The sequence below is a fragment of the Nerophis lumbriciformis genome, linkage group LG11 (assembly GCF_033978685.3).
Source record: "Nerophis lumbriciformis linkage group LG11, RoL_Nlum_v2.1, whole genome shotgun sequence".
Lineage (NCBI taxonomy): Eukaryota > Metazoa > Chordata > Actinopteri > Syngnathiformes > Syngnathidae > Nerophis > Nerophis lumbriciformis.
Genome location: NC_084558.2, coordinates 46,459,942 through 46,591,053, shown reverse-complemented (window position 1 = coordinate 46,591,053; position 131,112 = coordinate 46,459,942). Strand labels below are relative to the sequence as shown.

Below are 131,112 nucleotides of genomic sequence, written 5' to 3'. Positions count from 1 at the left end.
TTAATAATTAAATGTGGTCATTTTAAATTAATTATTATGATAATTTAAAATCAATTATTTCAAATATGTTTATTTTAATGTATAATTCTATGGCTGGATGTAATAAGGAGTCACAAAAAAATACAAATACAAATACAATTAATTTTGATGTTTTTAGCAAAATATAGTAAACATTTATTTTGTTTTTTTGTTTTTTTAAATTATTAAATATATTTATTTTTAGGTAAAATAAACATAATAATACAATTTATCTCTAGTCTGGATGATTTAGTTCTTGTCACCCTGTTGTCCTCCCGTCATGAAAAAGGGCGTGGCTTTCAGCTCCGGCTGAAAATCGGGAGATTTTCGGGAGAATATTTGTCCCGGGAGGTTTTCGGGAGAGGCGCTGAATTTCGGGAGTCTCCCGGTAAATTCGGGAGGGTTGGCAAGTATGTCTTCCACCTATCCGAGGTAGTGTCGCGGGGGCAGCAGCCTAAGCAGGGAAGCCCAGACTTCCCTCCATACTTGCCAACCCTCCCGATTTTCCCGGGAGACTCCCGAATTTCAGTGCCCCTCCCGAAAATCTCCCGGGGCAACCATTCTCCCGAATTTCTTCCGATTTCCACCCGAACAACAATATTGGGGGCGTGCCTTAAAGGCACTGCCTTTAGCGTCCTCTCTCACCTGAAAAGGAGACTATTATATATGTCTCCGTTATCCATAGGTTTATCTATCAATCAATCAATCAATGTTTATTTATATAGTCCTAAATCACAAGTGTCTCAAAGGGCTGCACAAGCCACAACGACATTCTCGGTACAAAGCCCACATAAGGGCAAGGAAAAACTCACCCCAGTGGGACGTCGATGTGAATGACTATGAGAAACCTTGGAGAGGACCGCATATGTGGGTAACCCCCCCCCCTTGCCCCCCTCTAGGGGAGACCGAAAGCAATGGATGTCGAGTGGGTCTGACATAATATTGTGAGAGTCCAGTCCATAGTGGATCCAACATAATAGTAAGAGTCCAGTCCATAGTGGGGCCAGCAGGACACCATCCCGAGCGGAGACGAGTCAGCAGCGCAGAGATGTTCCCAGCCGATGCACAGGCGAGCGGTCCACCCCGGGTCCCGACTCTGGACAGCCAGCACTTCATCCATGGCCACCGGACCTGTGCCCCCCCCCCCCCCCCCCCCCCCCTCCACAAGGAAGAGGGGAGCAGAGGAGAAAAGAAAAGAAACGGCAGATCAACTGGTCTAAAAGGGGGGTCTATTTAAAGGCTAGAGTATACAAATTAGTTTTAAGATGGGACTTAAATGCTTCTACTGAGGTAGCATCTCTAATTAATCTATAACCCATAAAGTAGGCAGGCACGGAGCTATTTCTCAGCGTGTGTATATTCCAGCCGGCACGTTAATACACTGACACACAACATCCGGATTCCCGTCATGCATTGCTTCAAAACTACGGCAAGTAGTAATGTCCAAAAACACAACAGAGACGAAGCAGAAGAACGAAGAAGAGACATGGCGACGACAAGTAAGAAGAAGAAGTACTTCTCTCTCTCCAGCCACTTCGTCCAGCTCCTCCCGGGGGACCCCGAGGCGTTCCGAGGCCAGCCGGGAGACATAGTCTTCCCAACGTGTCCTGGGCCTACCGGTCGGACGTCCCTAAGGAGGTGTTCGGGTGGCATCCTGACCAGATGCCCGAACCACCTCATCTGGCTCCTTTCGGTGTGGAGGAGCAGCAGCTGTACTTTGAGCTCCTCCCGGATGAAAGAGCTTCTCACCCTATCTCTAAGGGAGAGCCCCGCCACTCGGCGGAGGAAACTCATTTCGGCCGCTTGTAACCGTGATCTTGTCCTTTCAGTCATAACCCAAAATTGATGACTATCGGTGAGAATGGGAACGTAGATTCAACCGGTGAATTTAAGCTTTGCCTTCCGGCTCAGCTCCTTCTTCACCACAACGGATCGATACAGCGTCCGCATCACTGCAGATGTGGCACCGATCCGCCTGTCGATCTCACGATCCACTCTTCCCTCACTCGTGAACAAGACTCCGAGGTACTTGAACTCCTCCACTTGGGGCAAGATCTCTTCCCCAACAAGGAGATGGCATTCCACCCTTTCTCCAAGTCCATGGAGCTGCTGATTGTCATCCCAGTCGCTTCACACTCGACTACAAGCAAACCGATACAGTGAGAGCTGAAGATCCTGGCCCTATGAAGCTATCAGGACCACATTATCTGCAGGAACGGGTGCTTGCCTCGGTGCAGGAACGGGTACTTGCCTCGGTGCAGGAACGGGTGCTCACCGAGGTGCTGGTACTGGTGCTTGCCGAGGTGCTGGTACTGGTGTTTGCCGAGGTGCCGGTACTGGTGTTTGCCGAGGTGCCGGTACTGGTGCTTGCTGAGGTGCCGGGACTGGTGCTTGCCGAGGTGCTGCAACAGGTGCTCGCCGTGGTGCTGGAACAGGTGCTAGCCGTGGTGCTGGAACAGGTGCTAGCCGTGGAGCCGGTGCTGGTGTGAAAACCAGTCGTGGAGCCAGTGCTGGTGTGGAAACCAGTCGTGGAGCCGGTGCTGGTGTGAAAACTAGTCTTGGAGCTGGTGCTGGTGTGGAAACTAGTCATGGAGCTGGTGTTGGTGTGGAAACTAGTCTTGGAGCCGGTGCTGGTGTGGAAACCAGTCGTGGAGTCGGTGCTGGTGTGGAAGCCAGTCATGGAGCCGGTGCTTGTGTGGAAACTAGTCTTGGAGCTGGTGCTGGTGTGGAAACCAGTCGTGGAGCCAGTGCTGGTGTGGAAACCAGTCGTGGAGCCGGTGCTGGTGAGGAAACCACTCGTGGAGCCGGTGCTGGTGTGTAAACCAGTCGTGGAGCCGGTGCTGGTGTGGAAACCAGTCGTGGAGCCGGTGCTGGTGTGGAAACCAGTCTTGGAGCCGGTGCTGGTGTGGAAACCAGTCATGGAGCCGGTGCTGGTGTGTAAACCAGTCGTGGAGCCGGTGCTGGTGTGGAAACCAGTCGTGGAGCCGGTGCTGGTGAGGAAAACAGTCGTGGAGCCGGTGCTGGTGAGGAAACCAGTCGTGGAGCCGGTGCTGGTGTGGAAACCAGTCGTGGAGCCGGTGCTGGTGTGTAAACCAGTCGTGGAGCCGGTGCTGGTGTGGAAACCAGTCGTGGAGCCGGTGCTGGTGAGGAAAACAGTCGTGGAGCCGGTGCTGGTGAGGAAACCAGTCGTGGAGCCGGTGCTGGTGTGGAAACCAGTCGTGGAGCCGGTGCTGGTGTAGAAACCAGTCTTGGAGCCGGTGCTGGTATGGAAACCAGTCATGGAGCCGGTGCTGGTGTGTAAACCAGTCGTGGAGCCGGTGCTGGTGTGGAAACCAGTCTTGGAGCCGGTGCTGGTGTGGAAACCAGTCGTGAAATACACAGTAAATATACATATGTTCACATACGTGAGTTGAAGAATGAATGATTATATACATGAAATAAACAGTAAATATACATATGTACAAATACGTGAGTTGAAGAATGAATTATTATATACATGAAATATACATGAAATACACAGGAAATATACATATTTCATGTATATAATCATCAATTGTTCAACTCACGTATGTGTACATATAAATGAAATACACAGTAAATATACATATGGACACATACGTGAGTTGAAGAATTAATGATTATATACATGAAATACACAGGAAATATACATATTTCATGTATATAATCATCAATTGTTCAACTCACCTGTGTACATATGTATATCTACTGTGTATTTCATGTACCCTACAAGAAAAATTGAGATGTTGATTGTGTTGTACTTCAACTTGTCATCTCTTTATTTCTTTCTCAAGCAGTTTTTTCCTCTTGACTTCTTAGTCGTACATAATCATCATCCTTTGTTTTTTTTTTTGTCCCTCCCAGCTTCCTGTCTGCTAATCCTTAATCCTGTGGACCTCAGTCAGGCAGAACAAACCAGCTTTCATCCGTGCTAACAATGTCTGCACATATGATTATTATTATTAATGGAAATAATGATAATAATAAAATATGATGGACTTATGTATGAAATTATGTGGTTGCAGTGCCAATACAGTCCAAGGCAGGCAGGCCCGCCAGCGACCAACTCCCAGGAGCGGATCCAGCCCCGGCAGCTCGGCAAGCAAAGGCCACAGGCAGACGTGATTGGCCAAGGACGAGGCACGGGAGAAGCAGGAGACAACCAGCCCCCGAGCCAGTGAGAGACCACACCCCATGCGGGAAGAAGGAAAAATAGGAGGCCCGACCCTGAGGGGCCAGTAAACTCCCCGTAGCCAAGGGGATCACCGCCCAGACGCAACAGGGGATTCATGGGGACTACACCGAGCAGGGCCCCACCAAGCAAAGCATCCAGAAGGTGATTGGTGGTAGGACCCAGGGGCACCAGAAGGGGACGGGTGGCAAAACCCATGGACCCCACAAGGGGACTGGGTGGAAAGACCCAGGAACCCCACAACGGGATGGGTGGCGGGACTGGGATGCTGCCCCCTGCTGGGCAAGTTGCTGTTTGTGTTGCACAATGTGTGCAGTAGTGTTGCATGTGTGTGTGCTTGTATGGTTATTGTAGTATTCCTATGAAGCATAAAAGCATCAAAGACGCAGGTTTTTTGCATCAAATATAAAGTTAAACATTTTTTTAAACAAACACTTGTTTGAAAAAGTTACTAAGAAGAGGCAATCAAATGCAAGAATGGAGGCGAGGAAGGCGACGATTTAGAGTAACCCGATCAAATATGATGAAGACGTGAAGTGTGAGTACAAGAAGAATATTTCACACAGCAGGTGATTGCGTATACATAATAAACATCCAGTCAGTGTTTATACCAAAACTGTCAGGTGCGTCAAACCCTCATTTGAAGCACACCAGCACACGCTCACCTCAAATACATAAATCATAATCATAACTCAAACACATAAATCATCATAATCATAACTCAAATACATAAATCATAATCATAACTCAACACACATAAATCATCATAATCATAACTCAACACACATAAATCATAATCATAACTCAAATACTCCAATACATAAATCATTATAATCATAAGTATTTCACACTCAAATACATAAATCATCATAATCACAACTATTTCACACTGAAATACATAAATCATCATAATCATAACTGGTTCACACTTAAATATATACTGTAAATCCTCATAACCACAACTATTTCACACACAAATACATAAATCATCATAATCATAACTATTTCACACTTAAATACATAAATCATTACAACCAGAACTATTTCACACTCCAATATATAAATCATCAAAATCATAACCATTTGACACTGAAATACATAAATCATTATAATCCTAAGTATTTCACACTCAAATACATAAATCATCATAATCATAACTCAAATACAAAAGTAATCATAATCATAACTATTTCACACTCAAATACATAAATCATCATAGTCATAACTCAAATACATGAATCTTCATAATCATAACTCAAATACATAAATCATCATAATCATAACTCAAATACGTAAATCATCATAATTATAACTATTTCCCACTCAAATACATAAATCATCATAATCCTAACTACTTCACACACAAATAAATAAATCATTATAATCCTAATTATTTCACACTCAAATACATAAATCCTCATAATCATAACTACTTCACACACAAATACATAAATCATCATAACCATAATTATTTCACACTGAAATACGAAAATCATCATAATCATAACAATTTCACACTCAAATACATAAATCATCATAATCATAACTATTTCACATTCAAATACATAAATCATCATAATCATAACTCAAATACATAAATCATCATAATCATAACTCAAATACATAAATCATCATAATCATAACTCAAATTAATGCATCATCATAATCATAACTCAAAAACTCAAATACATAAATCCTCGTAATCAGAACTATTTCGCACTCAAATACATACATCATCATAATCAGAACTATTTCACTCTCAAATATATCAATCATCATAATCCTAACTATTTCACACTCAAATACATAAATAATCATAACTCAAATACGCAAATCCACAAATCATCATAATCATAACTATTTCACACCCAAATACATACATCATCATAATCAGAACTATTTCACTCTCAAATATATAAATCATCATAATCCTTACTCAAATACATACATCATTATAATCAGAACTATTTCGCACTGAAATATATAAATCATCATAATCATAAGTCAAATACTCAAATACATAAATCATCATAATCATAGCAATTTCACACTCAAATACATAAATCATCATAATCAGAACTATTTCACTCTCAAATATATAAATCATCATAATCATTACTCAAATACATAAATCATCATAATCATAACTATTTCGCACTCAAATACATAAATAATCATAACTCAAATACGCAAATACATAAATCATCATAATCATAACTATTTCACACTCAATTACATAAATCATCCATGATCTAAACTCAAATGCATAAATCAACATAATCATACCTCAAATTCATGAATCATCATAATCATCACACAAATACTGAAATACATAAATCATAATCATAACTCAAATACGTAAATCATCATAATCATACCTCAAATTCATGAATCATCATAATCATCACACAAATACTGAAATACATAAATCATAATCATAACTCAAATACGTAAATCATCATAATTATAACTATTTCCCACTCAAATACATAAATAATCATAATCCTAACTATTTCACACTTAAATACATAAATCATCATAATCCTATCTCCCACTCAAATACATAAATAATCATAATCCTAACTATTTCACACTTAAATACATAAATCATCATAATCCTATCTACTTCACACACAAATACATAAATCATCATAATCATAATTATTTCACACTCAAATACATAAATCCTCATAATCATAACTATTTCACACGCAAATACATAAATCATCATAATCATAATTATTTCACACTCAAATACATAAATCATCATAATCATAACTATTTCACACTCAAATACATAAATTATCATAACTCAAATACATAAATCATCATAATCATAACTCAAATTAATGAATCATTATAATCATAACCCAAAAAGTCAAATACATAAATCATCGTAATCATAACTCAAATACGCAAATACACAAATCATCATAACCATAACTATTTCGCACTCAAATACATAAATAATCATAATTCAAATACGCAAATACATAAATCATCATGATCATAACTATTTCACACTCAAATACATAAATCCGTATCATAACTAATTCACACTCAAATACATAAATCATCGTAATCTAAACTCAAATGCATAAATCAACATAATCATACCTCAAATTCATGAATCATCATAATCATCACACAAATACTGAAATACATAAATCATAATCATAACTCAAATATGTAAATCATCATAATTATAACTATTTCCCACTCAAATACATAAATCATCATAATCCTAACTATTTCACACTTAAATACATAAATCATCATAATACTAACTACTTCACACACAAATACATAAATCATTATAATCCTAATTATTTCACACTCAAATACATAAATCCTCATAATCATAACTACTTCACACACAAATACATAAATCATCATAATCATAATTATTTCACACTCAAATACATAAATCATCATAATCATAACTATTTCACACTCAAATACATAAATAACCATAACTCAAATACATAAATCATCATAATCATAACTTAAATTAATGAATCATTATAATCATAACTCAAAAAGTCAAATACATAAATCATTGTAATCATAACTATTTCACACTCAAATACATACATCATCATAATCAGAACTATTTCACTCTCAAATACATAAATAATCATAATCATAACTCAAATACGCAAATACACAAAACATCATAATCATAACTATTTCACACTCAAATACATAAATCGTCATAATCATAATTATTTCACACTCAAATACATAATCATAACTCAAATACATAAATCATCATAATCATAACTCAAATTAATGAATCATCATAATCATAACTCAAAAACTCAAATACATAAATCATCGTAATCATAACTATTTCACACTCAAATACATGAATCATCATAATCACAACTATTTCACACTCAAATACATAAGTCGTCACAATCTAAACTAAAATACATAAATCATCATAATCATAACTCAACTTCATGAATCATCACACAAATACTGAAATACATAAATCATAATCATAACTTAAATACGTAAATCATCATAATCATAACTATTTCCCACTCAAATACATAAATCATCATAATCATAACTATTTTAAACTCATACATAAATCATCATCACAACTATTTCACACTCAAATACATAAATCATCATAATCATAACTATTTTAAACTCATACATAAATCATAATCACAACAATTTCACACTCAAATACATAAATCACCATAATCATAGCTGAAATACATAAATCATCATAATCATAACTCACAATAATGAATCATCATAATCATAACTGAAAAAGTCGAATACATAAATCATCATAATCATAACTATTTCACGGTCAAATACATACATCATCATAATCAGGACTATTTCACTCTCAAATATATAAATAATCATAATCATTACTCAAATACGCAAATACACAAATCATCATAATCATAACTATTTCACACTCAAAAACATAAATCATCATAATCATAACTATTTCACACTCAAATACATAAATCATCATAATCATAACTCAAATACATAAATCATCATAATCATAACTCAAATTAATGAATCATCATAATCATAACTCAAAAACTAAAATACATAAATCATCGTAATCATAACTATTTCACACTCAAATACATGAATCATCATAATCATAACTATTTCACACTCAAATACATAAGTCGCCATAATCTAAACTAAAATACATAAATCATCATAATCATAACTCAACTTCATGAATCATCACACAAATACTGAAATACATAAATCATAATCATAACTCAAATACGTAAATAATCATAATCATAACTATTTCCCGCTCAAATACATAAATCATCATAATCATAACTATTTCACACTCAAATACATAAATCATCACAATCATAACTATTTCACACTCAAATACATAAATAATCATAACTCAAATACATAAATCATTATGATTATGATGATTTATGTATTTGAGTGTGAAACTCAAATACATAAATCATCATAATCATAACTCAAATTAATGAATCATTATAATCATAACTCAAAAAGTCAAATACATAAATCATCGTAATCATAACTATTTCACACTCAAATACATGAATCATCATAATCAGAACTATTTCACTCTCAAATACATAAATAATCGTAATCATAACTCAAATACGCAAATACACAAATCATCATAACCATAACTATTTCACACTCAAATACATAAATCATCATAATCATAACTCAAATACATAAATCATCATAATCATAACTCAAATTAATGAATCATCATAATCATTACTCAAAAACTCAAATACATAAATCATCGTAATCATAACTATTTCACACTCAAATACATGAATCATCATAATCATAACTATTTCACACTCAAATACATAAGTCGTCATAATCTAAACTAAAATACATAAATCATCATAATCATAACTCAACTACATGAATCATCACACAAATACTGAAATACATAAATCATAATCATAACTTAAATACGTAAATCATCGTAATCATAACTATTTCCCACTCAAATACATAAATCATCATAATCATAACTATTTTAAACTCATACATAAATCATCATCACAACTATTTCACACTCAAATACATAAATCATCATAATCATAACTATTTTAAACTCATACATAAATCATAATCACAACAATTTCACACTCAAATACATAAATCACCATAATCATAGCTCAAATACATAAATCATCATAATCATAACTCACATTAATGAATCATCATAATCATAACTCAAAAAGTCGAATACATAAATCATCATAATCATAACTATTTCACACTCAAATATATACATCATCATAATCATAACTATTTCACTCTCAAATACATAAATAATCATAATCATTACTCAAATACGCAAATACACAAATCATCATAATCATAACTATTTCACACTCAAAAACATAAATCATCATAATCATAACTATTTCACACTCAAATACATAAATCATCATAATCATAACTCAAATACATAAATCATCATAATCATAACTCAAATTAATGAATCATCACAATCATAACTCAAAAACTAAAATACATAAATCATCGTATTCATAACTATTTCACACTCAAATACATGAATCATCATAATCATAACTATTTCACACTCAAATACATAAGTCGCCATAATCTAAACTAAAATACATAAATCATCATAATCATAAGTCAACTTCATGAATCATCACACAAATACTGAAATACATAAATCATAATCATAACTTAAATACGTAAATCATCATAATCATAACTATTTCACACTCAAATACATAAATCATCACAATCATAACTATTTCACACTCAAATACATAAATAATCATAACTCAAATACATAAATCATTATGATTATGATGATTTATGTATTTGAGTGTGAAACTCAAATACATAAATCATCATAATCATAACTATTTCCCACTCAAATACATAAATCATCATAATCCTAACTACTTCACACACAAATAAATAAATCATTATAATCCTAATTATTTCACACTCAAATACATAAATCCTCATAATCATAACTACTTCACACACAAATACATAAATCATCATAACCATAATTATTTCACACTGAAATACGAAAATCATCATAATCAGAAAAATTTCACACTCAAATACATAAATCATCATAATCATAACTATTTCACATTCAAATACATAAATCATCATAATCATAACTCAAATACATAAATCATCATAATCATAACTCAAATACATAAATCATCATAATCATAACTCAAATTAATGCATCATCATAATCATAACTCAAAAACTAAAATACATAAATCCTCGTAATCAGAACTATTTCGCACTCAAATACATACATCATCATAATCAGAACTATTTCACTCTCAAGTATATCAATCATCATAATCCTAACTATTTCACACTCAAATACATAAATAATCATAACTCAAATACGCAAATCCACAAATCATCAAAATCATAACTATTTCACACCCAAATACATACATCATCATAATCAGAACTATTTCACTCTCAAATATATAAATCATCATAATCCTTACTCAAATACATACATCATTATAATCAGAACTATTTCGCACTGAAATATATAAATCATCATAATCATAAGTCAAATACTCAAATACATAAATCATCATAATCATAGCAATTTCACACTCAAATACATAAATCATCATAATCAGAACTATTTCACTCTCAAATATATAAATCATCATAATCATTACTCAAATACATAAATCATCATAATCATAACTATTTCGCACTCAAATACATAAATAATCATAACTCAAATACGCAAATACATAAATCATCACAATCATAACTATTTCACACTCAAATGCATAAATCATCCATAATCTAAACTCAAATGCATAAATCAACATAATCATACCTCAAATTCATGAATCATCATAATCATCACACAAATACTGAAATACATAAATCATAATCATAACTCAAATACGTAAATCATCATAATCATACCTCAAATTCATGAATCATCATAATCATCACACAAATACTGAAATACATAAATCATAATCATAACTCAAATACGTAAATCATCATAATTATAACTATTTCCCACTCAAATACATAAATAATCATAATCCTAACTATTTCACACTTAAATACATAAATCATCATAATCCTATCTCCCACTCAAATACATAAATAATCATAATCCTAACTATTTCACACTTAAATACATAAATCATCATAATCCTATCTACTTCACACACAAATACATAAATCATCATAATCATAATTATTTCACACTCAAATACATAAATCCTCATAATCATAACTATTTCACACGCAAATACATAAATCATCATAATCATAATTATTTCACACTCAAATACATAAATCATCATAATCATAACTATTTCACACTCAAATACATAAATTATCATAACTCAAATACATAAATCATCATAATCATAACTCAAATTAATGAATCATTATAATCATAACCCAAAAAGTCAAATACATAAATCATCGTAATCATAACTATTTCACACTCAAATACATACATCATCATAATCAGAACTATTTCACTCTCAAATGCATAAATAATCATAATCAAAGCTCAAATACGCAAATACACAAATCATCATAATCATAACTATTTCGCACTCAAATACATAAATAATCATAATTCAAATACGCAAATACATAAGTCATCATGATCATAACTATTTCACACTCAAATACATAAATCAGCATCATAACTAATTCACACTCAAATACATAAATCATCATAATCTAAACTCAAATGCATAAATCAACATAATCATACCTCAAATTCATGAATCATCATAATCATCACACAAATACTGAAATACATAAATCATGATCATAACTCAAATAAGTAAATCATCATAATTATAACTATTTCCCACTCAAATACATAAATCATCATAATCCTAACTATTTCACACTTAAATACATAAATCATCATAATACTAACTACTTCACACACAAATACATAAATCATTATAATCCTAATTATTTCACACTCAAATACATAAATCCTCATAATCATAACTACTTCACACACAAATACGCAAATCATCATAATCATAATTATTTCACACTCAAATACATAAATCATCATAATCATAACTATTTCACGCTCAAATACATAAATAATCATAACTCAAATACATAAATCATCATAATCATAACTTAAATTAATGAATCATTATAATCATAACTCAAAAAGTCAAATACATAAATCATTGTAATCATAACTATTTCACACTCAAATACATACATCATCATAATCAGAACTATTTCACTCTCAAATACATAAATAATCATAATCATAACTCAAATACGCAAATACACAAAACATCATAATCATAACTATTTCACACTCAAATACATAAATCATCATAATCATAATTATTTCACACTCAAATACATAAATCATCATAATCATAACTCAAATACATAAATCATCATAATCATAACTCAAATTAATGAATCATCATAATCATAACTCAAAAACTCAAATATATAAATCATCGTAATCATAACTATTTCACACTCAAATACATGAATCATCATAATCACAACTATTTCACACTCAAATACATAAGTCGTCACAATCTAAACTAAAATACATAAATCATCATAATCATAACTCAACTTCATGAATCATCACACAAATACTGAAATACATAAATCATAATCATAACTCAAATACGTAAATAATCATAATCATAACTATTTCCCGCTCAAATACATAAATCATCATAATCATAACTATTTCACACTCAAATACATAAATCATCACAATCATAACTATTTCACACTCAAATACATAAATAATCAAAACTCAAATACATAAATCATTATGATTATGATGATTTATGTATTTGAGTGTGAAACTCAAATACATAAATCATCATAATCATAACTCAAATTAATGAATCATTATAATCATAACTCAAAAAGTCAAATACATAAATCATCGTAATCATAACTATTTCACACTCAAATACATACATCATCATAATCAGAACTATTTCACTCTCAAATACATAAATAATCGTAATCATAACTCAAATACGCAAATACACAAATCATCATAATCATAACTATTTCACACTCAAATACATAAATCATCATAATCATAACTATTTCACACTCAAATACATAAATCATCATAATCATAACTCAAATACATAAATCATCATAATCATAACTCAAATTAATGAATCATCATAATCATTACTCAAAAACTCAAATACATAAATCATCGTAATCATAACTATTTCACACTCAAATACATGAATCATCATAATCATAACTATTTCACACTCAAATACATAAGTCGTCATAATCTAAACTAAAATACATAAATCATCATAATCATAACTCAACTTCATGAATCATCACACAAATACTGAATTACATAAATCATAATCATAACTTAAATACGTAAATCATCGTAATCATAACTATTTCCCACTCAAATACATAAATCATCATAATCATAACTATTTTAAACTCATACATAAATCATCATCACAACTGTTTCACACTCAAATACATAAATCATCATAATCATAACTATTTTAAACTCATACATAAATCATAATCACAACAATTTCACACTCAAATACATAAATCACCATAATCATAGCTCAAATACATAAATCATCATAATCATAACTCACATTAATGAATCATCATAATCATAACTCAAAAAGTCGAATACATAAATCATCATAATCATAACTATTTCACACTCAAATACATACATCATCATAATCATAACTATTTCACTCTCAAATACATAAATAATCATAATCATTACTCAAATACGCAAATACACAAATCATCATAATCATTACTATTTCACAGTCAAATACATACATCATCATAATCAGAACTATTTCACTCTCAAATACATAAATAATCATAATCATTACTCAAATACGCAAATACACAAATCATCATATTCATAACTATTTCACACTCAAATACATAAATCATCATAATCATAACTATTTTACACTCAAATACATAAATCATCATAATCATAACTCAAATACATAAATCATCATAATCATAACTCAAATTAATGAATCATCATAATCATAACTCAAAAACTAAAATACATAAATCATCGTAGTCATAACTATTTCACACTCAAATACATGAATCATCGTAATCATAACTATTTCACACTCAAATACATAAGTCGTCATAATCTAAACTAAAATACATAAATCATCATAATCATAACTCAACTTCATGAATCATCACACAAATACTGAAATACATAAATCATAATCATAACTCAAATACGTAAATCATCATAATCATAACTATTTCCTACTCAAATACATAAATCATCATAATCATAACTATTTCACACTCAAATACATAAATCATCATAATCATAACTATTTCACACTCAAATACATAAATAATCATAACTCAAATACATAAATCATCATAATCATAACTCAAATTAATGAATCATTATAATCATAACTCAAAAAGTCAAATACATAAATCATCGTAATCATAACTATTTCACACTCAAATACATACATCATCATAATCAGAACTATTTCACTCTCAAATACATAAATAATCATAATCATAACTCAATTACGCAAATACACAAATCATCATAATCATGACTATTTCACACTCAAATACATAAATCATCATAATCATAACCATTTCACACTCAAATACATAAATCATCGTAATCATAACTCAAATACATAAATCATCGTAATCATAACTCAAATACATAAATCATCATAATCATAACTCAAATTAATGAATCATCATAATCATAACTCAAAAACTCAAATACATAAATCATCGTAATCATAACTATTTCACACTCAAATACATGAATCATCATAATCATAACTATTTCACACTCAAATACATAAATCATCATAATCTAAACTAAAATACATAAATCATCATAATCATAACTCAACTTCATGAATCATCACACAAATACTGAAATACATAAATCATAATCATAACTTAAATACGTAAATCATCATAATCATAACTATTTCCCACTCAAATACATAAATCATCATAATCATAACTATTTCACACTCAAATACATAAATCATCATAATCATAACTATTTCACACTCAAATACATAAATAATCATAATCATAACTATTTCACACTCAAATACATAAATCATAACTATTTTAAACTCATACATAAATCATCATCACAACTATTTCACACTCAAATACATAAATCATCATAATCATAACTCAAATACTCAAATACAAAAAACATAATCATAATTATTTCACACACAAATACATAAATCGTAATTAGATCTAATGCATAATAAATAAACTGTTGGAGAAGAACCAGTAAGTCCATAGTGTCAGAATCTAAATATTTAATGGCCACGCAAAAAATTGGTGGAATTCAGTCCAAAGTTCTACTGAGTCTCCTTCTGGACGAGGGATAAAACTGTTAGTGGATCTTGTGGACTCGGCTGGTAATGGTCTGTAGCGCCTCCCTGAGGACATAAGCCTGAACAGCAGGTGTCGTGGACGTGTGGGATCAGAGGTCATCTTTGCGTGATGATACAGGTTGTCTATGGAAGGGATGCCTTGACCTGTGATACCACAGGATTTATCAGCGTGAATGGGAGTCCAAATGACCGGACCAAACAGTTTTTGAGAAAGCAAGTATGCTTTGGATGATTGAGGTGTAGAAATGGCGCAGGAAGTTGGGTCTGACTCTCAACTTTCTGAGCTGGCGAAGAAAAAATAGCCGTTGATTTGCTTTCTTGTAAAAGTGATCAGAGTAAAGTTTGCATTGAAGGGAGTTGGAGATGTGAGTGCCCAGGAACCTGAACCAGTCTGAGATGGAGATGGATCCAGAAGAGATATTTAAGGGGGACTTTATTGTGGGCGTACGGGGGAAGTTGACCAGCTCTATTGACTTGGTGGTCTTGGCACCGGTTGAGTGTTTCTACTATTTGCTAATGATACTCTTCTTCCTTGTAGTTTGTTATGAGTCCAGTTGTGGTGGTATCATCTGCATACTTGTTCATGTAGACTGACTTGTTCGGTGGAGGTCAAGTTTTTTGCTCCTTGTAGTTTGTTATGAGTCTAATTGTGGTGACATCATCTGAATATTTGATCATGGAGACTGACTTGTGGGTGGAAGTGAAGTTTTTGCTCCTTGTAGTTTGTTATGAGTCCAGTTGTGGTGGTATCATCTGCATACTTGTTCATGTAGACTGACTTGTTCGGTGGAGGTCAAGTTTTTTGCTCCTTGTAGTTTGTTATGAGTCTAATTGTGGTGACATCATCTGAATACTTGATCATGGAGACTGACTTGTGGGTGTAAGTCAAGTTTTTTGCTCCTTGAAGTTTGTTATGAGTCCAGTTGTGGTGGTATCATCTGCTTACTTGTTCATGTAGACTGACTTGTTCAGTGGAGGTCAAGTTTTTTACTCCTTGTAGTTTGTTATGAGTCTAATTGTGGTGACATCATCTGAATACTTGATCATGGAGACTGACTTGTGGTTGTAGGTCAAGATTTTTGCTCCTTGTAGTTTGTTATGAGTCCAGTTGTGGTGGTATCATCTGCATACTTGTTCATGTAGACTGACTTGTTCGGTGGAGGTCAAGTTTTTTACTCCTTGTAGTTTGTTATGAGTCTAATTGTGGTGGTATCATCTGCATACCTGATCATGGAGATTGACTTGTGGGTGTAGATCAAGTTTTTTGCTCCTTGTAGTTTGTTATGAGTCCAGTTGTGGTGGTATCATCTGCATACTTGTTCATGTAGACTGACTTGTTCGGTGGAGGTCAAGTTTTTTACTCCTTGTAGTTTGTTATGAGTCCAATTGTGGTGGTATCATCTGCATACTTGATCATGGAGACTGACTTGTGGCTGGAGGTCTAGTTATTTGTTCCTTATAGATTGTTATTAGGCCATTTTGTTGGTGTCATCTGCATACTTGATCGTGGAGACTGACTTGTAGGTGGAGGTCAACTTGTTTGTTCCTTATAGATTGTTATGAGTCCAGTTATGGTGGTATCCTTTGCATACTTGATCATGAAGACGGACTTGTGGGTGGAGGTCAAGTTGTTTGTTGTCTTATAGTTTGTTATGAGTCCAATTATGGGTTTGAGGTCAAGTTTTTTGCTCCTTGTAGTTTGTTATGAGTCCAATTATGGTAGTATCATCCGCAAACTTGATTATGGAGACTGACTTGTGTGTGGAGGTCAAGTTATTTGTTTATTATAGTTTGTTATTAGTCCAGTTATGGTGGTGTCATCTGCACACTTGATCATGGAGACTGACTTGTGGGTTGAGGTCAAGTTATTTGTTCCTTACAGTTTGTTATGAGTCCAAATATGGTGGTATCATCTGCATACTTGATCTTGGAGACTGACTTGTGGGTGGAGGTGAAGTTTTTTGCTCCTTGTAGTTTGTTATGAGTCCAATGATGGTGGTATCATCCACAAACTTGATTATGGAGACTAACTTGTGGGTGGAGGTCTAGTTATTTGTTCCTTACAGTTTGTTATGAGTCCAATTATGGTGGTATCATCCACAAACTTGATTATAGAGACTAACTTGTGGGTGGAGGTCTAGTTATTTGTTCCATATAAATTGTTATTAGTCCATTTTGTTGGTGTCATTTGCATACTTGATCGTGGAGACCGACTTGTGGGTTGAGGTCAAGTTATTTGTTCCTTACAGTTTGTTATTAGTCCAGTTATGGTTGTATCATCTGCATACTTGATCTTGGAGACTGACTTGTGGGTGGAGGTGAAGTTTTTTGCTCCTTGTAGTTTGTTATGAGTCCAATTATGGTGGTATCATCCACAAACTTGATTATGGAGACTAACTTGTGGGTGGAGGTCTAGTTATTTGTTCCTTATAGATTGTTATTAGGCCATTTTGTTGGTATCATCCGCAAACTTGATTATGGAGACTGACTTGTGGGTGGAGGTCTAGTTATTTGTTTCTTATAGATTGTTATTAGGCCATTTTGTTGGTGTCATCTGCATACTTGATCGTGGAGACTGACTTGTAGGTGGAGGTCAACTTGTTTGTTCCTTATAGATTGTTAGGAGTCCATTTATGGTGGTATCATTTGCATACTTGATCATGAAGACGGACTTGTGGGTGGAGGTCAAGGTATTTGTTGTCTTATAGTTTGTTATGAGTCCAATTATGGTGGTATCATCTGCATACTTGATCTTGGAGACTGACTTGTGGGTGGAGGTGAAGTTTTTTGCTCCTTGTAGTTTGTTATGAGTCCAATTATGGTGGTATCATCCACAAACTTGATTATGGAGACTAACTTGTGGGTGGAGGTCTAGTTATTTGTTCCTTATAAATTGTTATTAGTCCATTTTGTTGGTGTCATCTGCATACTTGATCGTGGAGACTGACTTGTGGGTGGAGGTCAAGTTGTTTGTTCCTTATAGATTGTTTTGAGTCCAGTTATGGTGGTATCATCTGCATACTTGATCATGAAGACGGACTTGTGGGTGGAGGTCTAGTTATTTGTTCCTTATAGATTGTTATGAGTCCAATTATGGTGGTATCATGTGCATACTCGATCATGGAGACTGATTTGTGGGTGGAGGTCAAGTTATTTGTTCCTTAAAGATTGTTATGAGTCCAATTATGGTGGTATCATCTGCATACTTGATCATGGAGATTGACTTGTGTGTGGAGGTCAAGTTATGTGTTCCTTATAGTTTGTTATGAGTCCAATTATCAATCAATCAATCAATCTTTATTTATATAGCCCTAAATCACAAGTGTCTCAAAGGGCTGCACAAGCCACAACGACATCCTCGGTACAAAGCCCACATACGGGCAAGGAAAAACTCACCCCAGTGGGACGTCGATGTGAATGACTATGAGAAACCTTGGAGAGGACCGCATATGTGGGTAACCCCCCCCCCTCTAGGGGAGACCGAAAGCAATGGATGTCGAGTGGGTCTGACATAATATTGTGAGAGTCCAGTCCATAGTGGATCCAACATAATAGTAAGAGTCCAGTCCATAGTGGGGCCAGCAGGACACCATCCCGAGCGGAGACGGGTCAGCAGCGCAGAGATGTTCCCAGCCGATGCACAGGCGAGCGGTCCACCCCGGGTCCCGACTCTGGACAGCCAGCACTTCATCCATGGCCACCGGACCTGTGCCCCCCCCCCTCAAAGAAAAGGGGAGCAGAGGAGAAAAGAAAAGAAACGGCAGATCAACTGGTCTAACAGGGGGGCTATTTAAAGGCTAGAGTATACAAATGAGTTTTAAGATGGGACTTAAATGCTTCTACTGAGGTAGCATCTCTAATTGTTACCGGGAGGGCATTCCATAGTACTGGAGCCCGAATAGAAAACGCTCTATAGCCCGCAGACTTTTTTTGGGCTCTGGGAATCACTAATAAGCCGGAGTTCTTTGAACGCAGATTTCTTGCCGGGACATATGGTACAATGCAATCGACAAGATAGGACGGAGCTAGACCGTGTAGTATTTTATACGTAAGTAGTAAAACCTTAAAGTCACTTCTTAAGTGCACAGGAAGCCAGTGCAGGTGAGCCAGTATAGGCGTAATATGATCAAACTTTCTTGTTCTTGTCAAAAGTCTAGCAGCCGCATTTTGTACCAACTGTAATTTTTTAATGCTAGACATAGGGAGACCCGAAAATAATACGTTACAGTAGTCGAGACGAGACGTAACGAACGCATGAATAATGATCTCAGCGTCGCTAGTGGATAAAATAGAACGAATTTTAGCGATATTACGGAGATGAAAGAAGGCCGTTTTAGTAACACTCTTAATGTGTGATTCAAACGAGAGAGTTGGGTCGAAGATAATACCCAGATTCTTTACTGATTCGCCTTGTGTAATTGTTTGGTTGTCAAATTATGGTGGTGTCACCTGCATATTTGATCATGGAGACTGATTTGTGGGTGGAGGTGAGGTTAATTGTTCCTTATAGCTTGTTATTAGTCCAGTTATGGTGGGGTCATCTGCACACTTGATCGTGGAGACTGACTTGTGGGTGGAGGTCAAGTTATTTGTTTATTATAGTTTGTTATGAGTCCAATTATGGTGGTATCATCTGCATACTTGATCATGGAGACTGACTTGTGGGTGGAGGTCAAGTTTTTTGCTCCTTGTAGTTTGTTATGAGTCCAAGTGTGGTGGTATCATCTGCACACTTGATCTTGAAGACTGACTTGTGGGTAGAGGTCAAGTTTTTTGCTCCTTGTAGTTTGTTATGAGTCCAATTGTGGTGGTATCATATGTATACTTGATCATGGAGACTACCTTATGGGTGGAGGTCTTGCGCTTACTAAATTACTACTTAACGCCTACCAAACTACTACTTAACTCATACTAAACTACTACTTCTACTAAACGCCGACTTAACTCCTACTAAACGAGTACTGAACTCGGACTTAACGACTACTGAACGACTACTTAACGAGTACTGAACGACTACTTAAGGAGTACTGAACAACTACCTAACTCCTACTAAATGCCGACTTAACTCCTACTAAACTATTACTTAACTCCTACTAAACGCTGACTTAATTCCTACTAAACTACTACTTAACTCCTACTAAACGTTGACTAAACGCCGACTTAACTCCTACTAACTCCTACTAAACGAGTACCGAACGCTGACTTATCAAGTACTGAACGACTACTTAACGAGTACTGAATGACTACTTAAGGAGTACTGAACAACTACCTAACTCCTACTAAATGCCGACTTAACTCCTACTAATCTATTACTTAACTCCTACTAAACACCTACTAAACGCTGACTTAATTCCTACTAAACTACTCCTTAACTCCTCCTAAACGCCGACTTAACGAATACTGAACGCAGACTTAACGAGTACTGAACGACTACTTCACTGCTAGAAACTACAAACTACCACAACATGGCGTTTTAATTGCCCCAAAAATGTGTAATAGTTTTCCAGAAGATGTGAGACGCACTTTTATGATGTTTAAAACACTTTTATTTCTCAGTGGAAATGACAAATGAAAGTAGTTTATCAAATATATATTTAACAAATATTTATTTGAGGTTTTTCATTTTTGTACTTTTAGTTTTGCTTTCTCAATCATTTTCTGTACAACACTTCGAGTTGCCTTCTGTATCAATTCTGCTCTAGAAGTAAACTTGCATTACTGAACTACTGCTTAACTACTTAACTAATACTAAACTACTACTTAAGTAGTACTAAACTACTACCCAATGTTTCTATCAATGTTACTACATAACTAGTACTAAACTAGTACTCAACTACTTGTGTATGAAGTATAATGTTGCCAGTATTACAGTTGAGAAGACGTATTGATCTTAGGTAAACACTGACATCTGGTGGTCAGATGTGGACACACAGTCTGGTTCACTATCACTACAGTGTGAATTTTTCCATCATAGTTACTACTTAACTGGTAGTAAACTAGTACTAAACTACTTTTGTAAGAAGTATAATGTTGCCAGTATTACAGTAGAGAATATTTACTGATCTTAGGTAAACGCTGACATCTGGTGGTCAGATGTGGACACACAGTCTGGTTCACTATCCCAATAGTGTGAATGTTTCCATCATGGTTACTACTTAACTAGTAACCATGATGGAAAGTCCTCTGTCCTCTGTTGTCCTCTGTGTTTTTTAAATGTTGATTTCTATTTACTGTTTTAATTGGTTTTACCCTTTAAATCGTTTTTAATCATATTTATTTTATATCGTTTTTATATTGGTTTTATATGTATTTATTTTTTGTTTTTATTCAGTCATTGGTAGAGCTAAGGATAATATTTGAATATTGTTTTTAATATTGTTGTGCAGCACTTTGGAAACATTTTTGTTGTTTAAATGTGCTGAATAAGTAAAGTGGATTGGATTGGATTAACTAGTACTAAACTACTTGTGTATGAAGTATAATGTTGCCAGTATTACAGTAGATAAGATGGTATTGATCTTAGGTAAACACTGACATCTGGTGGTCAGATGTGGACACACAGTCTGGTTCACTATCACAACAGTGTATATGTTTCCAACATGGTTACTACTTAACTAGTACTAAACTACTTGTGTATGAAGTATAATGTTGCCAGTATTACAGTAGATAATATTTACTGATCTTAGGTAAACACTGACATTTGGTGGTTAAGATGTGGACACACAGTCTGGTTCACTATCACAACGTTGTGTATGTTTTCAACATGGTTACTACTTAAGTAGTACTAAACTACTTCTGTATGAAGTATAATGTTGCCAGTATTACAGTAGATAATATTTACTGATCTTAGGTAAACACTGACATCTGGTGGTCAAGATGTGGACACACAGTCTGGTTCGCTATCACAACAGTGTATATGTTTCCAACATGGTTACTACTTAACTAGTACTAAACTACTTGTGTATGAAGTATAATGTTGCTAGTATTACAGTTTAGACATCCATTATTATCAGGGTCCTTGTGTTGAAGCAAACACCCTGGTAGTTCCATGTTTGTTGTTTACAAAGGAACAATCATCCATTATGACCAACCCGTGGCTCTAGAGCCATGCTCTGGTGGCTTCCTGAAGCTTTTTAAAAAATGTATACAATTTTTAGTTTTTTAATCAAGTTCCTGTAGGAGGACAGACATGACACAAACCTTCCTAATTGTTAGAAATCCCACTGTTTATATTTAACATGCGCCGTTTTGTCCTAGTAATTTTGCCGGTCTTTGAACTAACCGTGGCTTGGGGTTCCGGGGGTCCTCACTGAGGATGTGAGGTTTTAATTATTTTAAATTTAATTATATTTATCCTTTTTTTAATGGAGGTGGATTGGGTGGTCAGTTGTCTTCACGTCCGGGTTGTGTGGCGTTCGCGAGGGTTTCACTTCCTGTTGGGCGAAGTCCGTGCCTGTCTGGTCTGGGCGCTGTGGGGTTTGTGTCGGTGGCTTGATGCATGGGCAGCGCAGCTCTCTTGTTGGGTATGGGTGCTGTGTTTGGGCGGTGGTGTGTTTCTGCGGGTTTAGATTAGGTTTTTTGTGGGGGCTCTCCGGCGGCCTGCTTGTCCAACGGGGGTCGCACCGGGCTGCGTGTCTGAGACTCCTGGGTCCCACAGTCCACCCCTTCCGGATGCCCGTTTTGGTTGGCCCCTACTCGGTCTAGTCCCTGCGTCTATCGTGGCTGCTTGGTATTTTGCAGTGCTGCAAGGTGCTCCGCTGGGGTATTGACTTTGTGTGTCAGCATGTCTGTGATCTCCTGTTTTTTTTCTCTTCCCTCAGGGGGAGGATCCGCCAGGGTAGTTGCTGGATGTTCCATCGCCATCGTTGGAGTGCCTGAAAGTGGGGTGGGTGGTGTCCCCTCTTTCTGCCTACATGGGGTGTGATCTTTTGCTGGCTTGGGGGATGGCTGTCTCCTGCTTCTCCCATGCCTTGTCCTCTGCTGGGTGTGTCTGTATACGGCCTGGTCCCTTGTTCCCTGGGTACCGCACCTGCTGTTTTGAGTTGGGGTTGTTGCCCTTGGGGAAACTGGGTAACACATGGCACACTGACAAAGCTTAACCTATTGTTACTATAACAATCTACAAGGTTAATACAGTTCACTTCTCTTTCTTCCCCTCCATTTATCTGCTTTCTTTTTCAAGTCATCATTACATATATGTATTGTAGCATTTGAAACAATTGTATTGTTGATAATATAGGTAATTATTGTTATTATTCATTATTAATAGTGCTATTTCTATTGGTATTTGTATTGATCCAATTGTAGTGTAATAATGTTAATTGTCATTTTTGTGTTATTAATATTTGCTTCACTAACTGCTTCTTTGCTATCACTTTTACTATCATATTTGTACTTATACTATTTGCTGATGCTGTTCTGTTGTTGTTGTTGTTGTTGTTGTTGTTGTTGTTGTTGTTGTTGTTGTTGTTGTTGTTGTTGTTGTTGTTGTTTCTCTGTCTTATCCCCCTCTTGTCTCCACAATTTCCCCCTCTGTCTTCCTTTTTTTCTCTTTCTAAACCCTCCTGCTCCGGTCTGGCTGCGCCAAATAATAACATAAATCCATTTAATGAAGTCAAATACAAATAAGGCAACAACAGAAGTCTCCCACACTTCTCTTTTGAGACACGACGAAAAAATAAAAATAAAACTCACCGTAGTTTGTTTACATATTAGAGATGCGCGGTTTGCGGGCACAACCGCGGAGTCCGCGGATTATCCCCGGATCGGGCGGATGAAATTTTAAAAAATTAGATTTCATCCGCGGGTCGGGTCGGGTCGGGTCGGGTCGGGTCGGGCGGTTGAAATAAAAAAAAATTAGATTTTAAATAGATTCAGGCGGGTGGCAGTTAAACCAATTCGGAAATATATATACATATCCACCGCTGCTGCCCACTGCTCCCCTCACCTCCCAGGGGGTGATCAAGGGTGATGGGTCAAATGCAGAGAATAATTTCGCCACACCTAGTGTGTGTGTGACAATCATTGGTACTTTAACTTTAACTTTTAGTTAAATGTTGTTACCCACATACGAAAAACGAGCAGGCACCTGCAGCATATGCCACAACAGAAGAAAAAAAAGAAAAAGAGATGGACACTTTTACGGAGCAGAGAAGGCCCCCGACGCCTCGCCGGGGTCCGGGACCAAGGCCCCTTCCCCCGAGAGGGCCCCACCGGGAGCCGTAGCTGAGGCGATCCGCGAGAAGGGCCCGACGCACGTCCAGGGTCACCACCGCGCCCACCGCACCGACACCCCGCCTCGTCCGCCTTCGCCGCGGCCGGCGTCACGCGCAGCAGGTAAGCAGCTTACCTGCCCGCCACCCCCGTGGCCGGGGGCTCGTAACAAGGGTCACTCCGCGCGCTCCGCCCGCGCAGCTTACCTGCCCGCCACCCCTGTTGCCGGGGGCGCGTAACAGGGGTCACTCCGCGCGCAGTGCGCTCACGAAAGGGGTGGGGCTCACCCTGGTTGATATAGACAGCAGCTAGGACGGTGGCCATGGAAGTTGGAACCCGCTAAGGAGTGTGTAACAACCCACCTGCCGAATCAACTAGCCCTGAAAATGGATGGCGCTGGAGCGTTGGGCCCATACCCGGCCGTCGCCGGCAGCGAGACGCGCTTGGAGGTGCGCTCAGCGCGGCTCCCATATGATTGCGCACTGGTGTGCGTCTGGGTCGTGACAGCGTGGCACGCGAATGTTTGTGCTGCATTGGATCAGTCTCCTTTCTTTAACAGGCAAACGCTTTATAACCTCACTAATGCCTTGCATCGTCTATATTAGATATATAACAACGGGCGGGTGCGGGCGGATGGCGGGCGGGTGCGGTTCTGATCAAATGTTACATCGGGTGGATGGCGGATGGTTGACGACTTTCTGATGCGGTTGCGGATGAAATAATTGCCTATCCGCGCATCTCTATTACATATACAACTTTCTCCGACCCTGCCACAGAAAGACGTGTTTTATGCCACTCCTTCTTTGTCTCATTTTGTCCACCAAACCTTTTATGCTGTGCGTGAATGCACAAAGGTGAACTTTGTTGATGTTATTGACTTGTTGGAGTGCTAATCAGACAAATTTGGTCGCTGCATGACTGCAAGCTAATCGTTGCTAACATGTTATTAAGGCTAGCTGTATGTACATATTGCATCATTATACCTTGTTTGTAGGTATATTTCAGCTCATTTAATTTCCTTAACTTATGTCGTCTGTGTATTTTAATTTATATTTGCATGTCTCATGACACACTATCTGTATGTAATATTGGCTGCATTTCTGATAGTTGTTTGTACGCCATGTTGTTCCAGACCACAGAAAACATTACCATTTTGTTCCAGACCACAGCAAACGTTACCCCGCTTGCAAAGATTATAATAAAATCCATTAGAAGAAGACGTTTCCTTTAACTTGGACACACACATCTATACCTTTGGCCATTCTAAGACAGTCATTTCCAGGAGTTATTTCACCCTCTGAGACGTTTTACTAATGTTTTCCAATGTTGTAAAAATGTGCAGAATAAATATTACATTTCAACAATTCTGTCAATGAAGATTTGTGTCAGCTTGCAACACATACTCATTTTGATACTCACAATGACTTGATGTAATAATGTTGTTTACATACAACCGATAATGTTTTAGTATAATAATGTTGTTGTTTACATCCAAACAATAACGTTTAAGTGTAATAGTGTTTTTGTTTACAGACAAACAATAATGTTTAGTGTAATAATTTTGTTCATATACAGACAATAGTGTTTTAGTTTAATAATGTAGTTGTTTACATACAAACAATAATGTTTAGTGTAATTATGTTCTTGTTTAAATACAAACAATAATGTTTTAGTGTAATAATGTTGTTTACATGTAAACAATAATGTTTTAGTGTAATAATGTTGTTTACATACAAAAAATGATGTTTTAGTGTAATTTTGTTGTTTACATACAAACAATAATGTTTTAGTGTAATAATGTTTAACTGTAATAATGTTATTTGTTTGATACAAACAATAATGTTTTAGTGTAATAATGTTGATGTTTACATACAAATAATATTGTTTTAGTGTAATAATGTTGTTGTTTACATACAAACAATGATGTTTTAGTGTAATAATGTTGTTGTTTACATACAAACAATGTTTTTTGTGTAATAATGTTTTTGTTTACATAAAAACAATACGTTTTTGTTTACATACAAACAATAATGATTTAGTGTAATAATGTTGTTGTTTAAATACAAACTAATGTTTTAGTCTTATAATGCTGTTGTTTACATACAAACAATAATGATTTAGTGTAATAATGTTGTTGTTTACATACAAACTAATGTTTTAGTCTAATAATGTTGTTGTTTTCATACAAACTAATGTTTAGTGTAATAATGTTGTTGTTTACATACAAACAACAATGGTTTAGTGTAATAATGTTGTTGTTTACATACAAACAATGTTGTTTTAGTGTAATAATGTTCTTGTTTACATACAAACAACAATGTTTTAGTGTAATAATGTTGTTGTTTACATACAAAGTAATGTTTTAGTGTAATAATGTTGTTGTTTACATAGAAACTAATGTTTTAGTCTAATAATGTTGTTGTTTACATACAAACAATGATGTATTAGTGTGATAATGTTGGTGTTTACATACCAACAATGATGTTTTAGTGCAATAATGTTGTTGTTTACATACAAATAATATTGTTTTAGTGTAATAATGTTCTTGTTTACATACAAACAATAATGGTTTAGTGTAATAATGTTGTTGTTTACATACAAATAATATTGTTTTAGTGTAATAATGTTCTTGTTTACATACAAACAATAATGGTTTAGTGTAATAATGTTGTTGTTTACATACAAACAATATTGTTTTAGTGTAATAATGTTCTTGTTTACATACAAACAATAATGGTTTAGTGTAATAATGTTGTTGTTTACATACAGACAATATTGTTTTAGTGTAATAATTTTCTTTTTTATATACAAACAACAATGGTTTTAGTGTAATAATGTTGTTGTTTACATACAAACTAATGTTTTAGTCTAATAATGTTGTTGTTTTCATACAAACTAATGTTTAGTGTAATAATGTTGTTGTTTACATACAAACAATGATGTTTTAGTGCAAAAATGTTGTTGTTTACATACAAACAATATTGTTTTAGTGTAATAATGTTCTTGTTTACATACAAACAACAATGGTTTAGTGTAATAATGTTGTTGTTTACATACAAACTAATGTTTTAGTCTAATAATGTTGTAGTTTACATACAAACTAATGTTTTAGTCTAATAATGTTTTTGTTTACATACAAACAATGATGTTTTAGTGCAATAATGTTGTTGTTTACATACAAACAATGATGTTTTAGTGTAATAATGTTTTTGTTTACATACAAACAATACGTTTTTGTTTACATACAAACAATAATGATTTAGTGTAATAATGTTGTTGTTTAAATACAAACTAATGTGTTAGTCTAATAATGCTGTTGTTTACATACAAACAATAATGATTTAGTGTAATAATGTTGTTTACATACAAGCTAATGTTTTAGTCTAATAATGTTGTTGTTTACATACAAACTAATGTTTGGTGTAATCATGTTGTTGTTTACATACAAACAATGATGTTTTAGTGCAATAATGTTGTTGTTTACATACAAACAATATTGTTTTAGTGTAATAATGTTCTTGTTTACATACAAACAATAATGTTTAGTGTAATAATGTTGTTGTTTACATACAACCAATATTGTTTTAGTGTAATGTTCTTTTTTACATACAAACAACAATGGTTTAGTGTAATAATGTTGTTGTTTACATACAAACTAATGTTTTAGTCTAATAATGTTGTTGTTTACATACAAACAATATTGTTTTAGTGTAATAATGTTCTTGTTTACATACAAACAACAATGGTTTAGTGTAATAATGTTGTTGTATACATACAAACTAATGTTTTAGTCTAATAATGTTGTTGTTTACATACAAACAATGATGTATTAGTGTAATAATGTTGGTGTTTACATACCAACAATGATGTTTTAGTGCAATAATGTTGTTGTTTACATACAAATAATATTGTTTTAGTGTAATAATGTTCTTGTTTACATACAAACAATAATGGTTTAGTGTAATAATGTTGTTGTTTACATACAAATAATATTGTTTTAGTGTAATAATGTTCTTGTTTACATACAAACAATAATGGTTTAGTGTAATAATGTTGTTGTTTACATACAAACAATATTGTTTTAGTGTAATAATGTTCTTGTTTACATACAAACAATAATGGTTTAGTGTAATAATGTTGTTGTTTACATACAGACAATATTGTTTTAGTGTAATAATTTTCTTTTTTATATACAAACAACAATGGTTTTAGTGTAATAATGTTGTTGTTTACATACAAACTAATGTTTTAGTCTAATAATGTTGTTGTTTTCATACAAACTAATGTTTAGTGTAATAATGTTGTTGTTTACATACAAACAATGATGTTTTAGTGCAATAATGTTGTTGTTTACATACAAACAATATTGTTTTAGTGTAATAATGTTCTTGTTTACATACAAACAACAATGGTTTAGTGTAATAATGTTGTTGTTTACATACAAACTAATGTTTTAGTCTAATAATGTTGTAGTTTACATACAAACTAATGTTTTAGTCTAATAATGTTTTTGTTTACATACAAACAATGATGTTTTAGTGCAATAATGTTGTTGTTTACATACAAACAATGATGTTTTAGTGTAATAATGTTTTTGTTTACATACAAACAATACGTTTTTGTTTACATACAAACAATAATGATTTAGTGTAATAATGTTGTTGTTTAAATACAAACTAATGAGTTAGTCTAATAATGCTGTTGTTTACATACAAACAATAATGATTTAGTGTAATAATGTTGTTGTTTACATACAAGCTAATGTTTTAGTCTAATAATGTTGTTGTTTACATACAAACTAATGTTTGGTGTAATCATGTTGTTTACATACAAACAATGATGTTTTAGTGCAATAATGTTCTTGTTTACATACAAACAATGATGTTTTAGTGCAATAATGTTCTTGTTCACATACAAACAACAATGGTTTAGTGTAATAATGTTGTTGTTTACATACAAACAATGTTGTTTTAGTGTAATAATGTTGTTGTTTACATACAAACAACAATGGTTTAGTGTAATAATGTTGTTGTTTACATACAAAGTAATGTTTTAGTGTAATAATGTTGTTGTTTACATAGAAACTAATGTTTTAGTCTAATAATGTTGTTGTTTACATACAAACAATGATGTATTAGTGTAATAATGTTGGTGTTTACATACCAACAATGATGTTTTAGTGCAATAATGTTGTTGTTTACATACAAATAATATTGTTTTAGTGTAATAATGTTCTTGTTTACATACAAACAATAATGGTTTAGTCTAATAATGTTGTTGTTTACATACAAACTAATGTTTTAGTCTAATAATGTTGTGGTTTACATACAAACAATGATGTTTTAGTGTAATAATGTTTTTGTTTACATACAAACAATACGTTTTTGTTTACATACACACAATAATGATTTAGTGTAATAATGTTTTTGTTTAAATACAAACTATATGTTTTAGTCTAATAATGCTGTTGTTTACATACAAAAAATATTGTTTTAGTGTAATAATGTTCTTGTTTACATACAAACAATAATGGTTTAGTGTAATAATGTTGTTGTTTACATGCAAACTAATGTTTTAGTCTAATAATGTTGTTGTTTGCATACAAACAATGATGTTTTAGTGTAATAATGTTGTTGTTTACATACAAACTATATTTTTTTGTGTAATAATGTTTTTGTTTACATACAAACAATCATGATTTAGTGTAATAATGTTGTTGTTGAAATACAAACAATAATGTTTTAGTCTAATAATGTTGCATTTGCAAAATGAGAAAACATTTTCATATAAAGATGTTTTAGCTCGTCAAGTATTTTGAGTGCACGCACAAAAAGCCTCCGAGTGCGCGTCCTTTTTGCAAAAAAAAAAAAAAAAAGTCTCTCTTAGCGTGCACGCGCCCGCGCGCTCCCAGCACAGCACAGCACAGCACAGCAGGGCGAGTGTGCGCGCTCCCGCGGCCCTCGTCATAGACAACAAAGCCAAACGTCTTCCATAACACTTCTTTAAGCTAGCAACATCGCGCTAGTATGGATCTATTGTGGCTGTAGCGGCGCTGGACATCGAGCCTCGTCGGCGGCCAGGGACGACAGGACTTTAAAATCAGCAGAAATAAGCGCGGACTTTTTTGTCTTTTTTTTTTACTCCCGGCGTTGCTTTGTCTCATCACCGCCGCTTCAAGTGCACCGCATTCGGCTTCGTGTGGCTCCTGCCGTCCGCCGTCAGGATGCATCACATCCCCGTGTTGGCACCGACAAGTAGCCGCTGAAAGGGCCTGAGAGCATCCCGCACCCCAGCGGCTCGTCACGGAGCCCGGAGTCCGTGTCAGAGGCCACCGTTGTCGGCGACATGGCGGAGCAAGGCTACTCCTCCTGGTGAGTGGCGAGCTAGCGTTAGCATAGCCTTAGCATCGCTAGTTAGCATCAATGTAGCGAGACCGCAGCCATTGTCACCAATAATGTCTCTATTTTATACTTATTGCATCTTTTTTTTTTTCAACCCAAGTGGTCTTCACGGAGGAATATGTCACATTTTAATGCACCCTGTAAGGCGATGCTGCTAAGGCCATTGAGTGAGCCGAGGTCACTTGCAATATTGTAACTTCCATCATAATGACAATAGTCTCATTTTGCACTTCTTATATTGCACACGCTGTTCGTGCCGTCGTGTGCTCCGACACCGCGTTGCATGACAGCGTTAAGCTGATTAGTCCAGTTTTAGCCGTGCAAACATAACAACCGGGGCTGCTTTGCAGCTACATGCTAAGCTAGCTTGCTGCTGTGCAATTATTGCACATAAAAAAACAAAAAAAACATGTCCACTGTAGTGACATCTGAGCTGGAGCAGCAGTTGGATGTCCACACAAATATGTCATGGGCCGGACATAAGACGACACTAAATATAAGACAACACATTTCACCTTGTGTAATTCTAAACACTGACTGCATATAAGATGACCATGAACATAAGTTGTCATTTACATAGATTGTGTAAGATGAACATAAGTTGTCATTTCCATACATTATATAAGACGACCATGAACATAAGTTATCATTTCCGTACATTATATAAGACGACCATGAACATAAGTTATTGTTTCCATACATTATACAAGACAACCATGGACATAAGTTGTCATTTCCATACATTATATAAGATGACCATGGACATAAGTTGTCATTTCCATACATTATATAAGATGATTATGGACATAAGTTGTCATTTCCATACATTATATAAGATGACCCTGGACATAAGTTATTGTTTCCATACATTATACAAGACAACCATGGACATAAGTTGTCATTTCCATACATTATATAAGATGACCATGTACATAAGTTGTCATTTCCATACATTATATAAGATGACCATAAGTTATCATTTCCATACATTATATAAGATGACCATGAACATAAGTTGTCATTTACATAAATGATATAAGATGAGCATAAGTTATCATTTCCATGCATTATATAAGATGACCATGAACATAAGTTGTCATTTACATAGATTGTGTAAGATGAACATAAGTTGTCATTTCCATACATTATATAAGACGACCATGAACATAAGTTGTCATTTCCATACATTATACAAGACGACCATGAACGTAAATTATATAAGATGACCATGAACATAAGTTGTCATTTACATTAATGATATAAGATGACCATAACTTATCATTTCCATACATTATATAAGATGACCATGGACATAAGTTGTCATTTCCATGCATTATATAAGATGGCCATGGACATAAGTTGTCATTTCCATACATTATATAAGATGACCATGAACATAAGTTGTCATTTACATACATTATATAAGACAACCGTGAACATAAGTGGTCATTTCCATACATTATACTAGACGACCATGAACATAAGTTGTCATTTGCATAAATGATATAAGATGACCATGGACATAAGTTGTCATTTCCATACATTATATAAGATGACCATGGACATATGTTGTCATTTCCATACATTATATACGATGACCATGGACATAAGTTGTCATTTCCATACATTATATAAGATGACCATGGACATAAGTTGTCATTTCCATACATTATATAAGATGACCCTGGACATAAGTTATTGTTTCCATACATTATACAAGACAACCATGGACATAAGTTGTCATTTCCATACATTATATAAGATGACCATGGACATAAGTTGTCATTTCCATACATTATATAAGATGATTATGGACGTAAGTTGTCATTTCCATACATTATATAAGATGACCCTGGACATAAGTTATTGTTTCCATACATTATACAAGACAACCATGGACATAAGTTGTCATTTCCATACATTATATAAGATGACCATGGACATAAGTTGTCATTTCCATACATTATATAAGATGACCATGGACATAAGTTGTCATTTCCATACATTATATAAGATGACCATGGACATAAGTTGTCATTTCCATACATTATATAAGATGATTATGGACATAAGTTGTCATTTCCATACATTATATAAGATGACCATGGACATAAGTTGTCATTTCCATACATTATATAAGATGGCCATGGACATAAGTTGTCATTTCCATACATTATATAAGATGACCATGGACATAAGTTGTCATTTCCATACATTATATAAGATGATTATGGACGTAAGTTGTCATTTCCATACATTATATAAGATGACCCTGGACATAAGTTATTGTTTCCATACATTATACAAGACAACCATGGACATAAGTTGTCATTTCCATACATTATATAAGATGACCATGGACATAAGTTGTCATTTCCATACATTATATAAGATGACCATGGACATAAGTTGTCATTTCCATACATTATATAAGATGACCATGGACATAAGTTGTCATTTCCATACATTATATAAGATGGCCATGGACATAAGTTGTCATTTCCATACATTATATAAGATGACCATGAACATAAGTTGTCAGTTACATACATTATATAAGACAACCGTGAACATAAGTGGTCATTTCCATACATTATACTAGACGACCATGAACATAAGTTGTCATTTGCATAAATGATATAAGATGACCATGGACATAAGTTGTCATTTCCATACATTATATAAGATGACCATGGACATATGTTGTCATTTCCATACATTATATACGATGACCATGGACATAAGTTGTCATTTCCATACATTGTATAAGATGACCATGGACATAAGTTGTCATTTCCAGACATTATATAAGATGACCCTGGACATAAGTTATTGTTTCCATACATTATACAAGACAACCATGGACATAAGTTGTCATTTCCATACATTATATAAGATGACCATGGACATAAGTTGTCATTTCCATACATTATATAAGATGATTATGGACGTAAGTTGTCATTTCCATACATTGTATAAGATGACCCTGGACATAAGTTATTGTTTCCATACATTATACAAGACAACCATGGACATAAGTTGTCATTTCCATACATTATATAAGATGACCATGGACATAAGTTGTCATTTCCATACATTATATAAGATGACCATGGACATAAGTTGTCATTTCCATACATTATATAAGATGACCATGGACATAAGTTGTCATTTCCATACATTATATAAGATGGCCATGGACATAAGTTGTCATTTCCATACATTATATAAGATGACCATGAACATAAGTTGTCATTTACATACATTATATAAGACAACCGTGAACATAAGTAATCATTTCCATACATTATACTAGACGACCATGAACATAAGTTGTCATTTGCATAAATGATATAAGATGACCATGGACATAAGTTGTCATTTCCATACATTATATAAGATGACCATGGACATATGTTGTCATTTCCATACATTATATACGATGACCATGGACATAAGTTGTCATTTCCATACATTATATAAGATGACCATGGACATAAGTTGTCATTTCCATACATTATATAAGATGACTATGGACATAAGTTGTCATTTCCATACATTATATAAGATGACCATGGACATAAGTTGTCATTTCCATACATTATATAAGATGACCATGGACATAAGTTGTCATTTCCATACATTATACAAGACGACCATTATATATAATGAACATAAGTTGTCATTTACATTAATGATATGAGATGACCATAACTTATCATTTCCATACATTATATAAGATGACCATGGACATAAGATATCATTTCCATACATTATATGAGATGACCATGGACATAAGTTATATTTCCATACATTATATAAGACGGCCGTGAACATAAGTTGTCATTTACATAAATTATATAAGATGACCATGAACATAAGTTGTCATTTACATAAATTATATAAGATGACCATAAGTTATCATTTCCATACATTATATAAGATGACCATGAACATAAGTTGTCATTTCCATACATTATGTAAGACGACCGTGAACATAAGTTGTCATTTCCATACATTATACAAGACGACCATTATATATAATGACCATGAACATAAGTTGTCATTTACATTAATAATATGAGATGACCATAACTTATCATTTCCATACATTATATAAGATGACCATGGACATAAGTTATAATTTCCATACATTATATGAGATGACCATGGACATAAGTTATATTTCCATACATTATATAAGACGGCCGTGAACATAAGTTGTCATTTACATAAATTATATAAGATGACCATGAACATAAGTTGTCATTTACATACATTATATAAGATGACCATGAACATAAGTTGTCATTTCCATACATTATACAAGACGACCATTATATATAATGACCATGAACATAAGTTGTCATTTACATTAATGATATGAGATGACCATAACTTATCATTTCCATACATTATATAAGATGACCATGGACATAAGTTATCATTTCCATACATTATATAAGCCGACCGTGAACATAAGTTGTCATTTACATAAATTATATCTGTGTTGGACCTGCGATGAGGTGGTGACTTGTCCAGGGTGTACACCGCCTTCCGCCCGATTGTAACTGAGATAGGCTCCAGCGCCCCCCGCTACCCCAAAGGGAATAAGCGGTAGAAAATGGATGGATATAAGATGACCATGAACATAAGTTGTCATTTACATAAATTATATAAGATGACCATAAGTTATCATTTCCATACATTATATAAGATGACCATGAACATAAGTTGTCATTTCCATACATTATATAAGATGACCATGGACATAAGTTATCATTTCCATAAATTATATAAGAAGACCATGAACATAAGTAATATTTCCATACATTATATAAGATGACCATGGACATAAGTTGTCATTTCCATACATCATATAAGATGACCATGAACATAAGTTATCATTTCCATACATTGTATAAGATGACCCTGGACATAAGTTATTGTTTCCATACATTATACAAGATATCATGAACATAAGTTGTCATTTACATAAACTATGTAAGATGACCATAAGTTATCATCTCCATACATTATATAAGATGACCATGGACATAAGGTATCATTTCCATACATTATATAAGATAAACATGGACATATGTTGTCATTTCCATACATTATATAAGATGACCATGGACATAAGTTATAATTTCCATAAATTATATAAGATGACCATGGACATAAGTTGTCATTTACATAAATTATATAAGAGGACCATGGACATAAGTTATATATCCATACATTATGTAAGATGACCATAGTTATATTTCCATGCATTATATAAGATGACCATGGACATAAGTTGTCATTTCCATACATTATATAAGAGGACCATGAACATAAGTTATATTTCCATAAATGACATAAGATGACCATGAACATAAGTTGTCATTTCCATACATTATATAAGATGACCATGGCCATAAGTTCTCATTTCTATGCATTATATAAGCTGGCCATGGACATAAGTTGTCACTTCCATAAATTATATAAGATGACCATGAACATAAGTTGTCATTTACATAAATTATATAAGATGACCATAAGTTATCATTTTCATGCATTATATAAGATGACCATGGCCATAAGTTATCATTTCCATACATTATATAGGATGACCATGGACATAGGTTATCATTTCCATACATTATATAAGATGACCATGAACATAAGTTGTCTTTTACATAAACTATGTAAGATGACCATAAGTTATCATCTCCATACATTATATAAGATGACCATGGACATAAGGTATCATTTCCATACATTATATAAGATGACCATGGACATATGTTGTCATTTCCATACATTATATAAGATGACCATGGACATAAGTTATAATTTCCATAAATTATATAAGATGACCATGGACATATGTTGTCATTTCCATACATTATATAAGATGACCATGGACATAAGTTATAATTTCCATAAATTATATAAGATGACCATGGACATAAGTTGTCATTTACATAAATTATATAAAATGACCATGAACATAAGTTGTCATTTACATAAATTACATAAGGTGACCATAAGTTATCATTTATATACATTATATAAGATGACCATGGACATAAGTTGTAATTTCAATATATTATATAAGATGACCATGGACATAAGTTATCATTTCCAAACATGTTATACGATGACCATGGACATAAATTATCATTTACATAAATTATATAAGATGACCATGGAAATAAGTTGACATTTCCATACATTATACAAGACGACCATGAACATAAGTTGTTGTTTACATAAATTATATAAGATGACCATAAGTTATCATTTCCATGCATTATATAAGATGACCATGGCCATAAGTTGTCATTTCCATACATCATATAGGATGACCATGGACATAGGTTATCATTTCCATACATTATATAAGATGACCATGAACATAAGTTGTCATTTACATAAATTATATACCTACTCAGTGGCCTAGTGGTTAGAGTGTCCGCCCTGAGATCGGTAGGTTGTGAGTTCAAACCCCGGCCGAGTCATACCAAAGACTATTAAAAATGGGACCCATTACCTCCCTGCTTGGCACTCAGCATCAAGGGTTGGAATTGGGGGTTAAATCACCAAAATGATTCCCGGGCGCGGCCACTGCTGCTGCCCACTGCTCCCCTCACCTCCCAGGGGGTGATCAAGGGTGATGGGTCAAATGCAGAGAATAATTTCGCTACACCTAGTGTGTATGTGACAATCATTGGTACTTTAACTTTAACTTTATATAAGATGGCCATGAACATAAGTGATAATTTCTATACATTATATAAGATGACCATGAACATAAGTTATCATTTCCATAAATGATATAAGATGACCATAAACATACATTTTAATTTACTTAAATTATATAAGGTGACCATAACTTATTATGTCCATACATTATATAAGATGACCATGAACATAAGTTGTCCCTTACATAAAATCATACTAGATATAAGATGATATAATTTCCATACATTATATAAGATGAACATAAGTGATCTCTTACATAAATTCATGCTAGACATAAAACAATATGTTTTCCATACATTCATGCAAGAGATCCACCAATCAGACTATTAGTAGTGACTAATCGATGTTTATATTTGGCTACATCTGCAGTATAAGTGACATTTTGGCATCAACATTTAGTACTATTACTAACTCCAACACTTTGTTGAAATGCATGAAGCATATTTATCTGGAAAAAAAAAATCTCTTATAAAGTTATATAAAAATCTCTCTCGAGTTTTGTGTCCTTGAAATAATTGGCATCCCTTCATAACGTGAGCTGTGATTATAGAAATTGTTCCAAATTCTCAAGTGTTGATATTGACATGCATATTACACTGTAACATGTCAAATAGTTAAGACAACACGTAGTGTACAAATGCAATAATATTTAGTTGAAAATGTCATAGCTTCCATTATGAACATACTTATCAAGGCACGATTGTAACAATATGATAATATTTGTAATATTATGCATTATTCGGCAGCCTACACACACACACACACACACACATATTTCAGGGATACAAATCATGCACGACAAGTGTGCTTTGCTTCTTGTTGTGTTTCACAAACTATTATCTTTGTGTCCCTGCAATAAAATTAATCTCTCTGTTTCTACTGTAAGGGACTACTTGCATATTTCTACTACGAGCAAGCATCTTATTCACCATTTGATTGGCAGCAGTTAACGGGTTATGTTTAAAAGTGTCATGTCTGTGTGATCATGTCTTGTTTTAGTAATGTTCGGTTTAAATTTTGGACTTTTTGTGCACTTTTGTTTTGTTTTGTCACCATAGCAACCATTAGTTTCACCTGTCACGTCACGCACCTGTTCCACGTTTGGACTCATTGTGCACTCTTGTCACCATAGCAACCATTAGTTTTCACCTGTCACGTCACGCACCTGTTTCACGTTTTGAGTCACGCACCTGCTTTCACTAATCATGTCCATAGTATTTAAGTTCATTCATTTTCTGTTGTTCGGCCTGACGACATCCCCGCATTTACGCTCCTGCACACTCTCCACACCCTGATGACCCTTGCTACTCTTTTTTTCATGCCGGTTCCATGCCAAGTAAGTTTTTGTTTATTAAGCCACAGTTAGTGTTTTGTTTAATTGTTCATAGTTTCTGCCAATGTGCAAGTTTTGTGTTTATAGTCTAGTTTTGTACCTCCGCCCCTGTGCGCGCTTTTCGTTTATTCCTTTTTTGATAGTTTAAATAAATCATGTACGCACCTTCAAGCCTTGACCAGTCCAGTTCATTTGCACCACGGGAGAACAAACCACGTCATAGTCCAAGTCATGACAAAAAGCTCATACCAGCATTCTTCCCTGCTTGGCACTCAGCATCAAGGGTTGGAATTGGGGGTTAAATCACCAAAAATTATTCCCAGGCGTGGCGCCGCTGCTGCCCACTGCTCCCCTCACCTCCCAAGGGGTGATCAAGGGGATGGGTCAAATACAGAGAACAAATTTCACCACACCTAGTGTGTGTGTGACAATCATTGGTACTTTAACTTTACACATACAAACTGTAGCACACAAAAAAGCACATTAAATAAAAAAAAAAACGTTATTATGGTCTTACCTTTACTTATAAGTGCGGGAACAGTGGTGTTCGTGTTGGAGGAGTTGTGAATGAATGAAATATGAAATCCGTGCTGCAGTCTGCAGGTGTACCTAATGGTGTGTCCCTGCAGTCGTTCACGGCTCCTACGGCGCGAGCATTGTTGTTTTTGCACTTTTTGGCTTCTTGTTAAGTGACTTTTTTTGGGTGGATTCGGTCTTGCACGTGGAGGGTTTGGGTGTGGGCTTTGGTTGGTGTGGCGCTCCCGTCGGGGGGTGCATTCTGCGCGGGGATGCATTAACCGGCACCAGGAGGCGGGATTACTGCGAGCCTCACACAGTGCGTCTTCGCAGCAGTTTTATGATTGCTCAGCACAAGAAATACGTTACACACATACAGTTGTTGACAAAATACACTGTACATTATATACCTCAGCTAACTAAACTATGGAAATGTATAATATAGTTCATATAGCAATACGGTCTCACTGCACAGCAGGCCAGCGGTTAGCCGAGTCGTTGCACAATCCATGTTGAGGCACAACTCGGTGACGTGCCTGATCACTGCACCGTCTCTTCTCAGTATTTGAACGGCAAATGTGACAATTCAGCGATTTTGAATAAAAATAATCTAAAACTGGTGAAGTTAAATGGAAAATAACGTTACACGGATACATATAACAATTTAATTATTTATGTTTTCTTTTTACATTTTTTTTCTTTCTCACTGAGTATGTGTGATAAGTGTCCCTTTTTTTCAGGAACACTAATACCAAAAGTCACAATGTCCAATAGAGTTCTAAAAACGTTTTGACAGACCACCTCAAAAAAAGGAATGGCATTTTACTTTTTTTTTTTCTTTTTTTTTACTGAATCTTACACCCAAAATGTACACGAAAATGAAGAAAGTGGGATTTACAATATTAACTATGAACAATAAAAGACTGAATATTAACAACATATGAGCATTGCTCCTTGATAAGACATATTTGACAATCAAGCAAAACACAGAAAAATTTAACAAACTGCAATATGTGAATGCAAAGTGTAATAAACACCTACAATATGATATATTATCACTTTTATGCAGAACTTTGTTTTAAAAATCTGCATCCGTTTCTGACACACGTGGAGAGGAGGCTACGCCGGATAGTCGAACCTCGGATTCAGGAGGAACAGTGGTTTTCGTCCTGGTTGTGGAACTGTGGACCAGCTCTATACTCTCGACAGGGTCCTTGAGGGTGCATGGAAGTTTGCCCAACCAGTCTACATGTGTTTTGTGGACTTGGAGAAGGCATTCGACCGTGTCCCTCGGGAAGTCCTGTGGGGAGTGCTCAGAGAGTATGGGGTATCGGACTGTCTAATTGTGGCAGTCCGCTCCCTGTACGATCAGTGTCAGAGCTTGGTCCGCATTGCCGGCAGTAAGTCGGACACGTTTCCAGTGAGGGTTGGACTCCGCCAAGGCTGCCCTTTGTCACCGATTCTGTTCGTAACTTTTAAGGACAGAATTTCTAGGCGCAGTCAAGGCATTGAGGAGATCCGGTTTGGTGGCTGCAGGATTAGGTCTCTGCTTTTTGCAGATGATGTGGTCCTGATGGCTTCATCTGGCCAGGATCTTCAGCTCTCACTGGATCGGTTCGCAGCCGAGTGTGAAGCGACTGGGATGGAAAGCAGCACCTCCAAGTCCGAGTCCATGGTTCTCGCCCGGAAAAGGGTGGAGTGCCATCTCCGGGTTGGGGAGGAGACCCTGCTCCAAGTGGAGGAGTTCAAGTACCTCAGAGTCTTGTTCACGAGTGAGGGAAGAGTGGATCGTGAGATCGACAGGCGGATCGGTGCGGCGTCTTCAGTAATGCGGACGCTGTATTGATCCGTTGTGGTGAAGAAGGAGCTGAGCCGGGAGGCAAAGCTCTCGATTTACCGGTCGATCTACGTTCCCATCCTCACCTATGGTCATGACCTTTGGGTTATGACCGAAAGGACAAGATCACGGGTACAAGCGGCCGAAATGAGTTTCCTCCGCTGGGTGGCGGGGATCTCCCTTAGAGATAGGGTGAGAAGATCTGCCATCCGGGAGGGACTCAGAGTAAAGCTGCTGCTCCTCCACATGGAGAGGAGCCAGATGAGGTGGTTCAGGCATCTGGTCAGGGGGTGTTTAGGGCACGTCCGACCGGTAGGAGGCCACGGGGAAGACCCAGGACACGTTGGGAAGACTATGTCTCCCGGCTGGCCTGGGAACGCCTCAGGATACCCCAGGAAGAGCTGGGCGAAGTGGCTGGGGAGAGGAAAGTCTGGGCTTCTCTGCTTAGGCTGCTGCCCCCGCGACCCGACCTCTGATAAGCGGAAGAAGATGGATGGATGGATGGTGTTTTCAGGCTTGCTGCTCTGAAAACAAACTCCACCCACTCCGGTTTTTTCCTCGTCTGAGCTGCTGTGACGTAGATTCCCGTAATAACTCCTATGACACCCAAAAGCGCAGATTTCAACCATTGAAATACTTTCTATAGTTCAAGACTTGCAGTATTTAAAAACAGCACTTCACATCATAATGGCGGCGATAGTTTTGATGTTAAAGGTCTAAAAAAATAATGTAGAACGTCCGGCAGACCGGATTGAAAATCTAAATGACCCGCATGTGGCCCGCGGGCTGAATTTTGCCCAGGTCTGAGCGAGCAGATGCTGCTCATGTTCATCAAGTTGTTGTGTCATATTAGTACATGTATATTACAATTTGTCAAGCTTTTCCTGTCTGAATGTACTTTCTACCCACCGGGGGTCATCTCTTCTCTCCCAGCTTCTCATTGGCTTGTGCTCAGTCTGCGTAACCAATCAGATGGCGCAGTGGGCGGGACCATGCTTAAGGCAGAGAGGTGCACTTGCATGTGGGTCAAAGTAACCAGTTTAAATTGTTTAGATTGTTACATTAAAATGATAGCGGTGGTGGTAGAGCATTATCAGTATCACAAAACAATAACCGATTATATATATCAATATGCCGAACATCGATCTAACTTAGAATTTAATGGCAGCAACACATTGCAAAAAAGTTGGCACAGGGGCATTTCTACCACTGTGTTACATGGCCTCTCCTTTTAACAACACTCAGTAAATGTTTGGGAACTGAGGAGACCAATTTTTGAAGCTTTCCAGGTGGAATTGTGTCCCATTCTTGCCTGATGTACAGCTTAAGTTGTTCAACAGTCCGGGGTCTCCGTTGTGTTATTGTACGCTTCATAATGCGCCACACATTCTCAATGGGAGACAGATCTGGACTACAGGCAGGCCAGTCTAGTACCCGCACTCTTGTACTACGAAGCCACGCTGTTGTAACACGTGGCTTGGCATTGTCTTGTTGAAATAAGCAGGGGCGTCCATGATAACGTTGCTTGGATGTTACTCCAAAACCTCTATGTACCTTTCAGCATTAATGGTGCCTTCATAGATGTGTAAGTTACCCATGCCTTGGGCACTAATACACCCCCATACCATCACAGATGCTGGCTTTTGAACTGTGTGCCTATAACAATCCAGATGGTTATTTTCCTCTTTGGTCCGGAGGACACGACGTCCACAGTTTCCAAAAACAATTTGAAATGTGGACTCGTCAGACCGCAGAACACGTTTCCACTTTGCATCAGTCCATCTTAGATGAGCTCGGGCCCAGCGAAGCCGGCGGCGTTTCTGGGTGTTGTTGATAAATGGCTTTGGCTCTGCATAGTAGAGTTTTAACTTGCACTTACAAATGTAGTTACGAACTGTAGTTACTGACAGTGGTTTAATGAAGTGTTCCTGAGCCCATGTGGTGATATCCTTTACACACTGATGTCGTTTTTTTTATGCTGAGGGATCGAAAGTCACGGGCTTGCCACTTATGTGCAGTGATTTCTCCAGATTCTCTGAACCTTTTGACAATATTATGGACCGTAGATGGTGAAATCCCTAAATTCCTTGCAACAGCTTGTTGAGAAATGTTGTTCTTAAACTGTTCAACAATTTACCCACGCATTGGTTCACAAAGTGGTGACCCTCGCCCCATCCTTGTTTGTGAATGACTGAGCATTTCATGGAAGCTGCTTTTATACCCAATCATGGCACCCACCTGTTCCCAATTAGCCTGTTCACCTGTGGGATGTTCCAAATAAGTGTTTGATGAGCATTCCTCAACTTTCCCAGTCTTTTTTGCCCCTTGTGCCAGCTTTTTTGAAACATGTTGCAGGGATCAAATTCTAAATGAGATATTTGCAAAAAATGTCAACGTTTATCAGTTCAAACGTTAAGTATCTTGCCTTTGCAGTCTATTCAATTGAATATAGGTTGAAAAAGATTTGCAAATCATTGTATTCTGTTGTTATTTACCATTTACATAGCGTGCCAACTTCACTGGTTTTGGGTTTTGTAGTAAATCAACAACTCTTCGGGTGTCACTCTTGTTGTATCTGTCACCTCATATGTTTGTGTGTAGCCTTCAGTGATATTTACTCCCCTGTGCTGTATCCTTGTTGTCAATATCAATGTTTTCTGTTCAAACACTTTTGCCTTTTTAAAAGAAGACTGTAGTTTTAAAATTTGACAACCGTCCAGACAAGTAACCTGTGGACACTAAAGACTGCTGAGCTTATTTTTCCGCTTGTGAGCACATCTAAGGACATCATCAAATGGGATTTAATTATTATCGACAGAATTACAATTCCATACATAAATGATGTGGTTTTGAATACTGTTGTCACACAGTCCAGCTGAGTGCAACAAACATGTAGCGTCCTTGCTAGCGGCTAACGTCCCTCCACACTTTTAATGATGTATTCATCTACATTACCTACTCAGTGGCCTAGTGGTTAGAGTGTCCGCCCTGAGATCGGTAGGTTGTGAGTTCAAACCCCAGCCGAGTCATACCAAAGACTATAAAAATGACCTCCCTGCTAGGCACTCAGCATCAAGGGTTGGAATTGGGGGTTAAATCATCAAAAATTATTCCCGGGCGCGGCCACCGCTGCTGCTCACTGCTCCGCTCACCTCCCAAGGGGGTGATCAAGGGTGATGGGTCAAATGCAGAGGATAATTTCGCCACACCTAGTGTGTGTGTGACAATCATTGGTACTTTAACTTTAAGATCTTCACCTGCCTGGCGGCAAGTAAAGTACATTTCTTACAAGTAACTTTATCACTGGAGGATGAGCAACAGTTTGACATGCTACACTACATACATGAGCCCATGTTAACTGCTAAGCTAGACCTTTGGAATGTAGACACAGTTGGACAGATCTATCCAAATATCAACAGCAGCGACACAAAGTAGAATATGAGGATACGGTCAATATTACAGTGATTAGATCAATATTTTACAAACAGCATTTTTTGTTTACAAACTCAGGAAAGAAGTCATTCCTAAGGGCCAATACTTATGTTTAGAGAAGTCCGATAATATCAGACTGCCGATATTATCGGCTGATAAATGCTTTAAAATGTAATATCGGAAATTATCGGTATCGGTTTTAAATGTATCGGTATCTGTTTCAAAAAAGTAAAATTTATGATTTTTTAAAACGCCGTAGGGAGAAGTACGGAGCGCCGATAAACCTTAAAGGCACTTCCTTTGCGTGCCGGCCCAGTCACATAATATCTACGGCTTTTCACACACACAAGTGAATGCCAAGCATACTTGGTCAACAGCCATACAGGTCACACTGAGGGTGGACGTATAAACATCTTTAACACTGTTACAAATATGCGCCACACTGTGAACCCACACCAAACAAGAATGACAAACACATTTCGGGAGAGCATCCGCACCGTAACACAACATAAACACAACAGAACAAATACCCAGAAGCCCTTGCAGCACTAACTCTTCCGGGACGCTACAATATACACCCCCCCGCTACCCCCTACCCGCCCACCTCAACCTCCTCATGCTCTCTCAGGGAGAGCATGTCCCAAATTCCAAGCTGCTGTTTTGAGGCATGTTAAAAAAAAAGAATGCACTTTGTGACTTCAATAATAAATATGGCAGTGCCATGTTGGCATTTTTGTCCATAACTTGAGTTGATTTATTTTGGAAAACCTTGTTACATTGTTTAATGCATCACAACAAAATTAGGCATAATAATGTGTTAATTCCATGACTGTATATATCGGTTTCGGTTGATATCGGAATCGGTAATTAAGAGTTGGACGATATCGGACATCGGCTAAAAAGCCATTATCGGACATCTCTACTTATGTTGACTTATTTTACACTGTTGAATTGATTTTGATCCCAATATTGTGTGTAATTAAATAATGTCAACATTTACTTGTTATACCGCCATCCTCAAGTCTGATTATAATTGTGATCTAAAATATAAAGTGTCAGTATGGATGTGATCAATACTGCCTGTAACCACTTGGTATTGCATTGATACTCCCATTTGGGGTATTGCCCTACAGTACTATCACACATTGGCAGGTGAAAAATAAATATTTGTTACATTTGAACACACGTGTAACAAAAGTAATCAGATATTAACAGCACATGAACAGGATTTCATTTCAGGTGTTAAGTGCTGTCACAGTCATATCTGGAAGGACACACTTAATTTGATAAAAACAATTCAATGTTTTTAAAATGACAATACAAAACAACCTTTTATTTGTTGACCTTGTGGGCAAAAATCATGAATGCAATTAATTGCTGACAAATTCACTTGTTGGTAACAGTCTGTGATGACTAAAACCTCCTTGACAGACTTTAGTTTCACCGCAGATCACCAGTAATCCTGCCCTCAATTTGGACTTGCAGGCACTCACAGAATGTCCTTGTGACTGAACTACTGTATTGGTCCCAACTGGGAGATTAAACACTCCCACTAATTTATTCGGGGGGGCGGGGGGGGGGCACATTTTACGGAGTATAAGGTTCACTAAAAAATCCTTTAATTTTCTCAAAAATGTACGGAATAATTCTGGTTGTGCTTACCGACCTCCAAGCAATTTTATTTGGTACATGGTGTAATGATAAGTGTTACCAGTAGACGGCAGTCACACATCAATCAATCAATCAATGTTTATTTATGTAGCCCTAAATCACAAGTGTCTCAAAGGGCTGCACAAGCCACAACGACATCCTCGGTACAGAGCCCAGGGCAAGGAAAAACTCACCCCAGTGGGACGTAGATGTGAATATGTGGGTAACCCCCCCCCCCAGGGGAGACCGAATGCAATGGATGTCGAGTAGGTCTGACATAATATTGTGAGAGTCCAGTCCATAGTGGATCCAACATAATAGTAAGAGTCCAGTCCATAGTGGATCAGAGATACGTGTGGACTGCAAGATGACGTTAGCAAGCAAGCCTAAAACTTTGATGTTCCATTGAGAATATAGAACACACGGCGCTCAAAAATTTGTGAAAATGTTTTACCAAGACTTTGGTAAGCTATGAAGCCGCACCGTCGGAGCATTACGGCTACCATAGTCAGGCATACTGTGCTTCGACATAGTGTATTATGTTTTGTGTATAAGGACCCCAAAATGGCATCTATTAGCAGACTTATTATCTGGTGTTTTGTTTCGAAATATCATGCAAACCCAACTTATCTTACCTTCTGGTTCCTGCTGATGTGTATTTGGGGATCTGCAGTCCTGAAAATGTGTGTGCATCCACCATTGTAGTCCGTGCCGACACCGTAGCCACAAGATTATTATTTTTTGTCTACTTGTTATGAGGATTCATTCTCCGTTGTTGCCATTTCTAATATAAAGTAGCGTTAAGTTCCAACTTATATCTGTCAGTAGACTCGCTATGGACGTGCTAAAAACTACTGGTGTAGTGGGTTGATATTATTCACCCAAGGAACTTTAGTTATTACAGAGTTCCGGTCGGACGGTTTTTCACTGTACACATTTCCGGCGTTATTTTTGCACTAGTGAGCCACGGATGAGGAGATGCTGCTCCGGTATTGATTGAAGTCAAGTCTGAATGTTATTAAAACAGTTAGATACATCTTTTGACACTTCTTCCACTCCCAGCCTTGCACGCTACACCGCTACAACAAAGAAAGCGTCCTGAAGGTGGTCTGTAAAACAACGTCTATGCAACATTTTGACCAAAGAACCACCATGACATGTTATGTAGACCACAAGGAAGTGTTTTAAGACATTTTTGTTTTTTATCTGATTTTTTGTTTATGTGTCTGCAAAGGTTTATTAACATGTACTAAAAACTCTGCTGACACGTTTTGTTCAAAGTCATTTTGTTTGTGGATAAAACATTTTACCACCGAAATAATAATTTAACATGTTTTATGTGTTGGTACACATGATTATACCGTACCTCAAATTCAAACTGAACTTTAAAATACTTTTAATAAATATAAGATACAGAATTTTAAAAAACTCCATAATGTGGGTCACTGCTTGTTGTTTGCCAAAACAATAGTGAGAAGCACTGATGTATACAAGTCATTATAAAGAATGCAAATAATAAATAATAATAAATAAAAACACTGGTGAGAAGCACTGATGTATACAAGTCATTAAATAATACAAATAATAAATAATAATTAATAAATAAAACACTGGTGAGAAGCACTAATGTATACAAGTCATTAAAGAATACAAATAATAAATAAAACACTGGTGAGAAGCACTGATGTATACAAGTCATTAAATAATGCAAATAATAAATAATAATAAATAAAACACTGGTGAGAAGCACTGATGTATACAAGTCATTAAATAATACAAATAATAAATAATAATAAATAAAACACTGGTGAGAAGCACTAATGTATGCAAGTCATTAAAGAATACAAATAATAAATAAAACACTGGTGAGAACCACTGATGTATACAAGTCATTAAATAATACAAATAATAAATAATAATAAATAAAACACTGGTGAGAAGCACTAATGTATACAAGTGATTAAAGAATACAAATAATAAATAAAACACTGGTGAGAAGCACTGATGTATACAAGTCATTAAAGAATACAAATAATAAAAAAACACTGGTGAGAAGCACTGATGTATACAAGTCATTAAATAATACAAATAATAAATAAAACACTGATGTATACAATTCATTAAATAATACAAATAATAAATAAAACACTGGTGAGAAGCACTGATGTATACACAAGTCATTAAATAATACAAATAATAATTAACCATTTGAAAGTGTTGTTTACTAAATGTTAACTTGAAATAAAAGTATTGTAGTAGTCACTACACCAATGATACTTTGTTTACTGCAGAATGTTTGTGATGACAAGCAAAAAAACAAAATGACTTTGAGAGGAAAAAAGTTGTCTTTACTCCCACAAACGTACCGAAAAAGCTGCAAAACCATTGTCCTAAAACCAGGTATGGACCATAGAGTGGGTTACATGTACTGTTAGTAAACACAATGGTATACATGAACACAATCACCTACTGTACAATGTCTGCTCTCACAGGGAGAAAGATAAAGATGGGATGTTTATATCTTCCCCCTTTACATCAACAATTCATCATCATCCACACAAAGGGATACAAACAAAAGTATTTTCGTGTCTTTCTGGCCATCTCCGGGTCTAAGCAGGATGTCAAAGTTGACCAACTCGTGGGTTTATGTCCACAACCTTCTACTATCCAGGTGAGAGGCATGATATATCATCTAGAATTAACTTTCACCAACTCAGAGGCCATGCAGCAGCTCAATATGTCAATAAAGCAGCACAAGCTTGTTAGCTCTGTGATCACGGCACCGCGAAAAGTAGTTCCTCTGTGTTAGCGTGTATAACAACACTATGGCTAATACTTGGTTAATATTCAGGTGACGACATGTAAATGGAGTATTGTTGGTGCTTTTTTTATGTTTTTTTTATTTTATAGAAACTTTAGAGGCAAAATTGAGTATTCCCATGAGCACCGGTGCTAGCCACCTAGAACTATTATGACTTAGAATGCAAAAAAAAAAAGTACTTCTTTGTTCCTGTCTTACATCAGGATTGTGAACGAGAAGCAAAGTTGCTAAAAAAAAAACAGGTCAGTTCCCCTTGAAGAATGTAGTCTTTGCAGTCAATATTTCCAGTGGTGGTGTTTGATGCAGATATAGAATGTATAGACAAGTGGTGCTCACACTTTTTCTGCAGGCGAGCTACTTTTCAATTGATCAAGTCGTGGGGATCTACCTGATTCATATATATAATTTATATTTACTTATTTATGAAATATATGTTTTTGTTGATAAGTTAAAAGTGTTTAATGATAATGCAAGCATGTTTAACACATATAGTTAATATTGTTAATAAATTAAAGGTGTTTAATGATAATGCAATCATGTTTAACACATAGTTAATATTGTTAATAAATTAAAGGTGTTTAATGATAATACAAGAATGTTTAATGCATATAGTTAATATTGTTAATAAATTAAAGGTGTTTAATGATTATACAAGTATGTTTAATACATATAGTTAATATTGTTAACAAGTTAAAGGTGTTTAATGATAATACAAGCATGTTTAATACATATAGTTATTATTAATAAGTTAAAGGTGTTTAAAGATAATACAAGCATGTTTAACACATATAGTTAATATTGTTAACAAGTTAAAGGTGTTTAATGATAATACAAGCATGTTTAACACATATAGTTAATATTGTTAATAAGTTAAAGGTGTTTAACGATAATACAAGCATGTTTAACACATAGTTAATATTGTTAACAAGTTAAGGTGTTTAAAGATAATACAGGCATGTTTAACACATATAGATTCCTTTCTTTCATGAAGACAAGAATATAAGTTGGTGTATTACCTGATTCTGATGACTTGCATTGATAGGAATCAGACAGTGGTGTTAAAAACGTCCGCATTTTCGAATGGGGGAGAAAAAAGTCCTCCTTTCTGTCCAATACCACATGAAAGTGGTTGCTTTTTGGCATCTTATTTGTCCAGCTTCCGTACTCCTTTGTATACACTTTACAAGAAATACATTGTCGGCAAACTCCGTAGCTTGCTAGCTTGTGCACGCCAGCTTTCTGAGACTCTTGTTTTGGTAGCGCAGGCAGGCAGGCAGGATGAAGCAGAGCTTTTATTCTACAACTGTGCAGTCGGTCTTTGGAGTTTTGACGACAGGTACGGCGCCAGAGTCTGTTGAAATAAAGTGTTTCTCGCCTTCCAGTCGGTAATTTTAATGAGCTGGCAGCAGCCAGCGTCATCTCAGAAGACCCTCGGGTGCCGTGAATGTCAATCAAGTGACGAAAGTGACGTCATAGTGAAGATTTATGATCGCTCATTTTTAGGACTATTTTTTTAATGCCTGGCTGGTGATCGACTGACACACCCTCCGAGATCGACCGGTAGATCGCAATCGACGTAATGAGCACCCCTGGTATAGACAATATTAGTGTTCCCACCTCTGATGCAATAATGTAACATTATGCACTCAATGACTTTGATTTCTTAAATTATTTGCCTTTTTTGTGTCTCCACGCGTGTTTAAAGGCCTACTGAAATGCGATTTTCTTATTTAAACGGGGATAGCAGGTCCATTCTATGTGTCATACTTGATCATTTTGCGATATTGCCATATTTTTGCTGAAAGGATTTAGTAGAGAACATCGACGATAAAGTTTGCAACTTTTGATCGCTGATAAAAACGCCTTGCCTGTACCGGAAGTAGCAGACGAGTAGCGTGACGTCACAGGTTGTGGAGCTCCTCACATCCGCACATTGTTTACAATCATGGCCACCAGCAGCGAGAGCGTTTCGGACCGAGAAAGCGACGATTTCCCCATTAATTTGAGCGAGGATGAAAGATTTGTGGATGAGGAAAGTGAGAGTGAAGGACTAGAGGGCAGTGGGAGCGATTCAGATAGGGAAGATGCTGTGAGAGGCGGGTGGGACCTGATATTCAGCTGGGAATGACTAAAACAGTAAATAAACACAAGACATATATATATTCTATTAGCCACAACACAACCAGGCTTATATTTAATATGCCACAAATTAATCCTGCATAACAAACACCTCCCCCCTCCCGTCCATACAACTCAAACACCTGCACAACACACTCAATCCCACAGCCCAAAGTACCGTTCAGCTCCCCAAAGTTCATACAGCACTTATATTTCCCCAAAGTCCCCAAAGTTACATACGTGACATGCACATAGCGGTACGCACGTACGGGCAAACGATCAAATGTTTGGAAGCCGCAGCTGCATGCGTACTCACGGTACCGCATCTGCGTATCCAACTCAAAGTCCTCTTGGTAAGAGTCTCTGTTGTCCCAGTTCTCCACAGGCCAATGGTAAAGATTGACTGTCATCTTTCGGGAATGTAAACAATGAAACACCCGCCGTGTTTGTGTTGCTGAAGTCGGCCGCAATACACCGCTTCCCACCTACAGCTTTCTTCTTTGCTGTCTCTATTGCTCATTGAACAAATTGCAAAAGATTCACCAACACAGATGTCCAGAATACTGTGGAATTTTGCGATGAAAACAGACGACTTAATAGCTGGCCACCATGCTGTCCCAAAATGTCCTCTACAATCCGCGACGTCACGCGCTGACGTCATCATACCGAGACGTTTTCAGGAGGATATGTCGCGCGGAATTTAAAATTATACTTTAGTAAGCTAACCCGGCCGTATTGGCATGTGTTGCAATGTTAAGATTTCATCATTGATATATAAACTATCAGACTGCGTGGTCGGTAGTAGTGGGTTTCAGTACCGTATTTTCCGCACTATAAGGCGCACCTAAAAACCACAATTTTTCTCAAAAGCTGACAGTGCGCCTAATAACCCGGTGCGCTTTATTACGATTCATTTTCATAAAGTTTCGGTCTCGCAACTTCGGTAAACAGCCGCCATCTTTTTTCCCGGTAGAACAGGAAGCGCTTCTTCTTCTACGCAAGCAACCGCCAAGGAAAGCACCCGCCCCCATAGAACAGGAAGCGCTTCACCCGCCCCCATAGAAAAGGAAGCGCTTCACCCGCCCCCGGAAGAAGAAGAAAAAACGCGCGGATATCACCGTACGTTTCATTTCCTGTTTACATCTGTAAAGACCACAAAATGGCTCCTAATAAGCGATCCGGTTCATAAAAAGACGCAATCTCTCCATCCGCACACGGATTACTACCGTATTTCACAGCAACTGATATTCCTGTGAACCGCACTGTGGAACGGGAGCACGTACGGTGAATATTCGCACCACAGGGAATGAAGTCATCCTTCACTGTGGTTCTAGCTTGCCATGCTAACTTCCACTCATGGTGATATTCAAAAGGAAGACCTTGCCAAAAGAGACCTTTCCAGCCGGCGTCATCATAAAAGCTAACTCGAAGGGATGGATGGATGAAGAAAAGATGAGCGAGTGGTTAAGGGAAGTTTACGCGAAGAGGCCGGGTGGCTTTTTTCACACAGCTCCGAAGGCGAACACACCTTCACTAAGACGGGCAGACAGCCTCGGACGACATACGCCAACATTTGCCAGTGGATCGTAAATGCTTGGGCAGATATTTCGGTCACAACTGTGGTCCGAGCTTTCCGGAAGGCAGGATTCACAGAACAACAGCGACACTGACTCCCGATGACTTCTACGAGACGGAACCGGCCATTTTGGATCCCGTATTCGCCCAACTTTTCAATTCGGACACCGAAGACGAAGAATTCGAAGGATTTACGAATGAAGAATAACTTCAGAAGGTGAGCGCTATGTTTATTTTGTGTGTTGTGACATTAACGTTAAAGCAACATTATGTTGCTATTGTTCTACACCATTTTGAATTTTACTATGTTTGTGATTGCACATTTGCGTACATTTTGGGACAGAGTTGTTAGAACGCTGGTTTTCAATATATTATTAAAGTTTGACTGAACTATCTGACTGTTTTTTTGACATTCACTTTAGCGCAGCGTTTTTTTTGACATTCACTTTAGCGCAGCGTAGGCGCGGCTTTTAGTCCGGGGCGGCTTATTGGTGGACAAAATTATGAAATATGTAATTCATAGAAGGTGCGGCTAATAATCCGGTGCGCCTTATAGTGCGGAAAATACGGTAGGCCTTTTAAAGTCCTGATCGACATCAAATGTGATCGTTGGCCACACAGTGCGGTGTGTCTCTGATACGCCAGGGGGCGATAGTGTTGTTTAGCGGGATTGTGCCAGCTAATAGGGTAGAGCTAGCTGTCACCAGCAGATGTTCTCCAATCACGGATAAGTTGTTGTTGTTATACTAGGTGCTTAGTGTCCTGGGCATGACGTTAAAGTGCATCCGGCAGTGGAGGCTCCACTATGGGGTCTTGGGGCACTAGGAGGTTAACCCCTCTACTACTGTTACCCCAGGTGGCCCTTGGCAAAGGCCTAGTACTTGACTGCCCCCTAGCCAGGGATACGGTGAAGACCTCAACGGCGGAGCAGGCGGAAGACGGTAGATTTAAGAACTACCACAACGGCTGCGATGGCGGAAGAAGGCTGCAGCAGAAAAGGGTCCCCAGTCGTCTTGGACTCCATGCCACTGGACCCTGACCCGATTCTGTCAAGGGTCGTGTGGTGACTGTCTGTGCACCAGTCTCCCCACGTTAAACTAAGTCACGCACAGGCATCCTACATAAAGGGATACACCCCTACCAGGAGGATCGTCATAATCGTTCGAGTGACCGCCGATGATGATACTAGTTGCGGGTGGTTCCTGTGGACCCGTGCTGGCCGGTCCACAGGCGGCCAACTTGGGTGGAGCTGCCTCGGGCGAGCTCCACCCTGCTGTTCTGGAGGGTGGGTGGGTTCGTGGGGGCCTGGTTGCTGGTGGGGACGGGCAGTCTTCCTGGGTCTCTGGGCCACTCGGGGCGGGGTGTACCGTCTTCCTTTTTTTTTTTTCCGTCTTTCTGCTCGCGTGGGATGTGGTCTCTCACTGGCTGTCCCCTGCTTGTCCCGTGCCTTGTCCTCTGCTGGGTGCATCTGTCTAAGGAACCGGTGGTCCCTACTTCCCTGAGTACTGCATCTGCTGTCTTGAGTCGGGCTCTCTGGGTGGCTGCGGCCATACTTTGGCTCACGTACACACTGGGAGACAAATCTATTGTATATACAAACACACGTACACACAATTATACATACATATATACACACATACGTATATTCATTCATTAATACATACATACGCGCACACATTGGTACTTACCCACATACATAAGTACCGTATTTTCCGCACCATAAGGCGCCCTGGGTTATAAGCCGCGCCTTCAATGAACGGCATATTTCAAAACTTTGTCCACCAATAAGCCGCCCCATGTTGTAAGCCGCATCTAACTGCGCTAAAGGAATGTCAAAAAAACAGTCAGATAGGTCAGTCAAACTTTAATAATATATTAAAAACCAGCGTTCTAACAACTCTGTTCACTCCCAAAATGTACGCAAATGTGCAATCACAAACATACGTATATCAACATGGACAGAGCTGCGTGAAAAAAGCCACCCGGCCTCTTCGCGTAAACTTAAACTTACCTTAACCACTCGCTCATCTTTTCTTCATCCATCCCTTCGAGTTAGCTTTTATGATGACGCCGGCTGGAAAGGTCTCTTTTGGCAAGGTCTTCCTTTTGAATATCACCATGGGTGGAAGTTTCTGGCCATTAGCATGGCAAGCTAGAACCACAGTGAAGGACCTGTGGTGCGAATATTCACCGTACGTGCTCCCGTTGTATCCAAAGTGCGGTTCACAGGAATATCAGTTGCTGTGAAATAGTAATCCGTGTGCGGATGGAGAGATTGCGTCTTTTCATGAACCGGATCCCGGTCGCTTAGTAGGAGCCATTTTGTGGTCTTTATAGATGTAAACACACAAAGGAAATGAAACGTACGGTGATATCCGCGCGCTTTTTCTTCTTCTACGCGGGCGGGTGGTTGCTTACAGTAGAAGAAGAAGCGCTTCCTGTTCTATGGGGGCGGGTGCTTACCTTGGCGGTTGCTTGCGTAGAAGAAGAAGCGCTTCCTGTTCTACCGGGAAAAAAGATGGCGGCTGTTTACCGAAGTTGCGAGACCGAAACTTTATGAAAATGAATCTTAATATTTATCCATATATAAAGCGCACCGGGTTATAAGGCGCACTGTCAGCTTTTGAGAAAATGTGTGGTTTTTAGGTGCGCCTTATAGTGCGGAAAATACGGTACATACGCTCCCACATACATACACAAATACTGTACATACCTAAACACTCATGGTACATACATTCACTCTACAAACATACATATATACATACTGTACATATGCATTCACTCTACAAACATACATATATACATACTGTACATATGCATTCACTCTACAAACATACATATATACATACTGTACATATACATTCACTGTACAAACATGCATACACACATACTGTACATATATAAGCACATATACATACATACACTCATGTATATAATCACCTTTCATCAAACATATATTAACAAAAACATGGCACTCTGATAAAGAGGTTAAATAACCCATTTTACTATAACAATCTACAAGGTTAATACAGTTCGATTCTCTTTCTTATCATTACATATACAGTATGTACTGTTGCATTTGAAACAATTGTATTGTTGATAATGGAGGTAAGTATTGCTGTTATTCATTATCAATTGATATTTAGGATAGTATAGACTTATTTATCCCACAATGGAGAAATTACGTTGTTTCAGTGCAGGTTTTTACATAAAGTAACAGAAGTAAAGCGTGATAAAAAGTAGTAATAAATACTACATATTGCTCACTAATATGTATAGATAGAAGATAAAATAAAACAAAAGAACACTAACATCGGTATTGCACACCATGAAAAAGCAAAAAAACATAACAGTAATCACATAAGTGTGTTGTAAAGTCTTCTGGCTCCGGCGGTAGAGCTCCTTATTGCACTGTGGGTGTAACAGTGTGTTGCTGAAGGAGCTACTTGTGGGGGCCTTCACAGTGCCAGGCATGGGGTGAGGGATTGGACATTATGGATGTCAACTTGGTCAGCATTCTTCTGTCAGCCACCTCCTCGGTGCTCCCTAGTGGGCAGCCTAGGACAGAGTCAGCTCTCTTAATCACGTAATTAAGTCTGTTCCTGACAATGACATGAAAATGTATGGATGAATTAATTGACTTATTGACTATTGGCCCATACACACACACACACTGACATGAACAAAGTCACCACTTCATATATGCCATTCATCCATTTGCTACCGATTGTCCATATATGGTTGAATTAATAGACTTATTGACTATTGGCCCACACACACACATACACACATATACACTGACATGTACAAAGTCATCACTTCATTTATGGTTGAGTTAATTGACTTATTGACTATTGGCCCACACACACACACACACACACACACACACACACACACACACACACACACACACACACACACACACACACTGACATGAACAAAGTCACCACTTCATTTATGGTTGAATTAATTGAGTTATTGACTATTGGCCCAGGCCCATGTGCATGTACGAGCCAAGTGTTTTTTTTTAATCATGGCAGACTTGGTAACATACAACGAAGATGACTATTTTTGGACAAATGAGGATTCACAACCTTATATTTTTGAAGCTGAAAATACTGAGGATGAACTGCTGCCTATAGAAGCGAGCATGAAGGAAGAGTGAGACGTTGTAGCATTCGGAAGCTAAGAGTGTGAGATGAAAGTGACTTTGGTGCTGTAAATGTGGAATTTGGAGTCAAGCTATTTCGACATAAATGGCGTGCTTACTCAAATGAACCGGGAAAAAAAGGTCCCTGGCCAGTTGGACCAAACAGACAACTGTCCATCGAGTGAGTCACACCTTATATTGATCATGATACTTATTTTAATTACAGTACATACACTGTCTGGCTATCTGTGTACAAACAAAACATGAAATAATACTTTACAGATGCTGTAATATGGTTGTACATGTTTTTCCACTCAGTACAGGTCGGTGTCTTATTGCATTGTCGTATTGTTTGTGCATTACAAACTCAAACGTTTGAAATTATAAGAAAAAGTGACTACATTTGATCGTTTACATTTGATTATTTACAATCCGAGGAGGTATGATGAGGAAGGGAGGGTGTTAGTTTAGGGTTCTTTTAGTGCGGTTTTGAAGGAGGATAGAGATGCTCTTTCTTTTACACCTGTTGGGAGTGCATTCCACATTGATGTGGCATAGAAAGAGAATGAGTTAAGACCTTTTGTTAGATCGGAATCTGGGTTTAACGTGGTTAGTGGAGCTCCCCCTGGTGTTGTGGTTATGGCGGTCATTTACGATTGCTCCCATTAGCTGTTAAAACAAGCCGATTTGTACATGTTAGATTGCAAAAAAGACAACCTTTTGTCTTGTCTCTCATAATGATTGTGAACGATAGGCAACCTTCCAAAAAAAGTGCACTTTCCCTTTAAAGGGGAACATTATCACCAGACCTATGTAAGCGTCAATATATACCTTGATGTTGCAGAAAAAAGACCATATTTTTTTTTAACCGATTTCCGAACTCTAAATGGGTGAATTTTGGCGAATTAAACGCCTTTCTATTATTCACTTTCGGAGCGATGACGTCACATCGGGAAGCAATCCGCCATTTTCTCACTTTCGTCGGTGTGTTGTCGGAGGGTGTAACAACACGAACAGGGACGGATTCAAGTTGCACCAGTGGCCCAAAGATGCGAAAGTGGCAAGAAATTGGACGAAATTTGTTCAAAATACGAGGCTGTGGGGAAAGCCGACGAAATGGTCAGTCGTTTGTTCCGCACACTTTACCGACGAAAGCTATGCTACAACAGAGATGGCAAGAATGTGTGGATATCCTGCGACACTCAAAGCAGATGCTGACATCAACTCCAAAACTGGACAGATCAGCTTTCAGGAAAACAGAGCGGATGAGGGTATGTCTACAGAATATATTAATTGATGAAAACTTTATTAATTACTCGCGATTTTACGTAAATTATTATACATATACTGTGTTTACCAATAATTTAGCTTAAAAACATTTATTTTTTTCAATCATTCGAGTACATTCGGGTAGTCTTTTGTAATGCAGTATTTTGTGTCTATTTAGGTATGGTTAACCTGAGTGCTGAAATCGTGGAAAAATATATGTTCTTAGCACGCCTGAAATGGGCTGTCTGCACTCTCAAAGTGCATGTTGTTGCCAAATGTATTTCATATGCTGTAAACCTAGTTCATAGTTGTTAGTTTCCTTTAATGCCAAACAAACACATACCAATCGTTGGTTGGAAGGCGATCGACGAATTCGTCCTCGCTTTCTCCCGTGTCGCTGGCTGTCCTGTCGTTTTCGTCGGTTTCGCTTGCATACGGTTCAAACCGATATGGCTCAATAGCTTCAGTTTCTTCTTCAATTTCGTTTTCGCTACCTGCCTCCACACTACAACCATCCGTTTCAATACATGCGTAATCTGTTGAATCGCTTAAGCCGCTGAAATCCGAGTCTGAATCCGAGCTGATGTCGCTATTCCTTGCTGTTCTATCCGCCATGTTTGTTTGTATTGGCATCACTGTGTGACGTCACAGGAAAATGGACGGGTGTATATAACGATGGTTAAAATCAGGCACTTTGAAGCTTTTTTTAGGGATATTGCGTGATGGGTAACATTTTGAAAAAAACTTCGAAAAATAAAATAAGCCACTGGGAACTGATTTTTAATGGTTTTAACCCTTCTGAAATAGTGATAATGTTCCCTTTTAACAGTTTAAAAAAGCAACGGTGTTGGGTCCAAACTGAATCTCAAACATTTATACTGACTTTGTGAGCACACACGTGTATTATCATCACTACGTAGCTCCAAGTTCAAGTCAACCTATCAGAACAAAGGAGTGGCTTGACACGTCACAAACCACGTATTAATGTTTGCCCACACACTAACCGCTGCATTCCAATGCCTTTTTAAAAGTGGCGTGGAACTGGACAGGCGCTGTGTTGGTGTGTGACACCTGTGTGTCTAGACAGCATTGTGCGGCTGTTTAAGTTGTGTGCAAACAGGCAAAGTAGTGTACTGATGCACTGATATGTGCTATATATAACCATAGAATGTCACCATTAACATTATAATAGCAGTATTTAAAAAGTACTCTTACACAGGCGGACATATTTTAACCAAGTTGTGTATAAAAACATGGATAGGATAAATAAACACACATTATACAATGGTGTCTAAAAGTTGTGAAGGACATAATGTCATAGCTGTCTTGCGTTTCCAATAATTTCTACAACTCTTTATTTTTTTGTGATAGAGTGATTGGAGCACATACTTGTTTGTCACAAAAAACATTCATGAAGTTTGGTTCTCTTATTATGGGTCTACTGAAAATGTGACAATCTGCTGGGTCAAAAGTAGGGCTGCAACTAACGATTAATTTGATAATAGATTAATCTGTCCATTATTACTTCGATTAATCGATTAATAATCGGATAAAAGAGACGAACTACATTTCTTTCCTTTCCAGTATTGTATTGAAAATAACAGCATACTGGCACCATACTTATTTTGATTATTGTTTCTCAGCTGTTTGTACATGTTGCAGTCTATAAATAAAGGTTTATTAAAAAAAATTAAAATAAATAATAATAAAAATTAAAGCTGCAAGCAGCGATGGACGGGACCGACTTTGACGGCACATAAAATCCAAACCGAAACAGTAATTAAAACTCTTTGGTCAACTTTTAATCAGAAGGGTTCAATCTCTCTCCTGTGCTAGTTTGAAGCCGACACGACAAACGCGCTCAGAGGAGATAATGTTTGAAAAAAGGTGACCGGTTTTTACAAAACTTTTGTTTTGAAGGGGGAATTTCAAACTTCCTGTAGATTTTTGCTGGGGGTTGTCATTATATGAAATGTAGGTCTAAATAAGACCTACATTGAGGTTTTTGTTTCATGTCTCTACGACATTCCTACTGGAAGTTACAGGCAGTTTTGTCTGTGTTTTCTTCCTAGGAGCAGTTTTGTCTGTGTTTTATTCCTAGGGGGCGCTAGAGCGCAATTCTGAGTTTTGGGGTTTGCTTGTTTTATTAGATCGCAATTTTCGCCAGTCTTGATGTGTGTGTCCAGTTTGGTGAGTTTTAAAGCATGTTAAGGGGGTCAAATTACAACTCAAAGAGGCAAAAGTGACTGTTTTTACTAAACATTTGTTTTGAAGGGGGAATTGCCAACTTCCTGTTGATTCTTGCTGAAAGAAGTCAACGAATTAAATCTAGGTCTAAATCAGACCTACATAGAGGTTTTTGTTTCATGTCTCTACGACATTCCTACCGGAAGTTACAAGCAGTTTGTTTGTGTTTTTCCCTAGGGGGCGCTAGAGCGCAATTTTGAATTTTGGGGTTGGTTTTTTTTATTAGTCAAATCAAATTACAGCTCAAAGAGGCGGCGGAATAATAATCATAAAACCTTACAATTACAATAGGGTCCTCTGTCCCAAAGGGACATTGCGGTCCCTAAAAATTGAATCTGCGCATGCGCATAGCATAGATCCAACGAATTGATGACTGAATTAATCGCCAACTATTTTTATAATCGATTTAATCGATTAGTTGTTGCAGCCCTAGTCAAAAGTAGAGATGTCCGATAATGGCTTTTTTGCCGATATTCCGATATTGTCCAACTCTTAATTACCGATACCGATATATACAGTCATGGAATCAACACATTATTATGCCTAATTTTGTTGTGATGCCCGGCTGGATGCATTAAACAATGTAACAAGGTTTTCCAAAATAAATCAACTCAAGTTATGAAAAAAAAATGCCAACATGGCACTGCCATATTTATTATTGAAGTCACAAAGTGCTTTTTTTTTTTTAACATCCCTCAAAACAGCTGCTTGGAATTTAGGACATGCTCTCCCTGAGAGAGCATGAGGAGGTTGACACCTACTCAGTGGCCTTGTGGTTAGAGTGTCCGCCCTGAGATCGGTAGGTTGTGAGTTCAAACCCCGGCCGAGTCATACCAAAGACTATAAAAATGGGACCCATTACCTCCCTGCTTGGCACTCAGCATCAAGGGTTGGAATTGGGGGTTAAATCACCAAAAATGATTCCCGGGCGCGGCACAGCTGCTGCCCATTGCTCCCCTCACCTCCCAGGGGGTGAACAAGGGGATGGGTCAAATGCAGAGGACAAATTTCACCACACCTAGTGTGTGTGTGACAATCATTGGGACTTTAACTTTAACTTAAAGTGGGCGGGGTTGTGGGGTAGCGGGGGGTGTATATTGTAGCGTCCCGGAAGAGTTAGTGCTGCAAGGGGTTCTGGGTATTTGTTCTGTTGTGTTTATGTTGTGTTACGGTGCGGATGTTCTCCCGAAATGTATTTGTCATTCTTGTTCGGTGTGGGTTCACAGTGTGGCGCATATTTGTAACAGTGTTAAAGTTGTTTATACGGCCACCCTCAGTGTGACCTGTATGGCTGTTGACCAAGTATGCTTGCATTCACTTGTGTGTGTGAAAAGCCGTAGATATTATGTGATTGGGCTGGCACGCAAAGGCAGTGCCTTTTAAGGCACGCCCCCAACATTGTTGTCTGGGTGGAAATCGGGAGAATGGTTGCCCCGGGAGATTTTCGGGAGGGGCATTGAAATTCGGGAGTCTCCCGGGAAATTCTAGAGGGTTGGCAAGACTGGGGGACGCAACTGCTCTGTACTTCTCCCTATGTCCGTGTAACACTCCACACAGCGGCTTTTTAAAAAGTCATAAAAAATTAAATTTTTGGAACCGATACCGATAATTTCCGATATTACATTTTAAAGCATTTTCCGGCCGATAATATCGGCAGTCTGATATTATCGAACATCTCTAGTCAAAAGTATACATACAGCAACATACATTATCAATGTTGGTGATGTAGAAAAGTTACAATCAAATCAAATGATCTTCATGGCATGGCCTCTTAACTTCATGTGAGTGGTTATGATTGACGACACCTGTTGACTTCTCTGAGCCCATTTAAATAGGACTCATGTGATGCAGTCAGACTCGGTTACAAACGTGACAATTGGAAAGTCAAAGGAACTCGGCACAGATCTGAAAAAAATTAATCATTGACTTGAACAAGTCAGGAAAGTCACTTGGAGCCATTACAAAGCAGTGTAAGGTCCCAAGAGGAACTGTGCAGACAATTGTTCGGAAGTATAAAGTGCAAGGCACAGTTTTGTCACTGCCACGATCAGGAAGAAAACACAAGTTGCTGCTGAGAGAAAATTGGTCAGTATGATCAAGAGTCAACCGAGAACCACCAAAAAGCAGGTCTGCAATAAGTTGGAAGCCGCTGGAACACAGGTGTCAGTGTCCACAGTCAAGCATGTTTTGCATCGCCATGGACTGAGAGGCTACCATGCAAGAAGGAAGCCCTTGCTCCAGAAGCGACACCTTAAGGGTCGTCTAAAGTTTGCTGCGGATCACATGGACAAAGATAAGACCTTCTGGAGGAAAGTTCTGTGGTCAGATGAAACAAAAATTTAGCTGTTTGGCCACAATACTCAGCAATATGTTTGGAGGAGAAAATGTGAGGTCTTTAATCCCAGGAACACCAATCAAAAAGTCAAGCATGGTGGTGGTAGTATTATGCTCTGGGCTCATTAAATAATGTGTGGTGGTCAAGCTACCTCTGTTCTCAATGGGTACGAGGCCTCATTTAGTCTTTCTCCAAGAAAACGTTAAAATCGCAAAAAAGGTTTCTTCAGAGTTCCTCGAGATGTAATCAGAAAGGACGGAAGAGTGCAAGATTTTACGAAAGACGACGAGAAAAGTAGCTCACTCTCCAGCTCAGGGGAGCAGAGTTGAAGAATGCACGATTTAGAAGCAATCACTCGTTAAAGGTTTCTTTGATATACTTTTAATGTTTATTATTTCCCTTTGAAGTATTATCCTGATATTATTTGTATTTCTTAAACACATGTTTGAACCCTAACCCTAAGCACCAACTCGGCAAGTGTAAATATTGTGCAAAAAATGTTTTTCTCCAAATTGTGGTTCGATTTGCAATTTTATATTTGACTCATAAAAATGCATAAAGTGTGAAAATAAGGAATGAAGGAAGACAATTTGTCAATCAACATATTGTTGTCTCAAGGTTGCCACACATGAGAACATTATGCAATAAAAATATTTAACTTTATTCAGACAGACTCTGAGCTTTTGTCTGCATCATACTCTTAAACTGAAATAAATATCTATAAAGAGTGTTTATAATGTCATCATAATATATAATAATAATAATAATTAATGCAAGTAACCATTTAAAAAAATATACACTTCAGCGTTTCCCCAGGTGGTGTCTCTCCAGGGCAGGGGTCGGCAACCTTTACCAGTCAAAGAGCCATTTTGACCAGTTTCACAAATTATAGAAAACAATGGGAGCCGCAAAAATGTTTGAAATTTTAAATGAAATAACACTGCATACAAAGGTTTTAATGTAGCCCGGAAGAGTCAGGGCTGCATGGGATTCTGGGTGTTTGTTCTGTTGTGTTTATGTTGTGTTAAGGTGCAGATGTTCTCCCGAAATGTGTTTGTCGTTCTTGTTTGGTTTTGGTTCAAAGTGTGGCGCATTATTAGTAAGAGTGTTAAAGTTGTTTTATATGGTCACTATCAGTGTAACCTGTGTGGCTGTTGACCAAGTATGCCTTGCTGTCACTTACGTGTGCAAGCAGAAGATGTATATAGTATAACAAATGTTGATCTGGCACGCTGTTAATACAGATTGTAGAGTGCGTCAAATGTTGTACCATCATGGCTCGCCCTTATTATAGCTGTAAGGGTGAAAATAGGTGAATATTAATCCCGGGAGTTTTCTGCGAGAAGCACTGAAATCCGGAAGTCTCACGGGAAAATTGGGGGGTTCAGCAAGCAAGCTGCTCAGCCGCATCAGAGTGATCAAAGAGCCGTATGCGGCTCCGGAGCCGCGGGTTGCCGACCCCTGCTCCAGGGGGAGGGAGGGGGTAGGTGGGTGTAAGGAACAGTGTAACTCGGCCTGTCGCCATCACGTCTCCATCTCATAGCTGCCACCACAGCCTGGGGGGGCAATAGACTACAGACTGTGGTGAAGTAGGCCGGCTTTGTCGCATGAGGAAACCTACAATTTTTGGTTGTGTTTTCCGCTCCATATGCTGAATGCCGGTATACTATATATATATCTTGATATTTTTTCCATTAAGTAAAAACAATACACAAAAGAGCCCTACTTACCTGAGATACTAAGTATGTCATTATTAGGACTTAGTAAGTCAATATTTTGACTTACTAATTTACTAAGTCAAAATAATGACTTAATAAGTGAATGGCTTCATTATCTTTTCCTCCGGATTCGTGTTAGTTTGCAGTACTTCTCAGCGGCCAGAGAAGTGCGTTTAGTCTCCGCCCAGACAAAGATTGTTCATGAGTATAACAGAAGGCTCACTCTGTCCAGCTATTTCCACTGTTAAAGGTGCTGAGAAGGATGCACAAAGTAAGACGTCTTTCTTCTTGTTTGAAGCGAGAGACATACACGAGACTCAACAATTCTGATTGTCTGTCACTCAAATACCGGTCAGCGGCAGAGGGGAAACAACCTCAGCCTCTTGCCGGTTTTTAACCGCTCTAATTAAAACCTGGATGTCCATTCCATTTCCAATAATTGTGCAGCCCTAATTTCACTGACAGTTATGCCAATTTCCCTGATATCCTGCCTTTAACAGCATGTTCCCTTTTATTGGCCCATATCATATGACCTTAGTTTTTTTGTTGAGTTTAGTGATTATTGATCGTGGAACTGTGGACCAGCTCTATACTCTGGGCAGGGTCCTTGAGAGTGCATGGGAGTTTGCACAACCAGTCTACATGTGCTGTGTGGACTTGGAGAAGGCATTCGACCGTGTCCCTCGGGAAGTCCTGTGGGGAGTGCTCAGAGAGTATGGGGTATCGGACTGTCTGATTTTGGCGGTCCGCTCCCTGTATGATCAGTGTCAGAGCTTGGTCCGCATTGCCGGCAGTAAGTCGGACACGTTTCCAGTGAGGGTTGGACTCCGCCAAGGCTGCCCTTTGTCACCGATTCTGTTCATAACTTTTATGGACAGAATTTCTAGGCGCAGTCAAGGCGTTGAGGGGATCCGGTTTGGTGGCTGCAGGATTAGGTCTCTGCTTTTTGCAGATGATGTGGTCCTGATGGCTTCATCTGGCCAGGATCTTCAGCTCTCGCTGGATCGGTTCGCAGCCGAGTGTGAAGCGACTGGGATGAGAATCAGCACCTCCAAGTCTGAGTCCATGGTTCTCGCCCGGAAAAGGGTGGAATGCCATCTTCGGGTTGGGGAGGAGACCCTGCCCCAAGTGGAGGAGTTCAAGTACCTCGGAGTCTTGTTCACGAGTGAGGGAAGAGTGGATCGTGAGATCGACAGGCGGATCGGTGCGGCATCTTCAGTAATGCGGACGCTGTATCGATCCGTTGTGGTGAAGAAGGAGCTGAGCCGGAAGGCAAAGCTCTCAATTTACCGGTCGATCTACCATCTATCACCTATGGTCATGAGCTTTGGGTTATGACCGAAAGGACAAGATCACGGGTACAAGCGGCCGAAATGAGTTTCCTCCGCCGGGTGGCATAGCTCTCCCTTAGAGATAGGGTGAGAAGCTCTGTCATCCGGGGGGAGCTCAAAGTAAAGCCGCTGCTCCTCCACATCGAGAGGAGCCAGATGAGGTGGTTCGGGCATCTGGTCAGGATGCCACCCGATCGCCTCCCTCGGGAGGTGTTTAGGGCACGTCCGACCGGCAGGAGGCCACGGGGAAGACCCAGGACACGTTGGGAAGACTATGTCTCCCGGCTGGCCTGGGAACGCCTCGGGATCCCCCGGGAGGAGCTGGACGAAGTGGCTGGGGAGAGGGAAGTCTGGGCTTCCCTGCTTAGGCTGCTGCCCCCGCGACCCGACCTCGGATAAGTGGAAGAAGATGGATGGATGGATGATCAGTCATATTAGTGTTGTGTCAAAAAGTAGTCAATCATGGTGACATGCTCTTTTTTTCACTCATTCACTCCTCATTCATTTACCAATTACAAGCTCAGGAATTTGTACATTAATCGTTTCTTTTCCGCCGAGTATATTTTCATAACGGTGAGAAGCCATAATCGAAATGGAAACCACTATTCGATCAATTGTACCGGCCCTACCTTTGGAGTTGGTCCATCATGTTTGAAGGGTTGCCATTGACATGTTCCTGCATTCTCTGGACTGACTTTCCTCAATTATTTCACCCTCAGCATGCTTTACGGATCCAAAACACGTCCAGACTTCCCATTTGATCCCTTTACTCGGAGGGAAAATCTCCTGAGCGAGGTCCCATGTGTTGCTTTCCACCATGTTTTCTCAAGTCTAACCTTGCAAAGAGCTCATCTTTGGAGGTGGTGCTTCTGCTGCGTTTCCAGGAAGTAAGCAATGTTGCCCAAAATGCATTAATAAATGACAGTTTTTCACTAATTAAAGGGGAACATTATCACCAGACCTATGTAAGCGTCAATATATACCTTGATGTTGTAGAAAAAAAGACCATATATTTTTTAACCGATTTCCGAACTCTAAATGGGTGAATTTTGGCGAATTCAACGCGACGTGACGTCACATCGGGAAGCAATCCGCCATTTTCTCAAACACCGAGTCAAATCAGCTCTGTTATTTTCCGTTTTTTCGACTGTTTTCTGTACCTTGGAGACATCATGCCTCGTCGGTGTGTTGTCGGAGGGTGTAACAACACGAACAGGGACGGATTCAAGTTGCACCAGTGGCCCAAAGATGCGGAAGTGGCAAGAAATTGGACGTTTGTTCCGCACACTTTACCGACGAAAGCTATGCTACGACAGAGATGGCAAGAATGTGTGGATATCCTGCGACACTCAAAGCAGATGCATTTCCAACGATAAAGTCAAAGAAATCTGCCGCCAGACCCCCATTGAACCTGCCGGAGTGTGTGAGCAATTCAGGGACAAAGGACCTCGGTAGCACGGCAAGCAATGGCGGCAGTTTGTTCCCGCAGACGAGCGAGCTAAACGGTGTGTATTGGCTCACACCGTCCCTTATGCCACCGAAGATGATCAAGAGAAGAATATCGACCCTAGCTTCCCTGGCCTGCTGACATCAACTCCAAAACTGGACAGATCAGCTTTCAGGAAAAGAGAGCGGATGAGGGTATGTCTACAGAATATATTAATTGATGAAAATTGGGCTGTCTGCACTCTCAAAGTGCATGTTGTTGCCAAATGTATTTCATATGCTGTAAACCTAGTTCATAGTTGTTAGTTTCCTTTAATGCCAAACAAACACATACCAATTGTTGGTTAGAAGGCGATCGCCGAATTCGTACTCGCTTTCTCCCGTGTCGCTGGCTGTCGTGTCGTTTTCGTCGGTTTCGCTTGCATACGGTTCAAACCGATATGGCTCAATAGCTTCAGTTTCTTCTTCAATTTCGTTTTCGCTACCTGCCTCCACACTACAACCATCCGTTTCAATACATGCGTAATCTGTTGAATCGCTTAAGCCGCTGAAATCCGAGTCTGAATCTGAGCTAATGTCGCTATAGCTTGCTGTTCTTTCCGCCATGTTTGTTTGTGTTAGCTTCACTATGTGACGTCACAGGAAAATGGACGGGTGTTTATAACGATGGTTAAAATCAGGCACTTTGAAGCTTTTTTTAGGGATATTGCGTGATGGGTAACATTTTGAAAAAAACTTAGAAAAATATAATAAGCCACTGGGAACTGATTTTTAATGGTTTTAACCATTCTGAAATTGTGATAATCTTCGGTGGCATAAGGGACGGTGTGAGCCAAGACATCCAGGGGGTTTAGCTCGCTCGTCTGCGGGAACAAACTGCCGCCATAGCTTGCCGTGCTACCGAGGTCCTTTGTCCCTGAATTGCTCACACAGTCCGGCAGATTCAATGGGGGTCTGGCGGCAGATTTCTTTGACTTTATCGTTGGAAATGCATCTGCTTTGAGTGTCGCAGGATATCCACACATTCTTGCCATCTCTGTCGTAGCATAGCTTTCGTCGGTAAAGTGTGCGGAACAAACGTCCAATTTCTTGCCACTTTCGCATCTTTGGGCCACTGGTGCAACTCGAACCCGTCCCTGTTCGTGTTGTTACACCCTCCGACAACACACCGACGAGGCATGATGTCTCCAAGGTACGGAAAACAGTCGAAAAAACGGAAAATAACAGAGCTGATTTGACTCGGTGTTTGAGAAAATGGCGGATTGCTTCCCGATGTGACGTCACAACTCCGAGAGCGAATAATAGAAAGGCGTTTAATTCGCCAAAATTCACCCATTTAGAGTTCGGAAGTCGGTTAAAAAAATATATGGTCTTTTTTCTGCAACATCAAGGTATATATTGACGCTTACAGAGGTCTGGTGATAATGTTCCCCTTTAAGTTTATTTCAAACATACTATACAGATGCACGTACATCTTACTCTAGTTTGATCAACTTTGAATGGATTAATTTTAGAAGTAAAATGCAAATTAAAGGGTTAAAATCTGTATTTACACGTGCGCTCCCTTTTTTTAAATACTCGCACAGCTTATTTTTCGTCCACCTGGCTGGACATGGCGGCCCACGGGCCCCGGGCTTCTTTTTCAGTACGTTCAAATCACATGCGTGAACAAGGCATGTATGCAGCAGTTTTAGGGGCTGGCAAACTTACCCAGTTCATGTTCTGTTGTGGTTGGGTGAACTGACTGGTGGCAAATCAACACGGCGCATGCAGGTGACAAAAAGGCTGGTTGAGGTTGAACACCTTTTCAGGTGACACATTAGCATGTGGTCTTCGAAGAGAAGGTTGAGGAGAAAGCCTGACCTTGTTCCTTCTCAGATTCTAATGATGTCAGGCCTAACAGAGACACAGATAGACGGCCAGTTTCATCCGGCGCCCAGCTAATTCATATTCCAGCACCAAAGTGCTTGCTGTGAATTCTGCGCACAGACGCCCCGCAGAACATGGGCGAGATGGATGAATGGAACATTTAAAAAGAAAATACAATCCGGGACTGTTGGGGTCTGGACTGGAGCCCAAGGAGCCATAAGCCCTCCTTGTCTGCGGACACACTTGTTTCTTCCTTTTTCTTGCCTTCCAACTGACACAATTCCCCAAAGCTGCTAGCAACAAGTGCATGCATGACTCCAGAACTGAGGTCATCCGGCGGCACAAAGACCAGTTCTGGCCTCGACCCCCAACATGAGACTAGGCTCTACATGGCATACGTTTGCTGCACTTTTTTGGAATGTTGCCTATGGTTCACAACCATTATGAGGGGCAAGAACACACACCTTTTTTTTTTTTAGGATTTTAGCGATTATAAAAACCTTTGGAAAGATTTAGAGATAATTACTTTTTTGCCGATATTCCGATATTGTCCAATTCTTAATTACCGATTCCGATATCAACCGATACCGATATACACAGTCGTGGAATTAACACATTATTATGCCTAATTTTGTTGTGATGCCCCGCTAGATGCATTAAACAATGTAACTTTACCATGAATTGATTAACGTGGACCCCGACTTAAACAAGTTGAAAAACGTTTTCGGGTGTTACCATTTAGTGGTCAATTGTACGGAATATGTACTGTACTGTGCAATCTACTAATACAAGTTTCAATCAATCAATCAAAAACAAGGTTTTCCAAAATAAGAGAACAACTTCAACTCCAGTTATGGAAAAAAATGCCAACATGGCACTGCCATATTTATTATTGAAGTCACAAAGTGCATTATTTTTTTTAACATGCCTCAAAACAACAGCTTGGAATTTTGGACATGCTCTCCCTGAGATAATCCTAATACCCACTACAACTATGGGAAATACTATACTTTGACTTTCACAAAAAGCATTATTTTTTTTATTATTTTTTTTTAAACATGCCTCAAAACAACAGCTACAAAAACAATGAAGGCACACAGCTTCAGTCCAGAGTATACTAGAGCAGTGTTTTTCAACCACTGTGCCGCGGCACACTAGTGTGCCGTGAGATACAGTCTGGTGTGCCGTGGGAGATTATCTCATTTCACCTGTTTGGGTTAAAAATCTCTTTTTGCAAACCAGTAATTATAGTCTGCAAATTATGTGTTGTTGTTGAGTGTCTGTGCTGTCTATATAAACAAAAGGTGAGTGCCCCTAAGAAAAGGCATTAAAGCGTAGGGAAGGCTATGCACTGAACTGGCTACAAAGTAAACAAAAACAGAATGCTGGACGACAGCAAAGACTTACTGTGGAGCAAAGGCAATGTACATCCGAACATGACAATCAACAATGTCCTCACAAAGACGGATACAAAGAACTGTAATATTCTTGATTGCTAAAACACAGTAGATGCGGGAAATATCGCTTAAAGGAAGACATGAAACTGCTACAGGAAAATACCAAAAAAAAACAGAGAAAAAGCCACCAAAATAGGAGCGCAAGACAAGAACTAAAACACTACGCACAGGAAAACAGCAAAAAACTCAAAATAAGTCAGGGTGTGATGTGACAGGTTGTGACAGTACACCTACTTTGAGACAAGAGCTATAGTGATGCATGCTTGGTTATGCTTTAAAGTCATATCCAACAATTGCGACAACGACTTTTTACTGTCAACTGTTTTTTGTTTTTTAATGATTCCCGCTGGTGGTGTGCCTCCGCATTTTTTCAACGCAAAAAATGTGCCTTGGCTGAAAAAAGGTCGAAAAACACTGGACGAGAGCATACTTGCCAACCTTGAGACCTCCGAATTCGGGAGATGGAGGAGGGGGTGGTTCGGTGGTAGCGGGGGGTGTATATTGTACCGTCCCGGAAGAGTTAGTGCTGCAAGGGCTTCTGGGTATTTGTTCTGTTGTGTTACGGTGCGGATGTTCTCCCGAAATGTGTTTGACATTCTTGTTTGGTGTGGGTTCACAGTGTGGCGCATATTTGTAGCAGTGTTAAAGTTGTTTATACGGCCACCCTCAGTGTGACCTGTATGACTGTTGATCAAGTATGCCTTGCATTCACTTATGTGTGTGTAAAAGCCGCATATGTTATGTGACTGGGCCGGCACGCTGTTTGTACGGAGGAAGAGCGGACGTGACAACTGGTTGTAGAGGACACTAATGGCAGTGCCTTTAAGGCACGCCCCCAATACTGTTGTCTGGGTGGAAATCGGGAGAATGGTTGCCCCGGGAGATTTTCGGGAGGGACACTGAAATGTGGGAGTCTCCCGGGAAAATCCGGAAGGTTGGCAAGTATGCCCTACATCCGTGTTTTACCGGATATGTACCGCTCCGTACAGCGGCGTTTTAAAAAGTCATTCATTTTACTTTTTGAAACCAATACCGATAATTTCCGATATTACATTTTAAGGCATTTATAATATCGGCCTGCCGGTATTATCGGACATCTCTAGAAAGATGTGACTATTGGAGTCATCGTTGTAGCCTTCTAAGTCTCAGTGTTTTCTCTAACAACAATGTTGCTACAACTTGGTTATTAAACAGGGATTATACAGAATTAGTATTGTTGACGCCTTATGAATGCTTTTTTAAAGTCATTTAGAGGTTGAACTGATTGCTACCATTAGCTGCAATGCTAGCTAGAACAAGCATCTACGATAGGCAGCCTTCCAATAAAGTGTACTTCCCCTTTTAAGAGTTTTGTCTTCTTGTCTCTCATAACGATTGTGAACGATAAGCAACCTTCCAAGAAAGTGCACATCCCCCTTTAACACCTAGCTACAGGGGGGGCTGGCCTAGAGACCTCCGACTGGGGATTAACATTCATCTCCCTCCCTGGTCTGATCCCAATACGCGTGTAAATCCTGCAGGAGCAAGGATGTCACTGGGGATCACCCGGGACCCATCACCCCCTCCCGTGTTGTCACAGGGACGCCATGTTTGTAGCCGTTTGTGGTCGCTACGATGAGCCTCTTCTGATTAGCACGTTCTTACTGCTATGATCTCTTGTCATATTTCTAAACACCTCTTCCCAGACCACATGCAGGAACACCAACCAAGATCGTGTGCAACTAATCTTTCAGACTAAGACTTTGTCTACGGGTCATGGAGACGTACTGTGTTACAGTTCCCAACCATCCTTTCCCATATGGTTCTCTACACCAAAATCCATCTATTTATTATTCAACTTCAACTTATTCTTCTTCTTCTCCGGATTTTGGCGCGCTCTACCTTCCAGATTTACATCCGATTCAAACCGTTCCAACTTCAAACTGTTCAGCATATTCGGAAATCGCGGGCTTTCCCTTGACAAATTCTCAGATTTCCCAGAATTCCAGATTTTCCGGGACATTTTTCCCATTCAAAATGAATTGGCCATTTTTCAAACTTTCGCCATTTCCACATTTTTCAATCTACTCAAACCATTCCACCTTCAACTAGAGATGTCCGATAATATCGGTACTTCCGATATTATCAGCCGATAAATGCTTTAAAATATAATATCGTAAATTATCGGTATCAATTTCAAAAAGTAAAATTTATGACTAAAACACCGCTGTACGGAGTGGTACACGGACGTAGGGAGAAGTACAGAGCGCCGATAAACCTTAAAGGTACTGCCTTTGCGTGCCGGCCCAATCACATAATATATACGGCTTTTCACACACACAAGTGAATGCACGCATACTTGGTCAACAGCCATACAGGTCACTCTGAGGGTGGCCGTATAAACAACTTTAACACTGTTACAAAAATGCGCCACACTGTGAACCCACACCAAACAAGAATGACAAACACATTTCGGGAGGACATCCGCACCATAACACAACAGAACAAATACCCAGCAGCACTAACTCTTCCGAGACGCTACAATATACACCCCCCGCTACCCCTACCTCCCGCCCACCTCAACCTCCTCATGCTCTCTCAGGGAGAGCATGTCCCAAATTCCAAGCTGCTGTTTTGAGGCATGTTAAAAAAAAATAATGCACTTTGTGACTTCAATAATAATTATGGCAGTGCCATGTTGGCATTTTTTTCCATAACTTGATTTATTTTGGAAAACCTTGTTACATTGTTTAATGCATCCAGCGGGGCATCACAACAAAATTAGGCATAATAATGTGTTAATTCCACGACTGTATATATCGATATCGGTTGATATCGGAATCGGTAATTAAGAGTTGGACAATATCGGATATCGGCAAAAAAGCCATTATCGGACATCTCTACCTTCAACACATTCATCCATTTTGGAAATTAAAATTATAATTTTTCCGAGTTCAAAAAAATTCCAGGATTTCCCAGAATTCCTGCTTTTCCAAAGCCCTATTTCCACCCTTTTTCCTGGTGACTACTCCTTTTACATTTTTCAACGCATTTCAACCGTTCCACCGTCAAAACATTCCTCTTAATCAGGACAAAAAAACAAAGTTGTTTTTTGAACTGGAAAAATTCCCGGTTTCCCCCGAAATTCCAGGAATTCTGTAATACCATTTCTCAATTCAACATGTTACTACTTCAACATTTCTCGACCGATTTGAAAAATTTCAACACCAACCATTTCAACTCATTCAGACCATTCAAGTTTTTTTTTTACCAATTTCAAAAAAAAATCCCGCTTTTCCCAAAATTCCCAATTCTTTTGGAGATTCCCATTGAAATCAATTGGACATTCTTCAAAGTTCCACAACTCCCACATTGTCCATCTGATTCAAACCGTTCCAACTAGGGCTGCAACAACTAATCGATTAGAATCGATTATAAAAATAGTTGGCGCTTAATTTAGTCATTGATTCGTTGGATCTATGCTATGCGCATAGGCTACTTTTTTTATTTTTATTTTTTTAATAATAAACCTTTATTTATAAACTGCAACATTTACAAACAGCTGAGAAACAATAATCAAAATCAAAGCTGCAAGCAGCGATGGACGGGACCGACTTTGACGGCACATAAAAGCCAAACCGGAGCAGTAATTCAAACTCTTTCGTCAACTTTTAATCAGAAGGGTTCAATCTCTCTCCTGTGCTAGTTTGAAGCCGACAAGACAAACGCGCTCAGAGGAGATAATGTTTCAAAAAAGGTGACCGGTTTTTACAAAACTTTTGTTTTGAAGGGGGAATTGCAAACTTCCTGTTGATTTTTTAAATGTAGGTCTAAGTGAGACCTACATAGAGGTTTTTGTTTCATGTCTCTTTAAGACATTCCTACTGGAAGTTCATCATCAGCCGTTGTCAGTCCACTGCTGGACGAAAGCCTCAGCATGTTTCTGCCATAGTGAACGATCTCTAGCTGCTCCCTGCCACTGCACTGTTCCCTCTGGAACTGCTGGGGACTGGGGGCCGTCTTCTTGGCGTACTTTTCATGCTGGTTATTAGCCTACACCTTCCACGCTGGCTTGGTGCAGGTTGGAAGGGGTATTTTATATCAGAGATCCTTCTCCTAGACTAATTGCCTTACTGGGCTGTTGAACTTAGTCTGTCCTGTTGGTTGTCCGCGCCCCAATTACCCAGGGACCCGCTCAGCTTTATGGCGCTGACCGCCCGCCAGTCACAAGAGAAGGTGCAAACGGTTCTTTGTGTGCATTTTATAGACGTTAGTTGGGACTCACTAACCCCACACATAACCTCCCATCTCATGCCTGGATGTAATTTAACGTCATACCCAGGACGTTACAGGCAGTTTTGTCTGAGTTTTCTTCCTAGGAGCAGTTGTGTCTGTGTTTTCTTCGTAGAGGGGCGCTAGAGCGCAATTTTGAGTTTTGGGGTTGGGTTTTTTTATTAGATCGCAATTTTTGCCAGTCCTGATGTGTGTGTCCAGTTTGGTAAGTTTTGAAGCATGTTAAGGGGGTCAAATTACAGCTCAAATAGGCAAAAGGGACTGTTTTTAGTAAACTTTTGTTTTGAAGGGGGAATTGCCAACTTCCTGTTGATTTTTGCTGAAGGATGTCAATGTATGAAATCTAGGTCTAAGTCAGACCTACATAGGAGTTTTTGTTTCATGTCTCTTTAAGACATTCCTACTGGAAGTTACAGGCAGTTTTGTTTTGAGTTTTCTTTCTTGGAGCAGTTGTGTCTGTGTTTTCTTCGTAGGGGGCGCTAGAGCGCAATTTTGAGTTTTGGGGTTGGGTTTTTATATTAGATCGCAATTTTTGCCAGTCCTGATGTGTGTGTCCAGTTTGGTGAGTTTTGAAGCATTTTAAGAGGGTCAAATTACAGCTCAAAGAGGCAAAAGTGACTGTTTTTAGTAAACGTTTGTTTTGAAGGGGGATTTTCCAACTTCCTGTTGATTTTTGCTGAAGGATGTCAATGTATGAAATCTAGGTCTAAGTCAGACCTACATAGGGGTTTTTGTTTCATGTCTCTTTAAGACATTCCTACTGGAAGTTACAGGCAGTTTTGTCTGAGCTTTCTTTCTAGGAGCAGTTGTGTCTGTTTTCTTCATAGGGGGCGCTAGAGCGCAATTTTGGGTTTTGGGGTTGTTGTTTTTTATTAGATCGCAATTTTTGCCAGTCCTGATGTGTGTGTCCAGTTTGGTGAGTTTTTAAGCATTTTAAGAGGGTCAAATTACAGCTCAAAGAGGCAAAAGTGACTGTTTTTAGTAAACGTTTGTTTTGAAGGGGGATTTGCCAACTTCCTGTTGATTTTTGCTGAAGGATGTCAATGTATGAAATCTAGGTCTAAGTCAGACCTACATAGGGGTTTTTGTTTCATGTCTCTTTAAGACATTCCTACTGGAAGTTACAGGCAGTTTTGTCTGAGTTTTCTTTCTAGGAGCAGTTGTGTCTGTTTTCTTCGTAAGGGGCGCTAGAGCGCAATTTTGAGTTTTGGGGTTGGTTTTTTTTATTAGATCGCAATTTTTGCCCGTCCTGATGTGTGTGTCTAGTTTGGTGAGTTTTTAAGCATTTTAAGAGGGTCAAATTACAGCTCAAAGAGGCAAAAGTGACTGTTTTTAGTAAACTTTTGTTTTGAAGGGGGAATTGCCAACTTCCTGTTGATTGCGATTATCAAATTAGTTGTTAGTTGCAGCCCTAGTTCCAACTTCAAAATATTCAGCCTGTTTGGGAATTGTGTGCTCTACTTCAACAATTCTAAAAAAAAAAAAATTCCAGGATTTCAGTTCAACTTCAGCATTGGAGAGGAATTGCGTGTGAAGGTGAAAGTTACTCAAGTCTCCTAACGCCTACAAAGAGGAAAGGAACAGTTTTCTGCCTAGAGGGCGCTCAAATGTTCTAATTTTGGTCCCAGCATGTAACACACACAACCTTACGTATTCTTCTGGCTTTATCATTTGATATAGAATGTTTAAACTAGCCATGTCCCCGTCACCTGTTCAGATCAGGGGCCAATGTTGACCTCTTTATGAATCACAGCTGTGTCCCAGTGTTGACTTGCCAAAGTTTGTACTCACGTGAAAGATTCCTTCAAAATGGATGCAAGCGCGCTCAGAGACATCAGTATTATATTTCGTATTCCTTGTTACACAATTCCAGGAGGGTGGCATGTCCTGCCAGAACACCGGCTGCAGCAAACGTCTTGTCTATCCACAGTGAGAAGCCGCTTCTAAGATACTAATTAGAGATTGGCCGATGTGTTTTTTTCAGGGTCTTGACTTATACAATCATCTCATATTTGTTTAAAATACTGATTGATATATCACCATTTGGCCTAAAAGTACCGTGATATGAGTTGTGTTCCGTATGGCCCAGCCCTATGTGCCAATATATTTCAGCACAATGTTGGGGTCGTTTACAAACACCATTGTGGTCTTCTCTGTACTACGTCGTCCTCTCACCAGAGCCATGATGAGATGTGCATTTACGTCCGCTGGCCCCCCCAACACATTCCTCAGGCGCTGGCGGCAGAGTTTGACACGAGACTGACAGGTCAGCGTCTCGGTCAGACCCCTCATGGGGAAGTAGCGAGCCACAATGGCCGCCTTGTGTGTCATGGCCAGGTTTGCATGAGATGGTTGCGTGGGTCAGGTCCAGGCTGGAGTCCAAACACTTCTATCAAGACTTGATCGGATTGAAGGCCTTTTACTCTCCTTTGGATGCTGATGATGTAGTATTTGATTGTTGTCAAATCTACTTGCATTTCTGTCTTTTTGGCCCATTTCAGGCACTTTGATGACTTTTTTCGTAGGAGCAGTGAGAGTTGAGCTCACAATTATCAAATACAAACCCCGTTTCCATATGAGTTGGGAAATTGTGTTAGATGTAAATATAAACGGAATACAATGATTTGCAAATCATTGTCAACCCATATTCAATTGAATGCACTACAAAGACAAGATATTTGATGTTCAAACTCATAAACTTTATTATTTTTTTGCAAATAATAATTAACTTCGAATTTCATGGCTGCAACACGTGCCAAAGTAGTTGGGAAAGGGCATGTTCACCACTGTGTTACATGGCCTTTCCTTTTAACAACACTCAGTAAACGTTTGTAAACGTTTGGGAACTGAGGAGACACATTTTTTAAGCTTTTCAGGTGGAATTCTTTCCCATTCTTGCTTGATGTACAGCTTAGGTTGTTCAACAGTCCGGGGGTCTCCGTTGTGGTATTTTAAGCTTCATAATGCGCCACACATTTTCAATGGGAGACAGGTCTGGACTACAGGCAGGCCAGTCTAGTACCCGCACTCTTTTACTATGAAGCCACGTTGATGTAACACGTGGCTTGGCATTGTCTTGCTGAAATAAGCAGGGGCGTCCATGGTAACGTTGCTTGGATGGCAACATATGTTGCTCCAAAACCTGTATGTACCTTTCAGCATTAATGGCGCCTTCACAGATGTGTAAGTTACCCATGTCTTGGGCACTAATACACCCCCATACCATCACACATGCTGGCTTTTCAACTTTGCGCCTATAACAGTCCGGATGGTTCTTTTCCTCTTTGGTCCGGAGGACACGACGTCCACAGTTTCCAAAAACAATTTGAAATGTGGACTCGTCAGACCACAGAACACTTTTCCACTTTGTATCAGTCCATCTTAGATGAGCTCAGGCCCAGCGAAACCGACGGCGTTTCTGGGTGTTGTTGATAAACGGTTTTGGCCTCGCATAGGAGAGTTTTAACTTGCACTTACAGATGTAGCGACCAACTGTAGTTACTGACAGTGGGTTTCTGAAGTGTTCCTGAGCCCATGTGGTGATATCCTTTACACACTAATGTCACTTGTTGATGCAGTACAGCCTGAGGGATCGAAGGTCACGGGCTTAGCTGCTTACGTGCAGTGATTTCTCCAGATTCTCTGAACCCTTTGATGATATTACGGACCGTAGATGGTGAAATCCCTAAATTCCTTGCAATAGCTGGTTGGGAAAGGTTTTTCTTAAACTGTTCAACAATTTGCTCACGCATTTGTTGACAAAGTGGTGACCCTCGCCCCATCCTTGTTTGTTAATGACTGAGCATTTCATGGAATCTACTTTTATACCCAATCATGGCACCCACCTGTTCCCAATTTGCCTGCTCACCGGTGGGATGTTCCAAATAAGTGTTTGATGAGCATTCCTCAACTGTATCAGTATTTATTGCCACCTTTCCCAACTTCTTTGTCACTTGTTGCTGGCATCAAATTCTAAAGTTAATGATTATTTGCAAAAAAAAAAATGTTTATGAGTTTGAACATCAAATATGTTGTCTTTGTAGCATATTCAACTGAATATGGGTTGAAAATGATGTGCAAATCGTTGTATTCCGTTTATATTTACATCTAACACAATTTCCCAACTCATATGGAAACGGGGTTTGTATATGCTAATATGTAGCATGTTGACAATAAGAGTCATCACAACAATCACTTGTTCATCCCACGGCCTGCAGACAAGAGTTTTTTTAGACCAGGTTTTGTCTTAGGGTAAGAGGACTGAGTGAAAAGCCAACGGACACATGACTAAAGTGGGAATTTTCACCTCCAAGTGGTGTGTTTCTAAAGGTAATAGACTTCGAGCATAGTTGGGATAAGTAACAGCCCTGGCATCCATGTTCATTATGCAGATTCACCTTTTATCACTGACTATAACTTTCATCCATTCATCCATATCCATCATGCAGATTCACCTTTTAGGTTCAAGGTTCAAGGGTTTTATTCGTCACATGCAGAGTACACCACAGTGAAATGCTTTTTTCCATGCTCTTCAGATATTGCGTACAGTGGGATCCAAACACTAGTTGATGAATCTAATACAAAAAATACAACAATTTGAATAGCTCTGATGTACATTAATTACAAGACAATAAGTTGCACAATAAGTCCCAGTAGTTATGGTAGAAGTATCAGTACAAGTAAAAGTACAGTAGTCACATACAGTACCAGTGCAATATCAAATAGTATAACAGTATATACAGTATAGGAAGTAATAAATATGAAGGTGTCCACAGTTCTTTTGGCAGTTGAGTAGTGACAGTAGTTTGAACAGAAGTAATGGAACAGTATGACTGCTTTATACTCTTGTTTTTACATTATTTACAGTCATTGAATGAACAGTATTGTAGTCCGGTAATTACAGTGGTGAGTAAAGTGATTCTTGTGCGTGCGGTTTTGTGCAATTGTGATAAGTGTTAATCAGCAGTCTGATGGCTTGGGGATAGAAGCTCCTCCTGAGTCTCTCCGTGTTGGCCATGAGACTCCGGTAGCGCTCGCCTGACTGCAGCAGTGAGAAGAGGTAGTTTCTTTATCACTGAGTATAACTTTTATCCATTCATCCATATCCATCATGCAGATTCACCTTTTATCACTGACTATAACTTGTGATTCATTCATTCATTCATCCTTATCCATCATGCAGATTCACCTTTTATCACTGAATATAACTTTCATTCATCCATATTCATCATGCAGATTCACCTTTTATCACTGAATATAACTTGTGATTCATTCATCCTTATCCATCATGCAGATTCACCTTTTATCACTGAATATAACTTTCATTCATTCAGTCATTCATCCATATTCATCATACAGATTCACCTTTTATCACTGAATGTAACTTTCATCCTTTCATCCATATCCATCATGCAGATTCACCTTTTTTCACTGAATATAACTTTTATTCATTCATCCATATTCATCATGCAGATTCACCTTTTATCACTGAATATAACTTTTATCCATTCATCCATATTCATCATGCACATTCACCTTTTATCACTGAATATAACTTTCATTCATTCATTCATCCATATTCATCATGCAGATTCACCTTTTATCACTGGAATATGACTTTCATCCATTCATCCATATCATCATGCAGATTCACCTTTTATTACTGAATATAACTGTCATTCATTCATCCATATTCATCATGTAGATTCACCTTTTATCACTGAATATAACTTTCATCCATTCATCCATATCCATCATGCAGATTCACCTTTATCACCGAATGACTTTCATCCATTCATCCATATCCATTGTGCAGATTCACCTTCATCACCGAATGACTATCATCCATATCCATCATGCAGGTTCACCTTTTATCAGTGAATATAACTTTCATCCATGCATCCATATACATCATGCAGATTCACCTTTTATCACTGAATATGACTTTCATCCATTCATTTATATCCATCATGTTTTATCACTGAATATGACTTTTCATCCATTCATCATTGAATATGACTTTCATCCATACCCATCATGCATGTTCACCTTTTATCACTGAATATGACTTTCATCCATTCATCACTGAATATGACTTTCATCCATATCCATGTAGATTCACCTGTTATCACTAAATATGACTTTCATCCATTCATCACTGAATATAACTCATCCATTCATCACTTAATATGACTTTCATCCATATTCATCATGCATATTCACCTTTCATCAATGAATATAACTTTCATCCATGCATCCATATACATCATGCAGATTCACCTTTTATTACTGAATATGACTTTCATCCATTCATCCATATCCATCATGTTTTATCACTGAATATGACTTTCATCCATTCATCACTGAATATGATTTTGATCCATGTCCATCATGTTTTATCACTGAATATTACTTTCATCCAGTCTTCATTGAATATGACTTTAATCCATACCCATCATGCAGATTCACCTTTTATCACTGAATATGACTTTCATCCATTCATCACTGAATATGACTTTGATCCATATCCATGCAGATTTACCTTTTATCACTGCATATGAATTTCATCACTGAATATAACTTTCATCCATTCATCACTGAATATGACTTTCATCCAGGCATCCATAATCACCGCTCATCACTGAATATGACTTTCATCCATGTTCATCATGAGGATTCCCCGTCCACCACTGAATATGACTTTCATCCATTCATCCATAGTCTACCATTGGAACCTTGTTGTGTTATGTTTACACGTAATGACAACATTTCTCTATTTTTTCTGTATTTCAATCACATTTATTTACACACCATCTTACACTTCAATCACAGACGCTGACTCCAGTTTTATTCTTCATTTGTTTTGTTGAACATTTTCTCTCTTTACAAGACTAATTCCTTCAAAGAGTTCTGACGTTGTCCATGGTCTTGACAACCTTGCCATGTGGTTTGGACTTGTTCACGTTGTACACTGTCTATCTATCTATGTCAACAATCCACCTTCTTCAACAACTTTGACTTTGTTTCTGACGTCTGTCGTGTTGGAGCCATGATTCATGTCAATCCACCTGCTGCAACAGCTTCGCTAGAGACAGAAACACGGCACAACCACACTAGTGTCATGAGAGTAGCGTATGTTTGTGTGTGCTCCTTTAAGAATGGCAGTGAGGGAGTGGAAGAGTGAGGAGATTCTGATTCTGACCAGACAGCAGAGTTGAGCAGACCCATTGTCGAGTAAAGTGAAGGGTGTTAACCCCGACAAAAACATCTCCCCCTGCGCGCCTCGACTACGGTCTGGGACTGGGAACCCAACAGCAGGAAATGTGTAGTTGATACTGTTACGTGATTGGCTGTTAGGATGGCCCTCCCATTGCTCAGTGACACTTCCTGTTTCCTGGCTCCCCAAAGTGCGAGTGACTTCATGAGACGAACCTTGCTTCATAATTTCTGGTTTCTTCCAACTAGGGTTGTACGGTATACCGGTATTAGTATAGTACCGCGATACTAATTAATCATTTTCGGTACGATACGGTCTCTGAAACGTACCGGTCCGCCACCCCAAACTATAAACAAACGGCATTGATCCACTGTAATGATATCTACTCTATACTACTATGATTATGTCGATATTTTTTGGCATCACAACATCTTCTTTTGTTTTTTTAAAATGTATGTTATGTTTAGTAACTCAGGAAATATGTCCCTGGACACATGAGGACCTTGAATATGACCAATGTATGATCCTGTAACCACTTGGTATCGGATTGATACCCAAATTTGTGGTATAATCCAAAACTAATGTAAAGTATCAAACAGAAGAATAAGTGATTATTACATTTTAACAGAAGTGTATACAGAACATGTTCAAAGAGAAAGAACCGTATTTTTCGGACTATAAGTCGCAGTTTTTTTCATAGTTTGGCCGGGCTCCAGTGCGATTTATATATGTTTTTTTCCTTCTTTATTATGCATTTTCGGCAGGTGCGACTTATACTCCGGTGCGACTTATACTCCGAAAAATACGGTAAGCAGATCTTAACAGTAAATTAACACGTAGACGAATAATTAACACGTAGACGAATAATTAATTTTCTACCACTTGTCCTTTAATAATGTTGACAAAATAATAGAATGACAAATGACACAATACGTTACTGCATGCATCAGCAGACTAATTTGGAGCCTTTATTTGTTTACTTACTACTAAAAGACAAGTTGTCTTGTATGTTCACTATTTTATTTAAGGACTTAGCCGCAAAAAGAAATATATGTTTAATGTACCCTAAGATTGTTTGTTAAAATAAAGCCAATAATGCAATTTTTTTGTGGTCCCCTTTATTTAGAAAAGTATCGACATAATTTTAGTACCGGTACCAAAATATTGGTATCGTTGCAACAGTACTTCCAACCCAAAAGTATAAATATTTATAGAATATTTTTTCGAACACATTTTATATTGATATATACATTATGTGTCTTATCGCGGTATATATTATCGGCCCAACCTTATAAGAATGCGACATGAATGTATTGTGAATATTGTGATAGTGTACATGTTTGTAGGGAATCTAAGAATGCAACATGAATATATTGTGATAGTGTACATGTTTGTAGGGAATATAAGAATGCAACATGAATGTATTGTGACAGTGTACATGTTTGTAGGGAATATAAGAATGCAACATGAATGTAATGTGAATATTGTGATAGTATACATGTTTGTAGGGAATATAAGAATGCAACATGAATGTATTGTGATAGTGTACATGTTTGTAGGGAATATAAGAATGCAACATGAATGTATTGTGAATATTGTGATAGTGTACATGTTTGTAGGGAATATAAAAATGCAACATGAATGTGTTGTGAATATTGTGATAGTGTACATGTTTGTAGGGAATATAAGAATACAACATGAATATATTGTGAATATTGTGATAGTGTACATGTTTGTAGGGAATATAAGAATGCAACATGAATGTATTGTGATAGTGTACATGTTTGTAGGGAATATAAGAATGCAACATGAATGTATTGTGAATATTGTGATAGTGTACATGTTTGTAGGGAATATAAAAATGCAACATGAATGTGTTGTGAATATTGTGATAGTGTACATGTTTGTAGGGAATATAAGAATACAACATGAATATATTGTGAATATTGTGATCGTGTACATGTTTTTAGGGAATATAAGAATGCAACATGAATGTATTGTGATAGTGTACATGTTTGTAGGGAATATAAGAATGCAACATGAATTTATTGTGATAGTGTACATGTTTGTAGGGAATATAAAAATGCAACATGACTGTATAGTGATAGTGTACATGTTTGTAGGGAATATAAGAATGCAACATGAATGTATTTTGACAGTGTACATGTTTGTAGGGAATATAAGAATGCAACATGAATGTATTGTGATAGTGTACATGTTTGTAGCGACTATAAGAATGCAACATGAATGTATTGTGAATATTGTGATAGTGTACATGTTTGTAGGGAATATAAGAATGCAACATGAATGTATTGTGAATATTGTGATAGTGTACATGTTTTTAGGGAATATAAGAATGCAACATGAATGTATTGTGATAGTGTACTTGTTTGTAGGGAATAAAAGAATGCAACATGAATGTATTGTGAATATTGTGATAGTGTACATGTTTGTAGGGAATATAAGAATGCAACATGAATGTATTGTGATAGTGTACCTGTTTGTAGGGACTATAAGAATGCAACATGAATGTATTGTGAATATTGTGATAGTGTACATGTTTGTAGGGAATATAAGAATGCAACATGAATGTATTGTGAATATTGTGATAGTGTACATGTTTGTAGGGAATATAAGAATGCAACATGAATGTATTGTGAATATTGTGATAGTGTACATGTTTTTAGGGAATATAAGAAGAATGCAACATGAATGTATTGTGATAGTGTACATGTTTGTAGCGACTATACGAATGCAACATGAATGTATTGTGAATATTGCGATAGTGTACATGTTTGTAGGAAATATAAGAATACAACATGAATATATTGTGAATATTGTGACAGTGTACATGTTTGTAGGGAATATAAGAATGTAACATGAATGTAATGTGAATATTGTGATAGTGTACATGTTTGTAGGGAATATAAGAATGCAACATGAATGTATTGTGATAGTGTACATGTTTGTAGGGAATATAAGAATGCAACATGAATGTATTGTGAATATTGTGATAGTGTACATGTTTGTAGGGAATATAAAAATGCAACATGAATGTGTTGTGAATATTGTGATAGAGTACATGTTTGTAGGGAATATAAGAATACAACATGAATATATTGTGAATATTGTGATCGTGTACCTGTTTTTAAGGAATATAAGAATGCAACATGAATGTATTGTGATAGTGTACATGTTTGTAGGGAATATAAGAATGCAACATGAATTTATTGTGATAGTGTACATGTTTGTAGGGAATATAAAAATGCAACATGACTGTATAGCAGAGGTGTGGACTCGAGTCACATGACTTGGACTCGAGTCAGACTCGAGTCATGAATTTGATGACTTTAGACTCGACTTGACAAAATGTAAAAAGACTTGCAACTCGACTTAGACTTCAACATCAATGACTTGTGACTTCACTTGGACTTGAGCCTTTTGAATTGACATGACTTGCTACTTTCCCCAAAACCCAAAGATGAAAAAGTTATTCAGGAGCGCTCCGTATTTTTCATTGTGTACTTGTCTATCAGCGTTGCGTGTGTCAGCTGGTGTGCTCTCAGTACAACAGCCAATCAAATTAGATCTACTTTGTTTTCATCACACAGCATTCATCCAATCAAATTGCAGGACAACCAACGAAGAAGACATGTCCAAACCACACGCCAGTGAACAAAAAATGATACCTAAAATAATTTCGTTTGGGTATAAAAATTACGAGGTGGTCAACACAAAACGGTTTGCAGTATGCAACACATGCGGTTCGAAAATTACTGATGGAGAGGCAACAACTTCCAACTTCGTCCGGCATTTGAAGTTGCACAAAGATAACGTTTATTGGCTAAGTAACGTGGGCTTGCCTGTCTTGACTCGGGACTTGACTCGGACTTGAGGGCAAAGACTTGACACTTACTTGTGACTTGCAAAACAATGACTTGGTCCCACCTCTGCTGTATAGTGATAGTGTACATGTTTGTAGGGAATATAAGAATGCAACATGAATGTATTTTGACAGTGTACATGTTTGTAGGGAATATAAGAATGCAACATGAATGTATTGTGATAGTGTACATGTTTGTAGCGACTATAAGAATGCAACATGAATGTATTGTGATAGTGTACATGTTTGTAGGGAATATAAGAATGCAACATGAATGTATTGTGAATATTGTGATAGTGTACATGTTTTTAGGGAATGTAAGAATGCAACATGAATGTATTGTGATAGTGTACTTGTTTGTAGGGAATAAAAGAATGCAACATGAATTTATTGTGATAGTGTACATGTTTGTAGGGAATATAAGAATGCAACATGAATGTATTGTGATAGTGTACCTGTTTGTAGGGACTATAAGAATGCAACATGAATGTATTGTGAATATTGTGATAGTGTACATGTTTGTAGGGAATATAAGAATGCAACATGAATGTATTGTGAATATTGTGATAGTGTACATGTTTTTAGGGAATATAAGAATGCAACATGAATGTATTGTGATAGTGTACATGTTTGTAGCGACTATACGAATGCAACATGAATGTATTGTGAATATTGCGATAGTGTACATGTTTGTAGGAAATATAAGAATACAACATGAATATATTGTGAATATTGTGATAGTGTACATGTTTTTAGGGAATAAAAGAATGCAACATGAATGTATTGTGATAGTGTACATGTTTGTAGGGAATATAAGAATGCAACATGAATTTATTGTGAATATTGTGATAGTGTACATGTTTGTAGAGAATATAAGAATACAACATGAATATATTGTGAATATTGTGATAGTGTACATGTTTGTAGGGAATATAAGAATGCAACATGGATTTATTGTGAATATTGTGATAGTGTACATGTCTGTAGGGAATATAAGAATGCAACATGACTGTATAGTGATAGTGTACATGTTTGTAGGGAATATAAGAATGCAACATGAATGTATTGTGATAGTGTACATGTTTGTAGCGACTATAAGAATGCAACATGAATGTATTGTGAATATTGTGATAGTGTACATGTTTGTAGGGAATATAAGAATGCAACATGAATGTATTGTGAATATTGTGATAGTGTACATGTTTGTAGGGAATATAAGAATGCAACATGAATGTATTGTGAATATTGTGATAGTGTACATGTTTGTAGGGAATATAAGAATGCAACATGACTGTATAGTGATAGTGTACATGTTTGTAGGGAATATAAGAATGCAACGCAAATGTATTGTGACAGTGTACATGTTTGTAGGAAATATAAGAATGCAACATGAATGTATTGTGAATATTGTGATAGTGTACATGTTTTTAGGGAATAAAAGAATGCAACATTAATGTATTGTGATAGTGTACATGTTTGTAGGGAATATAAGAATGCAACATGAATTTATTGTGAATATTGTGATAGTGTACATGTTTGTAGGGAATATAAGAATATAACATGAATATATTGTGAATATTGTGATAGTGTACATGTTTGTAGGGAATATAAGAATGCAACATGAATGTATTGTTATAGAGTACATGTTTGCAGGGAATATAAGGATGCAACATGAAAGTATTGTGATAGTGTACATGTTTGTAGGGAATATCAGAATACAACATGAATGTATTGTGAATATTGTGATAGTGTATATGTTTGGAGGGAATATAAGAATACAACATGAATGTATTGTGAATATTGTGATAGTGTATATGTTTGGAGGGAATATAAGAATGCTACATGAGTGTATTGCAGCTTTGCAACGTGCCAGCTGCCTGCTTTAAAAGTGATAGACTTTTAGAAGAGATTGCACTCAACTGGTCCAACCTGTGTAACTTGTCGGCGCCTCTCAGAAACTTTAATGTCATTAAGCCAACAATGATGTAATATTATAAACGTCTTTATTTGGTCTCGTCCTCAGGGCCTACTCTTTAGTGGACTCCAGCCAAGTGTCCACCTTCCTTATCTCCATCCTTCTCATCGTCTATGGCAGCTTCAGGTGAGTCCATGGCTTCCTACTCACAATGTCTACACTATCTTCATTGGACCACAAAGTGCCCAGGTTGTCTTCCTTGTATTGTTGCTGCAAAATGACACAACAAGCGCACAACACAGGTGGTTTGGTGTACGAAAGCAACAATAAACACACAACACAGGTGGCGTGGTGCACGAAAGCAACAATTAACAAAACACAGGTGATTTGTGTATGAAAGCAAGAATAAACACACAACGCACGTGGTTTGGTGTACGAAAGCAACAATAAACACACAACACAGGTGGTTTGGCGTACAAAAGCAACAAAAGTGTCTTTGAGTGAGAACACTTGTTTGTGTGGTGTCTTCATGGCCAACTCATTAAATGAGATAATATTTATTTATATAATTGTATGAAGTTACACAAATGGAAAGAAAATATTTAAATGTTGTGTGTTCATTGTTTGTAAACACTGGCGCCCTGCTCACACACCTGCGCCAGTCCGTGGCACGGTGCTTGGCAAAAAGACTCGGTTAGAAACCTCCCTCACACATGTGTCTAATCCTCCAAGAATTGTGTTTATTCAGCCTGGAGGTGAGGCAAGTAGGTGTGTGATATCTGTGTGCATGCATGAGCGTGTCCCCATGAAGACCTCACACACCTTCTGCTCTTTTGGCTCGGCTCACTAAAAAGAGACTGCTCTTTTGGCTCGGCTCACGAAAAAGAGACGGCTCTTTTGGCTGGGCTCACGAAAAAGTGTCGGCTCGGCTCACTAAAAAGAGCCAGCTGGCTCTTTTGGCTCGGCTCACTATAAAGAGTCGACTCTTTTGGTCCCAGCTCACTAAAAAGAGTCAAAAGAGCTCTTTTGGCTCGGCTCACTAAAGAGAGTCGGCCGGCTCTTTTGGCTGGGCTCACTAAAAAGAGTCGGCCGGCTCTTTTGGCTCGGCTCACTAAAATGAGCCGGCCGACTCGACTCACTAAAAAGAGTCGGCTCTTTCGGCACCGGCCCACTAAAATAATTTGGCTCGGCTCACTAAAAAGAGCCTGTCAGCTCTTTTGGCTCGGCTCACTAAAAAGAGTCTGCTCGGCTCACTAAAGAGAGTCGGCCGGCTCTTATGGCTCGGTTCACTAAAAAGAGTCAGCCGGCTCTTTTGGCTCGGCTCACTAAAAAGACTAATTTTGGCTTGGCTCACTAAAAAGAGTCAAAAGAGCTCTTTTGGCTCGGCTCACTAAAGAGAGTCGGCCGGCTCTTTTGGCTCGGCTCACTAAAAAGAGTCGGCCGGCTCTTTTGGCTCTTCTCACTAAAATGAGCCGGCCGACTCGACTCACTAAAAAGAGTCGGCTCTTTCGGCACCGGCCCACTAAAATAATTTGGCTCGGCCCACTAAAAAGAGCCTGTCAGCTCTTTTGGCTTGGCTCACTAAAAAGAGTCGGCCGATTCTTTTGGCTCAGCTCACTAAAATGAGCTGTTTCCTTTGCCTCGGCTCACGAAAAAGAGTCTGCTCGGCTCACTAAAGAGAGTCGGCCGGCTCTTATGGCTCGGTTCACTAAAAAAAGTCGGCCGGCTCTTATGGCTCGGCTCACTATAAAGAGTCGGCTCTTTTGGCCCCGGCTCACTATAAAGAGTCAAAAGAGCCGCATGGCTCTTTTGGCTCAGGTTACTAAAAAGAGTCGGCTCTTTCGGCTCGGCTCACTCAAAAGAGTCGGCCAGCTCTTTTGGCTCGACTTACTAAAAAGAGTCGGCCGGCTCCTTTGGCTCGGCTCACTAAAAAGAGTCAAAAGAGCCGGCCGGCTCTTTTTGCTCTGCTCACTATAAAGAGTCGGCTCATTAAATAGAGTCGGTTGGCTCTTTTGGCTCTTCTCACTAAAAATATTCGGCCGGCTCTTTTGGCTCGGCTCACTTTAAAGAGTCGGTCGGCTCTTTTGGTCCCGGCTCACTATAAAGAGTCGTCTCTTTTGGCCCCGGCTCACTAAAAAGAGTCGGCTGGCTCTTTTGGCTCGGCTCACTAAAGAGAGTCGGTTGGCTCTTTTGGCTCGTCTCACTAAAAAGAGTCGGCCGGCTCTTTTGGCTCGGCTCACTATAAAGAGTCGACTCTTTTGGTCCCGGCTCACTATAAAGAGTCGGTTCTTTTGGCCCCGGCTCACTAAAAAGAGTCGGCTGGCTCTTTTGGCTCGACTCACTAAAAAGAGTCAGCCGGCTCTTTTGGCTCGGCTCACTAAAAAGAGTCGGCTCTTTTGGCTCAGCTCACTAAAAAGAGTCGGCTCACTAAAAAGAGCCACCACATTTGATTCGGCTCACTAAAAAGAGCTCGTCTTTCGGCTCCCAAGTGTCAGATGTTTTGTTAGATGAAGTGATTTATTTACCAAACATTTAAAATTAATGAATCATATCAAAAGACAACAGATAGAACCTTCGTGTCGTATTTATATGGCTTTATTGATGAACTTGGCATAACTTAACATACACATAAATACATTCCAGATAAAGATACATTTGAATTAGTGGAAAAAACATAAAATCAACAAAATACAACTTAAATGTGCAAGAGCAGCATCCAGGTGAGGTTTTGACGAAGATTGTCATTCCAAAAAACAAAGGCCTCAGCTTTGAGGGTCTGATCCTGTTTCTCCTTCCTGTTACCTCATGTGAGAGTGCAGCTTGTTTGGGACATTTTCACCTTACCAAGTCTAGACTTTCAAATGTGTCCAAATTGTACTCTTTGTCCTGCTTGTCACTCATCTTTGGTCAGACGGTCAAATCCTCTGACCGTAACTTAGATACAAGGGCTCATTGGATTCCACACTCTCTCCTTTTTCTATTGTAGATCACGGATTTGTATTTTAAACCACCTCGGATACTATATCTTCTTGAAAATGAGAGTCGAGAACGCGAAATGGACATTCACAGTGACTTTTATCTCCACGACAATACATCGGTGAAGCACTTTAGCTACGGAGATAACGTGATAGCATCGGGCTTAACTGCAGATATAAACAAAAGAAATAAACCCCTGACTGGAAGGATAGACAGAAAATCAACAATACTATTAAACCATGGACCTGTAACTACACGGTTAATGCTTTCCAGCCTGGCGAAGCTTAACAATGCTGTTGCTAACGACGCCATTGAATCTAACTTAGCTACGGACCTCGACAGAGCTATGATAAAAACATTAGCTCTCCACCTACGCCAGGGGTCGGCAACCTTTACCAGTCAAAGAGCCATTTTGACCAGTTTCACAAATTATAGAAAACAATGGGAGCCGCAAAAAATTTATGAAATTTTAAATGAAATAACACTGTATACAAAGATTTTTTTTTTGCTTTGTACTATGTATAAACCAGGGGTCTCAGACACGCTGCCCACACCTTTATATGGGATTTGCAAGGTGGTGCGGCACGCGGGTTTTAACTGAATGGCGCTTGTCAGCGTCATGCGTCTTACTTGGTCAACAACCACACAGGTTACACTGACGGTGGCGGTATAAAAATTTTTTTTAACACTCTTACTAATAATGCGCCACACTGTGAACCCACACCAAACAAGAATGACAAACACATTTCGGGAGAACATCTGCACCTTAACACTACATAAACACAACAGGACAAATACCCAGAATCCCATGCAGCCCTAACTCTTCCAGGATACATTATACACCCCCCGCTACCAAACCCCGCCCACCTCAACCGACGCACAGAGGGGGGGGGGGGGGTTGATGTGTGAGGGAGCAGGGTTGGGGTGGGGGCGGGGTTTGGTGGTAGCAGGGGTGTATAATATAGCCCGGAAGAGTCAGGGCTGCATGGGATTCTGGGTGTTTGTTCTGTTGTGTTTATGTTGTGTTAAGGTGCAGATGTTCTCCCAAAATGTGTTTGTCATTCTTGTTTGGTTTTGGTTCAAAGTGTGGCGCATTATTAGTAAGAGTGTTAAAGTTGTTTTATATGGTCACCGTCAGTGTAACCGGTGTGGCTGTTGACCAAGTATGCCTTGCTGTCACGTACGTGTGGAAGCAGAAGATGTATATTGTATAACAAGTGTTGGGCTAGCACGCTGTTAATATAAATTGTAGAAGGCGCCAAATGTTGTACCATCATGGTACGCCCTTATCATAGCTGTAAGGGTGAAAATCGGTGAATATTAATCCCGGGGGAGTTTTCTGCGAGAGAAACTGAAATCCGTGAATCCGGAAGTCTCACGGGAAAATCGGGGGGTTCAGCAAGTAAGCTGCTGAGCCGCATCAGAGTGATCAAAGAGCCGCGGGTTGCCGACCCCTGACCTACGCCAACCCTCATCTGCTCATCAACACCGAAGCTCACCTGCGTTCCAGCGATCGACGGAGCGACGAAGGACTTCACCCGATCATCGATGCGGTCGGCGGCTAGCGTCGGATAGCGCGTCTGCGATCCAAGTCAAAGTCCTCCTGGTTGTGTTGTTGTAGCCAGACACTAATACACCGATCGCATCCACAGCTTTCTTCTTTGCAGTCTCCATTGTTCATTAAACAAATTGCAAAAGATTCACCAACACAGATGTCCAGAATACCGTGGAATTTTGCGATGAAAACTGAGCTTTTTGTATTGGATACAATGGCGTCCCAATACTTCCGTTTCAACCATCGACGTCACGCGCATACGTCATCATACCTAGACGTTTTCAACCGGAAGTTTCGCAGGAAATTTAAAATTGCACTTTATAAGTTAACCCGGCCGTATTGGCATGTGTTGCAATGTTAAGATTTCATCATTGATATATAAACTACCAGACTGCGTGGTCGGTAGTAGTGGGTTTCAGTAGGCCTTTAAAGGGGAACATTATCACAATTTCAAAAGGGTTAAAACCATTAAAAATCAGTTCCCAGTGGCTTATTTTATTTTTCGAAGTTTTTTTCAAAATTTTACCAATCACGCAATATCCCTAAAAAAAGCTTCGAAGTGCCTGATTTTAACCATCGTTATAAACACCCGTCCATTTTCCTGTGACGTTACATAGTGAAGCCAACACAAACAAACATGGCGGATAGAAGAGCAAGCTATAGCGACATTAGCTCGGATTCAGACTCGGATTTCAGCGGCTTAAGCGATTCAACAGATTACGCATGTATTGAAACGGATGGTTGTAGTGTGGAGGCAGGTAGCGAAAACAAAATTGAAGAAGAAACTGAAGCTATTGAGCCGTATCGGTTTGAACCGTATGCAAGCGAAACCGACGAAAACGACACGACAGCCAGCGACACGGGAGAAAGCGAGGACGAATTCGGCGATCGCCTTCTAACCAACGATTGGTATGTCATACCTGCCAACTACTCCGGTTTTCCCGTAATTAGTACAGTTTTCATCAACCTATTCCGGGTTACAGTTGCAGTGATAAAAAATACGGTTTTTCATTAATTAAAAAAAAAAAAAATTTGAAAAGTTTTTCGCGAAATCGCGTAACAACAATGACAATCGACACTGCTTCCCGTAACTTCCTATCGAGCCATTCCGAATGCCATGCGCGAGGCCATTTATAGCACCGCTGCCAAGCACGAGGCACCAGTTGTCATTGTTTCCAAACGAGCGAACGATCATGGAATCAGCCGGAGAAAAATCGCAAACGAGTCTTAAACCGAAAAGAAAACTGCAGTCATTCCGTGAAGAATATTCAAAAGCCTATCCGGGAATAATTATCCGTTCCAAAAAGGGTGAAAACTACGCGAATTGCACCTTGTGCAGACAAGATTTTTCGATCGGACACGGAGGAATTAGCGATGTAAAAGACCACGTTGGGACAAAAAAACACAAGTCTAATGCCGTTGCTAGCGATACAATTTGGATTTTAGCCACAAAAAGGTAATGACACCAATGTTATCTATTGGAATTGTTTAGTACTGTTATACTGTTAAAAGTGTTTATACTATTTATGCTTTCAAGTCCAAGTTGAAGAAATCTTGTTAAATGTTGACAGCATAACTACCAAAATACAGAAGTATGTCCTTAATATTTTTGCAGTGCTATTTCTGTTGAAAAGTTAAAATGATTACATTAGAGATGTGATGTGCCACTTTTCAAGTGTCTGATGGCTTAAATTAATTTTCATAAATGTTTCATATTTTGAATTCTTTTGAAAGGCTTACAAAAAAACTACATTTGAATTGTAATTCCATGCTATTGACAGGACTATTAATTTTAATGAAGTTAGCTTACCTTGTTTACAGTATGATAATTGTGATAGAAATGTGAATTTTAGGCACAGAATATTTTTTACAATTGAACAAGGCAGTAGATTATACAAGCTTGGACAGAAAGTTAATAATGACACCAATTTTTTTTTTAATGGAATTGTTTAGTACTGTTTTACCATTTGTTTACTGTAAAAAGTGTTTATACTGTTTATACTTTCAATTAACAAATCGAAGTCTTGTGAAAGGTTGACAGGATAACTGGCATTAACTGTCAAAATAATTTCAAACTATTGAAGTTAGCTTACAGAATAAACATGTCAATCAACCCATATGATTTTTGCTGTAATATTTTTGTTTTGAAAAGTCACTGTGACTGATAGAAAAGTGATGGTTTTAGCAACATTTTAACCTGTCTGAATGCTAATAATCATTTTGCGTCGGGGGGGCCTGAACCCCCCACCAGGACTTTGTCCTGGACCTACCGGGGCCTGCGGCCCCTGGACCCTGGCTACTAGGTTTTTCTGATTTCAAAAGTTGGCAGGTATGGTATGTGTTTGTTTGGCATTAAAGGAAACTAACAACTATGAACTAGGTTTACAGCATATGAAATACATTTGGCAACAACTTGCACTTTGAGAGTGCAGACAGCCCATTTTTCATCAATTAATATATTCTGTAGACATACCCTCATCCGCTCTCTTTTCCTGAAAGCTGATCTGTCCAGTCCAGTTGGAAATGCATCTGCTTTGAGTGTCGCAGGATATCCACACATTCTTGCCATCTCTGTCGCAGCATAGCTTTCGTCGGTAAAGTGTGCGGAACAAACGTCCAATTTCTTGCCACTTTCGCATCTTTGGGCCACTGGTGCAACTTGAATCTGTCCCTGTTGGTGTTGTTACACCCTCCGACAACACACCGACGAGGCATGATGTCTCCAAGGTACGGAAAACCGTCGAAAAAACGGAAAATAACAGAGCTGATTTGACTCGGTGTTTGTAATGTGTTTGAGAAAACGGCGGATTGCTTCCCGATGTGACGTCACAACTCCGAGAGCGAATATTAGAAAGGCGTTTAATTCGCCAAAATTCACCCATTTAGAGTTTCTGCAACATCAAGGTATATATTGACGCTTACATAGGTCTGGTGATAATGTTCCCCTTTAAAGGACCAAAAAAAAAACAACCTTTAGATCGGGTTCACTTGGCGAGCGAGCCACCACTACTGACCTGACTTTATGAAGTTCATGGATTGACTCGGACAGGAAGCAGCACTTTCTATCACAGTCTAGTTAGCAGGTCAGCCCTCTGAAGGATGATTGAATGTGCTGCAGGTCATTAAACATGGACTGTGAGAACCAAGAGAAGGACAAAGATGGCAACCCCACAGCGGGCTCCTTCAACGGCAACAACACAAACAGCAGTGAGTGTTGCCCTCAGACGCTCCTTCTCCAAGACCTTGGTGATAAAGCTAACCTGCTCTCCGGTCCTTGTGCGGCAGGTATTCAGACCATAGACTCCACGCAGGCGCTCTTTCTCCCCATAGGAGCCTCCGTGTCCCTGCTGGTCATGTTCTTCTTCTTTGACTCGGTGCAGGTGGTCTTCACCATCTGCACGGCAGGTAAGGAGACGACGCTGCTGCTGTAAGCAGGCGCCAGGGCGGCTAGTGACTTCTGTGTCTCTCTCCCCAGTGCTCGCTACCATCGCGTTCGCTTTCCTCCTCTTGCCAATGTGCCAGTATCTGACCAGACCCTGCTCCCCGCAGAACAAGTAAGCATACCCGTCTAGTCGTGCATGGGCCGCGTCCAGGTTTTGATCAGTGCCATGACGAGGTCTCACTCTGCATCGTTCTCAGCACCTTTGATTTAACAGTAGAATGAAGTGAACACAGTGAGCCCTCTTTTCACTCATCCACTAGTAGAGCTGGACAATAATGGCAAAAATAACAATCGGCATTTTGTGGATTGATATTAAAATGAGGAATTGTTTTTTTCTTTTGAGAACATGAGTACTTTAACTTTAAATGTTTAACTTTCAACTTTAAACGTATATAAATTGGTAACAAATTAATAACAAGTCATTAATGGAATTAGTAACAGCATGACAATAGCAATATAAAAACAATAGAATTCAGTTTTCCGTTTTAACTTTTTGAAATTCCGTTTAAGTATTTTATTTACATGATGCTTGTGTAAGGTACCTTTTTGAAACCTTTATTTTGTTTGCGCAGTCAGACCGGGTGTTGCGCACAGCGCTATTATTGTGAAGGGGGAAGTCTGCTGCTGTTCTGAGCTTGACAATTAAGAAGACAAATTAAGGCTGATGTCGTTCACAACAGATGAGATGTGTGTGTGTGTATGATTGTTTGTACATTGATGTTACATCCATGATGTCGTTCACAACAACACAACAGATGAGATGTGTTTGTGTGTGTATGATTGTTTGTACATTGATGTTACATCCATGATGTCGTTCACAACAACACAATGATGACGTGTGTGTATGATTGTTTGTACATTGATGTTACATCCATGATGACGTTCACAACACAACAGATGAGATGTGTTGTGTGTGTAATTGTTTGTACATTGATGTTACATCCATGATGTCGTTCAAAACAGCACAACAGATGAGATGTGTTGTGTGTGTATGATTGTTTGTAAATTGATGTTACATCCATGATGTTGTTCACAACAACACAACAGATGAGATGTGTTGTTTGTGTATGATTGTTTGTACATTGATGTTACATCCATGATGTCGTTCACAACAACACAACATATGAGATGTGTTGTGTGTGTATGATTGTTTGTACATTGATCTTATATCCATGATGTCGTTCACAACAACACAAGCATGACGTGTGTGTATGATTGTTTGTACATTGATGTTACATCCATGATGACGTTCACAAGACAACAGATGAGATGTGTTGTGTGTGTATAATTGTTTGTACATTGATGTTACATCCATGATGTCGTTCACAACAACACAACAGATGAGATGTGTTCTTTGTGTATGATTGTTTGTACATTGATGTTACATCCATGATGTCGTTCACAACAACACAACATATGAGATGTGTTGTGTGTGTATGATTGTTTGTACATTGATGTTACATCCATGATGTCGTTCACAACAACACAACAGATGAGATGTGTTGTGCGTGTATGATTGTTTGTACATTAATGTTACATCCATGATGTCGTTCAAAACAGCACAACGCTTGTCCATTATTATTATAAAGATATTAGTATTGTTACATGTACATTATCGTTATAAAGATATTAGCATTGTTACATGTACATTATTATTATAAAGATATTAGTATTGTTACATGTACATTATTATTATAAATATATTAGTATTGTTACATGTACATTATTATTATAAATATATTAGCATTGTTACATGTACTATACTATAAATATATTAGCATTGTTACATGTACATTATTATTATAAAGATGATATTATCATTGTTACATGTACATTTATTTTAAAGATATTATCATTGTTACATGTACATTATTATAATGATATTAGCATTGTTACATGTACATTTATTATAAAAAATTATATTAACATTGTTACATGTACATATTATAAAGATGTTAGCATTGTTACATGTATATTTATTATAAAGATATTATCATTGTTACATGTACATTATTATAATGATATTAGCATTGTTACATGTACATTTATTATAAAAATTATATTAGCAGTGTTACATGTACATTATTATAAAGATGTTAGCATTGTTACATGTATATTTATTATAAAGATATTAGCATTATTTCATGTACATTATCATTATAAAGATGATATTATCATTGTTACATGTACATTTATTCTAAAGATAGCATTGTTACATGTACATTATTATTATAAAGATGAAATTAGCATTGTTACATGTACATTTTATGTTATAAAGATATTAGCATTGTTACATGTATATTATTGTTATAAAGATATTAGCATTGTTACGTGTGCATATTATTATAAAGATATTAGCATTGTTACATGTACATTATTATTATAAAGATATTAGTATTGTTAATGTACATTATTATAAATATGATATTAGCATTGTTACATGTACTATATTATAAATATATTGATATTGTTACATGTACATTATTATTATTATAAAGATGATATTATTATTGTTACATGTACATTTATTATAAAGATATTAGCATTGTTACATGTACATTATTATTATAAAGATATTAGCAGTGTTACATGTACATTATTGTTAAAGATATTAGCATTGTTACATGTACTATATTATAAAGATATTAGCATTTACATGTACATTATTATAAAGATATTAGCATTGTTACATGTACATTATTATTATAAAGATGATAGCATTGTTACATGTACATTATTATTATAAAGATATTAGTATTGTTACATGTACATTATTATTATAAATATGATATTAGCATTGTTACACGTACTATATTATAAATATATTATCATTGTTACATTATCATTATAAAAATGATATTATCATTGTTACATGTACATTTATTATAAAGATATTATCATTGTTACATGTACATTATCATTATAAAGATATTAGCATTGTTCCATGTCCATTATTATAATGATATTAGCATTGTTACATGTACATTCCATCCATTTTCTACCGCTTGTCCATTATTATTATAAAGATATTAGTATTGTTACATGTACATTATTATTATAAAGATGATATTAGCATTGTTACATGTACATTGTTATTATAAAGATATTAGTATTGTTACATGTACATTATTATAAATATATTGGCATTGTTACATGTACATTTATTATAAAGTTATTAGCATTTTTACATGTACATTATTATTATAAAGATGATATTAGTATTGTTACATGTACATTATTGTTATAAAGATATTAGCATTATTAAATGTACATTATTATAAAGATGACATTAGTATTGTTGCATGTACATTATTATATATTATTATTTTAAAGATGATATTTGCATTGTTACATGTACATTATTATTATAAAGATATTAGCATTGTTACATGTACATGTTTATATATTATTATAAAGACGATATTAGCATTGTTACATGTACATTATTATTATAAAGATATTAGCATTGTTACATGTACATGTTTGTATATTATTATAAATATGATATTAGCATTGTTACATGTACATTATTATATATTATTATAAAGATATTAGCATTGTTGCAAGTACATTATTATTATTATAAAGATGATATTAGCATTGTTACATGTACATTATTATTATAAAGATGATATTAGCATAGTTACATGTACATTATTATGGAAAATATGTTTTTAGCATGTGTAAAGATGAATTGGGGTGTGTGTGCTGTTGCAGGATTTCGTTCGGCTGCTGCGGTCGCTTCACTCTGGCCGAGCTGCTGTCCTTCTCGCTGTCGGTGCTGTTGGTGCTGATCTGGGTGCTGACTGGACACTGGCTCCTCATGGACGGTGCGTCACTTACTAGCCTCCTCTCTGAAAGCCAAGCTACTTTCTTCATCTTCTGTAACATGACAAATGTACTATGTGAACGTCCTTCCTTGTAGTACTTGTTCCAACCAGCAGAGGCGCTAGTTTTCTTGTTTCAAGTCTGGATTGTGCTCCTAAGTTCTGTCAGAGAAGTTCATTCCAGACTGATCGTTGTAGAAGGATGAAGACTTGTTCTAAACAGGAGATCAGAACATTGACACAGATTATGGCATGCCTACATATCCAAAATAACTTGAAGGAGCTTGATAGTGTCCGCCATAGTTGATCATGTCTTGTCTTGTTTCATTGTGTCCACCATAGTTGATCATTTGTCATTCAGTTTCTAGTCTTGTTTCATCGTGTCCACCATAGTTGATAATGTGTCATTAAGTTTCTAGTTTTGTTTCATTGTGTCCACCATAGTTGATCATGTGTCATTAAGTTTCTAGTCTTGTTTCATTGTGTCCACCATAGTTGATCATGTCTTGTCTTGTTTCATTGTGTCCACCATAGTAGATCAGGTGTCATTACGTTTCTAGTCTTGTTTCATTGTGTCCACCATAGTTGATCATGTGTCTTTAAGTTTCTAGTCTTGTTTCATTGTGTCCACCATAGTTGATCATGTCTTGTTTCATTGTGTCCACCATGGTTGATCATGTCTTGTCTTGTTTTATTGTGTCCACCATGGTTGATCATGTGTTGTCTTGTTTCATTGTGTCCACTATAGTTGATCATGTGTCATTAAGTTTCTAGTCTTGTTTCATCGTGTCCACCATAGTTGATCATGTCTTGTCTTGTCTCATTGTGTCCACCACAGTTGATCATGTGTCATTGTTTCGAGTCTTGTCTCATTGTGTCCACCATAGTTGATCATGTGTCATTAAGTTTCTAGTCTTGTTTCATCGTGTCTACCATAGTTGATCATGTCTTTTCTTGTCTCATTGTGTCCACCATAGTTGATCATGTGTCAATAAGTTTCGAGTCTTGTTTCATTGTGTCCACCATAGTTGATCGTGTGTCATTAAGGGTCTAGTCTTGTTTCATCGTGTCTACCATAGTTGATCATTTCTTGTCTTGTCTCATTATGTCCACCATAGTTGATCATGTGTCATTAAGTTTCTAGTCTTGTTTCATCGTGTCCACCATAGTTGATCATGTCTTGTCTTGTCTCATTGTGTCCACCATAGTTGATCATGTGTCATTAAGTTTCTAGTCTTGTTTCATTGTGTCCACCATAGTTGATCATGTCTTGTCTTGTTTCATTGTGTCCACCATAGTAGATCAGGTGCCATTAAGTTTCTAGTCTTGTTTCATTGTGTCCACCATAGTTGATCATGTGTCTTTAAGTTTCTAGTCTTGTTTCATTGTGTCCACCATAGTTGATCATGTCTTGTTTCATTGTGTCCACCATGGTTGATCATGTGTTGTCTTGTTTCATCGTGTCCACTATAGTTGATCATGTGTCATTAAGTTTCTAGTCTTGTTTCATCGTGTCCACCATAGTTGATCATGTCTTGTTTCATTGTGTCCACCATGGTTGATCATGTCTTGTCTTGTTTCATTGTGTCCACCATGGTTGATCATGTCTTGTCTTGTTTCATTGTGTCCACCATAGTTAATCATGTGTCATTAAGTTTCGAGTCTTGTTTCATTGTGTCCACCATAGTTGATAATGTCATTAAGTTTCTAGTTTTGTTTCATTGTGTCCACCGTAGTTAATCATGTGTCATTAAGTTTCGAGTCTTGTTTCATTGTGTCCACCATAGTTGATAATGTCATTAAGTTTCTAGTTTTGTTTCATTGTGTCCACCACAGTTGATCATGTCTTGTCTTGTTTCATTGTGTCTATCCATAGTTGATCATTTGTCATTAAGTTTCTAGTCTTGTTTCATCGTGTTCACCATAGTTGATCATGTGTCATTAAGTTTCTAGTCTTATTTCATTGTGTTCACCATAGTTGATCATGTGTCATTAAGTTTCTAGTCTTGTTTCATTGTGTCCACCATAGTTGATCATGTGTCATTAAGTTTCTAGTCTTGTTTCATTGTCTCCATCATAGTTGATCATGTCTTGTCTTGTTTCATTGTGTCCACCATGGTTGATCATGTCTTGTCTCGTTTCATTGTGTCCACCATAGTTGATCAAGTGTCATTAAGTTTTGAGTCTTGTTTCATTGTGTCCACCATAGTTGATCATGTGTCATTAAGTTTCTAGTCTTGTTTCATTGTGTCCAACCAAGTTGATCGTGTGTCATTAATTTACTAGTCTTGTTTCATTGTATTCACCATAGTAGATCATGTGTCATTAAGTTTCGAGTCTTGTTTCATTGTGTCCACCATAGTTGATCATGTGTCATTACGTTTCTAGTCTTGTTTCATCGTGTCCACCATAGTTGATCATGTGTCTTTAAGTTTCTAGTCTTGTTTCATTGTTTCCACCATAGTTGATCATGTCTTGTCTTGTTTCATTGTGTCCACCATAGTTGATCATGTGTCATTAAGTTTCTAGTCTTGTTTCATTGTGTCCAACCAAGTTGATCTTGTGTCATTAATTTTCTAGTCTTGTTTCATTGTATTCACCATAGTAGATCATGTGTCCTTAAGTTTCTAGTCTTGTCTCATTGTGTCTACCATAGTTGATCATGTGTCATTAACTTTCTAGTCTTGTTTCATCTTGTCCACCATAGTTGATCATGTGTCTTTAAGTTTCTAGTCTTGTTTCATTGTTTCCACCATAGTTGATCATGTCTTGTCTTGTTTCATTGTGTCCACCATAGTTGATCATGTGTCATTAAGTTTCTAGTCTTTTTTCATTGTGTCCAACCAAGTTGATCGTGTGTCATTAATTTTCTAGTCTTGTTTAATTGTGTCCACCATAGTAGATCAGGTGTCATTAAGTTTCTAGTCTTGTCTCAACGTGTCCACCATAGTTGATCATGTCTAGTCTTGTTTCATTGTGTCCACCATAGTTGATCATGTGTCATTAAGTTTCTAGTCTTGTTTCATTGTGTCCACCATAGTTGATCATGTCTTGTCTTGTTTCATTGTGTCCACCATAGTAGATCAGGTGTCATTAAGTTTCTAGTCTTGTCTCATCGTGTCCACCATAGTTGATCATGTCTTGTTTTGTTTCATTGTGTCCACCATATTTGATCATGTCTTGTCTTGTTTCATTGTGTCCACCATAGTTGATCATGTCTTGTCTTGTTTCATCGTGTCCACCATAGTTGATCATGTGTCATTAAGTTTCTAGTCTTGTTTCATTGTGTCCACCATAGTTGATCATGTGTCATTAAGTTTCTAGTCTTGTTTCATTGTGTCCACCATATCTGATCATGTCTTGTCTTGTTTCATTGTGTCCACCATAGTTGATCATGTCTTGTTTTGTTTCCCCCCCCACAGCGTTAGCCATGGGCTTGTGTGTGGCCATGATAGCCTTTGTGCGACTACCCAGTCTCAAGGTGTCCTGCCTGTTGCTCTCAGGGCTGCTCATCTACGACGTCTTCTGGGTAAGACACACACCATTTAATCTTCTCCTCTGTCATCTCCACACATTATTCTCTCTGTCATCATTTGACATGGTCTGACTAAACGTGGGCCACGTCGCTGAGATCTACTCACACCATTTCCTTTTCATCACAAGACCTGTTCAAGTCATGCAGCAGTGAAATGATCTCCCTTGTTCATGTGCTACTTTTGAACAGTCACATTGTCCTCCTCTTCTACTGCACATTTCTACCTCCACCATTACATATATATATATATGGTAAAATAAGTGTAAAAGGTAAAAAAACAAACAATTGAAATGGAAAAACTTAATGTTATTGTTTTTTATATTGCTATTGTCATTTTAATGTAGGGCTGGGCGATATGGCCTTTTATTAATATCTCAATATTTTTAGGCCATGTCACGATACACGATACATATCTCGATATTTTGCCTTAGCCTTGAATGAACACTTGAGGCATATAATCACAGCAGTATGATGATTCTGTGTGTCTACATTAAAACATTCTTCTTCATACTGCATTAATATATGCTCATTTTAAACTTTCATGCAGAGAGGGAAATCACAACTTAGTCAATTTACCAAAACTGTATTTATTAAACAGTTATTAAAGGCCTACTGAAATGCGATATTCTTATTTAAACGGGGATAGCAGGTCCATTCTATGTGTCATACTTGATAATTTTGCGATATTGCCATATTTTTGCTGAAAGGATTTAGTAGAGAACATCGACGATAAAGTTCGCAACTTTTGGTCGCTGATAAAAAAGCCTTGGCTGTACCGGAAGTAGCAGACGAGTAGCGTGACGTCACAGGTTGTGGAGCTCCTCACATCTGCACATTGTTTACAATCATGGCCACCAGCAGCGAGAGCGATTCGGACCGAGAAAGCGACGATTTCCCCGTTAATTTGAGCGAGGATGAAAGATTTGTGGATGAGGAAAGTGAGAGTGAAGGACTAGAGGGCAGTGGGAGCGATTCAGATAGGGAAGATGCTGTGAGAGGCGGGTGGGACCTGATATTCAGCTGGGAATTACTAAAAAAGTAAATAAACACAAGTCTATTAGCCACAACACAACCAGGCTTATATTTAATATGCCACAAATTAATCCCGCATAACAAACACCTCCCCCCTCCCGTCCATATAACCCGCCAATACAACTCAAACACCTGCACAACACACTCAATCCCACAGCCCAAAGTACCGTTCACCTCCCCAAAGTTCATACAGCACATATATTTCCCCAAAGTTACGTACGTGACATGCACATAGCGGCATGCACGTACGGGCAAGCGATCAAATGTTTGGAAGCCGCAGCTGCATGCGTACTCACGGTACCGCGTCTGCATATCCAACTCAAAGTCCTCCTGGTAAGAGTCTCTGTTGTCCCAGTTCTCCACAGGCCAATGGTAAAGCTTGACTGTCATCTTCCGGGAATGTAAACATTGAAACACCGGCTGTGTTTGTGTTGTTGCTGCAGTCGGCCGCAATACACCGCTTCCCACCTACAGCTTTCTTCTTTGCTGTCTCCTTTGTTCATTGAATAAATTGCAAAAGATTCACCAACACAGATGTCCGGAATACTTTGGAATTTTGCGATGAAAACAGACGACTTAATAGCTGGCCACCATGCTGTCCCAAAATGTCCTCCACAATCCGTGACGTCACGCGCAGACGTCATCATACCGAGACTTTTCAGCAGGATATTTCGCGCGGAATTTAAAATTGCACTTTAGTAAGCTAACGTATTGGCATGTGTTGCAATGTTAAGATTTCATCATTGATATATAAACTATCAGACTGCGTGGTCGGTAGTAGTGGGTTTCAGTAGACCTTTAAGCAGTGGCACAAACATTCGTGTAATTTCAAAACAGAAAGTGCAAGATTGTCAGAGACATTTTAAAACAAGCTATTAGTGCACTTTTGTGCATGATGTCACACAAGATATTTCAAAAACTGTAAAATAAAAATTAGCTGCATAATAGGAAATAAAATGGTGTGTGTCCTTCGCTATGTGGTTAGTTACTGCAAATGTTATCTTCCTGTTTTTGACCATTTTTTTCATACGGTGTTGATCTGGAAATGGAAGACGCCAGGCTCAATTGGGAAAGTGCTGGTTGCTTCGGGATTTTGTTGGGTTTGGCACCGGCCGGAGATGTTGACATGCGGAGTTTCAAGCACTCTTCATTCTCTAGCGGGTGACTTTTCAAATTATGGTACAAATTAGTAGTGCGGCTACTTTTTGTAGCAATGCTTTTGTCGCAATGCTTTTGTCGCTTACTTGACATATTACGGTTGTCTGTTCAACATCTTCCCGCTTGAAGCCAAGCCACCGCCAGATAATGGACCCCGTGCTGTTTTTCTTGGGAATGAATTATTATTCCGCTACCTCTCTGCTCGGCGAAGGCGTATGACGTTGCACGCGCGACAGTATCAATCAATCAATCAATCAATGTTTATTTATATAGCCCTAAATCACAAGTGTCTCAAAGGGCTGCACAAGCCACAACGACATCCTCGGTACAAAGCCCACATAAGGGCAAGGAAAAACTCACCCCAGTGGGACGTCGATGTGAATGACTATGAGAAACCTTGGAGAGGACCGCATATGTGGGTAACCCCCCCCCCTCTAGGGGAGACCGAATGCAATGGATGTCGAGTGGGTCTGACATAATTTTGTGAGAGTCCAGTCCATAGTGGATCCAACATAATAGTAAGAGTCCAGTCCATAGTGGATCTAACATAATAGTAAGAGTCCAGTCCATAGTGGGGCCAGCAGGACACCATCCCAAGCGGAGATGGGTCAGCAGCGCAGAGATGTTCCCAGCCGATGCACAGGCGAGCGGTCCACCCCAGGTCCCGACTCTGGACAGCCAGCACTTCATCCATGGCCACCGGACCTGTGCCACCCCCCCCCTCGACAAGGAAGAGGGGAGCAGAGGAGAAAAGAAAAGAAACGGCAGATCAACTGGTCCAAAAGGGGGGCTATTTAAAGGCTAGAGTATACAAATGAGTTTTAAGATGGGACTTAAATACTTCTACTGAGGTAGCATCTCTAATTGTTACCGGGAGGGCATTCCATAGTACTGGAGCCCGAATAGAAAACGGTCTATAGCCCGCAGACTTTTTTTGGGCTCTGGGAATCACTAATAAGCCGGAGTTCTTTGAACGCAGATTTCTTGCCGGGACATATGGTACAATACAATCGACAAGATAGGACGGAGAGAGAGACTATTTTGTATTGCAGTATCCGTCGTAGATACAGTTGTATCTGTGTTAATAGAACCCAGTTGTAGCTGGGATGCGTTGTCTTTAATCTCCTTTCTAATGAGTTCAATTTTCTTATTAAAGAAATTCATAAAGTCATCTGCCGAGTGGGTGGAGCTATTGGGAGGAGTCCCTTGTTGGGTTAGCGATGCTACTGTACTAAACAAAAATTTAGGGTCGTTTTTGTTGAGGCGGATGAGATTTGAGTAATATTTAGCTTTAGCTAAGGTAAGCATGTGTTTATACGATATTAAACTATCACTCCATGCTTGATGGAAAACCTCAAGCTTGGTCGCGCGCCATTTGTATGTGACGTATGTAAGAAGGTGCGCTTGTTTTACCTCTCTGTGCGAAGGAGAGACAAGAAAGCGTGAGAAGAGCATGTAGTGTAATGCCCGCAGCTAAAAGCAACTGCGTGAGAACGTATACTCCAATATCACGAAATAGTCATTTTCTACAAACCCGCGATACATTGAGTATATCCGATATATCGCCCTGCCCTATTTAATGTATTGCTTTTACTAGAATTTTTACTTTTTTTGTTTTTTGTCACTAATTTATACCAATCAATCAAAATAATGTTGATTATTATTTTAGCCATCATGGTTTAGCCTGTGCAAGAAGCTGAATAGCATGTCTGTGCTGTTTTACACGGTTTACAGGCCCAACTTGCAGTCTTTGTCCTACCAGATGGATTTTGTAGCATGCTTATTGTGTTTGTGAACATACGTGTATTTTATACATATGTACGTATATAGCTGCATCAAAACAACCCCCCAACAACTTTAAAGTGGACTGGGAGAAAGATGCATCACACGCGCACACACACACACACACACACACACACACACACACACTCCCCTCAATAAAGGCAATCATCAGTCACCCCCTGACCTTGATGCACACAGCCAGCAAGGCAAGGTAGTCGAGCAGCGCTAAAGGCCTGTCTCCCTCCAGGTGTTCTTCTCAGCCTACATCTTCAACAGCAACGTGATGGTCAAGGTGGCCACCCAGCCGGCTGAGAATCCCATCGACGTCCTGTCCAGGAAGCTGCACCTGGGGCCCGGAATGGGCCGCGACGTGCCACGCCTCTCCTTACCCGGAAAACTGGTCTTTCCCAGGTAGGAACCAAGTGCTGTATTACAACACCCGGCAAATATTTTGTCATCACCCCCAGTCTTGCAGAGTATTCATTCTGTTGTTTCAGTCGGTAGAAAAACCTGTCTTTCCTTCTAAACATTTTAACACATTAGAACTTATAAATAATGGATTGGTATGTTCATAGTAGCACGCTTTGTGTATTATTCTAATGACCCTTTTTTGAAGTTTAATTATTGGGTCTATGTTTGTTTTATAAACATTTCCCCAAACTTCAACACAATATATTAAATATGGAAAAATAAAAGAATAACATAACATGCAGACATATCTTATTCAGCATGTGTTTTACTTTATAAAGAATAGCAATGGATTTGGATATTTTTCCCTTTATATATTCAATATGCGGTTTCCAACATAATTTATGATCAATTATTATTCCCAAGAATTTAGTTTGTGAGCGAACTGGTCCAAAAGATGGCGTCATAGCACAAACAATAACTCTATTTCAGTGTCTTTGCACATGTTTAAAGAGAACTCTTTGCTTTATAATTAGCCACACCCTTTTATAAGCTGCAGGGCTCAAAGTTTAGGAAAAAAAGTAGCGTCTTATAGTCTGGAATGTGCGTGTATACATGTTACGTACTGACGTTTGTCCTCCAAGACTGACGAGTCATCATATTTGCATTTTTGTGACTTTGTCCTGTTCTTCACACACCTTGTTGATTGTGCTTCCAACCTTCAGCTCCACAGGAAGTCACTTCTCCATGCTGGGAATCGGAGACATCGTGATGCCCGGCCTGCTCTTGTGCTTTGTGCTGCGTTACGACAACTACAAGAAGCAAGCCAGCGGCGAGGCGGCGGGGCCCGGGAACGTGCCTGGGCGCATGCAGCGAGTCTCCTATTTCCACTGCACTCTCATCGGATACTTTGTGGGTAAGACGCCATGGCCACGTCACGTGACGTCACACAGACGCTGGTCAAGTGCAGCATTCATGCCAAGGCAAAGAAGTACATACACACATCCATTCCATTACGTCATTTTGAAATATGTATCGCTACATTAATTACCTCATGCAGACAGTAGACCTATTTGAAGCAAAACAATGAGAAACGAGCCCAGGAGAAGCATGTAGAAAGAAAAGAGGACAGGCACCAAGATGGGTGCACCACAGAAGAGAAGTGTTGACATATGTCTGCATGCTAATATGCTGACTCAGCGCTTGTGTGCATGTCTGCAGGTCTGCTGACGGCCACCGTGGCTTCCAGGATCCATCGTGCTGCTCAGCCTGCTCTGCTCTACCTGGTGCCCTTCACCCTGCTGCCTCTGCTCACCATGGCCTACCTGAAGGTACACCTGCTCCTGTGATGTCACACAAATCATAAATTAATCTTTCAGCACGTACACAATGTTGACATCTATAGTTATATTTTGATAAACAATCATAAATGAATCTTTCAGCACATACACAATGTTGACATCTGTAGTTATATTTTGATAAACACTCAAATGAATCTTTCAGCACATACACAATGTTGATATCTATAGTTATATTTTGATAAACAATCATAAATGAATCTTTCAGCACATACACGATGTTGATATCTATAGTTATATTTTGATAAACAATCATAAATCAATCTTTCAGCACATACACAATGTTGACATCTATAGTTATATTTTGATAAACAATCATAAATGAATCTTTCAGCACATACACAATGTTGACATCTATAGTTATATTTTGATAAACAATCATACATGAATCTTTCAGCACATACACAATGCTGACATCTATAGTTATATTTTGATAAACAATCATAAATTAATATTTTAGCGCAAACACAATGTTGACATCTATAGTTATATTTTGATAAACAATCATAAATGAATCTTTAAGCACATACACAATGTTGACATCTATAGTTATATTTTGACAAACAATCATAAATGAATATTTCAGCACATACACAATGCTGACATCTATAGTTATATTTTGATAAACAATCATAAATTAATATTTTAGCGCAAACACAATGTTGACATCTATAGTTATATTTTGATAGACAATCATAAATGAATCTTTCAGCACATATACAATGTAGTTATATTTTGATAGACAATCATAAATTAATCTTTCAGCACATACACAATGTTGACATCTGTAGTTATATTTTGATAAACAATCATAAATGAATATTTCAGCACATACACAATGTAGTTATATTTTGATAGACAATCATAAATGAATCTTTCAGCACATACACAATGTTGACATCTATTTTTATTTTGATAAACAATCATAAATGAATCTTTCAGCACATACACAATGTTGACATCTGTAGTTATATTTTGATAAACAATCATAAATGAATCTTTCAGCACATACACAATGTAGTTATATTTTGATAGACAATCATAAATGAATCTTTCAGCACATACACAATGTTGACATCTGTAGTTATATTTTGATAGACAATCATAAATGAATCTTTCAGCACATACACAATGTTGACATCTATAGTTATATTTTGACAAACAATCATAAATTAATCTTTCAGCACATACACAATGCTGACATCTATAGTTATATTTTGATAAACAATCATAAAATAATATTTCAGCGCATCCACAATGTTGACATTTATAGTTATATTTTGATAAACAATCATAAATTAATCTTTCAACATATACACAATGTTGTTATCTAAAGTTATTTTGATAAACATAAATTAATATTTCAGCACACACACAATGTTGACATCTATCGTTATATTTTGATTAACGCTCAAATTAATCTTTCAGCACATACAAAATGTTTACATGTAGTTTTATTTTGATAAACAATCAGAAATGAATCTTTCAGCACATACACAATGTTGACATCTGTAGTTATATTTTGACCAACAATCATAAATGAATCTTTCAACACACACACACAATGTTGACATCTATAGTTATATTGTTGATAAACAATCATAAATGAATCTTTCAGCACATACACAATGTTGACATCTATAGTTATATTTTGATAATCATGAATTAATCTTTTAGCGCAAACACAATGTTGACATCTATAGTTATATTTTGATAGGCAATCATAAATGAATCTTTCAGCACATACACAATGTAGTTATATTTTGATAGACAATCATAAATGAATCTTTCAGCACATACACAATGTTGACATCTATAGTTATATTTTGATAAACGATCATAAATCAATCTTTCAGCACATACATAATGTTGACATCTATAGTTATATTTTGATAAACAATCATAAATCAATCTTTCAGCACATACACAATGCTGACATCTATAGTTATATTTTGACAAACAAACATAAATTAATCTTTCAGCACATACACAATGCTGACATCTATAGTTATATTTTGATAAACAATCATAAATTAATATTTCAGCGCATACACAATGTTGACATTTATAGTTATATTTTGATAAACAATCATAAATTAATCTTTCAACATATACACAATGTTGATATCTAAAGTTATTTTGATAAACAATCATAAATTAATATTTCAGCACACACACAATGTTGACATCTATCGTTATATTTTGATTAACACTCAAATGAATCTTTCAGCACATACAAAATGTTTACATCAAGTTTTATTTTGATAAACAATCAGAAATGAATATTTCAGCACATACACAGTGTTGACATCTGTAGTTATGTTTTGACAAACAATCATAAATGAATCTTTCAACACACACACACACAATGTTGACATCTATAGTTATATTGTTGATAAACAATCATAAATGGATCTTTCAACACATACACAACACATTCACAATGTTGACATCTATAGTTATTTTGATAAACAATCATAAATTAATCTTTCAGCCCGTACACAGTGTTGACATCTATAGTTATATTTTGATAAACAATGATAAATCAATCGTTTAAGCCTCTTGTGTACTGCGATAGTTTACACGCTGCTGGCTGTACAACAGCCATCTTCTCCAGTACACCCGAATAGACCTTACCGGGAAGGCTGAGAAGTGTGATCCCACGATATTTGTAACACACCCTCCGGTTCCCCTTTTTAAATAGAGGAACCAATCCAGAGTCCATGCAAGGCTTCAGAGTCTTGTCAACCAAGACAGTCCCACAGCATCCAGAGCCTTAAGGAACTCTGGGAGGATCTCATCCACCCTCAATTGAATGCACTACAAAGACAATATATTTGATGTTCAAACTCATAAACTTTATTTATTTTTTTTTGAAAATAATTAACTTAGTATTTCATGGCTGCAACACGTGCCAAAGTAGTTGGGAAAGGGCATGTTCACCACTGTGTTACATCACCTTTTCTTTTAACAACACTCAGTAAACGTTTGGGAACTGAGGAGACACATTTTTTAAGCTTCTCAGGTGGAATTCTTTCCCATTCTTGCTTGATGTACAGCTTAAGTTGTTCAACAGTCCGGGGGTCTCCGTTGTGCTATTTTAGGCTTCATAATGCGCCACACATTTTCAATGGGAGACAGGTCTGGACTGCAGACAGGCCAGTCTAGTACCCGCACTCTTTTACTATGAAGCCACGTTGATTTAATAATTGGCTTGGCATTGTCTTGCTGAAATAAGCAGGGGCGTCCATGGTAACGTTGCTTGGATGGCAACATATGTTGCTCCAAAACCTGTATGTACCTTTCAGCATTTATGGCGCATTCACAGATGTCTAAGTTACCCATGTCTTGGGCACTAATACACCCCCATACCATCACAGATGCTGCCTTTTACACTTAGCGCCTATAACAATCCGGATGGTTCTTTTCCTCTTTGGTCCGGAGGACACGACGTCCACAGTTTCCAAAAACAATTTGAAATGTGGACTCGTCGGACCACAGAACACTTTTCCACTTTGTATCAGTCCATCTTAGATGAGCTCAGGCCCAGCGAAGCCGACGGCGTTTCTGGGTGTTGTTGATAAACGGTTTTTGCCTTGCATAGGAGAGTTTTAACTTGCACTTACAGATGTAGCGACCAACTGTAGTTACTGACAGTGGGTTTCTGAAGTGTTCCTGAGCCCATGTGGTGATATCCTTTACACACTGATGTCGCTTGTTGATGCAGTACAGCCTGAGGGATCGAAGGTCACGGGCTTAGCTGCTTACGTGCAGTGATTTCTCCAGATTCTCTTAACCCTTTGACGATATTACGGACCGTAGATGGTGAAATCCCTGAATTCCTTGCAATATTTGGTTGAGAAAGGTTTTTCTTAAACTGTTCAATTATTTGCTTATGCATTTGTTGACAAAGTGGTGACCCTCGCCCCATCCTTGTTTGTGAAAGACTGAGCATTTCATGGAATCTACTTTTATATCCAACCATGGCACCCACCTGTTCCCAATTTGCCTGTTCACTTTTGGGATGTTCCAAATAAGTGTTTGATGAGCATTCCTCAACTTTATCAGTATTTATTGCCACCTTTCACAACTTCTTTGTCACGTGTTGCTGGCATCAAATTCTAAAGTTAATGATTATTTGCAACAACAAAAAAATGTTTATCAGTTTGAACATCAAATATGTTGTCTTTGTAGCATATTCAACTGAATATGGGTTGAAAATGATTTGCAAATCATTGTATTCCGTTTATATTTACGTCTAACACAATTTCCCAACTCATATGGAAACGGGGTTTGTATATAGCCCAGCATCAGACCGCCAAGGGCCCTGCCTTGGACTGCTGCCCAGTTCACAATGCTCCTGACTTCTTCTAAGGTGGCACCTCAGGGAGGACTAAACTTGATCAACTTTTAAACTGTGCTAGATGATCTCCACATGCTTGGTAGATGAACACTAAACCTGATCAACTTACAGGGGGATTTGCGGCGCATGTGGTCAGAACCTTTCCACACCAAACCCAGCTCCCGCTTCCTGGAGGTATGATGAGCCCAGCCAATGAGTGACCAGCACCTGAGGGCAGGGGGCGGGGTTAGGGGACAGTGGATCCCTCCCCTCCCCCTACTACCACGCCCATTGTGGATTGGGGGGGGGTCGTCACCATGAGACCATGTGGTCATCACTCATCATGTTACAACACACAAACACACCTGTGTGTGTTCACTCGGGGTGGTCTCTTCCACTTTATTTACATCACTCCAAATAATATGTCTATGTATATATACATAAATATGTATATAATGTGTGTATATATATATATATATATATATATATATATATATATATATATATATATATATATATATATATATACAGTATATACACATATATGCTTATATACAAATATAGGTGTATATATACAGATATACACTTGTGTGTGTGTATATATATATATTTATGTATATATATATATGTATATATATATATATATATGCACATATATACATATATATACATCTACATATATGTATATATTTTTATTTCATATATATAAATATATTATATAAATACAAAATATATATTATATAAAATTATTTGTATATATTATATAAAAAGATATAGTAATATATATTTACACAAATTAAATATATATTAAAATTAAATATATGCATATATTGTATGTATGTGTGTACATATATATATGTATCTATATATATAGATACATATATATGTATGTATATACATAATGTCTGTATTATATGTATGTATGTATATACATATATGTATGTATTATATGTATGTATATACATATATGTATATATATACATATATATGTATGTATGTATTATATGTATGTACGGTATATACATATATGTATGTATGTATTATATGTATATGTGTATGTATATACATATATGTATGTATTATATGTGTATATATATATATACATATATGTATGTATATGTTTTATATATGTGTGTATACATGTATATAAAATGTATACATACATTACATATATGTATGTGCATATATATATATATATATATATACATATATATATATATGTGTATGTACATACGCATATGTATGTATAATGTGTATATATATATATATATATATATGTACATGTATATGTATGTATATATATATATGTACATGTATATGTATGTATATATATGTACATGTATATATATGTATGTATATATATATATGTATGTATATATATATATATATATACATGTATATATATATATATATATATATATATATATATTTACATGTGTATATATATATGTATATATATACATATATATATATATATATGTGTATATATATACATATATATATATATGTATGTTTATATTGATGAAAACAATCATTTTGTTGGTCATTGGATTATTTTATTGTTTTGGAGTGATGTCAGTGGAAGGGGGGGGGGGGCGGCCACGCTGGGTGAACATTTCCTGCTCCCACGCCCATGATTCCCCCCAACAATGTATTTTATTTTGAAAGGTTTTATTCTCTGCTTCTCCAGAAATGATGCATTATTGAATTGTGAAGCCCCTCCCCCACACGACGGAGGGGGGGGCTGGTATTTGTATATACGTGTACACGTGTATTTGCGATATATTGACTTTGTATTTGTGTTTTTGAGAGCATGATGAACAGGCGGCAAAGGTGACCTCTGACCTTTCCTGGCCTGTTTGCTGCTTCCTGTTGGAAAGGAAAATAATTGATGGACACTTCATTTCCTGTTTGATTGATTGATTGGTGGATGAATGAGATGTGCTTTTTTTATGTGCTTTTAATTTGAAATAGCTGCAACAATAGTCAGGTTTGCATCATGTGTAAAATAACAGTTGTGTGTATAAAATGTACTAAAGTCATTTTCAAATAGTGTTTTTTATTATTATTATTATTATTGTTGTTGTTTTCTTTCTCCAAATAAATGAATGTTGAACTCCATCCATCCATCCATCCATTTTCTACCGCTTGTCCCTCACGGGGTCGCGGGGGGTGCTGGAGCTTACCTCGGCTGCATTGGGGCGGTGGGCGGGGTACACCCTGGACAAGTCTCCACCTCATCACAGGGCTGATTGTTGAACTCATTTGACCTTTTTTTTTAACCTTCATCCAAGAGGAACCTTGGAAAACAGCACTTTGTCCAACTGATGCGTTGCCATGGTGACGTCAACACAAGCAGCCCCATGAACACCTGACTATTGTGACAGTTGGTCACTGGTTACGTGTGTGTGTGTGTGTGTGTGTGTGTGTGTGTGTGTGTGTGTGTGTGTGTGTGTGTGTGTGTGTGTGTGTGTGTGTGTGTGTGTGTGTGTGTGTGTGTGTGTGTGTGTGTGTGTGTGTGTGTGTGTGTGTGCCTGTGATTTGTCTGTGTCTAATTTGTGTGTGTGTGCCTGTGATTTATCTGTTTGTGTGTCTGATTTGTGTGTGCGTCTATCTTTTGTGTTTGTTTGTGTGTATGTGATTTGTGTGTGGGACTGTGATTTGTCTGTGTGTGTCTGATTTGTCTGTGTGTGTGTGTGTGTGATTTGTCTGAGTGTCTTTGATTTGTTTGTGCATCTATCATTTGTGTATGTGTCTGTGATTTGTGTGTGGGACTGATTTGTCTGTGTCTCTCTGATTTGTTTGTGCGTCTATCATTTGTGTATGTGTCTGTGATTTGTGTGTGGGACTGATTTTTGTGTGTGTGTGGGCCTGTGATTTGTGGCTGCCTGAGATTTGTCTGTGTGTGTGTGAGATTTGTGTGTGCCTGTGATTTGTCTGTGTGTCTGTAATTTGTGTGTGTGTGCCTGTGATTTATCTGTTTGTGTGTCTCTGATTTGTGCGTGCGTCTATCTTTTGTGTTTGTGTGTGTGTCTGTGATTTGTGTGGTGGACTGTGATTTGTCTGTGTGTGTGTGTGTGTGTGTGTGTGTGGGCCTGTGATTTGTCTGTGTGTGTCTGATTTGTCTGTGTGTGTGTGTGTCTGTGAGATTTGTGGGTGTGTCTGTGATTTGTCTGAGTGTCTTTGATTTGTTTGTGTGTCTATCATATGTGTATGTGTCTGTAAATTGTGTGTGGGACTGATTTGTCTGTGTGTCTTTGATTTGTTTGTGCGCCTATCATTTGTGTATGTGTCTGTGATTTGTGTGTGGGACTGATTTGTCTGTGTCTCTCGGATTTGTTTGTGCGTCTATCATTTGTGTATGTGTCTGTGATTTGTGTGTGTGTGTGTGGGCCTGTGATTTGTGGCTGCCTGTGATTTGTCTGTGTGTGTGTGCCTGTGATTTGCCTGTGTGTGTGTGTGAGATTTGTGTGTGCCTGTGGTTTATTTGTGTGTGTGTGCCTGTGATTTATCTGTTTGTGTGTCTCTGATTTGTGCGTGCGTCTATCTTTTGTGTTTGTGTGTGTGTCTGTGATTTGTGTGGTGGACTGTGATTTGTCTGTGTGTGTGTGTGTGTGTGTGTGTGTGTGTGTGTGGGCCTGTGATTTGTGTGTGGACCTGTGATTTGTCTGTGTGTGTTTGATTTGTCTGTGTGTGTCTGTGAGATTTGTGGGTGTGCCTGTGATTTGTCTGAGTGTCTTTGATTTGTTTGTGCGTCTATCATTTGTGTATGTGTCTGTGATTTGTGTGTGGGACTAATTTGTCTGTGTGTCTTTGATTTGTTTGTGCGCCTATCATTTGTGTATGTGTCTGTGATTTGTGTGTGGGACTGTGATTTGTCTCTGTGTGTGTGTGTGTGTGTGTGTGTGTGTGTGTGTGTGTGTGTGTGTGTCTGAGATTTGTGTGTGTGCCTGTGATTTGTCTGTGTGTGTGTGTCTCTGATTTGTGTGCGCGTGCCTGTGATTTGTGTGTGTGTGTGTGGGGGGGGGGGGGTCTCTGATTTGTGTGTGTCTGTGATTTGTGTGTGGGGGGGGGCCTGTGATTTGTCTGTGTGTGTCTGATTTGTCTCTGTGTGTGTGCCTGTGATTTCTGTGTGTGTGAGTGCCTGTGATTTGTGTGTTTGTGCGTGCGCGCGCGCACATGAGACACCTGAGGAGAGGAAATGACTGATTGGCCGTCCAGCAGCAACTTGTGAGTATAAAGGGACTCCCATCAAAAGCTCCCATTCAGGATGTTGTACTGCAAGAGGAGAGCGTTGATGTTGTTGTGCTGCTGGTGGTGATACTTCATCAAGTGTACTGCAAGAAGGAAGTACACTTAGTTTTCTAGCGGACGTGCATGTTCATCAAGTGTACAGGAAGTCAGGTGGGAGACGCGCTAACAGGGCTACTTTTTTGAGGCACCGCTTGGACGATGACGCCTGAACGCAGCACCGTTTGTGTGTGTGGGAGCTGGGTCACCTTTGACCTTTCAGACTGAAGGGGACAACACACAGTCCCCCCCCCCATGGACAGATGTCTAGATTTGTATACCTAAGTATGCATAAATACTGTGTGTATATATCATTATTCAGAGAACATTGTCAACTTCTTTTCAAAGGGATTTATTTTGCTTTCTAAATGTTTCTTCTTCTGTGGCGGACCACTTGTGGAATCACACCTGAATGATTGTGTGGACAACTGACCAATAAGTGACCAATAAACGAAGAAGGTGATGTCATCAAGCATCAATACATACAAGCTTTTGTTTCAAAATTGTTCTGTAAATAAACATGACTTAACTGTAACACTGTGTCGTGATGCATTCAAAGACCTGCCTCCATGCTTGTGATGCATTCAAAGGCCTGCCTCCATGCTTGTGATGCAGTCAAAGGCCTGCCTCCACACTTGTGATGCATTCAAAGACCTGGTTTTATTGCTTGTGATGTGTTCAAAGACCTGCCTCCATGCTTGTGATGCATTCAAAGACCTTCATTCACAGATTTTGATGCATTCAAAGACTTGCTTGTATTGCTAGTGATGCATTCAAAGACTTGCTTGTATTGCTAGTGATGCATTCAAAGACCTTTATTCATAGATTATGATGCATTCAAAGACTTGTTTGTATTTCTTGTGATGCGTTCAAAGACCTGCCTCCATGCTTGTGATGCATTCAAAGGCCTGCCTCCATGCTTGTGATGCAGTCAAAGGCTTGCCTCCACGCTTTTGATGCATTTGAAGACCTGGTTTTATTGCTTGTGATGCATTCAAAGACCTTCGTTCATAGATTTTGATGCATTCAAAGACCTGCTTGTATTGCTAGTGATGCATTCAAAGGCCTTTATTCATAGATTGTGATGCATTCAAAGACCTGCTTGTATTGCTTGTAATACGTTCAAAGACTTGCCTCCATGCTTCTGATGCATTCAAAGACCTTTGTTCATAGATTGTGACGCATTCAAATACCTTCGTTCATAGATTGTGGTGCATTCAAAGACTTGCCTCCATGCTTGTGATGCATTCAAAGACCTTCGTTAATAGATTGTGATGCATTCACTGACCTGCTTGTATTGCTTGTGATGCATTTAAAGACCTGCCTCCATGCTTGTGATGCATTCAAAGACCTTCGTTCATAGATTGTGATGCATTCATAGACCTGCTTGTATTGCTTGTGATGCATTCAAAGACCTTCGTTCATAGATTGTGATGCATTCAAATACCTTCGTGAATAGATTGTGGTGCATTCAAAGACCTGCTTGTATTGCTTGTGATGCATTTAAAGACCTGCCGCCATGCTTGTGATGCACTCAAAGACCTTTGTTCATAGATTGTGATGCATTCAAATACCTTCGTTCATAGTTTGTGATGCATTTAAAGACCTGCTTGAATGCGTTCAAAGACTTGCCTCCATGCTTGTGATGCATTCAAATACCTTTGTTCATAAATTGTGATGCATTCAAAGACCTGCTTGTATTGCTTGTGATGCATTTAAAGACCTGCCGCCATGCTTGTGATGCATTTAAAGACCTGCCGCCATGCTTGTGATGCATTCAAAAATCTTTGTTCATAGATTGTGATGAATTCGAATACCTTCGTTCATAGTTTGTGATGCATTCAAAGACACGCTAGTATTGCTTGTGATGCATTTAAAGACCTGCCTCCATGCTTGTGATGCACTGAAAGACCTTCGTTCATAGATTGTGATGCATTCAAAGACCTGCTTGTATTGCTTGTGATGCATTTAAAGAACTGCCTCTATGCTTATGATGCATTCAAAGACCTTCGTTCATAGTTTGTGATGCATTCAAAGGCCTGCTTGTATTGCTTGTGAGGCATTCAAAGACCTTCTTTCATAGATTGCGATGCATTCAAAAGCCTCCGTTCTGAGAATGTGATGCATTCAAAGACCTCCGTTCATAGATTGTGGTGCATTTAAAGACCTGCCTCTATGCTTATGATGCATTCAAAGACCTTTTGTTCATAGATTGTGATGCATTCAAAGACCTGCTTGTGATGCGTTCAAAGACCTTTGTTCATAAATGGTGATGCATTCAAAGATTGTGATGCATTCAAAGACCTGCTTGTATTGCTTGTGATGCATTTAAAGACCTGCCTCCATGCTTGTGATGCATTCAAAGACCCTCGTTCATAGTTTGTGATGCATTCAAAGACCTGCTTTTATTGCTTGTGATGCACTCAAAGACTTACGTTCATACATTGTGATGCATTCAAAGAGCTGTTTGTATTGCTTGTGATGCACTCAAAGACCTTCGTTCATACATTGTGATGCATTCAAAGACCTGCTTTTATTGCAGAAGATAAAATCATTTTATGGCCGCTGAGTGTGTAAGCGATCCTCACATGTGTATTTTTTATGAAGTATGGAAGGAAGGAACTTAATTGTCTTTGCACAAGTTCAAGGAACTTATTTTTACACTTGCCTGACAGGACTGTTACGTACATGAAGAGTCATATGGAGTACAACTACTAGTATACCATGGCTGCACATACAAAGTTGTGATTTCCCTCAAATTTGACATAACTTTACAGTTTTTTTCTTCATATTTTTGTTTCAAATAAATCACGGACAAGCATACACATCTCAAAATGAAGTACACATAGCAATACTACAGTAGCATCAATATTACAGTAGTATCAATACTACAGTAGTATCAATTACGATAAGGTCAACTTTGACTTGGGACACAAAAAAAGGCAGAGGAGGACTGAAGGTGCAATGTGGGCTGGTGTCCAGCAGAGGGAGACACAGCACGAAGAGCTGGGATTTTTTTTTTCATCGCTCGAACTTTGCGCACTTGCGCAGTTTGTGCAACATATTGCAGTAAATGATGGCAATATAAAAGTACAACATGATATATCACAGTATATGATGTCAATATAAAAGTACAACATGATATTTGACAGTATATGATGTCAATATAAAAGTACAACATGATATATCACAGTATATGATGTCAATATAAAAGTACAACATGATATTTGACAGTATATGATGTCAGTATAAAAGTACAACATGATATATCACAGTATATGATGTCAATATAAAAGTACAACATGATATTTGACAGTATATGATGTCAATATAAAAGTACAACATGATATATCACAGTATATGATGTCAATATAAAAGTACAACATGATATTTGACAGTATATGATGTCAGTATAAAAGTACAACATGATATATCACAGTATTTGATGTCAATATAAATGTACATGATACATCACAGTATATAAGCACTAACTCTTCCGGGACGCTACAAGGTGTGTGTGTGTTTGGGGGTGGGGGGGGGTTGGTGGTAGCAGGGGTGTATTTTGTAGTGTCCCGGAAGAGTTAGTGCTGCAAAGGATTCTGGGTATTTGTTCTGTTGTGTTAATGTTGTGTTACGGTGCGGATGTTCTCCCGAAATGTGCTTGTCATTCTTGTTTGGTGTGGATTCACAGTGTGGCGTATATTTCTAACAGTGTTAAAGTTTTTTATACTGGCACCCTCAGTGTAACCTGTATCGCTGTTGATGAAGTATGCGTTGCATTCACTCGTGTGTGCGTACAGAAGCCGCACATATCTTGTGACTGTGTCTGAACGATGTTAAAGTATCGATAGCTCGTAGAGTACGTTAAAGGCAATGCATTTAAGGCACGCCCCCAAGACTGTGGTCCGGGTAGACTACGAGATATAATGACTGATGAACACCTTCGTTCGATAATGAAGGTTGCCTCAGCTCAAAGCCTGAGCCCCGACAATAATGAACTAGCATCCAAGAAAAGATAATTACTGTAATTTTACATGAATTTGAAAGTGATTTAAGAAAACAGAAAATGATATGTATAATTAATTTGGTATTTTTCTGTAAAAAAAATATATAAATATACATAGTTTGTCATTACTGGCATATTACTTAAAATAACAGGCGGATTGTTTATTTACAGATAATGTCAGTTTTATAAACTATTTTAAAAAAATAGAAAAATTACAGTGGAAATTTAGAGTAAATTAACCATAAAAATAGGATTTTTTTTTTTTTTACAGTGTTCAAGTAAAAACAGAGTTTTCAAAGTTTTCAAAACAGTTGATGCTGTACTGCATCAACAAGCGACATCAGTGTGTAAAGGATATCACCACATGGGCTCAGGAACACCTCAGAAACCCACTGTCAGTAACTACAGTTGGTCGCTACATCTGTAAGTGCAAGTTAAAACTCTCCTATGCAAGGCGAAAACCATTTATCAACAACACCCAGAAACGCCGTCGGCTTCGCTGGGCCTGAGCTCATCTAAGATGGACTGATACAAAGTGGAAAAGTGTTCTGTGGTCTGACGAGTCCACATTTCAAATTGTTTTTTGCAAACTGTGGACGTCGTGTCCTCCGGACCAAAGAGGAAAAGAACCATCCGGATTGTTCTAGGCGCAAAGTGGAAAAGCCAGCATCTGTGATGGTATGGATATTGGTTCTTATCTAGTTTGCACTTTGTCTGTATTATTACTAATATCATTATTATCGACTCCTCTTTGTCTCATTCTTTTTATTTTCCTATTTTAACGATGTTATATCTGTGTTGTTGTTGTTGTTGTTGTTTTGTTGTTGTTTTGTTGGGGACAAGTGTTGTAAATTAGCTTTGGCTACAAACACTATGATGCATAAATTGGATAACTGTTGATACTGTATCTATGTTTCTGTATCTGTCCCTATTTCAAATAAACCTTTATATATAGTACTGCGGTACTTTACTAGTACCAGTATACCATACAACTTTAATATATATATATATATATATATATATATATATATATATATATATATATATATATATATATATATATATATATATATATATATATATATATATATATATATATAATGTATTTATATTCATTGGTTGCTCAGTTTGCTCCTCTTCCTCTTTGGAGTCCACAGAATTCCTGCACAGTCATGAGGATTTTAACACCTGAGAGTCAAGTTGTCAAGGTGATCCTAAAAAGTCAGGTATGTCACATGACCATCCAGGTGATGACAACACACCGCATTCTGTCATTCATTGTACACACACACACGCACACACTTGCCGGCTGTAGGTAGTCCGGGTTAGCGATGATGACCTCTGCGACTGTTTGGGGGTTGGTTGATGACTCTGTAGCCCAATGCACGATGAACACTGCCTGCCACAGACGTGACAACCGTAGACCTGACCCGGTGGGACAGGTGCAGACATGGCCGCCTTACTCCTCACTCCTTTTGCCAGATTGTGTTTTCTTCTGTTCTCCTCTGCCACTTCTACTCCTTGGCGGCCGAGTCCATGCCAGGAAGAGCAGTCCGCAGAGGCAGCTTCCAAGGCAGTGGGCTCTATGTCGCACTTGTTTAGGAAGGTCTTGAACTGGTCTTTCAGTTAGGGCTGCATGGGATTCTGGGTATTTGTTCTGTTGTGTTTCTGTTGTGTTACGGTGCAGATGTTCTCCCGAAATGTGTTTGTCATTCTTGTTTGGTGTGGGTTCACAGTGTGGCGCATTATTAGTAAGAGTGTTAAAGTTTTTTTTATACCGCCACCGTCAGTGTAACCTGTGTGGTTGTTGACCAAGTATGCGTTGCTGTCATTTACGTGAGCAAGCAGAAGCCCTTACAACGGGTGGCTGGGCCGGTACGCTGGTTGTAGTGGGCGCCAAATGCTGTACCATCACGGCAATCGGGAGGGTTGACAAGTATGGCGCTGTCAAGCGGCATTCATATAAAACCCGCGGGCCGCACTAACATACAATTTTCATATAAAGGTGTGGGCTGCGTGTTTGAGACCCTTGGTTTATACATAGCACAAAGAAAAAAAAAAACTTTATATGCAGTGTTATTTCATTTTAAATTTCAAAAGATTTTTGTGGCTCCCATTGTTTTCTCTAATTTGTGAAACTGGTCAAAATGGCTCTTTCACTGGTAAAGGTTGCCGACCCCTGGCCATACAGATTTTTGTGAGGTAGATGGTTGGCTGGCGTTCTGATGACATGGCCGAGCCGTCTTAGTTGGAGAAGTATGATAATGGCCTCTCAGCTCCTGCAGCTGACTCGCTAAAGGATCACAGAGTGTGCGACACGGTCCTGCCAGGTCACCTTTATGACACCTTATATGAAATGCCTCCAGCATCTTGAGATGGCCCCGTGCTACCTGCCGCATTCGGGCAGATGGGGCTCGTAAACCTGGTAAGGTAGCCCATCTAGGAGAAGGAAGTCTCCAATCTCAAAACCCCCGCTGCCTTGCGGTCAACCCACTCGAGGGTAAGGCTAAGGGAGTAAACCCCGACAGAAAATAAGGAGCCAGAGTCCCGAAGGTGGTTTGACGTTGTAGCGTCATTCCGGCAACTCCTCCTGGTGCCAAGCTGTATCGACACTCGTCGCTCCCCTGGATCCACCAGGTGGATCCACCCCATCGTCTCCCGAGACGGAAGAATGCCGACAACGACAATCTTGAGATGGCGAGCATACATTTTCCATGTCTCACAGCCATATAGAAGGATTGTGATGCATATTGCCTTGTAGACTGAGACTTTGGTGTGGAGGTGGAGGTTATTGTTGTTGAAGACTCGCTTCCCCAGCCGCCTAAAGGAGGATGAGGCCTCTTTGACCCGGTGTTGTACGTTCTTGTTGATGCTGCAGTCAGAGAGGTTGCTTCCCAGGTATTTGAAGTGTGGAAGGATGGTGAGTGAGCAGCCAGCAATGGTGAACGTTGGTAGTGTCTGCAGGGTTTCTGATGACCACAGGCAGAGAACTTCTGTCTTCGGTACATTAATAGACAGTCTCATTCTGTTGTAAGCCTTTTCTGCAGCTGTAATGGTGGTCTGCAGGGCTTCTGGTGTGTGTGCCACAAGGGCGCGGTCATCAGCATACTGGAGTTCCAGTATGTGAACAGACCAGAGTTTAGCTTTTGCTTGGAATCATCAGATGTTGAATAGGTTCCAGTCCAGCCTGAATTCCCTCATCCATTTCCTTGTGCAGGAATGTTGTTACACACATGATAAAGATGTTGAAGAGAACCGGGGCAAGGGCGCACCCTCGTCTCACACCAGTCGCGGCTTCAAAGGGAGCAGATTCCAGTCCACCTATTGTGACCTTGGCCATCCTCCCATTGTGAAACGGCCGCAGGATGTTCACAAACTTGAACAGGCAGCCATAGTGCATGAGTACACTCCACAGCAGATCATGGTGTACTGTGTCAAATGCCTTGGATGGATCCACAAAGGCCATGAACAGGTCTTGCTTCTATTTGCAACATTTTTCCTGCAGATCATGTCTACTGTGGTGCGGTTTTTCCGGAATCTACACTGGGATTCTGGTAGCAGGGATGTTGTTGATGAGTCTGTGGAGCATGATTTTGGCCAGGACTCTGCCAGGAGTGGTATACCTCTGCTGTTGCCACAGATTGATTGTTTTTAATGATGGTGACAATGTTAGCATCCTTCCATTGCTGGGGAATGCTTTCTTCCTGCCACACAAGGACGAACCGGTAGATCGCCCTGGTACAGAGGTACCCCCATGTTTCAGGATTTCAGCACGGTTGGAGTCAGGCCCAGGGGATATGTTGTTTTTCAGTGCTCTTATAGAAGCATGGACTTTGGGGAAGGAAGGTGAAAGTTCCAAGCTTTGGATGGTGCGTAGGGTTGGAAGCTCCTCTAAAACTGAGATGTCAGTTGGGACTTGCTGGTTTAGCAGAGCCTCTAAGTGTTCTCCCCATCTCTGGACAATCATGGCTGAATTCCTAGAGGATTCATCAGCAGTTTGAAGGGGGAAAACAGTATGTTTTCTTGAGCTATGGGTGGATTTAATTGCATCATAGAAATGTTCATGTCATATCTGTCTGCTTCTAACTGTATTTCCTGTGCCTTGGATACCCAACACTGGTTTTAGAGTCATCTCAGGGCACTTTGTACCTCTCTCCTGCCAGTTGTGTTTGAGGGCACCAGAGGTTGGGTTATTGAGTGAGGCATTATGGGCCGTGTGCATCTTGGTGAGGAGAGTGGAGATACGTGTGGAGTTTTTGTTTAACCAGTCCGAGTCCATGGTTCTCGCCCGGAAAAGGGTGGAGTGCCATCTCCGGGTTGGGGAGGAGATCTTGCCCCAAGTGGAGGAGTTCAAGTACCTCGGAGTCTTGTTCACGAGTGAGGGAAGAGTGGATCGTGAGATCGACAGGCAGATCGGTGCGGCGTCTTCAGTAATGCGGACGCTGTATCGATACGTTGTGGTGAAAAAGGAGATGAGCCGGAAGGCAAAGCTCTCAATTTACCGGTCGATCTACGTTCCCATCCTCACTTATGGTCATGTGCTTTGGGTTATGACCGAAAGGACAAGATCACGGGTACAAGCGGCCGAAATGAGTTTCCTCCGCCGGGTGGCGGGGCTCTCCCTTAGAGATAGGGTGAGAAGCTCTGTCATCCGGGGGGAGCTCAAAGTAAAGCCGCTGCTCCTCCACATCGAGAGGAGCCAGATGAGGTGGTTCGGGCATCTGTTCAGGATGCCACCCGAACGCCTCCCTAGGGAGGTGTTTAGGGCACGTCCGACCGGTAGGAGGCCGCGGGGAAGACCCAGGACGTGTTGAGAAGACTATGTCTCCCGGCTGGCCTGGGAACGCCTCGGGGTCCCACAGGAAGAGCTGGACGAAGTGGCTGGGGAGAGGGATGTCTGGGCTTCCCTGTTTAGGCTGCTGCCCCTGCGACCCGACCTCGGATAAGCGGAAGAAGATGGATGGATGGATGGAGTCTTGTTGTTTCTATCTGCTGTATCCGATGGATTGGGCTTCAGCTTGGTAGAGTGATGCGCTGAGAGATGACCACTTCTCTTCTGTCGAAGCATCTCTTTTCAGGAGAGACTCAATGTTCTCTAGTTGATTAGCTACGACGCAAGATGCTGCGTGCCCCTGTATCCTACAGTTCAGACTCTTCCTGGTAGACTTTTGGATGCGTACTGCTGGGCAGATCTTCATTCTGAGCATGGGCATGATCAATCGATGGTCCGTCCAGCATTCCGCCCCTCTCATGGCTCGAGTGGTCTGTACGTCTCTCAGTTGTGACTTCCTGACAATAAAATATTCAAGCATATGTCAGTGCTTGGGTCTTGGATGCATCTAGGATGTTTTGTATTTATTTTTCAGTTTTAATGTGGTGTTGGTCGATGTTGAGGCTGTGCTCAGCACAGAGACCTATGAGTCGTATGCCGTTTGCATTGATCCAAAAAGGATCCTTTGTCTAATAATCTGGTCTCGTTTTAAGATGCGATGTCGTTGTTGTAGCGCTTTAGCTCTGCTGCGATCGTTTGATTGATTGATTGAAACTTTTATTAGTAGATTGCACAGTAGAATACATATTCCGTACAATTGACCACTAAATGGTAACACCCGAATAAGTTTTTCAACTTGTTTAAGTCGGGGTCCACGTTAGTCAATTCAGGGCTGTTCTTCGTCCAGGTCTGTTGGTATAATGGCTGAAGTCCAGAAGGGCTCTGACGTTCCATGTCGCAAGCTGTAGATTTCTGTTTGTTCACATAACTTGTTTTCGACGGCTGTGTGATGTCTGCGCTGTGACCTATCCAAGAGAATCTGATTATACCTTTTTCTAAACCCTTCCCTAGCTGGGTGGAGTTGTCTTGTCCTTAATAGGGCTGCTCAGACACACATGCTGGGATTAGCTGCCACTCAGAATCCAAGCTATTGACGACCATAATTGTCATGATCCGTTGCCCGGATCATGTTTATTTAGTTTTTGACTCCCTCAGTTCCTTAGGTTTGTGTTTTAGTTGCCATGGGTGCAGATTAGTGTCACCTGCCTCTGATTAGAGTTCGGTACGCTCACCTGCGGCCGGGTACTAATCAGAGAGCTATTTATTCCTGCTTTTCGCCTCACTGCGTCTGACAGTTACGACGTCTGTTCCTATGATTCCTGAGCTAAGTTTTGTCTTTTGTTTGCCTGTTTTAATGCTAAGCTTTTGCGCTAGCTACAGTATTTCCTTAGCTTTGCTTCTCGTGCGATCGGCACGCTAGTTTTGTTTGTTTTGGATCCTGTATGATTTATGCAAATAAATCATTGTCTCACCTGAACCTAGTCTACGGAGTTTCCATCTGCATCCTGGGAGAACGATCCGCGCATCACCATGCGACCCCGCCGTAACAATAATAACCCTGAACCGCTACTGTGCAGGGGCCAGATTAGGGGCTTGCAGAGCATTCGACCCTGCCATCGTCACTGGGCAACCCTTCGCCGGTAGACTTGTTATGGTGAGTAAGTAGCAGATACCTGTGTACTGAAGGGTATGCGCTAACTCCAGCATCACTAGTTTTGCTGTGAGGAGCTGTGTTCAGGAGGACCACTGTAGGAGTCTGCCGGAGATCCTGTCCTTGGGAGGACCGCCTAGCACCTGCTTTTCTCTCAAGGTGTGCGCCCTGAGACTTTGGCATCCGAGACTAACCCACAAGGCAGCGGGGCAGTGGTTGGTCAACACCAGGGCGAGTCTACTCTATGTGGGCCTGTGCATTAGACCTCTGGGGACCACCGCTTCTCAGAGACTCTCTGCAGTAACCATGTGTGGCCGCTAGGAGGCAATGCAGGGGCTTTGGTACTGGAGAGGCTGAGTATCAATAAACAGAACTGAGAGTAAAAATATGTAAATACCATCAATTGTAAATACTCTTTTGTTTGAATTGTTTTTGTCGCAGATCATTTTCAGACCTTTTCATGGGGGAAAGGGAGGTTTGCAAATCCGCAACCAAGAGGCGCTCGTAAATTCCATCCATTTCAATTGTATGTCCTTCCCTGTCCTGCAACTGTGACTCCAAAACCAAATGAGGAGCTCAGGTTTTGCCGGCCAGGTCCAGGTAGGAGAACAGTTCCATCGCCCGAGGATGCGACGCATGATCAGGTCAGGTGCAAGTGTGTGTCATACCCAAAATTAGACTGTCGATTCGACACGAGTTCGGATGAAGTGTTCCAGCAGACTGTAATTGGATGGTCTTTTAAAGACAGCCTATTTTATTAAGTGTCAGGCATGAGAGATTTAAGAAAAGCGGTCCTATTCGGCAAAACCAAATTTGCTTACCCGATGGTACGCTTGGTACTGTTTGGTAACTGCATACGTCCGACAAAGGTGAAACCAAACCACGGAGGCATGGCTTGGATATTTAGAAAACAATCTTGCCTTCTTCAAACAATCCATTTAGAATTTGAGACTAGTGACTTTTTTGTTGTGGTGAAGAAGGAGCTGAGCCGGAAGGCAAAGCTCTCAATTTACCGGTCGATCTACGTTCCCATCCTCACCCATGGTCATGAGCTTTGGGTTATGACCGAAAGGACAAGATCACAGGTACAAGCGGCCGAAATGAGTTTCCTCCGCCGGGTGGCGGGGCTCTCCCTTAGAGATAGGGTGAGAAGCTCTGTCATCCGGGGGGATCTCAAAGTAAAGCCGCTGCTCCTCCACATCGAGAGGAGCCAGATGAGGTGGTTCGGGCATCTGGTCAGGATGCCACCCGAACGCCTCCCTAGGGAGGTGTTTTGGGCACGTCCAACCGGTAGGAGGCCACGGGGAAGACCCAGGACACGTTGGGAAGACTATGTCTCCCGGCTGGCCTGGGAACGCCTCGGGATCCCCCGGGAGGAGCTGGACGAAGTGGCTGGGGAGAGGGAAGTCTGGGCTTCCCTGCTTAGGCTGCTGCCCCCGCGACCCGACCTCGAATAAGCGGAAGAAGATGGATGGATGGATGGATGGACTTTTTTTGCCTTAGTTACGTCAGCTGATGGTAGAGGTTTACTTTTACCATATATGGAGATGTATTTGTTGCACAAGTACGCCATTTTTATCAAGTTGAAGTCTTGTCCGGTTTGTACTCTGTATATATGTATACACACACACACACACATATATATATATATATATATATATATATATATATATATATATATATATATATATATATATATATATATATATATATATATATATATATATATATACATATACACACACTATATTGCCAAAGGTTTTTGGCCACCCATCCAAATGATCAGAATCGGGTGTCCTAATCACTTGGCCCGGTGTATAAAATCAAGTACTTAGGCATGGAGACTGTTTCTACAAACGTTTGTGAAAGAATGGGCCGCTTTCAGTGATTTCCAGCGTGGAACTGTCATAGGATGCCACCTGTGCAACACATCCAGTCGTGAAATGTTCTCGC

At 38.5% G+C, this 131,112-nt stretch overlaps 1 protein-coding gene across 1 annotated transcript; it reads left to right on the top strand.

The window, feature by feature from the left end:
* Positions 1 to 31,340: 31,340 nt before the first annotated feature.
* sppl3 (signal peptide peptidase 3) lies at positions 31,341 to 114,869 on the top strand. The gene is made up of 11 exons (XM_061966081.2): positions 31,341 to 31,790; positions 89,075 to 89,152; positions 96,616 to 96,704; positions 96,783 to 96,902; positions 96,973 to 97,051; positions 100,657 to 100,769; positions 104,189 to 104,295; positions 108,521 to 108,684; positions 109,407 to 109,597; positions 109,903 to 110,012; positions 114,514 to 114,869. Exons 1-11 carry the CDS (start codon positions 31,765 to 31,767, stop codon positions 114,580 to 114,582), a joined length of 1,146 nt encoding a protein of 381 aa, XP_061822065.1. The 5' UTR covers positions 31,341 to 31,764; the 3' UTR covers positions 114,583 to 114,869.
* Positions 114,870 to 131,112: the final 16,243 nt, after the last annotated feature.

What these genes read in the sequence shown, in the direction of transcription:
- sppl3 (XM_061966081.2), top strand. Translation starts at nt 31,765, where the DNA reads ATGGCGGAGCAAGGCTACTCCTCCTG. An exon ending in ACACTGGCTCCTCATGGACG is followed by an intron (nt 100,770 to 104,188) that starts GTGCGTCACTTA and finishes CCCCCCCCACAG; the next exon opens with CGTTAGCCATGGGCTTGTGT. An exon ending in GGAAAACTGGTCTTTCCCAG is followed by an intron (nt 108,685 to 109,406) that starts GTAGGAACCAAG and finishes TCCAACCTTCAG; the next exon opens with CTCCACAGGAAGTCACTTCT.